General features: G+C 39.7%; 5 protein-coding genes and 1 long non-coding RNA gene across 11 annotated transcripts; 3 read left to right on the forward strand and 3 right to left on the reverse strand.

Annotated features, from left to right (window-relative positions):
• The first annotated feature begins 20,638 nt into the window (after window positions 1-20,638).
• LOC120108550 lies at window positions 20,639-27,051 on the forward strand. Of its 3 annotated transcripts, XM_039122183.1 has the most exons (6): window positions 20,639-20,998; window positions 22,028-22,987; window positions 23,060-23,254; window positions 23,355-23,509; window positions 25,661-25,771; window positions 26,702-27,051. In XM_039122183.1, the coding sequence occupies exons 1-6, from the start codon at window positions 20,876-20,878 to the stop codon at window positions 26,766-26,768; spliced, it is 1,611 nt and encodes a 536-aa protein (XP_038978111.1). In that variant the 5' UTR covers window positions 20,639-20,875; the 3' UTR covers window positions 26,769-27,051. The 3 variants fall into 3 exon arrangements, with proteins under 3 accessions (XP_038978111.1, XP_038978112.1, XP_038978113.1); XM_039122184.1 differs by lacking the exons at window positions 25,661-25,771; window positions 26,702-27,051 and adding an exon at window positions 24,824-25,129; XM_039122185.1 differs by lacking the exons at window positions 25,661-25,771; window positions 26,702-27,051 and having other exon boundaries at window positions 23,342-23,484.
• A 1,866-nt stretch (window positions 27,052-28,917) lies between these two features.
• On the forward strand, window positions 28,918-32,422 carry LOC103718748 (pentatricopeptide repeat-containing protein At3g22150, chloroplastic). Its single transcript, XM_008807697.3, has one exon. It carries the CDS (start codon window positions 29,047-29,049, stop codon window positions 31,543-31,545), a length of 2,499 nt encoding a protein of 832 aa, XP_008805919.2. The 5' UTR covers window positions 28,918-29,046; the 3' UTR covers window positions 31,546-32,422.
• Window positions 32,423-44,131: 11,709 nt separating this feature from the next.
• LOC120103869 (dual specificity protein kinase YAK1 homolog) lies at window positions 44,132-69,051 on the reverse strand. Of its 3 annotated transcripts, XM_039122179.1 has the most exons (18): window positions 68,416-69,048; window positions 62,723-62,922; window positions 60,172-60,325; window positions 59,986-60,095; window positions 59,799-59,868; window positions 59,625-59,707; window positions 59,449-59,527; window positions 59,277-59,317; window positions 58,814-58,936; window positions 55,214-55,364; window positions 55,008-55,122; window positions 54,811-54,893; window positions 54,630-54,704; window positions 54,285-54,359; window positions 53,267-54,093; window positions 52,154-52,300; window positions 47,467-47,738; window positions 44,132-44,380 (listed from the first exon to the last, which is right to left on the reverse strand). In XM_039122179.1, the coding sequence occupies exons 1-18, from the start codon at window positions 68,611-68,613 to the stop codon at window positions 44,304-44,306; spliced, it is 2,880 nt and encodes a 959-aa protein (XP_038978107.1). In that variant the 5' UTR covers window positions 68,614-69,048; the 3' UTR covers window positions 44,132-44,303. The 3 variants fall into 3 exon arrangements, with proteins under 3 accessions (XP_038978107.1, XP_038978108.1, XP_038978109.1); XM_039122180.1 differs by lacking the exons at window positions 44,132-44,380; window positions 47,467-47,738; window positions 52,154-52,300 and adding an exon at window positions 52,408-52,519 and having other exon boundaries at window positions 68,416-69,050; XM_039122181.1 differs by lacking the exons at window positions 44,132-44,380; window positions 47,467-47,738; window positions 52,154-52,300 and having other exon boundaries at window positions 53,556-53,962; window positions 54,043-54,093; window positions 68,416-69,051.
• A 1,823-nt stretch (window positions 69,052-70,874) lies between these two features.
• Window positions 70,875-77,256, reverse strand: LOC120108551 (rop guanine nucleotide exchange factor 14-like). Of its 2 annotated transcripts, XM_039122187.1 has the most exons (9): window positions 77,054-77,256; window positions 76,908-76,970; window positions 76,417-76,509; window positions 73,773-74,189; window positions 72,874-73,028; window positions 72,711-72,785; window positions 72,267-72,542; window positions 71,761-72,108; window positions 70,875-71,477 (listed from the first exon to the last, which is right to left on the reverse strand). In XM_039122187.1, the coding sequence occupies exons 3-9, from the start codon at window positions 76,481-76,483 to the stop codon at window positions 71,154-71,156; spliced, it is 1,662 nt and encodes a 553-aa protein (XP_038978115.1). In that variant the 5' UTR covers window positions 76,484-76,509; window positions 76,908-76,970; window positions 77,054-77,256; the 3' UTR covers window positions 70,875-71,153. The 2 variants fall into 2 exon arrangements, with proteins under 2 accessions (XP_038978115.1, XP_038978114.1); XM_039122186.1 differs by lacking the exons at window positions 76,417-76,509; window positions 76,908-76,970; window positions 77,054-77,256 and adding an exon at window positions 74,298-74,480.
• A 7,371-nt stretch (window positions 77,257-84,627) lies between these two features.
• Window positions 84,628-88,748, forward strand: LOC120108548 (superoxide dismutase [Fe], chloroplastic-like). The gene is given in 9 exon segments (XM_039122182.1): window positions 84,628-84,823; window positions 84,953-85,030; window positions 85,113-85,301; window positions 85,531-85,702; window positions 85,796-85,914; window positions 88,156-88,182; window positions 88,314-88,337; window positions 88,434-88,464; window positions 88,467-88,748. Coding segments are annotated over 9 exon segments (912 nt in total). The 5' UTR covers window positions 84,628-84,724; the 3' UTR covers window positions 88,640-88,748.
• A 9,229-nt stretch (window positions 88,749-97,977) lies between these two features.
• On the reverse strand, window positions 97,978-100,314 carry LOC120108549. The gene is made up of 2 exons (XR_005509848.1): window positions 99,771-100,314; window positions 97,978-99,684 (listed from the first exon to the last, which is right to left on the reverse strand). It is a non-coding gene; the product is annotated as an uncharacterized LOC120108549 (long non-coding RNA).
• Window positions 100,315-106,601: the final 6,287 nt, after the last annotated feature.

Consider the following 106,601-nt stretch of genomic DNA (forward strand, 5'->3'; position numbering starts at 1 on the left):
AGAGTTTTAATCATATACTTGTGTATTTCATGGTTATGATACAGCCAAGAAATATTTTAGATTGAGCAAACCATGAAACAATTTCTAAAAGTATAAGTCAGTCAATACACATATAGACATGATATCAAAAATTAATAATTAAAGAATTTAATCATGCCATAATAGGATTTAAGTTATTGACTTTGCTCAATTAATTTGTGAGAAAGGTATCTAAAATTACCTATTCATTATATGTTCTTCAAGCCAAATTAGATTTCTTATGTGTGAACTTTTGGCTGAAGAAGATCCTCTCTCTTGTTTGCATGTGAATGTTTAGTGTATCTTACATGAAGATATCCTTCAAGTTGAAATTTCTCATTTTTCTTTCTTGAAGGAAGGTCATTAGTTTCTTTAAGATACAAAGCATTCATCCAATATATATATTTTTAATTAGATGACTCAATATGAGATATGACAATAGTTGCATGTTGAGTCACTTTATTCAAGAGATTGCCTAAATATAAGCAAGCACATATCACTTGAACTAAAGAGATAGATTCATTAACCAAGATAGTTCAAGGACAAGCATGTGAGGCAATAGACAGATTTATCAAGGTCAAATCAATTTAGTTTAGATTCTATTTGCTTAAGATAATTATCAATAAGATGTGTTAACTAAGTTTTAATCAACTTATCTTAAACGTTTGTTTCTATCAAAATTCAGATTATGACGTATTTGTTATCAATAAAATATGATTAATTAAAGTTAGATTGAAGTCTTGCACAAGGTCACATAATGAGCATACAATCTGGTCTACTAGCTGTATGATAAAATAATTATTCTATCATGCTTCAATACAGCTTTAAACAATAGATCTACTTTGCTCATCCTTTACAATTTCTACAAGATGGGGTCATAGATATACCTTCTTCACGCCAATCTTCTATAAGAGTTTTCTTATGGACTAACGTTGGTCAATGAAGATCCCCTTTCTTGTTTGTCTTAATTTGGAGTTTGAGAGAAGATGTTAATTCATTCATCAAACTCACTCATTGCAATATAATCTTCATTAGTAGAACCAAAAATGATGTCATCAATGTGTGCTATGAGCAAGCAAGATATCATAGATTCTTCTTTTTGATGCATAGATTTATCACTATTACTTTCTATCAACAAGGTTACCTAAGCTTTTATATATCAAGCTTTTGATGCTTGTTTTAAATCACATATTGCTTTATCATATATGTAATGTGTAATTTTTAAATATGGTGGTTATTTAACATAGATCTACTTTTTAATGAAATAACCACATAGGAGTGAATTCTACACATTCATTTGACAGAATATAAAGCTCATGAGTCAAGCAAATGATAGTGGTGATCTTTACTTTTAATCATGCAAGAATCAAGATCTATTTCATCTTTTCTTGATTCAGTCTTTTAGTAGTTATCAATTTTTCTTCATTAAGTGCATTTCTGAAAAACTCAATTTTGTTATAATTATTAACAAGTTTTCAGATTGTTATATGTAAAAGATTAACCATATATAATTTGATCTTAGTATCTTGACAGTAAATCATTAGTCTCATAGAGAATAAGACGACTTGATATTTTTGCAACTAAAATCTTTTCATTGAATATTCTATATATTGCTTGATGAATGATATCCAAGGATAGACATATCTCTATCAGATTTGGCATTATTTTTCATAAGAACATATCAAGCATAACATGTACGACTGAAAAATATGAAAGATATGCAATGGTTCATTTTCCATTTTTCAGAAGATCAAAAGGAGTTTTCATCAAAAATAGATCTAATAGAAATCATATGTATGACAAGCAGTGATGATAGCTTTTTAAAAATCATTTAAGTAGATGACTATCATACACAGTTGTCTTTTTCATTTCTTCAAGAATTCTATTACCCCTATTTTACTTAAGATGTCCTTGGTGCTGAAATAGTTAATTTCTGCATAAACTTTATCAGGATTTTGGTTTTCAACACTGTGCCATGATACTCTTTATCTTCACAGTTAGGAAACCTTTATCATTTGAAACACTTTTACAAGATTCAGCAAATACAGAAAATATTTTCAAGTTTATTTTCCAAGAACAAATCCAATGTAAGCTTTTGAAAACTTAGAGATGGAAACAACATCTTTAGATTTAGAAATGATTTTTGGTTGTTTCCTTAGTTAGCATGCATAGCAAAACTTTGACCTTTAAGAAGATAATTTAAGTAAGCCAATGGCAAGGTCTTTTGAGATTAAGTATATACTAGCATGAGTTGATTTTGTATGCTAAAGATGGTTTCTTTAATCTTGGTATTCATAGTGCATATATTTAAAAACATACCAAGTACACATTATCATATCTATGATCAATAAACAATAATGCCATGGATAAAAACTCTCAATCAAGCATATAGAGAATTCATAGAATTATTCTTAATAAATTAATCATTTTGCAACTTATCCAATAGTGAGTAAAGTACACTATGAAGTGATTTGATCATATTTCCAAAAGTATTTTCTATATCACAAAATTGATCACTATAGCAATTCATATCAAATACTAAAAAATAATGATGAGATGCAAGGATTACTGATTTTTGTTAATAACTTTTCATAAGTATATTTTAAGTTTCTTTTGTTCCATGGGTATCTTGGTACACCTATGTGTACATCCTCATTTTCTCATTTTGGGTACCCAAGCTTGCTTGAGTCCTTGAGAGTTAGGACATATGGTTCCTTTTGGAACCCATATCTGTTTAATAGTAATAACTTTACCATTTGATTTAATTATACTAGAACGATAGGTAAAGTTGTTATTCCCATCCTTTTCATTTTTGAAATAACTTATCTTATTTAATGGTTTGCTTGATGAATTGATAACCTTTTTCTCTAGAGATTTATTGTTAAGTAAAGGAATCAAGCCAAGTTTTGATTTATCACAAGCAACATATTGGCTTTCAAACATCATTTTTAATCGTTCTGAACTTACGGTGAATTTGTTAATAAAAGATTTTAATTGATTAATTTCTTTACTTAAGTTTTGATTTTCTTTAATTAAGCTATGATTTTTCTGAATCAATTCTTCTGAAAATGACCTTAAACTTTTATTTTCAGAATTTAGTTTGTCTTGTATTTCAGTAATAGAATTTCTTTCTTTTGAAATTTCCAAATTTAGCTTTTTAAGATTTTTATTTTTCCTAGCTAATTTTCTACATTCACTATACAAATCATGAAAAGCATTTAAAAGTTCATCATAAGAATATTTTTCATGAAAGTCATTTGGTGTAAGATTAGATTCAGATTCTACTTTATCTTCTTGTACCATAAGACATAAGTTAGTTACCTCTTGTAGTTCATTGTTGCTCCTAACTTTCAATTCCTTGTCTGACTTTCTCTTGGTCAAGGCTTTCTTGCGCTTTACCTCTTTCTTCCTTTCTTCTTGCTTCCTCTTCTTCTTTGTCTTTAGGAAGCTGATTTGCCTCGGAGTCGACTCGGACCTTATTGGAGTCGACTCGACTAACTTGGGAGTCGACTCTGAGCTTCTTGGAGTCGACTCGACTGAGGGAGATTCATCACCCTTTTCTGCAGTCTCATTGTTAGTATATAATTGAAGCATATGAGAGCTAATCTGAGATTTATCATAAATATTTTCTAAAGTATCCCAGATCTCCTTAGCAGATAAGCATGCAGAAATTTCATTAAACTTTGTTTCTTGAATAGCACAATATAATATGTTCATAGCATTAGCATTTAATTGTGCTAAGTCCTTCTCATTAATATGAGAGAGTGTGTGAAGGTCATTTATTATGATTTTCCATAGATAATAGTTTTGTGATTGAATGAAAATGCGCATGCGTATTTTCCAATGTGGGTAGTTTATACCATTAAACAGTGGAGGTGTATCAATTGATTGTCCTTCTCCTAGAAAACTATCTATTTGAGTTGTCATGATCTTTGGCTCTAGTCGGTTAAGACTACAAATAATATTTGAGCACCTGCTCTGATACCACTTGTTGCCCAGTAGATACAACCCAAGAGGGGGGGTGAATTGGGTCTTTTAAAACTTTTACTACTTCTAAACTTTTTGATTAACTATGCTAAGTTGTATAGATGCACAGTGAATTTAAACTTAGCAACAGTTTGATTATAGACTTGATTGATTAAAGTATGCTTGCAACTAAGGATGCGGATAGATTAAGCAAGCAATATCTAAGTAAGTAAGTTAGACAATAACTAGAGCAATACAAACACAAATACATATAGTGGTTCGGTGCACCCCAGCACCTACATCCACTCCCCAAGACCTCTTGGGAATTTCACTATAATCCTACCGATTACAGCCGGTTGTTTTACAAGCTCACAACCCAACTTGTTGTTTTACGAGCGCACAACGAACTCGGTCGGTTTTCCCAGGCTCACCGACTAGAACCACCCCGATTGTTTTCCCGGGCTCACAATCAAACCCTTACACGTTGGTTTTACCCTCGGCTCACCAACAAACCTAAACCCCGTTGGTTTTCCCTTTGGCTCACCAACAAACCTTACACCGTTGGTTTTCCCTTTGGCTCACCAACAAACCTTTAACCCCTTGATTCAATCCCTTGATTGAATCAAGTTACAAGATATTAAAACAAAGAATAAAAACAAATCAAAGCTTCTTAAACAAGCAATATAACAATATAAACAAATAGAGTAAAGAGAAGCCCTCAAACGAGTTTTGAAGATGGAGGAGCTCGGCTTCTTCTTTACTTGACCCTCTCTGATTTGGCAGAAGTAGAGGATCCGAGGCAGCACACGGATGGAGAGGAAGCTTTGGGATTCACTTGGATGCTCTTCTTCTCTCTATTTCGTTTGGATGGCCCTTTTGTGCTTATGGGAGATTTCCTTTGTAATCTCTTTGAGATCTCTTTCCTAGATGATCTCTCCCACTTCCATAGTTCTCCCCTAGCTCTCTTCTTGTTTTTATAGCTTTAGATGGCGTGGAAACAAGAATATAGCCGTTAGAGACAAAAATAGAGCCGTTGGACACAGTCTGCACCTCCTGACAATATTACCGTTGGGATCGGAGTCGACTCGCGCGATCAGGAGTCGACTCGCCTGTTGCAGGAGTCGGCTCGTGCTTTACTGGAGACGACTCGGCCACTGTTCCAAATTTGAATTAAAGTGCATGCCTTGACTGGGAGTCGACTCGTCTTAACCTGGAGTCGACTCGCCAACTTCTGGAGCTGACTTGGCAATTTCGGAGTCGGCTCATCCACTGAAGTCCGTGGATCCAATTTTGAATTTTGATCCACTCGAGTCGACTCGACTGTCCTGGGAGTCGACTCGAATCTCAGAGCCCGAACTCCCGATCCTCTGTCTTTTGGCTCGTCCAGTCTTGGAGTCGACTCGAACTTCCTCGGAGTCGACTCGGCTCTCAGTTTCGAAAGTTGGTCTTCTGCCTTTTGACGTGAAGCTTCTTGGAGTCGACTCGAGCTGTCTGGGAGTCGACTCGAATCTCAGAGGCAGTAACTTGGTTTTCTGTCTGTTGATGGTCGCGGAGTCTCGGAGTCGACTCGTGCAATGCGGGAGTCGACTCGAATCTCAGAGTCCATGAAATGCTCTCTGACTTTTTCTTTATGTACCGCTGAGAGTCGACTCTTGCTTTCTTTGGAGTCGACCTGCCAACCATCGGAGTCGACTCGCGTTCCACTGGAGTCGACTCGAATTTCAGACCCGAAAACTGCTCTCTGACTTTTCTGCCTGTGACTCCTAGGAGTCGACTCATACTTCCCCGGAGTCGACTCGGTAAACATTGGAGTCGACTCGAATTCCTCAGGAGTCGACTCGAAGACTATTCTTTCGAATTTTTCCTTTGATTTTACTCCTCCAATTTGAACCTTTTGAACTTTAAACTTGGGCCAATGAATTGTAGCTTTCTTCTAACTTTTCTTGAGAGCTTTTGGAGGCTTCTTGTGTTCTTCCAACTTGCTATGTTCCTTGCAAAATAAATATCTTTCTCCTTGCAACATAAACATTAGTATCTATACTTCAAGGTTTGTTTTGTGATCATCAAAATCAATCTATGAATCAATCTTTGGGTCATCAACATTCTATTCATGAGTGCCCCTCAGCACCCCAATTTCCCGAACTCGTACAAGAACATATCAATGCTGCTCAAACACAGCCCAGACCGGGTAATGATCCATTTTCCAATACATATAATCCGGGATGGCGGAATCATCCAAATTTCTCTTGGAGACAGCGAGCTTCGAACTCTTTCCTCCCCTCTCTCAAAATTTTCAAAATCCTCAGAATTTTCATCTCTACCGTCCCTCAACTCAATTTCAATACCCTCCCCTCCAACCCAAAGAAATACAGCCTTTGAGGAGAAGGTGTTGACTGCCCTTCAAGGTTTGGAGGCAAATACACAACTATTGCACTCTCACACACAATCAATTGCTAAGCTAGAATCCCAAATGGGTCAACTAGCCAATGCATTAAATAAACGAGAGGAAGGTAAGCTTCCAAGTCAACCAATGAGTAATCCAAGGGGACAATACGTGGCTCAAGAAATCCGACTAAATCATGAGCAAGCCAATGCTTTGACTACCCTAAGGAGTGGTCGTATAATAGATAATAAGGTTGGGGAGAGTAACAATAAGGAAGATGAAGAAGAGGAGAGGAATGTTTCACATGAAAACCCAAAACCTTCTTTCGCTAGTCCACCATCTGCCACAACCCACATTCCAAAGGCTCCATTCCCTGAAGCACTTAATGCACCCTCTCCCTTTAACAAGAAGGGAACTTCATTAGAAGAGATGATGGAGGTCTTCAAACAAGTTAAAATCAACCTCCCACTCCTTGATGCCATCAAACAAGTTCCCTCCTATGCCAAATTTCTCAAAGACCTTTGCACCCAAAAGCGGAAATCTAGGACACATGTGCCTAAAAGGTTCTCCTAACTGAGCAGGTAAGTTCCATTCTCCAATACAACACCCCTCCAAAATTCAAAGATCCTGGCGCTCCTACTATTTCCTGTGTCATAGGAGATAACTCCATTGACCGAGCACTCTTAGATCTAGGAGCAAGTGTGAATCTTCTACCCTATTCAGTCTATGAGAAATTTGGGTTAGGTGAATTAAAACCTACCTCGGTGTCCTTACAATTGGCTGATCGATCTGTGAAGATACCACGGGGGATGATTGAAGATGTTCTTGTCAAGGTAGACAAATTCTATTTTCCAGTAGATTTTATCGTCCTTGACATGGAACATGTGCCCAACCTAAAAAAACAAATCCCTGTGATTCTTGGTCGTCCCTTTTAGCGACAGCCAATGCATGCATCAACTGTAGAACTGGGGCAATGGATATATCATTTGGGAACATGAAAATTAAATTGAATGTGTTTCATGCCGCTGACCAACATGTGAGGGAAGACGAGTGTTGCCTAATTGACGAAATGGATGATCTTGTAGAGGAAGCCCTTCCCTATATCTTAGCAGATGACCCCTTAGAGGCATGTCTGGCCCATTTTGACATTGACAACTTTGATATAGACAAGGCCATAGAAGAAGTTAACATCTTACTTGATAATCAATCTCCTGTGAGTTCCCTTCCTTGGAAGAGCCGACCTGAACCTCTTCCTCCCATTGCTAGCGCGCCACTTTGTCCTTCCATTGATTCACCACCTAAACTTGAGTTAAAACCACTTCCAACAAATCTTAAGTATGCCTTTCTAGGACCAGAAGATAGCCTCCCTGTAATTATCGCAGCCAACTTATCTACTGAACAGGAGGGTAAACTTTTGAGGGTGCTAGAAGAGAATAAACATGCCATAGGATGGTCTGTAGCCGATTTGAAAGGGGTTGACCCCTCTGTTTGCATGCATCGAATTCATCTCGAAGATGATGCAAAGCCTACCCGAGAAATGCAAAGAAGACTCAATCCTAACATGAAGGAGGTAGTCAAGAAAGAAGTGGTGAAGTTATTAGATGCCGGAATCATTTATCCAATTTCTGATAGTAAGTGGGTGAGTCCGACACAAGTGGTACCCAAGAAATCAGGTATCACTGTGATTGAGAATACGGAAGGAGAATTAATACAAACACGCACAACCACGGGTTGGCGCATGTGCATTGACTATAGAAAACTTAATTCAATGACTAGGAAGGACCATTTTCCTCTACCTTTCATAGATCAAATTTTGGAACGGTTGGCTGGTCAAGGCTTCTACTGCTTCTTAGATGGTTATTCTGGATATAACCAAGTACCTGTCTACCCGGACGATCAAGAGAAGACCACCTTTACTTGCCCATTTGGGACATTTGCATATAGGAGGATGCCTTTTGGACTATGTAATGCACCCGCAACTTTTCAACGATGCATGATGGCCATCTTTTCAGATATGGTAGAAAACTTTCTAGAAGTGTTCATTGATGATTTCTCAGTTTTTGGCCTATCTTTTGATGATTGTCTAGACAATTTGACCTTAGTTTTGAAAAGATGTAAGGAGACCAACCTAGTACTAAGTTGGGAAAAGAGCCATTTTATGGTTCAAGAAGGCATAGTTTTAGGACACGTCGTGTCCAAGAGGGGCATTGAAGTAGATAAAGCCAAAGTCGATCTTATTTCCAATCTTCCTCCACCAAAAACTGTGAAACAAATCCGATCATTCCTTGGCCATGCTGGTTTCTACCGTCGCTTTATTCAGGATTTTAGTAAGATTTCCAAACCCTTGTGCAATCTTCTTGCCAAGGACACTCCCTTTGTCTTTGATAAAACATGCGAGGAGGCATTTGAAAATCTTCGCTCGAAATTGACCACTGCACCTATCATACGGCCCCCTAATTGGACGCTTCCATTTGAACTAATGTGTGATGCATCCGACTATGCTATTGGGGCAGTTTTAGGGCAACGGCTAGATAAAGTACCTCATGTCATTTACTATGCTAGTAAAGCACTCTCAGATGCACAATTAAACTACACCACCACTGAGAAAGAGTTGCTAGCAGTAGTATTCGCACTAGACAAGTTTCGATCTTACTTATTAGGATCCAAGGTTACCGTATTCACTGATCATGCTGCCCTTCGACACCTTCTTGCAAAGAAGGATACCAAACCCCGTCTGATTCGATGGATTCTTTTACTACAAGAATTTGACCTAGAAATTCGTGACAAGAAAGGAAATGCAAATGTCGTAGCGGACCACTTATCTAGGATTCTTCTTGAGCCCTCTTGTAAAAATACCTCACCCTTGCACGATTCTTTTCCAGATGAACAATTATTTGAGGTACAAAGAATAAAAACGCCATGGTTTGCAAACATAGTGAATTACCTTGCCATAGGACGAATTCCTGATGATTGGTCAACTCAAGATAAGAACCGATTCTTTTCACAAGTAAAGTTCTATTATTGGGATGATCCTGATTTATTCAAGTATTGTCCCAATCAAATCATCCGTCGATGTGTCCCTGAATGTGAATTTCAAAGTATTCTTTCATTCTGCCATTCACAAGCTTGTGGGGGACATTTTGGGGGTAGAAAAACTGCAGCAAAAGTTTTACAAAGTGGATTTTATTGGCCCACACTTTTCAAAGATGCCCATAACTTTTGCCAAACTTGTGAACGGTGCCAACGGATGGGTACCATCTCTCGTAGAGATATGATGCCTCTCAATCCTATTTTAATTGTAGAAATCTTTGATGTCTGGGGTATTGACTTCATGGGCCCTTTCCCACCATCCTTTGGTTTCGAATATATTCTGGTAGGGGTTGATTATGTTTCAAAATGGGTAGAAGCTGTCGCCACTAAAACTAATGACCACAAGGTTGTGATTAAATTTTTACATGAAAACATCTTTTGTCGTTTTGGTACACCCCGAGCCATTATCAGTGATGGGGGATCTCATTTTTGCAACCGATCTTTCGAGGCTTTGGTTCGCAAATATAACATCACCCACAAAGTTGCTACCCCATACCATCCCCAAACGAGTGGACAAGTCGAGGTGTCCAATAGAGAGTTAAAACACATCTTAGAGAAAACGGTACGTCCCGATAGGAAAGATTGGTCTCAAAGGATAAATGATGCACTCTGGGCTTACCGTACCGCCTACAAAACTCCTATTGGCATGTCCCCCTACCGATTAGTTTTTGGTAAAGCTTGTCACTTACCGGTAGAACTTGAACATAGAGCTTTCTGGGCTATAAAAGAATTTAACTTAGACATGGCAGTGGCTGGTCCTCACCGAAAACTCCAACTAAGTGAACTTGAAGAATTGCGTAATGAGGCTTATGAAAATGCTAAAATTTATAAAGCAAGGACTAAAGCTTTTCATGATAAAAATATTAACCGTAAGTCCTTCGAACCTGGTCAAAAGGTTTGGCTGTTCAATTCCAAGTTGCGACTCTTCCCGGGTAAACTTCGCTCTAGGTGGGATGGACCATTCGTAGTGAAAAAGGTTTTTTCTTATGGTGCAGTAGAGATCCAACACCTCAATGGTGAACATATTTTAAAAGTCAATGGTCAAAGGTTAAAACCTTATGTGGACTGTGTTACCGATGGGCAATTGATCGAATCCCTTAATTTGACGAACCCTATTTATCAAAATAATTAAGGATGCACCATGTCTGGCTGAAGACAATAAACTTAGCGCTTGTTGGGAGGCAACCCAATTCTCTTAGATTATTTCTTAACATTGAGGACAATGTTAGGTTTAGGTTTGGGGGTATTTCATCTTGATTTTCATCCAAAAAAAAAATTAAAAAATAAAAAAAATAAAAAATAATAATTAAAAAAATCATTTTTTAAAAAAAATAAAAAATAAAAAAATATTATTTTTTTTAAAAAAATGTGTTTATTTTCATTTTTTATAAAATAATAAAAAAAGTTATTAAAAAAAAGTTTTTGTTAAAAAAAAAAAACCCTAATTTATATACATTTATGCGAGAATGATAAACACACAAGGTATATAAAATCTAAAAAGCCCAATGACTAGTGGGAAGTAATACAAATTTAAGTTCTTTTTATTAAGTCTCTCTTAGGGAGTTGTAAGCTAATTAATACTTTGGAATTTCACTACACACTGGCCGACTCTTCTAAGGTCTAGGCTCGACATTATGTTGAGAGTATGGTAGTAACCTTGGACCCTGATGAATCATACTTATCTAATCCAAAAAAAAAAAAAAAAAAAACATCAATAAAAATGGATTTAGTCATGTACATCGAAAAGGGCTACCTATTGTCAAAGATCAAGTGGGCTTGTGATGAGGACTCCGAGCATAAGTCCGTAGGGGAGTCTTGATGCTCGACACCTTATGCCAACTGGTGTGAGAGTTGTCGACTGATTGCTCGTTACACGGAGAAATCACCACAAGAGTAAAAGTGCACAATTTATATATCTTTCTTAAAAAAAAGAAAAAAAATGTTGTATTGATCGAAAAGACAATAGTGTGAAAGCCGTCGTTGTAAAAATTCGAGTAAACTGGAATATTACAGATAAAGCCCGTGAGGTACTAAAGTAAACATCCACAACTCTCGAAATCCTGCAGATAAGATGATTTTGAATCAGTGAGTAGGTCTTTTCGACCAATTCTTGGAAACTACTAGTATTAACAATATTTTGGAGATCCGAACCCTTAGCTTGTGTACGGTCCAGATTTCACCGAGCACTCCAGTATAAATAAGTCTTACAACTCCCTAAACGGAAACTTAATGACTTTAACTTAGATTGCATACTAATCTAGAATTTGGGCTAACTTAGTAAATAAAACCGTGTGTGCTTTGAAATTCTTATCATTTATGTATCTTAAATTATATTTTAATTAAAAAAAAAAGTTTTTTTTTTCTAGCTAGTATGCACTTGGAATTTGAAGTTTCATCAATCGAATTAAAAAAAAAAAAAAAACAACAACAACAACAACAAATTAATCATAACAATAAATGATATTGAAGTTTGTGGGTATCTTCACTGGAAACCCTCACGAGACTATAACTCGTCCACTAGGGTAACCTAGGGGTTTAAAGCCTTGTTGCATATGGTAAATGCAATCGCGATGCCTGCGAAAGTGAGTTAGAGCTTTTCTTTAATTTCATTTTGCTCGAGGACTAGCAAAACATAGGTTTGGGGGTGTGATAAGTGCTGATTAATCTATAATTTAATATTCTTTTTCCAGCACTTATCAATGTTCTTAAACGGATAACTACTTGTTTTACCATGAAATTGAATAAACAATGAAATAAATTTAAATTATGAGGTAAATAATACTTTTCTTAAAACAGACTCTGAATTGTCTCTCTTCTGGTTGAGATCTTTCATAAAAACATATAAGGAGGAGATTGTGTTGACCCGAATTATTAACCTGATGGAGTTGCAATCAAGCTAAGGGTATAATTCAATGGGCCTTGGTCCTGGTTAGATTGAAAGTTATAATTATATGGAAAAATATTTGATTAACCCTTTTATTAAGTCACGGTCTGATCTGGTTGAGTTCAATCTGAAGCGGTATGGTAAGAATTAAATGTCATTGGGCTCGAGAACAAATTCAAGCAAATCAACAATCATGACCTACCTCAAACCCAAAGTCAATTCCCAACCAATGCCTTGCGTGCCTTCATATAAAATTTATAATTTTAAAATAAAAAAATAAAAAAATAATAATAATAAATAATAATAATAAAATAATAAAATAAATAAAATAATTTCGGAAAGAATTACTGGAAACACTGTTCATATGAACAGTATCCCGTGAAAACACTGTTCATATGAACAGTGTTTTTACAAATACATATATACTTATGTATATATATAAATCAAATAATAAATAAATTAATAAATGATATCCCACTGTTTATCTTCTTTCCCCCCCCTCCCCCGCAGTGCATCCGGGCCGTTCCGCTTCTTCCCGTTGATCCCGCGTCGATCCGCCGCCCGTGCCAACTCCCAGCAGCCAGCGATGCAAATCCTCCACGCGGTACAGCCGGCGACCAGCTCCTCCGCGATCACCGTGCGTGCAGCCAGCATCCCAGACCATCCGCTCGTCCCAGCGCGTTCACAGCAGCAGAATAATTGCAGCACCTCCCGTCGATCCGGCCCTCCGCTTCTATTCTCTCCATGATGCATCTAAGATCCCGGCATTTTAGCCTCTTCCGTTGTCCATGACACACCTGGATCCACCTCCCGGAACTCCAGCACCCCAGCAAAGCCGAGTCTTTCCGGATTTCCTCACGCGTCCGTTTCTTCTCCAGCCAGCATCCCGGAAGACCCAATCCCAGCCGCATCGTCCTCTTCCGCGTGCGACCTGGTCGATAGCCCCCTCCCAGCGATCCCGCAGCACCCTCCATTCCAGATCCGCTCCTCTCAGCGTCTCAGCCTCTTCTAGCCGTCCGCAATCCATCCCGGCCGCCCGTGATTCTCCCCCAGATTTCAGCAGCCCGAGATCCATTCCCCCTTCCCGAATGAGCACCCCGGACGATCCTCTCCACGCGATCCATTATTGGAGGAGTCTATATAAGAAGGAAGGAGGGGCGGTGCCAAGGGGAGAGCTCGGTTGAGAAGAAAGAAAACAAGGGAGAACCCCTGTTTCGGTGAAGAAGAAGAAGAAGAAAAGCCGAGAGAAATAAATAAAAAAAAGAAGAGAGAGGGGAGGAAAGAGAAGAGTTTGTGTTATTCTGGGAAGAATGAGAGGTGAAGGCTTTCATTTGAAGATGGAAGGACATCCGGCCACCATGCGCGGCTGAACACCTAGTCTAGGGCTGGATGAAGCCCTAGCAATGTAACAGGGCATTGTAGTTCTTACTCTTTTAATCTTTTTGGAGTTTGTTTAAATTCTCATTCTCAATGAAAAATTATTTTATGATGTTTAAACCTTGAGCATGCCATTTACTATTCATGTTGCTAAAGTAGTCTAAGATGATCCATGCCTAGGAAGATGAGATGTGCTACACCCTAGATTAGCATACTTAGGTAGACACTTCATGCTATACCGAAGATGGATCTTCCTAGAACTCTTTATGTTTTTATTTTAAAAGGCTTGTAGCCAAAATTGCATGCCTCTCCAAAAGATAAAAACTAAGAACACAATCCTCGATGCAATGCTATGTGGTGGATTCCAAACCCTAGATCTATTTACTTTGATAAAATTTCAATTCGTACTCATAGATTAATTTAGTTAAATCAAGTTAGCAAATCCTTCTTTTTGATTTATTTTTAAAAGAAAAATAACTTGTCTCCAATCCCTGTGGACCGACACCCGTAATCACTATCCTACGGGATACGTGCTATTGCGTGGTTTATTTTCAAAATTGAAAGAACCGATCAGTTATTTATTCTCTGAGTGCTAAAAGTTATAGAAATTAGTTGTCCTCCAAATTTCCTAGTTTACTGTATATGTTAATGTTCTGCAAACTTTTTTTTTTGCAGCCAATTGCAAAGGCAGTTGGAGACTGGTTTTATGATAGGATTGCCTTCCAAAAGATTGACTGTCCTTACCTTTGTGACTCAACATGTCACAGCCGCATCTTTGAAGACAATTCGGAAGCATAGCAATTACAGTATTCTCCATTATTATTCTCATTCATCATGCTACATTTTTTGCAATAATTAAAGCTCAAAATTAGAGGAAATAACAAACAATTATGTTTCCTAGAATAAGGTAAGGCACATCAGCACCAAATTTCGCTTGTGTCTTGCTTCATGACTCATGCATTTGACATTATTCTTTTAAGGAGAATGGAGGGGCCAGATCCCAACTGATGTTTTCATTAAGGGAATGTATGGAACAATATATCTAAATATCAATTAAGTTCTTTATTGCAAAGTATCATATTGGCAAAGAAATCAGCAGATTATACAATTGTTTTCCTGGTTCCTTACTTCTTCAAAATTCAAGCTAGATATTTTGTCAACTTCTCGAGAAGAGATATTGCTTCCAGAGCTTTGATCTTACCAAGCATCATAATTTTATGTTTTATTTTCCAGATCAGGTGAAAAGTGCTAAAGTACCTTAATTAAGTGTGTGCTGGTCTTAAATTTTGATATTCTGGAGCATCTAGGAGACTAGAAAAAATTCACTTTAAATTTTGCATGGATTTAATTGAATTTTGTTATTTTATGCAGAAAACAATGACTGCTAAGATAATTTTGCTAAGATATCATGGACTCAAGTTCCTCTTATTACCATAATTCTCCTATCACAATAATATTTCTCTTCTAAATTATCATAATTGTTGGGTTTTTTTTGATCTGGTAAATTACCATGATCATCATAGAAGGAATGCGTCTTGCTCATTCAGAGGTTATTTTACATCCTGTATCATAGAGTTTGATCCATGGGAATCGATTGTCAGACTGCAAATCTAGCTGGTAATGCTGTCATATCTTTCAAAAGCTGCTTGTTTTTTCATCTGTTGCTTTGCGAATTATCTAGTTGATGCTTCTTAAAGATTCAATATACCTTTTGCTATGCAAGTATTCTAACTTGCGTCGTGTAACTTACAAGTGACTTGAGTGAGAGTTGGTTTTGATTACAGCGAGCTTTCACATGAAGAATCGCTCACATATCGATAACCAAACCTTGTAATTGTTCCTATTTATGCGGTTTCCTCAATGGATATACTGAAACAAGTTTTTCTTTTATTTTCCAAAAAAATAATCTTTTGATATATTCTTTCCTGCAATTCTTGGGGTTCCTAACCCTTAAATTCTCTTTATTAATGCAGATTCTTTACTTAATTCAACTCAACCTTTCAAATACTGAGGTTATTCAAAATTTGTTCTTAAAACTCATCCTTTCAAGGTATATTAGCATTCTTTTGGGTATTCAGTGTTGCCCCACTCTAAGCTAATGATACCTCTCTTTGCTTTGTTTGGCATGGTTACAAAGGATCCATGTGGCATCCACATTACTGGATCAACTATAAATCTTCTATTGCTACCACAGTCATGTATAAGTATAGCAGTAAAACATGAGACACCCACTTAGCATGACTTTGCAAAAGAAAATTAGTGAAGTAAACAAATGCATAAAAGGAAAGCAAAATCCGGATCCTATATAAAGGGACACATCTTTAGCTAAAAATTAACGAATCGATTAAATGATGCATTCTGTAATAAGTGGTGCTGCTGATCTACTTCTTGTTCTGCACGACATCATCTTAACTTCTTGATTCCCTGTCTATCCGAGGAACATTAAGTTCACCATTTCTCCTATCATGACTACTGACAGTATTACTCTTCAGAATTCATTCTTTTTGCTTTTGGAGATACTGGAGGGAATAAAATAACAGATACAAGGTGGTTGGGCTATTTTCAGCCTTTCCACACACACACGAAAAAAAAAAACACAAAGAGAGAGACAATAGTATTGCAGTATTCCTGAATTTTAGTTTATCCTACGGCTTTTAAATATGTTTGGTTATCAATGGCTTTTAAATATGTTTGGTTGTCAATGGCAAATATGTGACAGATGAACAAGGATTTGGGTTAGCTAGAATCAGAAACAAAGTGCAGTGGAAATAATTGGTGAACAAATTGTGGAAGGTGAACAGAAAATTCGTTATCCTGGCAAAGTTGAGCTTTACATCAAACAAAAAAAATATGGATATAGATATGTTGTTATCTGGTCCGTATCTGATCCAGTTTCAGCCCTACCTCCAGAACTGAAAGAATTAATCAGTTAGGCCAATATTCTAGGCATAACCATAGTTCAACAAGGGTAGCAATCAAGTTTGGAGCAGAATAGTTGAGATATTTGATGGCAAAGATGCACCCAAGGCATCAATGAATGGTTAAGTGTCTAACCAACTTGGACTCTGGAATGGGAATGGAAATGAGTGACTTTCATTTCAGCCATTTGGTTGGAGAGTCCCATTTCCATTCCGATTTCTGGAGGGAATGGGAATTTTCCAATCCTCCAAAACCCAATTCCTACTCTCCCTTAAAATTCAAATTTCATTCCGATTTTGATTTTGATTTTGGGCATAAACCAAACACATCGGAGGATATATGCATTCTGATTTCTATTCCAATGCATTCCGATTTCGGTCTCGAACCAAATGGCACATCAACAAAATCAATGAGAATGCTTCGTAGTGAGTGGCAGCTATGTGTCACTGATACATCTGAAGCCTTAGGGGGTGCTGAACGCTCTAGAATACCATATGGAAGGTACCATTTCATCAAAATGAACACTATTTAGGTTTATGTTTGATAGGTTGGTTGATTCCATACAGTCCAACAATATTATGAGACCCAGGCCCAATTCAGTTGAGCCAGACTGGGTGCAGCCCATTCTGTGCAAGTTTATGTTTGGGTCCTTCTATAGCATGCTACGTAGAGCTGATCGTGGGTCAAGCCTCGGGTCTAAACTTTTTTCATTTTTAATCTGGCCGGGCCTATATAAAATTTGCTATTTTCTGTGCCCAAGCTCGGCCCATGATTAGCTTTAATCATGTTAACTGTGCTCTTCTTTAATGTTACTCTAAACAGCTATCTTTATTATTATCTACCATTTAATTATTTATGTTTGTGTGTTTGAGGGCAGGGATTTTTACTGGGCTATTAGCTCATATCATTCTCTCGACCTCTTCAGAGCTGCAGGATACTTAGCACTCGACTGAGGTTTGAGGTTCACTAGTGAGACGTAGAAGAAAATTAAGATATCTTCAATAACACCTGGTGTTTGAACATTGTATTTGAATTATTTTTGTTATTTAGTATTATTAAAATTATTTGTCTTATTTTGAGATATAATGAATTATGGTTGAAATTTTATTCTATCAGTAGATCTTGCGTATTCTTTAGGACTATACTTTATGGAATATGCCTCTATGCCAGCCCATCAACTGTAGCACTCCGGTGCTCTGGGCGGAGAAGGTACAGTGGAGCCTCCTTATTCATCATTTATAGTTGAGATGAGCCAACATATCATGTGTTTTTCTGTACTAGCCGTACTATTTTCCCGGATTATCTCAATGGAATTCAGTATTGGAACGTTTGAACAGAAGCAAGGGGCCCAGACCTGGTACTAAAAATTTTCCCTTCATTGCTGGTTTGCCCTGTGACATTGGATGATTGGTGCAATTAATAGACTTGGTGTAGTCCATGAAGGGCAGATGGTAGGTGTTTTCCAGTTTACTTATGTCGCATTTCTGGAAGTAAGCCTATGTTGGTTTATGAAATCGGAGGGAAAAGGTTATGGCTTTTGTTAGACATTTTGGAGCGAAGAGAGGAAATCCGACCGAGAAAGGTCAATGTCAAAAGAAGATAGCATTGGAAAGTAGAAAGCAAGGGAGTGAGTATTCGAAGCCAAATTGACTCATTGAGGCTTTCATCTGAAATTTCTTTCATTCTTGTTTGATTGTTTGGGATTTTTTATCATTTTGATGTCAATGTAATTACTTTTTTAATTTAACTCTGTTCCATTCCAAAAAATGCTGCTGTGATGTTCCCTTTTTTTTATTTAACTCTGTGTGACTTGTAATTTATCTGATGATTTTTACTCTCTGTGGCCTGTCATTGCTCTGATTGTTTAACTCCATGTGGCCGTTTAAGTATATGCGCTGTTGTGATATTTCATTTCTTTATTAAACTCTCTATGGCCTGTGTGCTAATTGTGTGATGTGTTCTTGGGTATAAGATTACTGTGTCCTGTGTTATAAATGAGTTTTGAAGTATATATTTGTGATATTGTATTGCTTTGTTGCTGACCGAGCTTATCTTGTTTCTGTTACTTTGTTGACCTGTTTCCTGATCATGACTACTTTACAATACAGTTCCATCATGGTGGCTATTTTATGGATGAACCAAGAGAAAACTACTGTTAGTGTGAAATTTTATATAGCAATGAGATATTTTTATGCTCATTTCATTACATTGCAGCCATAGAACAGCCAACCATTCACCTAACCAAGCCACACATGTACCCAAAAAAGCCAGCCAGATCAGCACCAGTTTAAGGCAAGTAGCACCTTAGCACCAGTTCATGGCAGCTCAAGTACTCAGAACACCAGTGAGAGGGGTGATACCTGGAAACTCCCAGCGAAGAGGAAGGAATTAAGTGACAATGGGTGGACTGGAGGCTGCTAGGCAGCAAGCACAGTAGAGATTTAGACCAGTTGGAAAGAAGATCAATCAAAGAATGCATGCTTTTGCAGTTGGGATCTTTTTTTTGTCACATAGTATTTTTGTGCATTTAGTTAAAACTATATATATATATATAACTATATATGTTGTTTTAACTTAATGACATATTTAGCTAAATTTCATCATCAAGATGGTTCCCTAATTTTAGTTCACTTTATTGCATGTATTGGATTCAATCAAACATATTAAATATTAGTTCACTTAATGTTTACAAAGTTTAGCCAAGTTAGCATGTCGCCTTGAGACAACTTTATGCACTTCTACGCTTTATATTCCTTTATTTTTTTATTTATTTTTGTATATTAAATGTTATGTATTATTTTTATCTAATCTATTTTTTTAAACTCTAATTTACTTGCAACGGTCGACGTAGCACGGAGAGGAAAAATGGTCTATTTGAAAGTCCGTGACACGATGTGACGGATGTCCCGATTCCCGAAGACCGTTACAATGGCCGTTGTTTCAATGTAACAGCCGCCACCGAGCAACCTGCGTTTAAAAGTTTAAACTTACTCAAAAACGCCCACGTGGCAGGCCTCCATTTGATTTACTCTACATATCTATATCGTTGTTAAACAGCGGATCATCATCCCATCAATTAGGACAGCACTTGGGGAACCCGACGTATCGCTCGCCGCTGCAAAAGATCCTTGTCGCTTGCGTCGCTGCTCCAAAATTTGAAAGGAAAAGAAATACTATTGCCTAACCACCCCGATACATTCCCCCAAAAGTTCTAAATCCTGACACTCGATGGCATTTACTCGACTGGGTTGGAGAGTAAAAAGTTTGTCCCGCAATCTATATTTTTTTGATAAATATTTTTTATATAAGATTAAAATAAAAAATAATTTATTTATATTTTTTATATATTAAAAAATGACTTTAGAATTTATTATCTATGTTTTTTATTACTATTTTTTCAAATAGGTCAGTGATCCATCCATATTGTCCATAATACTCTTTATTATATAAATATTATTACATATAATATAATATAATATAATATAATATAATATAATATATAATATAATATAATGTAACATAATATGTTATAATAAAACTATATTATAATATTTTATCTTATAATAATATAACATATTATATTATAAGATTATATAATGATATCATTATTATATAATATTATAATACAATATAATATAATATATTATTATACTATAAAATATTATATTATATTATATTATATCATAGCTTACTATATAGTATAATACATAATAAAAATGACTTACTCATTTTTTTTAGATGGGTAAGATTTTTTCTCATTTTATGGATAAATATTATTTATAAAAAATAACTTATTTATCTGGAAAAATATGAAAATATGGGTAAATTAGATAACGGTTAATTGTTTTTTATAATATTTATCCATCAAATAATGACCGTAAGAAATCTGTCATTTTACCCCGGAGTCTGAATGTTAGGAGAATCTCGTGGGGTGGCAGTACTTGTTAGCCACCTTCTCTCTCTCATCATGGGGAGATTTAAGACCTAAACCCACCATCGGTGATCATATCGCGCTCATGCTTTGCCCTAGAACTCGGCGAAGAAGAGAAAGAAAAATATTAAAAATAGAATAAAGAATAATAGATCGAGCTCGGGTATCTTCTTCTTAGCCTTCGTCTCTCTCCCTCTCTAAATCGTTCTAGGGTTCGGCATTGGGGAGTGGGGAGCGATGGAAATCGAGCTGGGGTTCGCCGGATTGGGACGGCATTAGGTTGGATTGCGATCGCTAGGGAGAGGGGATGGGATCCGGGAGCAGCAAGGATGCGACGGCGGCGGGTGGAGGACGGAAGGCGAGATCCAGAGGTGTTAGGGTTTTCAGCTCTTCTTGCTTTCGCCTCTCATCCACTCTTTGGGATGCCCGGGTGAGTTGTTTTTATCTACGTTTTTCACTTTTTCCTAACTTCTGTTCCTATTCTGATTTGGTTTTTGAAATGCGGGATCTTGTCGTCATTAGCTCACTGAATAAAGTTGGCAGCTTTGTTTAGTTATATGACAGTTTGAGAGCTTTATTTAGTTTTATGACAGTTTGAGGTGATGAGAAGCTTCTCATTTTAAGAAAGTTGCGATCTTTGAGCTTCAAATCGATGGTTTCTGATATACTTTAGAGTTGGTTTCTGATATACTTTAGAGTTGGTTTCTGATTCTGTTTTAAAATGCTGGATCTCGTCATTGTGAGCTCACTGATATAGCAGAAGATTGGAAGAACTTGAAAGCTTGTATAGTTTTACAGCAATTTGCAATTACGAGATCTTCTTTCCATGAAAGTTGTGATTGTTGGGTTGATTAAAAGAGTGGTTTTCTTCTAATGGATGATATTTATGATGTTTCGTAGGCTGGGTTCTCAAGTTATTGTATTCTCCCATGAAGAAAAGCTTTGAGCTTTTTGGGACACTGATTCAAAATTAGAAACCACTAATATTGAAAAAATTTAATTATTGAAATATAGTAGCCTGGGTTTGCGAGAAATTGAGTCATCTTTTTCCCCTTTAATTTGCATGATTTGCTCCGACTTGGTGGCACATTTACCTTGGTCGTCACACAGGCTCTGGCTATGCGGATACTGGTTTTTCATTTTATTTTCCTTAGAAAGACATAGGGTTGTTCGTTCATTCTATTTATCTTTTCTTAGATGCATTTTTCTTGGCAAGTGAATCGAGTTGTGGATTGTGTCAACATAGTAAACTTCAGTAGAAGATAAATTCCATGTAAATGCCACTGGGTTGGTTTGCTTATCGATCTTATGTATTGTCTGACAATTTCTGCACATGTTACTGTCATTCTGGATATTGGATTATGTTGGTGTCGCATCCTAAATTCTGGATTCTTATAGGAATGATAAGTTTTAAGAGCTTCGAGAATTGAAATAGTTTGGATTTTGATTTCATTTTCAGAAGAAAGAAGAAGGTGGAAGATCTAAAGACAATATTCGAGCGGACGAAACAAAGAGAAAAGCCTCTGGAAGGAATCATGAAGGCTGCATGAAGCTTAGTCTTTCTGGACCTAGTAAAATGCCTTCATTAACTTCCTCTGATGGTGAACAAAGTGGAGAAGATCAAGATGGGGAACTGCAAATTGATTCAGTTGCCAGCAATAACTCTGGCACATCAGCTGCTATTAGCCGATCATCAAACCCTGCAGGCAGGTCGCGCTCTCGTTTTGGTTTTGTCTCAGATGGAATTAGTTTCAGGTTAAACAGAGCTGTCAGTTTGGGGTCATCAAGGGCCCACTCTCTCTTCTCAGCTGCTCTTTCCATTCCAAACAATGATGCAGGTGATGATGCTATTATTGATGTTGATAGTTCTCTAAATAATGTAAATGATACCCATGAGAGTACTGTTGTGGAAAATAATTGTCCCCAAGATGTGGTCGCAAACAATGAAAGGGTTGAGGCTACAAATAGTCGATATTCTCGTAGGAATCGACTAGAAGCTGAAAATGCTGAATTAAGATATTCTAGTAGACGACTTGGACCGCAAGAACCTTTAGAAGGCAGCATGCGATTTAGCCGAACACTCAGCGTCGGACGGCTTCGTGACAGAGTTCTTCGAAGGACTTCCCTCTCTGAGGGATTATATGGTCCTGTTCTTCTAGAGGATAGGTTTGTTGGTTCTACAGAGCATGTTAACAGGAGACAACTCTTGGGTGGTACAAGACGAGCACAATCTTCTTCCAACAGGAACAATGAAGTGCTGCAAGATTCGTCTAGTCATCACCCCTATCGAATCACTGGCACTACAGACATAAATGCTGATCATGCCTCGGAAACTGTGCAGCCAAGAGAAACCAGTAACCGTGATTTACTGGAGCATAGATCAGCATTCCTTGAAAGAAGAAGGAGAATAAGATCTCAGGTAAAGTTAAATGGATTTGCCTTCTACTTTCTTGTATATGTAACATTCATGAAGAATTGCTTCTTTTAGCAGGTCCGGGCCCTTCAGCGATTAGGTAGCAGGTTTGAGAATTTATCAGGTCATGATAGATCATGTATATTATCTGGTCAACATCGAACAGGTCACTGCACATGCAGAACAAACAATCGAGCTGCTAATCCTGATGATGACACAAGTGCTAGGGCTAGCATATCTAGAATTGTTATGTTAGCGGAAGCACTTTTTGAGGTATGATGAAATGTTTTCGGGGAACTTCTTGTATCATGTTCCTTAATCATGTGTTACTGCTTGGTCAAGGTAATTTTATTCCTTTAGCCATTTTACCTAGGTGTTGGATGAAATTCATCAGCAGTCTGTAGTTCTCTCATCTCGACCGTCTTTTTCCTCAATTGGATCTGTTCCTGCTCCAAAGGAAGTCGTAGAATGTATGCCACTAAAAGTATACATGAAGCCACATAAACACCAAAATGATGAGGCTGCACAGTAAGTAGTCCTTTGCCTTGAAGCTTAAATTCTTTTCCCTCTCAAGTCGTTATTTTCCTCTGCTGAGTTAGAAGGTTATGATTTAACATTTGCTGTTGTATTGATAGAATTCATTTAGTTGATAGCATCATAACTAAAATGTAAGTTTGCATACATTTGACAGTAATCATGATTTCACATTTATCAAATTGTCATTATATTTTTGTTATTTTTCAAATCAGATATGCATATTTTTTAGAAATGCTTAGATAAATTTGCTTGTGTAATTAAGAAAATTGCATGTAACTATGGAGTCAAAAATTGTGTTTGTGTGTGTGGTTACGAATGTGAGTTTGCTATTTAATAAATAACCTGTAAAATTTTGCAAGCGGGTAACACGGCTATGATATCATTGAGATGCAGTGTATGGAAACCGTGGGAGACATGATCTCTGGAAATTGTCCGGAGGACACACTAGATCGACATAATTAAGTTGTACTATTATTACATATAAATCAAAATTTAGAACCTATAACCATTGCCGGCACTTGATCATCATTTCTAAAATCATGTTAAAGTCAAGACTCATCTTTTAAACATAGCATCTACTCGACATAGTTAAATCATTTTGTATAAATGAATGAGATTTTTTAATTTGATTTAACAAGAGATTGCTCTATTATTTGTATTCAAAATTCTAGATGATGCTACCGTACAATAAGATTTGGAGATTTGTGACATTAAATATTGTATCAGTTAATTAATCTTCAACTTACATATCACCTGATACAATATGTTTTCTGTGATTCCCCTAGTTATAGTTATCCCACTCAGTTTCTTAATGATCAGTGCAGGTTAATAACTGACTTGGTGCATGCATGATTCTCCATCAAGATCCATTGCATGGGCTGTCTGGTTTTTAGAAGGCATTCTATGAGCATAACTTGCTGTTTTGAATCCTTTTTCTATGTTTTCCTTTTTCATTTCAGTATAGAGTCTATTTATGAACGCTGAAGATGAGAAGTTAGTTTATTGGTAGGGAGGGTTAGTTGTTAGGGCCTACATAGTCAAGTAAAATTGTCACCCATGTAAGCGAGCTTCAGTTTTCCTAAGCTCTTGATAGCACTCATATGTCATTATTAGTGGAATGCCCACCTTATCTTTTAACCATATCCCAACATAGCATGGGATATGATTAGGCAAATGCTATCAAAAACATTCTATCCATGATTTCTCCTCTCTTCACTGTTAGTGCCTAGCTTCACCAATTGAAACTTGTTTTCTAAGATTATCATTATTTGCGACTCTTGTGCTGATAAAGACTTGTTACTGAAGATTTGAAAAGAGAAAACAGGATGGTTCTGCTGGCCAGAGAGAACGCAAGTTTCCAGTCGTTGAGGTGCTATATGCCTCCCTTGAGATGGAGTGCAGCCAGTTTGCATCCAAAGGTGGCTAGTATGCATCTAGAAGAAGGTTAGATGGCATCCATGCCCAAAGAAAGTTTCCTTGCTGGCCAGCTTAGTTATCAGCATCTTAAAATTTGATATTTTCTTCTCATTCATTTGGGCTAGTGGCGTTCTCATTTCTCCTCCCTCTCTTAACCTTTCTGAATGTCCTCTTTGTTGCCTTCATTCTCCTCTTTAACTTCGCTTTTCTTGTACTTCTCGAGAATTATTTCTACAATTTGTTTTATATTTACAGCAGGTCTGGAATCTAAATCAGTGATGCCCCTAAAAGCAGTCCCACAATGACCAAATCGACTGGTATTAAAGCATCAACTCCTGCTTCTAGAGCACCATATCTGAATCAGGCTTAAATTGGTTTAAGTGATAAGATGAGAGGGTTCTATGAATACACATCTAAAAAAAAAAATAAACTATAAGTTTTTTTTTTGAATAGAAAATGCAGTTAACAAGCTAATTTTCCATTCTGTACTATTTGCTAGTGCACATGACTTGCATTTTCTTTTAATGGTTGGTTTTATCCTTTTGGTAGAATGTGCTAGATTCTAATTGCAAAATTCTTCTTTTTCCTTTGTTGATGTATGATTGTTTTAGATGTCTTTTCCTGCGGCTTAGAAGTCTTTTCACTCTTTATTTATTATTTTTGGATTTTCTGTATTTGCATCTTTAAACTTAGTAGGCATTATCTTGGGTTTCATTTGGTTGACAGATGTTATATTTGCCTTGTGGAGTATGAAGAAGGAGATTGCATGCGAATACTGCCTTGCAATCATGAATTTCACCGAACATGTATAGATAAGTGGTTGAAAGAGATTCACAGGTATCTTTTAATCTGATCCATTGTTCATCCTGCTTCTAGGTCTACTATTTATTGTTTTCCTTATTTCTCCTGCTACCGTTGGATGATTAATGTCAGAACCTTTTTAAATAGAATTAGATAATTCATTATTATAAAACTCAAAGAAACTCCTTATTGTTTTTTTTTTTTTTGTAATTCTTTGATATGATCCCTTTCAACAATTTTTGCTCTAGCTCTGTTGATACAGGTTATTATGAAACTGTTCCTTTTAGTGCTTTTTGAACCTTGTTAGATTTCTTCATCATTTAGTTTAACCACTCTTTTGTAGCTTTAATATTTTTCTTTTTAAGTTTATTCCTTTTTTCAACCATGGTAAATTAGATAAATGCATAAGTATTTTTCATCTGCATATCTCAAACAAATATCGTAAATCATTCATGATTTATGAGAAATTTCAAAGTAACTCAACTTTATCAATTTAAGAGAAAAGCTCAAGCATCTTCTTCTATATGCTTCCAACTCTGATCCACAATACATTGTCCACTTAATTTCATCTCTATCAACCGCTATATCTTCTAAGTTGCTAAGTAGCTGGCTCCTGGCTGTTTGAATTTGTGCTTTGTGTTTGTCTGTTGGGTTCTGATCAACAGCTTGACAGCACTTTATGTATTCATATATTTTGGTGCTTGATTCCATTAAATATAAAGTTTAATCTGTTGCGCAATTATAATCACAATTATTTTGCCTAGTTAGGTTTACGGCTAAATAGTGAAGTCGGGAAATCCTGTTATGTTATAAGTTTTTCATGATCTTTGTGCTTGCACAAGACGGATTAGGAAATATCTCCTGCGCATTCTGTTTGATTTTTCCTTTTTCCATCTCCAAATCTAAGGACTTTCACATGCAATAATACTTGCTCACATGTGAAGATTCGTTTTATTTTTGCTGTAGGGTCTGTCCTCTTTGTCGTGGGGATGTCTGCAGATCGGACACATCAAGCACGGAGAAGCTTGGTTGAAACAGATTTGTGATTGTGAGATGATCTGCACTGAATACTTTGCTCCATGCATCATGGAATTGGTGGCATTTCTGCCTCCTCCAGGAAACCAAAGCATTGGGTTGTGCTGTGTTATTAGAGACTGCAGCTCATGGCTTTGGGTCCTCATGGCCTTTCCTCATGTAATTGTTCGATTTTCAAATTTATGAACGGCCACTTAGAAGCTTTGCAGATGTAAAGGGCGACCATGAGATTTTTTTGATTATTTGAAGCAGGGGAATTTAATTACTATCTTTTAGCGAAACTTAATCTATATTATTTAGGCTCCGGTTACGGATTTCTTCTCAAACTGCTCAACCTTTTAAAGATAAATTTTCTACTGCTTGCAGGTGATACGAGCCAATGACGTAGGTTTTTTTTCCCTGTAGAAGTTTATGCTTATTATTCTTCTTAATCTCTTCAGCTGCGGACATATATATATATATATATATATATATATATATATATATATATATATATATATGCGGCCTTAACAAAAAAATCCTCATTGTTAATACTCCATTTTATTTGTTGCAGTAATATATGTGAATTTGTTCAACTTGACCAGAATTCACACACTGCTCGATTTTTGAAAGATTCTGTTTCACTTCAGAGTTGTTTGGAGCGTTATAGTTGAGGTTGCACTATAACTTGAGTTGCATTGCAATTTAAGTTGCAGTATTCGAACTTAAAGGAAGCTCATTGTGTATTTGGAGAAGAGTTCAGGGAAAGGAGAGGTGTTAGAGATATTTCACTGAAGACTTTGTAAGTGGATGCTAGATCAGAACACTTAGATGTACATGGAGATAAGGGTGTTTAAAACGAAAAGGTCGGCATCAAAGCCACGGGTGACAAGGGTCTGGACCTAGACACCCATAGGGAGAGTGAGTAGCGGTCAAAGACAATGCATGGTGGTGTAGAGACGGACAAGATGAGCGACGGTGGAGGAGGAGGAGGGCGGCACAATGGATGAGGATTGTCCAAAGGAAAGATTAGGGTAGAGGACCTTGGTGAAGATGAAGAGTGTGTGAGGGGAGTGGAGATGCGACGATCGGCGAGACGGTGGAGGAGATTTACCATACGTTGCAGGTCAATGAGCAAGTCTTAACTTACTATGCTATTTGACTTGCAAGCATCCAAAAAAGTGGACTGGTCTCTGCCTACAATTTGAGTTGCATGTGGCTCCACTTGTGGATAATTAGCATGTTTTCACTTCCTTCCAACTTCTACAATGTTTGTTGTGGATTAATTTTTGACTAATATATTGAGCAAAATGGGGACAACATTTCATTACTAATTCAAATTCCAATGATATTTGATATGAGATAAGAGAGGATGGCTTTATTCAAGCCAATATTGGAGCTTGTCCAAGAAAAAATTTACCATGGTGTTTAAGTGGATCCAATAACAGCTAATGTTTGCTAAACTCATCTGAGGATTGGCTGATCTCATTAAAGCATCCAGCTAACATGCTATTCGGATTGCGGAAAATGATTACAAGAGAAACTGAGGAGACAAATTGATCTTGAATAAAAAGAAATCACTAGAAGTCAAGAGATTTGGAGAGAAAAACAGGACGATGCAAATATTTTTTTTATTCCTTTTTCGTTCCAAAATCAATAATCCAAATAGATTTCTTTACTTTGTAGGTGTCCAAACAATGGGATAGAAAGTCATATTCTTTTTCTTTTCTTCACTTGTATCCATTTCATCTAAATAGTATAATTTCTTATGAAAAATATAATTCTAGATCAAAATTCAAATTTTAGGTTTGAAAATTCAATTCACCCACCCTTCACTTGAACCCTACCTTTTTTATCTTTCTTGGATATGTTTTGTCTCACCTGCTATTAGTATCCTTGGGTCGACTCTCTAGACCTGCCTACCATCTTGACCCTATCCTTATCCTTATCCTCTTCTTTATTTTTCTAGGGAAAAGAACATTAAGAAGATATTTTTTGATTACTGTTGCATTTTTATCAGGCAATTTTGCCTATTATTTGATTGAAGCTAGTGATGCAATAAAGTCCTAGCAAACTATTTATTCAACAAATAAATAATAGATAAAATTTTAAAAAAAATAATATTATTTTATAAAATAGAAATAGAAAACATATTTCTTTTGCCAGAACTCTGGCTGGCTCCTGCGCCACCCCAGTCTATTTCTTGAAGATAATTTGAGCACAGGCCACAGCACACCAGAGCAGAATAAAGAAGAGAGAAGACGATACAAGGAAATGGGAAACAAAAACTCCAAGCCATGTCATCCCCCTTCCCTCCTCTCCACCTCTCCTTCCCCTCTCCTTTCCCCACCCCGACTCCCTCAACCCCTCTCCTCCTCTCCCTCCCCCAAAACCCCGAGCACACCTCGAACCCAAGCCCCGAACCCAAACCCACAACTCTCCGGTCCCGGCTGAGCCAGCTCTGCAAGGAGGGCCGCCTCGCCGCCGCCCGCCGCCTCTTCGACGCCCTCCCTCGCCCCGCCCCGACCCTCATATGGAACACGCTCCTCATCGGCTACGCCTCCAACTCCCTCCCAGCCGACGCCCTTCGCTTCTACTCCCTCATGAACTCCTCCGCCGCCGCCGGTGGCGGCCCCCCTCGGTCCGACCACTACACCTACTCCTCCGCCCTCAAGGCCTGTGCTGACGCCCGCCAGCTCGCCCTCGGCAGGTCCATCCACTGCCACCTCCTCCGCCGCTCCCCCGCGCCGCCCAAGAACCGCGTTCTCAACAACTCCCTCCTCAACATGTACGCCTCCGCTCTGGCCCCGGAATGGGCACGTGCCGATGCTGTCCGGTTGCTGTTCGACAGAATGCCCAAGAGAAATGTGGTCTCGTGGAACACGCTGATAGGATGGTATGTCAGGTCGCGGCGGCCGGCTGAGGCGCTGGCGCAGTTCAAAAGCATGATTGAGGTGGGAGTTCGGCCAACGCCGGTCAGTTTTATCAATGTGCTCCCAGCGGCGGTCAGTGTGGGGGGCGGGAGGTGCGCCGACATGTTGTACGGTTTTCTTGTTAGGCATGGAAGTGAGTATGCTAGTGATCAGTTTGTTTTGAGTTCGGCGATATTTATGTATTCGGAGCTCTTGGATGTGCAGTCTGCAAGGAAAATATTCGATCAAGCTGAGTTTAAGAACATCGAAGTGTGGAATACCATGATTGGTGGGTACGTTCAGAATGATCGGTTTGATGAAGCTGTTACCCTTTTCATCGAGATTTTGGAGTCGGATGTGGTTGATGCTGATGCCGTGACGTTCTTATCCTCCCTAGTGGCAGTTTCGCAGCTACAGGATGTCAGGCTGGGGCAGCAGGTCCATGCTTTTCTGGTTAAAGAGTATTCAATGGCACTGCCCTTGATTCTTTGTAATGCACTTATTGTTATGTACTCGAGGTGTGGTTGTGTTCAAATTGCCTTTGAGCTTTTCTGTCAGATGCCCGAGAGAGATCTTGTCTCATGGAACACCATGGTCTCTGCTTTTGTGCAGAATGATTTGAACTTTGAGGGTCTCCTGTTGGTCTATGAGATGCAGAGGGAGGGGTTTTCTGTGGATTCCGTGACAGTGATGGCCCTGCTTTCTGCAGCATCCAATCTGGGCAGTCTCAGGATCGGGAAAGAAACACATGGATATCTCATTAGGCATGGGATACAGTGTGAAGGGTTGGAGAGCTATCTGATTGACATGTATGCAAAGTCTGGTTCTGTCAAGACTGCAAGTCAGCTGTTCGACGGTGTTCTAGTCGATGAGCGAGATCAGGTCACATGGAATGCAATGATTGCAGGGTACACACAAAGTGGACGGACTGAAGAAGCTATTTCGGTGTTTCGAAAAATGCTTGAAGAAAACCAGGTACCCAATTCGGTGACCCTATCCTCTGTCCTCCCTGCTTGCAACCCTGTTGGAGGAATTCAAGCTGGTAAGCAGATCCATGGATTTGCCATCCGACGCTACCTAGATTCTAATGTTTTTGTTGGTACTGCTCTGGTGGATATGTATTCCAAGAGTGGTGAGATTTTATCTGCAGAAAGAGTATTTGATGGCATGAAAGCAAAGAACACTGTTACTTACACCACAATGTTATCAGGCTATGGTCAACATGGTCTCGGTAAGAGAGCCCTATCTCTTTTCCAGTCAATGAAAGAATCAGGAAAAAGGCCTGATGCTGTCACCTTTGTAGCAGTGATTTCAGCGTGTAGTTATTCTGGGCTGGTGGAGGAGGGTCTTTCTGTTTATGAGTCAATGGAGGAGTTTGGGATCGTGGCTACACCGGAGCATTATTGCTGCATTGTGGACTTGTTGGGTAGAGCTGGGAGGGTGGAGGCGGCATATGAGTTTATTCAAAGATTGGGTGATGAGGGAAACCTTGTGGGAATCTGGGGATCATTACTTGCAGCTTGTAAAGTTAATGGCAAGTTTGAACTGGGAAAGTTGGTCTCAGAAAAGCTTTTTGAGATTGGAAAGGAAAATGGACTTGCAGGTTACCATGTTCTGCTCTCAAATGTATATGCTGCTGAGGAGCATTGGGACAATGTTGACAGGGTGAGGAAGGAGATGAGAGAAAGGGGCTTGAGGAAGGAACCTGGGTCAAGTTGGATTGATGTTGGGGATACAACGCATAGGTTCATGTCTAGAGACCAAAAGCACCCGGAGTATGACCAAATATACAGAATGCTGCAAGAGTTGGCCTTGGAGATGAAGTTGCCTAGTCGTGAGACCCCTGATCCTTGCCTTGTTGATGGGAAATCTGAGGTTGATTAGTAACTCCCATTATAGATTCAACTTAATCGAGAACTCAAGATTTTCTTTTGTATTGGTGTGAACAAAAGCAGCTTATGGGCGGATCATTAGCTTGATGATTTGTGGATAAGTAGTGCTTTAGCTGATGCATGCTTGGTGGCTGGTGTCCTTCAACTTCTAAACTAATAAGGATCCTACTTGTCCATGTTATTGTGCTTCATTGGCATGAAGCTAGTTTGTGTATGGGTTCTATGCTGCCTGCGGTGCATATTTTTCATGATCAGGGGCTTGCCTTCTGGAGGCATGGCGGAGGCTTGGTTTGGAAGGAGAGTGTTGACTGTTTGTGCTGGATGAATATGAACCAAGATGATTTTGTGAGGGCCAATTTGGATATCCGCCAAGGCGTTGATGGTTGAAAGGGGAGACTTGAGTATCCAAAAATGATTCGCTGGCCAAAATAATCAAGGTTTTAGTGGATATTATGTTGTTTGAAGAACAAAGGTGAAAGATGAAGCTGCCGAATAGTGCAGATGAGTGCAGATGTCATATGATTCTAGTTGATCAAGTCTTTTGTTCCATAATGTCACTAAAGTGGTGGGTACAGCCAGAGGGAAGAAGCCTTTTGTTTTTTTCTCGAGAATACAAGAAGCCTTGCTATCAAGTTTATCATCATTACTATATCGTTACTATCACTGATGTTGCTTTATCTGCAGAACAATTTTATTGCATAGGACAAGTTGGGAAAAATTCTTATCTTGTATATATTACTGAAATGCAGTGAAGGCATGGCAGAAAACACAAGTGATAATTAGAATTCTGATACAGATACAACTGTAATGTGTCTGAAAGATGCCACTGACAATGATGAACTTTTATTGCGATCACTGGGTTTACAATATCATCCATTTCAAATCTAATCATTAGGATATATTAGGGTGCAGTCGTGGCTTTTGCTTAAATAAATTCCGAATCAAATTTATGTAGTGTTTTGGAACTGTGCTAAAGGAAATTTTTGGATATTGTTTAAATGTGATTCTTGAATTATCAGAGTTTAGCTTTATAAATTTTTATGGTGAAATGTAGGAATTCTCTAGATGATATTCACTATTATCTGGAGAAATAAATTTCTAGAATTATAAAAATTATTCGACAGGTCTTGCATGACTTGTGGAGCCCAACAGTGTGGGACCTGCGGCCGGCTCATGTTGTCATCGGGGTGTGATGCACTAGGAGTTAAGATGAGAAAGAAATCCAAGAATAAAGAACTAATGGATCCAATGAGATCCTCTGTGGAAGTATTACAGGACTCGCAAGAAACAAGACTGATTGCAATTACAACTAGTTTTCCATGGCACCATGTGGTGAAGAAAAGTAAGATTTGATGATGATAGCACGTACCTCATTACCGGAATCAGCAATGCAAGCAAAATAAGCTGTCTATCAGAATGCTGCAAAACCCAACATATGGTCTTGTGCTAATCCTGCACCTCTCACCAAGATCATGACTAGCATAACCACAAGTAGACAATTGTCTCATGCTGACAAACGCAATGCGGTCAAATTAGCTGCTCATATATTCACGAAATTGGCTTCTGTTCTGGTATTCCTCAACTCTTCCTCACACTAACTTCTGGTATTGTTCTGGTTGTACTATACGATCACCTATGCTTCATCCTCCATGGGGCCGACACATTTGAGAGAACAGGGTGCTAGCTGCCATTTGCTAATATTTAGGAAAGTCAAAGGATCAACAGAGTGGAGGTTGACTGGCTTATTTTTCTTTGCATCTTCTAATGCACAACCCAGCTCTCCCTCCCTCCCTCCTTCTTCGTGGTCCAGAATGTTGGAAATTTAATCCAAATTTAGCCATACAACTTGAGTTTTATTCATTTGAGCATAAGAGTATGATGTTATGTCAGATGGTGTAGCTTTGAATGGGTAATGGAATAGGCTCCACAAAGGAGATGGAGTTTCTCATGTAGTGGGAGTTGCATGGGAGTCTGGCTCTAGCTTTAACTCGTGCCCATGAAAGCTCATACATATATACATATGGTTGGTTCGAATAGTAACTTTGTATGGAGAAGTCATTAATAAAATAATATACTTTATGTGCTGTGTTATTACCCTGCCATCCATCTCCTGCCTACAACTTCTGCCATCCATCCACCAGGCTGTCTCTCGATAGAGGAGTTACTAATAAAAAGAGATATATTCTATGCTGTGTCATCTCTATCCTGTTCTTGCCTACGACCTTTACGAGCAATGTCCACCATGCCATCATTTGGGCTATGGTAAGAGTTGGAGAAGCCTTTCAGGCCAAACATATTTACCGTGAAGCCAATGATGCTGCGGATTAAATGGCTATATGGTGCTGCACATTAGATGGCTACGTATGTAGCTTGACACTACGAAAGTACCCTGTGGACTGAAGATGGAGAGATGCTCTTTGCACTCCGAGATATCCTATTTTTTGATTTTATTGGGAATATCCGTACCCGTCAGATATGATCCATCCGTCCTAACAAAAAAAAAAAAAAAAAAAAAAAAGAAGAAGAAGAAGAAGAAGAAGAAGAAGAAGAGTCCACCATGCCATCGGTGTGTTCTCCATTACAAAGGTCAGGCACCGGACAGGACTTGCCAACCTCTTTGTTTCCTCTTCAATAAATTGCACCTCGTACCCAAACATATATTATATATATATTGCACGGATGATAGATAAGTAAGAGATTTAAAAGATCAAACATCCCGAACATGTTACAAAATCAAAGCACCTGCACTGCTCTTAATTTTGCTGCCATGGAACACAGTTTCATAATGTTGGAATGACATTTCAATCAACTACATCAAGAAAACGCAGGCAGCACAAGCAACGAAGATACAAGGAACAAATGTGCGTCCAACTAAACAAGAAGATGATGGTAAGAGGCTTTGCTGTCTTCCTTTCAAACGAATAATAAACAGCTTGATGAACTAAATCCTGCGGTCAATTCGGAGCATGAAATAAAACCGGCACCATAATCATCAATAAATAAGAATTTTATTAGCAAATGGGAGTCCCTAGAAACTGGTCATGCAACGGCTTCTTTATTAAAATACTTTTAAGAGATCCACTTCCCTGCACCCACAGCCAACTATGCTCCCGCACCTACTTCTAATAACCAAGTACTAGTCTAGAGTTATCTGAATTTAGAGAACAATCTTGACCTCCTCAACAAGCAAGCATAGATGTACTCTGTCGCTTGAATTTAAGTAATAGATATTTTGTGCCCAAATACTGCATCCAATCAAGCTTAGAAGTTTAATCTGTAGCCAGTGACTCTAGGATAAAATTCTGTTTCATCATATTCGCATATGTCCACATTCTCACTACAAAGTCTTTTCCAACTCTTCCCACATGGGTAGTTCTAAATACACCCCCCCGATTGCTCAGGACACCCCCCAAAAATTAAAAAAAAATTAAATACTCTCTACACCCCCCCATTTGCTAAGGACACCCCTAAAAAATTAAAAAATCCTAAATTACCCTTCACCCTCCCCACCCCCTCACCTAAATTGCTCTCTACACCCCCCAAACCCCCCCCCCCCCCCCCCAAACCCCGCTCTTCCCCTCCAAAACTCCACTCCAGCCGGCTTCTCCCTTCCGCCCAAAAAACTTCGCCTCAAGCACCTCAAGCACCTCGCCGGCGGCCAAACCCCCTCCGTCTCCCCCTTCTCCCTCGCCCAAAACCCCCCCGTTCCCCCTTCTCCCTCTCGTCGCCGGCATTCTCCCCTTCTCCCTCTCGTCGCCGGCATTCTCCCGGAACCACCTCCCCGGCCATCTCCCGAGCAACGAGCACCTCGCCGGCGCCTCCACGACCACGTCGAGGTAGCTCCCCGCCCCCCCGCCTCCAGTGCTCCGTTCGGCACTGGATCGCCGAACAGAACCCTTCTGTTCGGCTGAACAGTGCCGAACAGAAGCCCTCTGTTCGGCAACACTCAACCGAACAGAAGCCTTCTGTTCGGCTGCACGGTGCCGAACAGAAGCCTTCTGTTCGGCTGCACAGTGCCGAACAGAATGGTTCTGTCCGGCTCTGAGCAGCCGAACAGAAGCCTTCTGTTCGGCTCTGTGCAGCCGAACAGAAGCCTTCTGTTCGGCACTGTGCAGCCGAACAGAAGGCTTCTGGTGCCAAATCGCGTGCCGTGCTGAATTTTGTGCCGAACATTTATGTATGCAATTGAATTATTTTCTTTGATATAGCCTAACATTGAATTTCTATATTTTCAGACATGGATCCCCGTCCCGCCAGAGTTAGATCTACGGCGTCAGCTAGGAGACGTCGTGCTAGGATTGCTTCTCCCGAGCCTGCTCATATGCCATCGGACTCTCCTGAGTCAGAGCATGATGATATGCCCGCTAGGGGCGAAGACGATGAGTCCGTTGGACCATGTCCAGGAGGTCCAGAGGATGAGTCCGTCCTGATCAGTTTCAGGACGCATATAGCAGCTTCCATCTGGAGGCAACAGGTATTGTTTATTTGTTATAGCATTATATTTTGTTTATTGATGTTTTATAAAGTAGTAGTAATTATACATTTATATTACAGGAACGAGCTCCACTAAAGTGCATGAACCATACTGCCAAGGTTGGTGAATGGAAGTGGTGGTCTTCAAACCAACCAAATACCAGGTTCAGAGCACTATTGAGGCAGTCGGGCCTCGTAGAGTTAGTACAGTGCTCTTATCGATTCATCGATAAGATTCTGATTTCGGGCTTCGTAGAGAGATGGCAGCCCGAGACGAACACCTTCCATATACCATTTGGCGAGATCACTATCACGTTGGATGATGTATCCGCCATTTTAGGGATTCCTGTCGCAGGTTCCTCAGTATCAGTTTCTCCTGAGAGGATGAGTGATCGGGATGCTGAGGAGCTACTTGTGGAGTTGTTGGGGGTGTCAGCTGGAGACGCGCGTCAGGAGGTACTGTCATCGCGCGGTCAGTCTGTGAGGATGGAGTGGCTGAGGACTCAGTTTCACTCTGTATCTGATAGAGACAGGCAGCAGAGGATAGAGTGTGCAGCACGAGCCTATTTGTTATTTTTGTTAGGCTGCACACTCTTTGCTGATAAGAGTGGGACCAGGGTGCCTATAGCGTATCTGTGTTTACTGCGGGATCTGGATAGGGTGAGCACATATGCCTGGGGTACAGCTGCCTTAGCATATTTGTATCGGCAGTTGGGGATTGCGTCGAGGTCATCAGTGAGACAGATCAGTGGTTATATGACGCTTCTGCAGGCATGGATTTATGAGCATTTTCCAGCACTCAGTCCTCACCCGTCGCTCGAGTATACTGATGCCAGTCCCCGCGTGCACCGCTGGATGCCCGGTACTCCATCCCGTACCACGATGGACCATTTAGTGGTTCTACGTGAGTCATTGGACCTTTTGAGCATCGATGAGGTACGTATCATATTACCATTTGCTTGTGTTTGTCAGTACTTTTAATATGCGATATAGTATTAAACTGAAATGGACCTTTTGTTTTACAGGTTATTTGGGATCCCCATCATCGGCTTCGGGGAGATCGCCCATATATACCCGTCGCATTTTTTAGTGGCTCCATCAAGTGCCTTGATATCGTAGAACCCTATCATCCAGAAAGGGTTCTTAGACAGTTTGGTCGTATTCAGACCATCCCTCGAGCGCCACTAGCCCCTACGCGAGCCAACAGAGGTTCCACAGCAGGCTCGTACCGGATACATTACTCCTATATGGATCAGCTTTGGGAGCGGTGGGAGGACCACGTGCTGAGCCAGGCGAGCAGGAGCCACCCAGTTACCCGGCCATCAGACAGCGTACCGGGATACATGGAGTGGTATCTCCGTATCACGCACGTTGCAGTTCAGCCTCCTCATCTGCGCTCGAGTACTCATTCTGGAGCTAGGGGAGGTCATGATGATGCTGACATGCACCGGCGGCGTAATGTAGCTGCACTCGGTATCAGTACCGACATTGTACGGATGGGTCCCTCAGAGGCTACGTCACTAGGTGCCGGGCACCTATATGATGCTATTTCTCAGATGCATCAGGTACTTCTGGGTGATGAGCCTGGCCCGAGTACAGCACCCTCTCATTCGGATCCAGGACCCTCTCATTCGGACGTACAGCAGTACACGCGTCGACGATGGCGTCATAGGGATTGATGATGGAGCCTTTGTAATCTTTGTAAAGCCTTTGATATTAATGAAAAATATATATTTTTGGTACATTTACGTGTAATCTTTGTAAAGCCTGGCCCGTTCTATTTTACACAAATATAACAGTGCACATAACAATCAATCTAACAATGCGAAGACAGATATTTTTTGATTTATATTGATGATGGAGTTTCACAGTACATGACTCTAAGAGGCCAAAAAAATTTACAACTTTCAAAAATTGTACATATATAAATAATCAATCTAACTCTACTGTCTCGCTAATTATAACATTAGGTGAGATGCTCTCTTTGAACTGTTGAATCCGTGCTTCATATGAATTTTCCCATCCGGTAGCACAAGGAAGATGATATTTTCGCCAGTTGGTCGTTACTGGCGGAACGGGATGTCCCGGCAACAAGAACACCTTCAAAATTAGAAATAAGAAAATATTAATAGCTACAAAATTATAAATAAGCAAAATTAAATAAGCAAAATTAAATATTCGCAAGTGTTGTGAACGTAGTACCTCAACAAAATGATTTCCATTTACGAATCCGATAGCGATATCTTTGCGGGATAGAAGAGGTACTGGCACAGAACGGAGAGGTAGGAAGGTCAGACATTGTTGCAACGAGAGATGGTATAGGACAACATTATAGCAGGATGCTATAAGATGACCCATGTCCGGCATAGTCATCCATCTGTCATATGGTGGACAATCATCATAATATGATAATGCATGAGTGATCTCAGCAATCGTCCCTTCCACACCATATAATGTGCGATAGTGGTCCGAATGACATTGCAACTCTTGCAATAAATCCTTCCTAACACGCACCCAGTCATCTTCTCCAAATCCCAGTAAGTCAGCTATTGCCCTAAATCCGCAATTCCCATCAGCTTTTACATCCTTGATATGCTGGATGTATGGTCTCAAGGCAGAAGGAATAGCATCAATATAGATAATGGGCGTATGTGACTGGGCTCTAGTACGAAAAACCTGCAAATAATATCAAATGATAGAAAATATGTAACAATGGCAGAACATGTCCCGTATCGGCACATCTCGGCACGGCACATCCCGTATCGGCACATCTCGGCACGGCACATCCCGTATCGGCACATCTCGGCACGGCACGTCCCGACATGTCCCGTATCGGCACATCTCGGCACGGCACGTCCCGACATGTCCCGTATCGGCACATGACATACCGGCACGGCACGGACCGTCCCGTAGACGTTGTGATACCTATTGTAAGGAAATAAATATTTGGTACTTACCTTTTGCTTGGGCCGTCTCTTTTGAATCTGAGTAGATGGATTGCGGATGGTAACTTTCTCAACACCAGGTGAATAACTATCCTGTCCAGATAGAACCAACTCAAACGCAGACGGGTCACGTCGAGTAGACGTATCAACCTTCAGTGAAGCGCGCCCACGTGAACCGGTCTTCCGTTTTGCAGGCTCTAAAAGAGGTGTACTATCTGGACTTGCAATCTCTCGTAACTTCTTGATCATCTGCAATTGAGAAGCCCCATCTAACTTCTTGAATCGTAGCGCAATCAAATCTAACTCTGCATCACAACTCAACTGAATTGGCTGCACGGGGGGGGTAGGCAGAATATCAAGTTTCCTCCAATGAGGATCTATGCAGTCGAGAGGAATGGGCCGACCTTCCACCCTGTACCGCGCAATCTGGTGAGCACATGGTATACCATGTGTGCGTCGAATAGCGCACCCACAATTTGAATCATCAAATCCAACTGAATTGGCTCGTTTCGATTGGGCGAGGACATGATTTAACGCACTTATAGATATGAAACCTCGCAACTCTTTGAATTCAGCTGGCTTGAAGTTGTGCTGCACTACCAATAAACTCTTCTCCAATGAGGCTTTAACGGAGCTGTGCTGCAACTCAATCAATCCATGTATTCTAGTCCAAGATGACTCGAAACTTCCTTGGCTTGATCCAAGCTGCTTTTTGAGCTTTGCATGTGCACTCTCGACCCTAGTAAACAAATGAAAGTTAGATATAAGAATTGAGGCAAATTAAAATTAAATGAGTCTTTATTTGTGATACCTATTTGTCGTCACATTTCCGTAGTGCCTGCATGTATCAGTCCACGCCGCAACAAATCTTTCCTTGTATTTGCTCAGCCAAGTATCTGACACATACTGTAGTGCATCTGGATAGGTACCGAACTCTCTCTGCAGTGCACTCCAGCGATCATTATACTCGTCTTCCGTGGAGGACAGCACTAGTACATTCCAACTCATAATAAATTTATCCCATTTCTCCTTCAATTCGAAAAATTTTTTGCACTTGGCCAAAACATTCCTACTAATATGCCATCTACATAATAAATGTCTAGCAGTAGGAAATACTCTATGAATTGCATTCATCAAAGCCAAGTCTCTATCTGTAACAATCAACTCAGGCAAAACATCATCAGCTATGACACTGCGCAATCTCTCTAATGCCCAAGTATAGCTTTCTTCCCCCTCAGAATTTAAGTATACAAAAGCAACTGAAAATGTCATGTCAGTAGATGTCACCCCCACAATCTCTAAGAGCGGAAGACGATACCTATTCGTCTTGTACGTGCAATCCATTATCAACACACGGGGAAATGCACGGAACAAATCAATGCTGCCAGGGTGTGCCCAAAATAAGTCATGCACAACATCCGTATTAGTACAATTCCTATGCCACTCAATATATTTAGCCTCTGATAATTTACCTAATAGATGTTGCATTTCAGACCTCCCGGCTTTCTCTGCAACCTTAAACCGTTGACGTACATTGTAGATAGTCTTGATAGTCGTAACATTGAGGGCATCTCTTTCCTTCAATGTGGATAATATGTCCTTTGGACGAACCAAACTCTTCGACATATCCACTAACAATTCCGTCTCCTGCTCAGATAATCTCCCTGCATATGAGTGCCCCTCCAGATTCTCTGCAGCGGGATGATTGTGCACTCCACATACGACCAGTAATATCCAATCATCCGCAGTATCCAATTTCTTTCCTCTTAATGCAAAAGGGCATCCACACTTCTTTGTCCCACAGGCAGTCTTTATTCGCTTTTCTTTTGTGGTTCGGTACGTCCCACCCCTCTCACAACCTAACGTAATTCTGGGTTTCTTAGAAATGGTACCTGCATCGGATGATTTGATTACAACAACAAAACCATTTCGCCTCCCAGCTTCACGACACCAATTACACAAGTCCTCTCTACTCTTGAAGATCTATACATTAAACAATTTATGTAAGTACACAGTTGTAAAAATAGCTCGCTAAACTAATACAAAATTGCACAATATATTATAATACCTCGTAAGTTGTAAATTCGCTTGTGTAATCCAGTACAAATTCTGATCCAATTATACTCGATTCGGTTGTAGCATAGCCCTACATATAAAATAATTTATCACCAAGAATTAATGAATCAGAGGATCTGTTCGGCACAAAATTCAGCACGGCACGCGATTTGGCACGAGAAGGCTTCTGTTCGGCTGCAGAGTGCCGAACAGAAGCCTTCTGTTCGGCTTCAGTGTGCCGGACAGAAGCCTTATGTTCGGCACTGTGCAGCCGAACAGAAGCCTTCTGTTCGGTAGAGCGTTGCCGAACAGAAGGCTTCTGTTCGGCACTATGCAGCCGAACAGAAGCCTTTTGTTCGGCGATCCAGTGCCGAACGGAGCACGAACCGTGAAAAAAAAAACTTTCGAAACAAGGTGGAACACGTACCTTTGCGGCCGATTCTTCGTCCCAAATCACTAGTTGCTTGTCCATGCTTCGAATGGGGCTTAAATCTCCTTCAAAGATCGCCTAAACGATGTAAATGGATCGAGGGGTTTAAGGGGGGTTTGAGGGGTGGTTTTTTTTTTCCTTTTCAAAACGAAACGGAGGAGGAGACGGAGGAGGAGGAAGGGGGGTGTACTGAGAAAATTTCAAGGGCAATATGGTAATTACACTAAAGGTTAGTTTGGGTATTTTTTTTTTTGTTTTTGGAGGGTGTCCTGAGCAATCGGGGGGGGGGGGGGGGGGGGGGGTGTATTTAGAACTCCCCTTCCCACATTCTATGAACAGTACATAAGAGTCAGAAAGACATAAATTGCCCTTACTGGTGCAGAACATCGTACTTCGATACATCCGAGAAAACATTCCTTTTTTCTATTAAGTTTGGACACACATTTATTTTATACTATTTAAATTGTCCAATTTTTAACCATCTGATGCATAAGCTAGAATTTCCAAATTACATGGTTTTTTTTATGTAAATAATTTAGAACTAGTATATCACTCCACTGGCTCTAGATCATTGATGTTAGACCTCCATCCTCCAATCATGACCTGATTGGAGAATCCACTCAACCAGATGCTAGTCTACTCAAATCTCTGTGTGTACGCCTGCATGTACTGTGCAATCTAAATAACAATTGCTATGAAGCTTTTATTCTTCCATAATAGTAACTATATCGTCATTATCTCATGTCTTCATCATAATCTAAAGAAAGTAATATTTTTTAAACTAAATCTTTATATTGATTGGAAGAAATGATCTGTTAATCAATAAAAAAATGTGGCTTGACCAAATAACACCACGTTTTCAATATCTACTCACAGTATTTTTACTTGTCAGGAAAATAACACTAATGTTTTTATTTGAAAGGATTAACTTACCACAAAATTGTGAAAACCCAAAAATGCTGCATTAAGAAAAGACCATATAAAGCTGCAGAACCTCATTTGGGAGATTGTTCTATAGCAAATCCATATAAGGTGATCACCCGTATGAGAATGATTATTAATCTGAAGATTGATGATTTCATCAACTACTGATGTTTTACTTTGCCACAAAATGATCATGACCATCCTTCAATATAGAAGCTACCAAACTTTTTGACAAATTGCAACCCAATCATAAATTGGTAACATGCCCATCCAGCCATAAGTTGGATCAATCAAATATAACTTGCTCCATTGGTTCTCACACTTAATGTGTTCAATTTGATGACAACCTTTTTCCCTTACATCATGGACATCAATTTTGTTCTAAAATTTAAAAAAAAAAATGATTAAGAAGGGATGAGAATTACCTGTGGAGAGCAATGCATCAAATGGGATGAGCTCACAAGTCTGATAATAAAGATGCCAATGCCATTTAGTATACAAATTCTCTCGTACCCTGCTTCAAGAATAATAATGCAACAAGCTGCAAGGGTTCAGATCAGGATATCCACTAAAGCAACGTGGCCATTGAAGCGAATTTCATTATTATTTTGGATATAGCACCACAACAATTCTAAAGAACCAACCGCATTCTGGTTCCATTGTCGCCCGATCTTCGTGAGTATAATGAACAAAATGCCGGCAGAATTTCCAGCATAAAAAAAATATTTTCCAGATTACCCTCCACGTTATCCTTTGTACTAAAGAAAGACTGTCATACAAACTAGAAAAAAAGCTAAATTCTACATGGAGCCCCAAATCTAACTACTCAAGCATTTTGAACAATTATCTAGCCAAAGAGAATTACATTTTTTTTTTCCAATTTTCATTTTGGCAGGAACTAGATGTTCATAAGGACGAGTATGAAAAAGTTATAAAAGATCAAAATATACACTGTGGTCGGAAGGAATGCCAATTCCAACTGTTTAGAGTAGGCACACAAAGAACAAGTGAGCAGACTTGTTGCATTGTAGGTAACAAAGAATCTAGTAAGATGGTCTGTAATACCGACAACATTGGTAACCATGGAAATAGGCACATGAGGTAACAGGCAAATAGGTGAAAATTTGGAATATGGAACAAATACATTCACTTATATGGAAGATAAGCGTCCACACACAGTTTTGCTAGCTTAACCGAAAAAGAGTCATACACACCAAGAAAACTTTCAAAGCAGCCAGTAAACCTCGGATGTTCAAATTATCCAGTTCTAATAAAATGGAATATGCACTCATTTGTTTCCTCAAATGCCCCTGACAGATCATCAAGACCATGATTGTGGCCAAACAAGGGAAAGGGGACCATCAGATATCATAGCTGCAAAAGTAAGCCCTGTCACAGTCTGAAAATGTCATCGGAATTCCTATGTCTATAACATTTTTGAAACTGTTGAGTGAAGCTTAAAAATCATTCAGAACCGCATGGTTGCTAAATCCATACAAGTTTTCTTTAATCATCTGTCAGCATGCTATAAGAATAAAAGGCTGGTCATTACCTTTTAAATAATTCCAGCAGATTGTGGTCGATGCCAAAACCACCTTTCCCTACTTTTCTTTTCCAGCTGCGGGTAGATCTCAGAAAGAATGTTAGAAACATCCATAGAAATATCTAGCTATATATTTGCTATCCGTATTGTCAAAAACGAGAGAGAAAAGCCCATATGGGGCTTGGGAGTTGGAAGATCAAAGATCACATGGAACAAAGAATGCGAAATTGCCATAGCTATAGCATTATATCTTTGGAGCACAATGTTTTATCAAGACCCAAATGAGGACTGTCAGAAACAGCACAAGGCAACTGAATTTTCAAGCACAAATTTCAGTGCCTGCAATAAATATGACATCCCTATCGGTCAGCCTTTCCAGATCATGAGATCCTTCCATAGTCCTTTCTTGCATGGGACGATGGTACAGTCGTTCCAATGTAATGCCCAGCCCTTCGTCCTACAACAAAATTCAGCCTGTCACAATGTTGAGGAGATAATATCTTGAGACCATAGAGACAAAATAATTTCTACAACCTAGTGTGACATTTAAATGAAGACACCAGACTGTGAATTGACCATAAGAGCAATACATGAAATGCAAGGGAAGGAGATTAGCTGTGATAATGCAAGTAATCTAGGAAACAGGAAGACTTGCAAAACACAAGGGATGTACTTGACCATAGGGATACTTATGTTTCTTCCAGATAACCCCATTTCGCACGTGTTTTTCCTAACATTTCCCATGTCTAGTGAAACAGGATCAAAAGGATCAAATTCATCCCATCAACAGATGTCCAAGGGGATGCTCAGCAACATGGCGGTATGTTCTCTGGTAACCTAGCATCTAGTCATCAAGCAGTTGCCACTTGCCATGTCATATGGGCATGGTGAAATACCCTTGGCAAATAAGGATACTACGCCACTTGTAATCACACACACAAAAAAAAAGCAAAACTTGCATTATTTGAAACAGGAAAAAAAAGCACCTTCAAGGAGATACATCATATAATTGCATCAGGAAATAAAAAATTGCCTAGATCCAAAAAGTGAAATCCCATGCATGACTACTTTCTTGACAAATTCAACCAAGATACAACATCATTTAGCATACTTATGTATCTTAGCAAAATTTGCTACTTGAGATGCTAAACAATGAAGCATGTTCAATACACATACGTAGATTATGCATGCAGTTCAACTAGGCCTTAGACAATTTGGCTTCAAAATATTCCTTAATTTTAACAGTAACACACATGTATTGTTGCGATTTAAATTTACATGCTGAAGAATTCTGTTGAGCATTGGAAGTGTTGCAGCTGCAAAACTTTGCTGTCCCACTTTCTGGCCTAATCCACTATCTTAGAAAAATAAATAGGCAGTTGTCCTCATGGAACATAATTGTATAAAAATTAATCAAAATATACAAGAATTCAGTTCATTTTCTTATTAATCCTGGAAAGGAGGCGCATCTCCATATTGTCCAAGGAACCAAAATTGAAACTGTATAAGAAGCCAAATCCGTCAAGATTTGTACATACCAAAACAATAGATTACATACTGCATCTCGATAAAATATTGGCATATTTGACCATGATAGTTTATGTATATAAATATATAGCCAGACTGGCTACATTCAAGTGGATCTCCACTTAGATTTGGTTAGGTCCAAAATGGATAATGGGGGTCTCATATCGATGATCCGAGCCATTAGATGAAATCTACCACCTCTAAATTGCCTACATACCAAAAACAATGTAATTTGGAGGCTCCAAGCCTATACATCAAGTAGTTAAAAAATTAGGCAATCTAAATAACATTAAGTTATATATGATTTTTTTGATCACTTAATACATAGGCTAGGAGTCTCTAAATCACATGACTTTTGGTATGTAAGGAGATTAGAGATGGTAAATCACATCCAACGGTTCAGATCATCGATGAGGGACCCTAATTATCCAACGTAGACCTAACCAGATCTGAGTGAAGATCTACTCAAGAGTAGCAAAGCCCATATATATATATATATATATATATATATATATATATATATATATATATATATATATATATATATATATATATATATATATATATATATATATATATATATATATATATATATATATATATACAGAGAGAGAGAGAGCATATATTAATGCATATGCATAATATATGTGCTCATATTTAGGCAACATCCATGAACGGTGAGTTGATAAGAGGTCAATCCATTTTATATCTCTGCTTCATGATAAGTACATATTAGTATTATATGTTGTCACATGCTTCCCAACTCGTGGAGGAAAAAAAATGAAGTCTAAACACAACACTTACATTTATTTACCTCAATTTTCATATGCTTTTACCTTATTTCATAGAACATTTGATTACACAATCAAAGTCAATGAGTTTGCACCTACACCTTGCCTAAGAGTCTGATTGCCTTACCTTATATCTCGGCTATTCTAGAACATGAATCAATATTTTGAAGGAGTACTTGAGCAAGACTTCTAGATAATGTGACATAGTAGTCATGTGGCTTTACTCTAGAAACTTGGTCTATCCCGGCTCCATCATTCCCAAATGATAAAGTATGGCAGAATTCTTTTGCCTAATTGAGTAACAAATATCACAATGCAAGCTAGGTTTGGAATAAGCAAAGGTTTAATAAAGTCGATTCTTACCTAAACTTTACATGGATCAGGCTTGGATAAAAGCTTTGACTTACTATGGGTCTCAAATTTGGGTTTATTTAAATGCACTAACATTTTTTGCCATATGAGAGGTGCCCTGTGGTGTAAAGATAAGATGGAGGAAATCGATGCTATGATTACAAGCACCAGGCACAGTTCAGCTCCAATTATGCAATTTATGGGAGAATTTCCAAATAAGATGGATAGAAGCCAGTATGCCCTTTGCCTCTTACAGTCACAAAAGAAATGGTCAAAAAAAATGGATTAAATTGGCCTCCCTTTCTCCACCTCAAAGTTGTATGGAGATGGTTGGAAGCTAGGTCTTATCTATATATTTTACATCTAGAATTTTTTTTGGTTTATAATTGTCAAAGGGCTAAATTAGAAGGAATCAAGGTCATATAACTCTGACTTCAGTCAAGTTGAATCAGATCACAAGGGCTGACCAATTGGCAGCTGCATGTTTAGCAAATCTTTCCTATCACCTATGGTACCCACACTTAGACATGTGTATGACTCCATAAAACGATATTCTTAAAGACTAAAAGGCTTTGACACTTGGGCACATAGATCAGACACTACCCAAGTCCATATGGGATAGCTCTGCACAAAGTCTGGGTCTGGTTCAGGTCTAGTATATGTTCATATGCAAGGTATGCTAACCTCATCTACATACACTTATGACCAGGTCAAACACAACAGTACTTCTAAATCAAAACACTAAATTTCAAGTCATTGCACCAGAATAAAAACTAAAAACAATATTGCATAAAAGAACTAATACAATAATAAGTAATTTCATTTAAAAGTGTGTGTCAAGAATTAAACAAAATGACTTGGCTATGTAAATTACCCCAGGGCATGCCATTGCTGAGCATAGCATTGGTAGAAGAATGAGAATCTGCCATACTGTAGTTTGAATGAGTTGGCTGACTATTTTGATGATTTCTTTCACCATGCATAAAAGTTGAGTTCATATGACTGTACCGATGAACTGATTGCTGTCCAAAGCGGCTAGGAAAGTTTTGTGAAAAATGGGGCAAATGGCCATAGCCAGCATGCATATCATGCATAGAAGTGTGGCTACTCTCACCAAGTGAATATGCCTGAAACACTCCATCTGTTCTGTAATCAAACAAGCGAAATGGGAAAAAGAAAAAGAATTAGATTTTCTTGAGAGACAAAAGATAATAGAATGGAGCACACAGCATCAAAGCTAGGAAACCCAGTTTAACTTTACAAGAATTCAAAAACGACAATTCAATTACCATAACTTCAGCACAGATAGTGAATTATTCGTGACCTCAACCATGAGTATAAGCAATTAGTGTAGACTTTGATCACATCGTCGTGGATTAATGATGCATATATATATATATATATATATATATATAACAAATTATACAGGTATATGCTAGTGTGAAAAGATGAACATTTCACAGTCCTCCATATGTCAGCACAGTAAATAACAAGGTTTTTGTGGTCAAATATATTAAGGTCATCTTGGTCTGAGGGTGACGTCCAGAAAGAGACATTCTTGCATCAGATGAAGATCAAGTCCATATCATTGAATTTCACTATTTCGGTCAAACATTTATTCTCTACTATGGTTGTCAGCAGATTCTGTAGCAAGGATTCATCATCAAATGCATAAAGGTCGTCCTGGTGTGTGTGTGCACGCGCGTGAGAGAGAGAGAGAGATCTAAAGATATAAGGTCCATATAGCATCTCTGAAAAACGTTTCACTCTTCCTGGCTTCGACAATATTAGTTCATCTATCTGACCCACCCGTCTACTGACATATGAGGACTCTTGTTCGCCATACAAGTGTCTCTCCCTTTCTCTTTATCATAAGAACATTCTCTCTATATACCACCCCCAATATCTCTTTTACCTCTACAATCCATCCATTTCCTCGTGCATGAATGAAGACTCTTAACTTGACGCCACACGTGCGTCCTCTTACTCTCTAATTGTGTCTAGGTTCTCTCCATTTCCTTGCAGCCATCCAACCCCCATTATAAATGACCATTTCACTGCGTATGAGGAAATAGGATTGATAACTGCAAAAGGGCCACTTGATGCTCTCTCAATCCTATGCAGTATCTCTCTCTGGCCTTGTAGCCATCTGATCCCTGACAGAAAAGATCATTTTTCAATGGATGAGGAGCTAGAACACTTCTTATCCAACACCAAAAATGGTTCATTCTCTAGAACCCATCCCTTACGAATGACACGAGCTCAGCCCAAGCAACACTTTCCCTCTCTTAAAAACTCTATTTTCACTCTTGTGAGCAAAAAACAGCATTCCAACATCTCAACCCTTCTCTTCATCCCCTCTCTCCACATTGAGGGCATTAAAACTCATTGCATGTCAAGCCTTTCTCCTCCTTCAGTAACTTTCTTACACATCGCCACCAAGAAACACAACACCTATCTTCATTCTTCACTGTCCACAAGCCTAATATAGTTCTTTTATCCTCTAGTAAGGTTTCTTTCTTTCTTTATCATTTTGTCTTTTTTATCCATCTACTTGAGGTCATTTCGATTATAGTCTCACTCTTATTTATCTCAATGTAAAAATAGTTGTCACAAGTTTCTCTTCTCTTCTGTGGTAAGTTGGCATCTTTCTTTTTCCCCTTAAACATTTCTTTATGATTTCCCACAATCTCTTTCCAGGGCAATACCTTCCCAAACCTTTCATCTCTTATATCCACCCACTTGAAACTGATTGGAATTCACACTAGGAATTAGGAAACACAATATAAGCATTTAACAAGAACCAAACTATAATGTCTTTGAGATCATTAATGAAAGGAAGAGAAGCTCAAGGCACAAAGAAAGTAGAGTACTAAATCAAGGTATGTACATTATATTTATGCATATTCTATTCCACTTTATACTTCAGAATACTTTGAATTTGCAAGGGGAATTATTTTCTTTCTCTAAGAATAATGAAAGAGGAAATGGAATTCAATCTTACACTTGATTTTTCCAAAATAATTTATGTTAACTATTGCATTATGGTAGTGGGAATAGGAAACTATGGAAAGATGGATGATGCTAATTTGAGGACAAGGTAGCCTTTGATGTCATAAGCTTTTGGAAGTGGGTTTAAGGTAGTTCATATCTTGGATTGCTTCAGATGGGGGAACTCATGATTGAGATGTTGCATCTGAGAGGTCAGGCACTTGTTATCTTGCCATATATCTGTAGCTTTAGGCTCAGCAGGTTGGCATGCCCTCCAGATGGGACTGATCTTAGCTTTGGGGACATGTGGTGGCATTCCCACCGAGTTTCTCAAAAATTATGTGTAACTTTTAAGTGATGTCCTTATCTTTCTTGTGCCTTCAATCAGCATACAATAATATTTATTTACAGAAAATGAATTGGCTTGAGTTGATAAGCATTTATTCTTTACTTCTTGCTTAAATCACTACATCAGATGCAAACAACTATTTTCTAAAAATCTAATACAAAAGAACCACATAATGGGCCGAACTAGTGAACCACTAAACATCCTCTTTGTAACTATTATTTTCTCATGTCTTTTGTTGACAATACAAAAGCCTTTTCATTTCAACTTACCATAGATTTGGTATTATTCTAACTTCTAAGTGGAAGTTGTGTTTTGGTTTTAATATGTCAAATTCTAAATTTATATGAGATTTTGAATTGTTATTTTCGAATGTCACATGAGTTATAGAACGAAACTTTAGCCTGTTTTTGAACCCCAACATTGATTTGTAACCATAAGAACATCTAAGTGTTATGAAATGCATTTATAATGATAAATTAGAAATATAACAAAAGTGAAAGACTTAGTCAGCCCCTAGCCAGGTGGTATATCGGGCTCATTCAAATAACTAATCAGGATTTTTTTCGGACCTTTAGCTAGGTGGCATATGTGGCCTTATTCAAAATATCTATGCAGATTTATATGGACCCTTGGCCAAGTAGTCCATGCAGACCTTGAGGATTTTATTTGGCTTCATCTGCAATAACATGGAGGATTTATGGGGCCTCATCTGGTTTGCTGATTCACTTTTTGGTCAGGATTTATAAAGCCTCACCAGTTAATGATGAGTATTTTATGCGGCCTCGAGGAATAAGTGGAACTTTGTAAGAAATATGAAACTATATGACTTATGAAATATAAGAGCCTTCGAAATATAAATTGTGTTTTGGCCATTTGAGTTTTGAACAAGTATTTGACTTGTGATTTCATATAAATTATTTGGGCTCTTTTCTAAACTTGAGATTGAACCTTTAGTGACATCATATTTCGTATTAACCTTTGGTTTTGGAATTTCATAGCAAAATGATTTCAGTGAATTTCCAGTCAAGCTTTATATTGATAATATGATCATGTGTTCATTTTGAAGTCATGTGCTTTCCCTTGGACCCTAAATTTCTTTGATCATGGTAGAAGTTTACTTACTAAACTTCGTTCGCTCTTTTCATTTATTACACAATTTTCCAAAGTGATTGGTGAGAGATCTGGTTGACTTATTAAAAAATTGCCTTTTTGGAATTAGTGATTATGAATGTGGCATCGACAATGTCTGGGTTTGTGTTTAATTGCTTGTATTTTTGGAGGTATATTATTGGGCATGATACCCTATGTTTATGTTTGTAACTGGATTTTTATTTTAAAAAATTGGATAATAATACAGTTACAGAATTGCTATATTTAATCTTATGGTTTCTTTCAAGGATGTTAGATATTGGTGATATTTTGATTGGCTATGATGATTACATCTTGAGATTCAAAAACTTCAGATATTGGGGTATGACAAAACAACACATTTTTCAGAGGATTTGATATCATGTACTAGATTAGCAATGAATAATATAAAGATAGATTTATGAATACAAGTTCATGGTCAAATTAATCGAACATGTGATTAGAGTTAAAATTCCAGCTATTGATTTCATTTAGTTCCCATTTATTCTTTCGATATCATTAAACTTTTGTTATTGCATACCTCTTGCATCAAACTGGTTATTAGATAGTTGTCTTTTTTATTTTCTGCATGTGGTCAAGCCCTAGAACAACATCTTCTAACTCATGTCCTCTACACCTACCCACATCCACATGCACAGAGAAAATAGGTTCACAATGTCAACGATTATCTAAAACAACATATAAACTAGTTCATTCTAATAGATTCTTAAGTGATATACCAGCAAGAATTGGTCTTATGACAAATAAAAAAAATGGGCCAAAAAAATAGTTTGCACTACTTTATTAGGATGTATTGCTGGTTGATATCAAATGATCTGATGCAGAATAAATCCATCCAGTTCCAGCATTAAGTAAATCTAACTTTCAGCATGCTGTGGCAGAAAATATGTACAGAAAAGATGCACAAAAGCATTTGAATCTTCCAATGTGAATTGGAAAAAAATGATGGACAAGCATCAGCCAACCAGGAATTTTCTTTACCAGCTACAAAGATGTTAGCAATTAAGGTATCCTATAAATTGAAAACCAAGTCTTACTCAATGCTGGTCCTTTTGAAAATGATGCTGCATACCTATGATTTGTTGATATAAAATTCTTTTGAGCCTGATTATGGCCGTGACTAAATCTGCTCATGGCATCCATTGTATTACCAACGCGGATACCATTAAATTCAAAGGCTAGGGTGTCTGCATTATCCTCTTGCAAAAGAGATTCATCACTGAAAAAAAATTGATCAATGATAAAAACATCAAAATTAATATATTACTCCCAACTGAATTGTAAAAAAGCAGGTAAAATATAGATGGGCATCTCAACAAGAAAACAATCTGTTAATCAGCATCATATTTTAGAAAGATACAATATTTTAAAAAAAAGCTTCCGATTAAATTCAAAGGCTAGGGTGTCTGCATTATCCTCTTGCAAAAGAGATTCATCACTGAAAAAAAATTGATCAATGATAAAAACATCAAAATTAATATATTACTCCCAACTGAATTGTAAAAAAGCAGGTAAAATATAGATGGGCATCTCAACAAGAAAACAATCTGTTAATCAGCATCATATTTTAGAAAGATACAATATTTTAAAAAAAAGCTTCCGATTTTTCTAGAGTACTATCAGGAATGCCCCATTAGGCAAGAAGATATCTACATTTATCAAAATTGCTACTAAAATTGTAACACCTTAAGGCATATGATAACTGGCAAGTTCATTCAAAACTTTGAAGAACTCTGCTATTTACAGTTTTGGTCATAAGAATTCAGCATGTCAATAAAACTACCTTCATAAGTAATTTCTCGGAAAAAATAATTGACAAAATTCGTAGACATTTAACCTTATCGAGACAAAGTGACCAGTATTCTAGAACCACAAATGTGATTGTTCTGTAATGATAAAGACAATGAAATTTCCATGCAAGATGAGCAACAATGAACTATTCACCATGCAAGACACAGATGCATCAACATTTCAAGGTCAAATGAAAAAAAAATAAATGATGGGCACTGCACAATAATATTTTCTAAATGATAGAATACAATCTGAAATTTCTCTAAATGATAAAAGAGCAGAAATTTTTGGTTTCTGATTCATGAGGTTTAGCGCAAAAAACCAGAATATGGTAGAGTTGCAAGCTGCAGTATAAGTTGCCAGAATCAGAGAGATTAAGGGGCTTCCATTTCACCTATAATTTGGGTCCCAATCTGCAGGATCTGGTACTGATGAACTGGATTCAGGCTTATCAAGCGAAACCTCCAAGGAATGTAAGGAGACTGTGTTGGAATTATGTGCATGGGATGCCGCACAAGACTGGTGATTGGTTGAAGAGGGGCTTGAAGACAAGCCAGTCCCAACACCCGTCTGTTGCTTCCAACTAGAATGATTGGAAGTTGAAAGTGTACTGCAAGGAGAACCACCATGTCCTCGCGAGTAGGCATCAGGGTGACTACAACTGATGCCATCACCATGGTGTCCTAGTCCATGCTGAGATGCACATTCATATGGTTGCATACACATAGTTGGATATCCCCAATTTCTTCTTCTGTTGTAATGGCCAACAGCAGCTGCTTTGCCCAAAGAGGGAACATGTACTCCACTTCTCACAGGAGAAGTAGGACCATACTTTCCAGAAGAAGCAGTTGAAATCTGCATTTGGGAGCTTGGAGGAGTATATTGTGACGGACTGGCTCCCAAAGACATTGGTCCCAAACTTCCAGGACTTATACTGAATCCATTTCCATAAGACAGTTGATGCCTACGCCTAACATCTGGACTAGCTCCAAGAAATGATCCCCCAACTTGTGCATGTACGTTGACACTGCATGGACCGATTTGTGAATAATATGTGTGCACATTATTCACATCACCGTAGCTTCCATAGCTGCTTCCAAGACCAACATTATCATTATAGCTACCATGGCTTCCCAAGCTACCATAACTACTGCTGTAAGAGAAAGGCACCTTCTGAAAATGAGCACCATGCTGCGGAAGACATCTGCTTGAATTCGAAACCTATAAAGGCCAGATAATTTTAAATATCATAAAAAAATATTCAGCTAAAGAAAGATTTTTTTTTCAAAAAAAAAAACAGATAGATTAAAAAGACATGCCTGTATTACAATCATGAACTCTAGAAGAAAGATATTTTAAAGGATATTGTGCTCCATAAAACCTGACAAATCATAGAGAGATTGCAGACCAACCTGAGGAGAGAGACCAGCAGCTAGCCAATGACCCCCTCCTGGATTGTGATCCACTGTAACAGTATGAATAACAGGCTGAAATACAATAAAGTTAGTCATGATATCCAATTAGTCTAATGCAGTATTCAAGAGATAAATACAAGCCAGCAGATGCTCGTCTTTTAATTGTAAAGCATCCCTTTACAGAATCAAGTGGGCTAAATATAGCCTTTTTCAGCAATCAGGATAGTAGATCATAATTAGAACAATCTCAAGTAAATATTTTGAATTTACAAATTGCTGATCCGTCTAATATGGATAAAAGGGAAGACAATGAAACCAACAATATTGTTATGGTGCACTTACAATTCGTGGGGTCTCCAGCAAAGGCTTATATGGGCATGTAAAGGGCTCACCAGTGACAAATGGATGGTGTGAAGCCTGAGAAACAGTGTTTCAAACTAACATAATGCTCGATAAATTAGAGTAGACAAGTATATATATCTCTTTACGCTACTGAAAATAATAAATAGTTATTTGTTGCAACCTGTAATGGTGACCACCGTTTCCCTGGATCAAACTCAACGAGGCCTCTCAAGAAATCAACCAATGCTAAGCGGGTCAAATTTTCTGCAACAAGATCACGATGTTGAGTAAGCATAGCAAATACCGATCAACATTTAGAAAATATCTTATGTCGTGATATGCTTATTTTTTAGAATCAACCAAAAGTACCAGACTAACCTTTACTGATTTCTTCTTCAGGTAAGTTCTTTCTGTAAGGATAATTTGCAATAATGTCTTCAAGCTTCACAAAATTAAAATAGCGTTTCCCCATTTTTGGTCTTTTTGATTCCCTCTGAATAAAATTCAGCAACTGAAATGTTAACTTAGACAAACAAAAAGGATGCAGTGAAAAACATACTAATCAGAACAATCCCAAAACTCACTGCTTCATATTCCTCTTCAGTTAAGACACGGTAAGCACTAGTAACTCCATTGTGGGCCTCATCATCTTCCAACCTATAAATACTTCCAATATGCTTAAAGAACTTGCTTGTGTTTTTTGCATCCCTAAGCAGATCATCAGGGGGTTGTCCACTGTAGAGTTTTGATGGTATGAGAAACACTATCAACAAGCATCATAAGCATGACTGGAACAAAACTCAAGAAGATAATAAAGTAGTTTTGCATACAAGGATTACAACAAAAATTTGTGTGCGAGGAAGAGGGGGGGAAACAGGTGATGTGGGGGAAGATGGAGAGGGAGGGAGGATTCACAGGCTGCATGGTGAGCCTACCTATCAGCCGAATTTCATTGCTTAGGGATAGGCCCTAAATCATAAATGTGCCTTGCCTTCAGCCCATATCATAAAATGTCTTTTCAAATGATTGATGTCAATAGCATGCCAATAAGATAGTGATATGCATATATGTACGGTATATATGTGTGCCGGTTAGACTCCAGACTAAGGGCCTGTTTGGGAACATCTTGCTGGATCTGGTGGGATCCGGCAAGTCAGGCCAGACAGAGGGAGGGAAGGAAGAGAGTGTGAGATGGGGAGGAAGAGCACGGGGGCGCAGGTCCCGATCCCAGTGGGAAGGGGGAAAAAGACCTTGAGAACTCACAAGGTCTTTTTTTTCTTCCCACAGGGATTGGAGCCTGCAAACTCCCAGCACGCTCCATCTCCCTTCTTCTCGGCCGCTTCTCACCTTCCCCACCCACACTTTTCTCCCTGCATCTTGGCGGAACCACAGGATATTGCCAAACAGGCCTAAATGTGAAATCTTGATAAAAGATTTAATAGATATTCAAAATCAATTATGGACAGTCCAAAATGAAGATCTCCACGCCATTGTTTTTCATTTATACCTTGAAAAATGCATAAAACACAAAAATCATATGTTTCAAAGATCTCTAACCTAGAATCAAGTGGATATTTAAATGAACAATATCAATTGCAATAGGATGCTAAAATGTGATAGGGAGCATAAACTGAAAAACTACTTCATTGAACATGATCTACAAATATTAAAACATGGTTAGAGTAAGTTCTGATAATTAGTTCATAGCAAAACATAGTATCATGTTTTTAAAACTGTTCATTTTTACAGCTAGTTGAAACCTAGGTTCAGCACCACCAAATACATGATTTTTGGTTTCCAAACATTTATTTGTTGAGTTTGAAACCAACAGTGTGAATCTTCAATTTGGGTGGTCCAACATTGGTTTTGAATTATTACATCATTCATACAAGATTTAATATTTCCAAAATCAATGATGAGCCATTTAATTTAAAACTGTAAGGGCTAATGCCGTTGGGGTTGCTTGATTAGGCAAGAAAACCAAGATGGAGTTCGAGGCAGTTTGGAGTGGTTCCGGGCGATTCAGGGGGATTTCGAAATTTAGGGCTGAATCTACCCGGTTCCCCACTGGTTCAGTTCGGGACAGGGTGAGCCAGGCGGTTCAGCTCGGTTCGGCATACCTTGGGAGAAATTGACCATTAGAGATTTATATGAAGCTGCAAAATTGATATCTTGTTTTTTAATATAAATTTAGCAAGTAAAAGGAATTGAATATTATTGATGACCTGAGAAGCTTGATGACCACTAAGAAACTTGTCAAATTATAACTAATATGTCGTATAGTATGGGTTCAATATGATATGCCTTGGCTTTATCGAAATAACCATGCATGATGAAACTAGGAAGGTTTTGTTTCGAACAAGCAAATATGAGGTTGAAAGAAGTATTTAACCATGTTTAAGCTTGCTTTTGGAAAATAAATTCTCAAAATGTTTGACTTGAAATGTTTAGTTGGATCATATGAAGAATCATGTAGATAGATTTAAGATTAAAACGAAAAACAAGAAAGCCTTGCATCTAAGGTTTATTCACATTCACTGCTGACAGAAACACTAGAAAAATGTTGCACATCTTATCCACCAAACCAAAGAAAGGAGATTGAGAATGGAATAAACTAACTGTGTGCGTTTGTGGAGATTCCTACATGTTGAATGAACCACAGTATTCCCCCCTTAAATAATGGCCCTTACATGAATCAAATGTTTGCCCAACATTAAGAGGGGTTTGTTCATGAACTGCAGTACATGTAGGTGGGCTACATTTGTCTTGATAATATGGGGTATTATGCGATCAACCTAAAAATTGATGTTCAGGTGTTATCTAAATCCTAGTTTTCTTATTTCCAATGAAATTTCCAAAACAGGGGTAAGAAGCAGAAGAAAAGGAAATATATAGAAAAAGAAACAAATTAGGAGGTTTTCAAAATCTCATATAATAAGCTTTCCACCAAAAAGAAGGGGAAAAAACATATACACTATACTTTAGAAATGCCTGAGGGAGAGAACAGTTGGAAATCTAGTTGGTTGAAAATTGGTGGAGAAAGAGAAGAATGAGAGCAACAATGGAAAAGTTGATTTTGCATAATCAAGCACATTCAGTTTTTTAGCCACCCTGAAATCAATTAAAAACAAGACTCCCAATCAAAATCAATATTTATCTTTCCTACTAAAACTATTTCTCAACCAAGAGTTAAATTTTTAATATTAAAGACATTTAAACCAAGATGTAGGCCCCAATAATAAAAAAAAGGAAATGAAAAAAACCTAAAATGCCCCCATCTAACATTTAACTATATTGATTCATATTTTACCCACACATACACGAATATAGAAAAAAAAAACGAATAAGGCATCCTAAAATGTCCCCCTATGCCCTAACCGATCAAATATGATGGCGCGCATTCAACCTGTTGAACTCACATGCCAAATAACTGACTCTCTTAGCCTCTAGCTGGCCCACATAACCCACATGACTAAAATATCACTATTAGAGTCACAAATACGATTGTCGTTCTGACCAATTTTACTTAGGATTAAAGATGATGCAGAACTCCTAGAGTCCAATTCTTGAACTAACCAGAATATTTAGAAAAAAATAGCAGAATTTGGCGATAATGCAAGTTTGTCCTCAAGGCACAAATATTGTTTAGTTACAATCTTGGCAGAAATCCTTACAATGATCCATTAAGTTGTGCAGGTGTAACTGGTAGCCAGCCTGTTTAAGTCATGGGGATCATTAATGTTTTATCCAAAACAAAAGGCATTTTGAAGTACATGAGGTTCCCGCCACTACAGAGTCTGGGGAGGTTATATGCACACAGCCTTACCCCCACGTGTACCCCCACATATAAAGAGATTATTTTTGTGTTTTGAACCCATGACATCCAAGTCACAATAGAGCAATCCTACCATTACGCCAAGGCTTGCCTTCAAGGTTTCGTCCAAACACAAGCCACAAACAAAACAACAACAACAAAAAAAATATGCCCATTTTAGTGAGTTGGCTCAAGAGTCCTTCATCATCACAATTCTATTCTTACTCTGTATGATAAAAAAAACAACACTTCTCAATACTATGTTCAACTTCATCACTGCTTTGTAATGAACTATGCATTTAACACTAGAAAAATGATACTGCTTTGCAGACATGGAAAATCAGGTTCGAGTGCAGCGAACAATACATACCCAAGTATCTCAATCATTCGTTTAAGAAGATCATATTCTGAGGCTCCAGGAAATAAAGGCAACCCCAAGAACAACTCAGCAACAATGCACCCAAAAGACCACATATCAATAGCAGTGGTATATCTGATGGAAGGGTTAAGCATCAAAACAAAGATAATCATATGACTGTGAAAATTCCATGAATTATATAATATTCAATAATGAACAGAAGTTAAAACTGAAGAGATGTTTCTGAAATCAGCATAGGATTAGACAGTGCATACTGCTCAAGCAAAAAACTAGGACCAAAAATTAATGTGGCAGGCAAGGTCAAGCCCCTGATCTGAGATCAGCATGTAAACAAGCAAATGAAGTTAACATATTGCCATGAAGAATAAACACATAATGGAAGAAGTATGCCAGTTTTCTTCTCTACAAAATTTTGATTTGTGAGAAAAAATTCCTATGATGTCAAAAAGGATACGGATAGCCAAGAAGAACTTCTGGAGACCTGTAGTAACGGCTCTGCAATAGAAAGGGACCAGAATTTCATGATAAGAACCAAGTAATGTGAACTTACTGCATGCTTGAATAATTTGTATTTAGTCATTAATCAAATGCAAGTCAAACATGGAGCTGAGAAAGGATATGAAGACCTGAATGTATGAGTAAATTGTCCGACCCTCCATACATGCTGATCCAAAATCAATAATTTTTATTTCTGGTGGTTTCACTCTGTGAAATTCAAAATGCCACAGTAAAGTTTAGTGAACAGGGAAACAAGAAAAGAATTCCAGATGAACATTCAAGGTGCTAATAATGAGCATCTCACCTTGTAGATATCAGTATATTTTCTGGTTTCAAATCACAATGTATAATTCCAGCATCTTTCATGACAATCAATGCATGCAGGATCTCGGAACATGACAAAATATGTATTATCAGGTAAAAACAAGACAAATGGGCATACAGTAGAAAAGATCAGTGCACTATCCAGATATCTCACCTGTTTTGAGAACATTTGGACAATATTCAATGACAACCCTTTATAGTTGTTCATTTTAATTAGCTCATATCTACAAAGCAAGAGTTTTTAGACCAGCATAAAAATCAGATTTTATTTAATAAACTGAGTTCATTATTGAACGAAAAAGATTATTTAATACAAGCAAAACATTTGACAACTAGCTTACAGATTTGATCCAAGCATTTCAAATGCGATGCATAAATGGCGCTGATAGACAAAATAATCAAGGATGCGGACAATGTGATGTTTATCATCCGGGTCGAACTTCTGATTCAGCTGCAAAGTAATCAAAGCATAATCAGCACCATAAAACTAAATTTGCAGGCATATTTAGCCACCAAACATCAATTACCATGTGCAACATAGAGACCTCAACCAATGCTTGCTGATAATAAGCAGGCTCGTTTTTGATAATTTTGACAGCAACATAACTATTGGTTTCAGAAACCCAGCACTTCGCCACTTGTCCAAAAGTCCCATGGCCAAGGATATCTTTGACAATATACCTAGAAATTAAAAAAATAATGATAAACAGATTCAATCATTGCTAAATCCTTAATCCTTTACAGTGAAATTGGTTACAAATGTACTAAAATTCTACTAAATGTACACTATAGAAACTATTATGGAAGCTTTAACATGCTTTACTGAGGCATGACCAGCCATTGGCATGGCAGTAATTTTTTACTAGGCTGCTCTTATTTTATAATTTTCAAAATCCACACTACTGAGAATTTAGCCAACAGAGTACAGGAGGTAAAATCAGCCCTCAGTTCTTAAACCTGATTTCTATAACAAAGAACCAAAGCACCTCTTACAACTGCATTGCAATCTGAAAGTGTAATAAGACATGCATGAATAAAACAATCAGATGCTTTCGAAATCAAGATCTCTCTTACCAGCATTGTGAAAAGCAGCAACCTAGGTGTCTGGGCAGTCGCTAGGTGCCTAATTTGGCCAGGCAGCCTAGGCCAAGCCAGCTTAAACCCTAGTGCTAAGGTTTTCTTTTTCCGTTTCCTTTCCCTATTTGAGTCCCATACGGGAAATGAAAGAGGGCAGTGAAGGCTCGCACCAGTCTTGTATCGACTAGTGGGCTGATCAATGACTTCCAATAGAACTGTTGGCATGATGACAATGGCCAGCACAAGTACGTAGTATATTTTTCCTTTCTTCTAACTTAGATGGATCTTCATTTTCTCCTCCTCGCTCTAATTTTTCTCTCTCTTTTTCTTCTACTACTACCCCTTCATCTGACCATTCTTTTCCTTTTCTCCCTAATTTCTCTTTTTTGTTCTACCTTTGCTCTACTTGCCTCCTCTTTAATGGTTGTTGGTTGTGGCCCCAGCAAGCTGCTGGCTACTGCTTCCTACGCTCCTCCGCTTGCTTCTTGTTGGCTGTTGGCGATATTCTACAGCATGTTGGCTGCCGTAATGGCAGCAATGTTGCTGCAACTCTCTTCTTGCAGACTTTGGCCTTTAAACTTTTATGTTGAAAAATATGTTTGATGATGCCAATATTGGTGAAGAAAGAGCATATATATGATATATGCACATGATTATTTATACATGAGCGACTAAGGTGGTTATGATAAAAGCTGGAAGGCTTTCATCACCAAGCTGTCGCCTAAGGGCCTAGGCATGCCCGCCTAGACCATAGAGGTTCCACCACTTAGCCTCGTCTAGACACTTTGACAACCTTTTACTCAACTTGATAGATTTCAATCTATCAATAATCTAAAAGATTGATATCTATTAAGTGGATTAGAGGAGGAATATATTAAAAAGTTATGTTTTATGCACCACAAAAAAATGGAGGAAAAAATAGATAACACCCAATAATAGGGCGTCCCATGTGTCGGTATGGCAATGAACCGGTATGGGTCCTGATACCGGTTCAGCCTACCTTGCTTTTATCTATTGCCTTTGACTTTGTTCTTGGTTTCCAAGAAATACAAGTAGAAGTAAAGTTGATACTTATTAAAACTAGGAGCAAAGTTGAAATTTCATCCAGATTACTAGAACATATATCAACAAATCCATGGCAATATGACAGATCCAAAATACTGAATTTGTAAGGAACATGTTAGCTATTTTGACAAAATAAGCATTTACACAGCTATCAAAGGACAGTACTAGCTGCAGTTTACCATGTTGGGTGCTTCATCTTGCTACCTCTAGCTGTTTTCCTCAGAAAACATGCATAATAATGTGATACCCTACATAAGCCTTAGACCATTCGGACAACGCAGTTCAAGCCAAACAACATTATAAGCAACTTCTGAAACTCATCATCAAGGCTTTAATTTGTCTATTACTTGGGTGATATGCAATAAAAAATCTTTTGCATTCGAATCTAACATCTTTTTTGTCGCTAGACAACCCCCAAATCCACATGAAACACAGTTCCCCAGGAATCAGGACAGACTTTCCTAAATAAGGCAAAGTCATGGTTCAACACAATTCTGATAGTATTCTCTTGGTTTCAATGACGGCATCTTTCCCAAAGATCCTCCAATCTCATCTTTAATACAAGTAACAGTACCCTTCATCATTCTCCCTAACTCTTAACATGTCTCCTATTCCCTCTTCCAAAGTCATTATGTATGGTACCTCAATGTTTGATTTTAACAGCTCGTTGCCTCCCTTTTTGTTGTTTTCAATTATTCAAATACTGGATTATTTTTCTTAGACCATTTAAAACACTAGACCTTTCTGTATCCACCTCAAAACTTGCACCCTACCATAATCTTGCCTATGGACATCATAAATGCATCCTCTAGTACATGTCTGGAAACAAATTTTGCAATTGAAAAAGAAAATGAAGAGAAGATGTAAGCACAAGCAGCAAGCACTCTACATGCGAACTTTGTTGTTAAGGAGGTTAATTCGGTTTTGGAACCAAACCTTTGTTTTGACTCCATATTGACCAACACAAAATTAACATGTAAGATAAGGTCTGAATTTGCATTATCATGGCCATCATTCAGCACACCAACCGATGGATTAGTAAGGAATCGCTTCGGGTTCAGTGCCTCTGAATACTTAAAATTTGGGTTACATATTTGGAAAGTTTCAAGTATGTCTTTGGTTACCCTTGCCACCAGCTGCACAAGTAAAATTGTCAGTCAGTTCATAAAACCCATATACTAAAAATTTCATTCCAACAGAGTATGCTGTAGAAATGTAGAAAGGAAATAGCAATCAAAATGTTCTATGCCAATATGAAAAGCTAGATTATTTGAAACAAAATAATCTTGTTGAGCTCCATCAAATAACTGACGGCTATATTTCCAGTTTTACTTTATAAAATATGGATCTAACAACAAGAATTTATAAATTTAGGCAAAGCTACTTAGTGCACCATCACGAAAAAACCATATACTCAGATAAACAGCTTTTCTGAAACTTGACCTCACATGAGCATGCATTTATCACAGCTTACAATTTCAAGAACGTGAGGTCACTAAACACAACTTCTACAGGGCATGCCACATGTATCCTTAATTGAATTTAGAAAACAGATATCCACAATCTAAAATAAGTTGGTTGAGTAAATAAACTTTTCATATTCTGTAGAATATGATTCGGCAGCAGTTCCTGTCTTATGCTTAGTTTAATTATTTAATGTTTGTTAACTTCTGCTTTATTAATTTATACATCACCTCGAAGAACAATAAAAGGAGATGCAGATATCAACGGGATTCCAAAGCTATTTAGTGATTTTTCTAGATTATGAAAAAAGCAATAACCAAACAGAACAAGAAAGTGAAATGTTATGCCAACAGAAAGTAATGCTGAATCCCTACGGACAAGGGTAAAAATTCTATTAAGTAATAGAGATTTTCAACAAATTTTGTTGGCACAGGATGGAATGATCGTTAGGGTCACCTAAGAATACCTCTGAACAGCCTTAATAGCTGCTAAGGACAGAACATCTGGATGATGAATTCAAATATGACCATTCTTTAAGTATTTATTTTCAGAGGTACATGGACAACCAATTGTTATCAGATATTAACAGATGCAGGTACTTGCGGAAAAGCATTTAATCTTCTAAGATTGAAGAGAGATAACTTACTCACATATGCAGGGCTAATAATTATATAAATGGTCTACAGAATTATCTTGATCTCAAACAAAGAAAAGGGGTCTTACTGACTGGTCAATTGTTACAGCATTATATAATTAGATATCATTAAAAACTCCCTTTTGTATGTTTTCGCATCTTGATGACACAATTTGTTCCAATTATTGACACAATCTTCTAATAAAAGCTCGGTAGCCTTTTAGAAGAATTCTACTTTGCTTAAATCAATTTAATTACCCTCTGGCACTACTTTAATAATAAAGCAACAGTTAAGTGACTGTCCATATTCTTTCATGCAAGTAAAGCAACCTGTTACATACAAATCATAAAATCCATATAATTGTTCCGGAGAAGTAATAAAACATGTTAATTACTGTAGCTATAATGAAATGGACTTAATCAAATTGTTTGATATTGAACCTTCCACAGATTTCTAGTTAAGTTATAGCATTAAGTGTTCTCTTTCTGTAACAATGACTTATGAATCACATATACAGGACTTTGTAGCAACAAGACCTAGAAATGGCTTGGATTCAGATCAAACAGAACTGATCCAAATCTGGACCATTAATTAAAAAATATGACCTGATCTAATCCCATAACACAAAGAATTGTTTAATAACAACACAATCCGAGTCTGTTAAAAATGTCTGGCGTGACAGATTGATCTGATATGATATGATCAAATGAGGAAGAAAAAGAAGAGGAAAAAGAGGTGGGAAAGGAAGCAAGAGGGAGAGGGGGTCTTGTCAATGGTGGGCCTGGATGCAGTGGCATTACTGGACAGGTGGGGGAGTGGAAGAGAGCAAAAGGAAGAGAGGAGGGAGGGTAGTTTTCTTAGTGGGCAGTGGCCTGGGTGCAGGCTAGAAGAATAGAAAAGGGAGAGAATAGGAGTCTCCTCATCGGTGGGCAGCAGCCGGATAGCAACAGCAAGCTAATGGATGACAAACAATGAAATAGATGAATAGAAGGGGAAATGGCCTCAACACCATTAGGTGGCAGCACATTGGTGATGTCATAAGAACTAGATCTGTATTATGAATTATACAGTTCCTCGGATCATGGGATTCGAAACTTGATTCATGTTATTTACATCTTAAACCATCAAGAAGTTCATTTCCTATAATTTATTTGATCCTACGGCTTTTAAAATTGCCAATCACTAAAACGTCTCAAGCAGTAAAACTAACTAGCACTCCATTTGGAGCTCATGGAGATAAAATTTAAGAGGCAAATTGTCGCATTTTTACAGCCATATGTTAAAACTACATCCTTTTTTTTTATTTTAAAACAATCTAGCAAAGAGATTAATTGAGTTAATAGGTACTGTATAAAAAATTCGAATAACTGGCTGTGGTGAACATGTTGTGTATGCGAGGGCGGAAACAAGTAAAGGCTTAGGGAGGCCATGACATCCCCCAAAGTTCAAATCTCCCTCTTAACCCTGATTCACTTAACCATCTTGGCACCACTATAATTCTTTTTCCTTTGGTACAGCTTCCCCACCCCCGTCACCTGCAGCCACCCCCCCACCCCCCAAAAAGTCCAAAATGCACAGTTCCACATCTAACTGTTTGCATCTGGGTCTCACCATGTAACCATCAAGAATAAGTGAGAGATTCCGCCTAGTATTGCTGTTCATGTATCAAAGATTTCAATGATTCAATTAGCGGTAGAAGAATGGGCTCCTAGCATTCTTCCTCTTTAACTCATCAAAATCAGTGCACATTCATCCTTTTTTCTCTTGACCTTATATGGTTAATTAATGTTTCTCCCTAACCCGTGGATGAACTAGTCTAGATGTGCCACAGCCATTCTCTATCATCAACCAGCCTTGTAACTTTCATAACTTTGTTTTCTTGTAATCTCTCTCCATTTTTGCTTTCACAATTCAAATGAGCTTTTCCCCTCTCTCTCAATAGATGTGTAGATCAATCCTCTCATGATTGACAACAAAAAATTCACTTTTGTATTCATATTAATGTCAATAAAGCTGAGACCTTGCTGCGGCCACGCCTTCTTAGTTGTATTGATGTCGAAGTCTCGCACTTGATGCATGTTCCCAGTCATTTAAGCATGTCTTATTGCAACACTGCTCTTCTGTTTTGGTCTTTGAACCACTTCACAATTTACAACTCAACCCCTATCTCCACAGCAGCAGTGCCATCAGCTACAGGTCTCCTCACCCACATCATTTCCAATGGCTAATATGGAAAGTATGCCCTTACCCCTCCCCATCTGCACCTCCCTTGTATTCAAAAGAGAGAGCATCCATCGCTGGGTTAAACATAGTGATCTGTGCATACAATAATATATCATAAATAATATTATAATGAATAATTTAAAAGCTCAAGACACTCAAACCAGCTTCTTGTTAACCATATTAAGATTCTTGCATGTGCTCGACACCATAGTCGATATTGTCTACCAGCATTTGAAGAATATGCATGAGATGAAGGTGAGTTTCTGGGAGGAGAGTGCAGGGATTCATATTGTTCATAGAGAATAGTTTTGCTTCAATTTCCTTAATATAAGTTTTTTTTTTCAGATTTAAGGCACTTTAAGGTTAAAAATATAATCAAATTAGGCTCCCCTGATTGTGCAGGTTTCAGTCCTAATTCAATTTGCGTATATGGAGGATAATTACTAGGAATAAGGGTAGAAGATTCTATATATTTTGTTAGCTTATTCATTGATTTATTTTCTCCCTTTCTTTAGAACTTTACAAGCAGAAAAGGAAACTTTTAAACTATTCTAGAATATGCATTGGTTCACTTAGCAACATAAAAATGAGTGTAATGCATGTAAATATGTATGCATGTATGTACCATATGTACGTATGCATGTATTTATATATATATATATATATATATATATATATATATATATATATATATATATATATATATATATATATATATATATATATATATGTGCATTTAAGTATGTACTATCAAGTTCAACCCTCATATGAGTATATCAAGTAAGTTGCCTCGATGCTTCCCCAAAGTAATGAGGGAAATCACTATAGAACAATGAAGAGCAATAAACACAATAGGTTGCTTAACATGCCTTAGGAGTGTTCTCTGAGCAAGAGGTTGATCAAGGAGACTTTAAACCAGATGACCACTCACTATATCAAGAGTACCCTCATCCAGTTAATGGATGTTTTTGTGCCTGTGGGTGATAAATATGATAAATGTATCGTGACAATTAGTTTTTGATATTTGCAAGTGTAATGGAAGGCCAAAAACCAAAATAGAGTATAATGTATGGATCGCTGATGGAAAATTGACTGGAACAGGGCACTAACCATAGTTGCTGGGCAACAAAATCTCGACATGCCGACTTTTAAGGCCTTCATATGAGTTAGTTCTATCAGGCAGAATAATAAGGAAAAGATGAAGATTTCTCCAGGAGACGTTAGATGTAGTGGAAAGGTCCTGACAGGTTGTAGTGAAAAAAAGATATACGATAGTGACAGCCTAGTAATATAAGACAACAATCAAACTATCTGTATTAAACATTTTATATTGTTATGAAACAATTAAAATTCATATATAAAGGGGGAATGTGGTACTGATGTGATCATAGAGGCAGATTTGTGGTTGAAATAGGAAAAGTTAATAAAAAGGAATCAAGGGAACTTTTCAGAAGTTCCATTCTGTGTGGATTGCACTCGATTCAAAAAAGTTTGATAAAGGCCAACATTGATACAATAAAAGGTACAAATTGTTGCTTAACATCACTTAATTAGAGATGATAGAAAGAATATATAGAATTCTAGTTTTAATAGTAGACCTGCAGTTCCACAAAAATGAATGGAGAAGAATAATCCTACAGCCAACCAATTTATTGTGGCTTCTGAGTAACATGCTTACGGTGCATATTAGCAATCTACCATATGGAGAGGATTATATCTGAAGAAGTTCATCGGAAGGGGGGTTTTTGTGTACGGGTGTGTGTGCGGGTGTGATTTATTGGCTTTCTTTAATATTCTAGAAGTAAAGATATCAGTCCCACAGCCTGAAGAACTTGTGATGCAATCAGAGCCGACATTTACACTAAACTAAGCTTTAAGCCTCGAGTATGTTGAATCCTCGAGACATAGGAAACTTTATCATTGGAGTCTATTAGACCTTCAGGCCATCAAACAGAGCTTGACAAAATTCCAACGTTAACACCCAACTCCTTCACTTGATCCCACTCAACTGTTCATTCCTACACCTAACCACAGATGAAAAGACTTTCTTGCAGTCAATGCATGCATTAGCCTTTCCTTAGCTTCTCTTTTTACGCAATTCAAGACAATGAAAAACCTTTCACAGCCAACAATTCAATTTTCGATGCAAAATTCCTTCTGTAGTTGTCAGCACGAGAAGCACAACACCGAAAATCTAACACAAATGCATTACGAAATCACGAAGCAGGACACTGAAAAGATTCCTTCTTTTTTTTTCCATAAATTTCAAAGCTGGGAAAGCAAAAGCTATCGGAGCGGAAAACGTACAGGTTTCCCCACGATGACTCGTAGCGTGCCGGGTTTTACCAACGTTGCCCAGGTAGACGACTGCGGTGGCGGCACATACGGACGGAAAGCCTTTGCACTCGGCTTCCACGATGACGAGCTGCCGGAATCAGCCGACGTGGCCCCATCCGACTCCCCGGCACGAGATCCATCCACCCTGCTACTCTCACCCTCCTCCATCGCCCTGCCGGCGCCCGATCAGCCACTCGCCACCATCCGATCGCCCCGCCACGAGTCCTATCAAACCAACCGGCCGCCGATCGCCGCCGCACCGACGCCCCCGGTCCGATCCAGGTGCCGAATCCCGCCGGTAGACTCGGGTCCCATGCCCGTTCTTCTCCTATCCGGCCATCGGATCAATCGGTGCTACCAATCTTGCGAACGCGAGTCCGGCGGCGATGAAGGAGATCCCGAGCTCGAAAGAGGGAGGATAAAGGTCCCCGAGGGTGACTAGGGCTAGGGTTTAAGGGCAAGGAGGGGAAGAAGACGGAGATGGGGAATCACCCTCTTTGCTCTTCTTGGCTGAGGGGATGAACGGGGACGGGAACCCGGCGTCGGGGAAGAGAATTGGGCTTCGTTTCCTTTCCTTCTCCAACTCCGCTTGCCCTCGTTTCTTTCTCGGCGTATTATTATATATTTCTTGGCTATTAATTATGGTTAAGCAGTGGGCTTTTGCTCCGTCCACCGCGAAAGAGACCCGGATTTGAGACCCGCATCGCCGGCTTTTTTTTTTTTTTATTTTATATATATTTACTAAAGCGAAAGTATCAAACATACACACATCCGATCACATTAAAAAATAATAAATTTTGCAGTATATCCTGGATGTTTCTAAGCAAGGGGTGGTATACATTCATATTACATACTTTGCTGAATTCAATCAATATTTGCAGGACTGTAGCTGAATCACTCGTTCACCAATGATGATTATAGAACGTATGGTACTTTTATTTGTTTTTAAAAGAATAGTAATTTTTTTATAATAATTTTGTACAAATAAATTTTAGTTTATATTTTATTTAATCTATGCATGCTTATTCCAAAATACATATAAATATAAACCAATTTAGTTCACTTATTCCAATAAAAAAAGAGCATGCAATCAAAATTGATGAACATACAAAGATAAGAAATTGGCGCACGGAGGCACACACATAATTTTCCAATAAAATTTTAAAAAAATATATACTTTTTGGAGTCAGAAAAATTAATTTTTTAGTGAAAAAAGTAAAATAGAATATGTTTTATACATAGTTTATTTTCATTATAACGATAAATAGGTTGTTTTGGTATGACCTCCGCGTGGACGTAGAGTCAGCCGAGTGGGTGCAGGTCCAGGTGGTGTTGGAGGGTTAACTTGACCGTACCATGGAGCCATTCCACCACTCGTCCACCGGGAGATTTCTTCCGGATTACTCGCCGTCGAAAAGAACAAAAAATCTTATTAAAAATCCCAACATCATTATCTTACATCTCGAAACCAATGAAACGTACTGAGTAACCTGGGCCGTTGGATGGAGATCAGATCTATTTCATAAAAGTACTGTCAATCCCACCAAACACACGAGCGGACCAGCGAGTCGCCGTGTACTCGCATCCCGTCTGACTAAGATCAGGAGCTCCACGAGGGCGGCAGCGGGAGGGGGCGGGCAACGAGCTGGCACCACGTAGGCCCCCTTGGGTGTGGAGCCCACGGGGCTATGGATTTGGCTGTCGCCGCACGTGTAAACGTATTGAACACGTGAAGCCTTTCAGTGGATGGGGACAGCGTGGGCTCCTCAAGCAACCTGATATCACAACCAGGGACAGGGAGGGATGCGGCTGTTTTGGATATCTCAAGCCAATTAATGAAACTGGATACGCCAGTTGACGGTTGCTGAACGTTTGAACTCTTCTCCTAATTAGATGTCCGGCTTGAGATACGCGATTGAAGACAAATTGCACCCAGTTGGCACAATTGATCGCAATAAAGAGCCGTTCGGATGCTAGGCTCCCTTGTGGATGCAGAGATATTTTTGCATTGGATGAAAAATCGAGCAGTATGTCTTGCTTAAAAATCATACAACAAATTCCAATAGCTTCATTGTATGCAGCACAATACTATCTGTCATACAGATGTATTTGCTGAGGGAGGTGGTAGATATTACCTGTGATTTGGAAAATGGCATAAATCTACACATTCCAATGGGATTGTGATGTGCAGGCCAGGCCAACTGCCTTAGAGACGCTATCAAATAACTGAAACTATTTGCATGCAGCTGCCCCCAAGTTCACTCTTTTATCGGTTGGAAGCAAGGAGCAGAGAATGATCCTCTTGGAACTACTCTAATTCGGTAACTTCTGAGAATTTTTTTCCTCGTTTTGTTCTAACCATGGAGACGCTATTTTTTCTTAGCACAGAAAATTCTAATTTCTTCAGCTGCCTCGCCTCACAAGCTCTGGACTCCCAACTAATTTAGACATTAGGATCTTATCATATAGAATGTACAGATGAGAATTTTCAACCACACAGCATTGACTGAAATTGACTGCAGTACATATCTTTCTAAAAGTGGGTCATTCTACAGAGACTGCAATACCTCAAACTCTCTTCCTCTATATAGTGATCACCTTATAAATTCCGTCGGCTGTGAGGCCGTCTCCCTGCTGAAGGAGAGCTTGAAAGCGGGGTGCTTACACAAACTTCCCTTCCATAGCACCAAGCTGTACTTCTAAATGGGCTAGCCTCGACCACCATTACTGCTTTTTCCCTTGTCATCTAAGAAAGGTTCCTCCTCCATGATCTTACTTTCATTGTCTTTGCTATAGCGCCCGTCTACCATGTTCATTTGCTCAATGAGAGAGCGCTTAATATGACCAGGTGGAGTTTCAGTGATCCCAGCAAGATATACATCAGAGGTGAAATCGAACTTGAGAGTGGCAATGGGAGTAGTGGGCTTCTTCAAGTCATCCTCCTGCAAGATATCTCCTATTCTTGACAGCATACTGAATGCCAGGCCTACAAGAACCCTGGAATAAGCTTCAACAATGGAATGCCCAACATCCTACACAACAGAATGGAGCAGAGCAAGTGATTTTATGGATCCTGGTATAAAACTAATCACTGCAAAAGAATCCAAATGCAGGCTGACAAGCCTTACATACAAAATTAGATTTCTTTAAGCAGCAAAAAACAGAGCAGGGACATAGATGAAACAAACTGTATAGAGTACTCTTGGCTAAACACATCCACTTAACATCATATTCATAGCCTTTTATGATTGTAACAGAAAATCGTATAGGAAAGGTCCTCCTGAGAGAACCAAAATGCAAAAATGATGATCTCACCTTGTTGTATTTCACCTTGGTGACATCAATAAAGGATTGTGGAAGGTTTGGAAATCTGATCTTCAGAATTTGCAGTAGTGCTTCAGCTCTTTCTAAATATACTGCCGTCTTTTCAAGTTCCGACCCATAATCTCTCCCAAAGTACCATGGGTACCGCATTGGCGATCTCTTGCTTGTTTCTTCAGACATTTTCTGCTTCCATGCAACCACTGCACCCTCTAATCGGTTCACAGTCTCAAGGACTTTGTGTTCACTTTTCAAACTGAGAGAAAGCAGGACTTCCTCAACTGAAATGGATTCCACAGCTACAACTTGGTAGATACCTTCACCCAAGCTAGCCTTCCCTGACTGCAAAAGTACAATTTTACAGGCTTGTACAAGGCTGAAAATGAATTCAAATTAAATCATATTCTCATGCAGATTAAGGTTTGTCATGCCAGAAAGTATTGATTAGAATCAGGTATGAATAATTTGGAAGGAACAGATGGTTGTAGGTGGCTGCTTGCCTTTGTAAGGGCATCTTGGATAGCATCTGGAATGGGCATTTGGTGCAGGACCTGTTCATTGATTGATTTGGCAGCCTTGAGGACTTGGTGAACAATCTTCCCCAGGAAACCAAGCCTTCTTCTTTGAGAAGGGGATAGTCCGCTATCAGGGACCCGAGGAGATGGGAGCCACCATTTCTTGCTCAGCCTAACACCACCACATCCGCTCCGCCCTTCAGTTCTGCTACCATCTTCCACATACCAAAACTCCGTTTCCACCATCGAATCTAATACTTCCTGCAGGAATTCATTTTTCATCGGCCAGCATATGAACTAGTGAAAGTAGAATTAAAAGAAAATTATGTTTAAGAATAACAAAGACATCAGTTACAATGCAAACCATCCAATTATTTCTTATCATTGCTTGATTAATTTGTACTTCAAACAGTAAAATTGTTAACATACAATTAGCATTGAATCTAGCTTTTGAAGAGCAGGAAGGATCATATGAACATCCGAACGAGCTTTGGGGGTCATTATCTGCAATGCAATAGAAAAATAGGATGACAGACCCTTGATCTTGAATGGAAAAAATCCTGTAGCGATACTTCATTTACCAAACCCATACCTCTAACATCTGGCCATTAGTGCCATATTGCTTTGCAGGAACTAGCTCAACCATGTAGTTGGTAGGGGAGAGCAACCAGTCCATTTCCCTACGCCACCTGTTTTTTCTTTCTTCAGATAAAGGTTCCAATTTCCACAACTCCCCAAAAACTGATGCTGAAAATGAGATGGATGTTAAGCAAAACCAGAACTACATTAAATCATTAGCAAGCAAAGTAGCTGGCACATCATAAACAAATAAGACAAAGTTGAAGACTACACTATCAAGCTAACTTTATTAGCCAATAAGATAGGTTTTTAATATATGGAAAATTGTAGCTTTTACTTTACTGTATTATTTAAAATATATGACTTGGACCAAATTTTCTTAGCATACTGCCAGTTGACATGTTCTATGCAGATATATAAAATTAAAAAAAAAGCATTTCTTGTTTTTCATGAACAAGCTTTTATGCAAAATGAGTGAACTGCACAAAAGAATGGTTATTGAATTCTGAAGTTGTATCGACTTGATCTTGTAACTATAAACAAATTGGACAGGCACTGATATCATGGAGAAAATGTCATTAGATTTCTTACACAGTGACCATTATTAAAATATAGCAGTCCACAGATTGTGTGCTAATCTGCAGAATGTCCAAAGCCCCTAACTTTTCATACTGTTCATACTTAAAATGGCTGATTTAATAACAATGGTATCAATCAACACAAGTCTTATTATGGTTTCCAAACAGAATGCTAGCACTACTGCTAATCTTAATTTTCATGCTTGGAATCATTCTTAATGCTCGCCTTTAAATCATCCAGATGTACGATGAATCTTTCTAGAAAGAAAGCTATATTTTAAGAGGAAAATTAAAACATGTGAAAGTAGTAATATGAAGGATCTATCAATAATACCTGAGAGATTTGTTATGGCATTAGACAATGCAAGAGCAGTGCTGATCCCTTTGGTCCCACCTGACACATCTTCTCCAAGCAATAGCTTTGCAAACCTCTCCTTCATAGCCTCGACGTCCGAGACATCCATATTGTAAGTAACTGAAGCCTTTCCTTTGACACCGAGATGATGGAGGCTGTGGAAGGCATCCCATTCCCCAAGAGCTTGCTCCTCCTCCTGCTTGCTTGACATCAGGCATTGAGAGGAGAAGGAGGAGCCCATGGCATCTTTGCTAGAAGAGCAGCTTGAGGCATCCTCATCGAGGGAGTCAACGGTAGCACAGCCATCAGCTCCACTCATGCCGCTGCTGCCAGTCTCATTATCGTAGGAGCAACTGTTGATGATGCAACTCTCAAGGCCGCTATATGTCATCACCCCTGCATGAACGGAATTTTCTTCTTAATGCATTGTTCCTAGTAAAATTGTTTGGTATCAGCTCTCAAGACAAGTTTAAAGCAACTAAGGACACCAATGTTGGGCCTCACCTGCTGCCGATTCACCAAGAATCCCAGCCCTTGATTTTTCAAGGCCGCTGCAAGAATTGGCCCACCGAGCCCAGGCCATGGAATCACAAGATTTATGCTCTTTTGGAAAGTCTGGGCATAATCTAATCATTGCTAAAAGCTAACTATTCCCAATTTGACAAGTTCTAGAAACCCTGTTACATTCTATTTTTTCAAGAATAAATATGGAGGCACGAATGTTCCCAGTTGAGCTTGGGACCTCTCCCCAGTTGAAGTGCTGAGCAGAGAGGCGCCGACAAACAGACTGAAGCCCCGTTATCCAGTTACTAGTTATCAAAGAGCCAACATCTTTTACCAAATTAAGCAAAGGTAATTATTGTCTAAGAGAATTGCCACTTTATTTTATAGAGTTGGAACAATTGAATAGATCTCTAACATGACAAGGTCGGTGACCTCTTCCATACATTCTTCTGCAAGAATTAGTTCTACTGCTTCTTGTTGATTCCGAAACGGTTCGAGTGCTGCAAGTTTGCAGCAGCACAACCATCTATCATTGATTTTGGTCATGGTTAAGAATAGTAATCGACGGGTCAGGTCAGGTCAGATTCAGATGAGTTAGGTATATTTATGTGTATGTCCTCTATGGCTTGGCTGTACCCAGTTCCCAGACTGAAACCGGCAGAATAGCATGACCTGTAACCGACAGCATGTTAGAGCTATTGACATTCAGTTGCTTGACCACACTCACCATCAAAATTGATACCACTCCAAGCTCTACTGATTGCATTTGATTCATATCATTTTGCGTAGATCTTCGACCGCTGTTTAGCATAAAATATATAGAGCATTTAAAAAGTCCAAGAAAGGATGCAATCCCAAGAAACTTATGACAATCAGATATGGGACCAGCAGCAAAAAACGTAGTTAGGAAGAAAAGGAACAATATCATCATCCATCTGAAGGTGACAAGACTAATAATGACCCAGCCAACAGGTTGATGCATAAGCAAGATGGGATAAAAATTGCAGACGACCATGCATAAATGAAGTGTCTTCATTCATATGTGGGCCATTATGAAGCACAGAAATGTTTGTGCTCTAAAGCCTGGATTGAAGAGGACTTGCGTGGTCTGACATGACCGATCACATGATCTGCTGGCCACCGCGCACTAGTTGCTAACAAGTGGAACTGCGGGCCACCCAGGAGCAACTCATGATCACGTACCATTCGACCACAGCACCAGATCTAAAGATTTTATAGGCCATCAGGCCACCTACTCTAATCCACATCATTTAAACAAACCACAACGGATAAATTCCACCGCGTCCCCAGTCTTTCCGTTTCAGCTGCAGTGCGCACCGCATCAGCCACGTGAAACCCCGCAGGGGGGACGATAAGAACCTCGAGCTCGTTCACATTTGAAATGACTCTTGTATTAAATGGGAACGCTACCACCTAGAAGTATCACGATATTCTGATAAGAACCTAGTAGTAGACTTTACAAACATGAATTTGGATTCCATGACTTCAGCTAGTAACTGAACTCATTTAATTGACGGCTAGCCAAACTTTACAGAAGTCTAACTGCTAGTCAGAAAAATATACATATACGTATACGAATATCTTAGCTTATAGTAATGGACCTGAACCAATGCATGGACCGGACCAGACTCAGGTGTCAGCCTTGCGTGCCAGCATTTGGTGCTATTAAATAGTCGCGGTTTAAATGGTGGGCGTGAGTCCGCACCATATCGTGCCGTGTCGCACGGCCGCCATTTATTGAGATCTCTCAAATCTCCTCCGATCCCTTCGCTCCCACCAGCCAGAGCAGGTGGGCAGCTCAGAACAGCAGACAGGCGATGCTCAACATCCGAAACGCGGCAGGTACCCATTGGAGAAATCCTCCTTTATTTTGGTTTTTTTTTCCTTTTCTCCAAATGGAAATTGCTTTTGGTAATTCAAATCCATGGATGCATCATAACCATCCTCTGCTTTCCGTTAAATAAATAATACTGGACTGAAAATAAAGCTCGAGAAGGAGGTAACGACGCGGTGTAAACAAAATTTAAAGGCATATCTATTCTTCTTTTTCTGAAGAAAGAAATAAATGGACGGTAGATCAAGGGTGAAGATGACATACTCTCTTGCTCCTCGAAATCCAGGCTGAAGTCTTTGGTTCGACGGCGACAGCAGACTAATCTCCTCATGTTTGAATAATTAAAAATTAAGACCGCTGCGGGAAAAAGCGATGCGATCTCGGGTCACACATCAGTCAGGAAAACAAAACAAAAAAAGCAACAGAAAGAAATTCTGAATTTAAAAACGATGGATGGAAGCTTTTTTGACAAAAAAAAAAAGGAAATCCGGAGAAAAGGCCACTATATTAAAAAGTTGAAAAGCCTTTTTGCTCAGGAAAAAAAAAAAAGGAAAAAAAGGAGAAAGAGGATCCGTAAAATAGATCCGTCTTTTCTCTTTAGATTAATTCGGAGCAACCCAGAGAAAGAGGCAGAAATACTACTACGGCGAAATGTTGGGATTTTCTTTTTCCAAACAGTTCGGAATTTCACAAAGAAGTAATTTCTTCGTGAAGATTCTAAAAATGGAGTCCGGATTGGTGAGACAGAGAGAGACCTTATTTTGGGGGCAGAAGAACTTGCGCGGTTCCGCTTGCAAGATCTCAAATGGCTACCGGATCTGCCAAAAAAGAAATCCAGGAAATGAGGGTGAGAGACGAAGTTGGTTGGAGAGAAAAGATTCAGGAATGCAGAGGAAGTTACCTGATAGTTTCCAGGAGTCAGCATTTCCATCGAAAAGAGAGGAATGATGAGAGAGAGAGAGAGAGAGAGAGAGAGAAGAGAAGAAGAAGAAGAGTAGAGGGAAGTGGAGAAAGAGGACCCGATTTGGGGTTGGAGAAATAGAGCCCCACCACCAACGCCGGTTACTGTTATGCAACCGTCCCAGAAACGGAGGCTCCTCCCTCCTCGCAACCTAGCGCAAGCTTATAAATGCACCCATTATTTTCTATTCTTTTCTTCCTTTTGGAAAGACTTGTGCTAGATCCGAGGCCGTTGGATTTAAAATGGATTCAGATCCCAAAGCATGGCCCTCTGTGCATTACAGCAAAAAAGGATAAAGAAAACTCCGTCAACCCTCCGATCACCGCTCCACGCGCTCGGGTTGTATCTTTTATGCGAAAGAAGGATTTCCCTTCCTTCCCGCGAATTCACCGTTGGATCATCCATCGGTCCCCTCTCCGGATGGCGTTGAGATCTGTGCAACGGATGATCCAGCGGTGGCTTCGCTCGAAGGACGGGGAATCCTTCTTTCGCCCAAAATTTACAACCGTGCCCCCAGCCCGACGGCTGACCGAATTACGAAATGCATGCCGTGCTTTGTCCGGAAGCGAATGTTTTCACCGTCTACCCCGACTCCCGAGCCCCAAAATAACGGCTCCGTTATATTTAAACGGGCTCCGTTAAATTTGAGTCACAAAAAGAAACCGCCGTGCTATTATATTTATATTAAATGGTAGCTAATGCCCCTTATATATCACTTTGGCTATTTATCCATATGAATTAATATTTTATACTTAAATATCTTTGTTCGCTAAACAATTAAGTTCAATTAAAATAATGAATTACAGATTATTTATCATGCCGTTGCACTGTTAACATGAATATAATAGTTAATTTGTAATTTATTCTTCTGAAAATATACAAATTCATCTACGAGAATATTACAGTGTTCGTTGTAATGATCAATGACAGTGGTTGTAAACGTAGCATACTACCATCTATTCTCAAATAGACTTAGCCCCAAAATGGAAGAATCCAGGCTGTTACCACCGCAAATAACACATTTGAAAAGATTCACTGTATCAAAATTTTAGGAATCTTAAACTCTCGTGAGCATGAATCGGTACCAATTTTATTTTAGAACTCCTTTGTTTTGCGAGGAGGGAGAGAAAAAAAAAAAGGCAAAGTAAAAAAATAAAAATATACTTTATATTTGATTAGAATTTTTAAAAAAATAAAAAAAACTTTTCTATTGCTTAATATATTTTTTTTTAAAATTACAGTTAAATTTTTAGATAAAATAGAATTAAATTTTTTATTAAAAATATAATATTATATATGTTGACATATAAATTATTTTGGAATATATTATTTTTTATGATTAAATAAATATAAAAAATTAAAAAATTATACATTTAGGTATCAACTTTTGGGTGAGCAAAAAAATTAAAAACAAAGATATTAAGGAGAGGGGGAGGAGCGGCGGGTGGCCGTGCCTCGAGACCCGAGAGCAATGCGTGTGAAACTGCGACACGATACGCCAACTCCGACGTCGACGAGTTATAATAATACTGTTTGGTGGTGATTTTAAAAGGCTTCTTCCTCGGTAAAAAATTTTGAAATTTTTTTGAAACCCAAAAACGAGGCTACTGCCGGTCCGTTCCGCTGCATGAACACCAACCGCACTTCCTTATTTATTATTATTCCCAGTAAGTAAAACGGCATTAATGACAACATAATCAGAGCATTAATAGATCGTCACCATTTCAAACAGGGCTCTGTTGGAATGAGAGACAAGGAGAGAGAGAGAGAGTGAGAGAGGGGTGCCTCTCATTTAACTTGGGACAACATGAGAAAAAAATGGTCTTTAGAGGCAAAACATGTATATCGTAATGCAGCGGAACAGTAGGTTAGATAGTCTCGTTATATGGTTAATTATTTTGGAGAGATTTTGTGGCAAGGAAAGAGAGAGTGAGAGAGGGGTGCCTCTAATTTAACTTGGGACAACATGAGAAAAAAATGGTCTTTGGAGGCAAAATATGTATATCGTAATGCAGCGGAACAGTAGGTTAGATAGTTTCGTTATATGGTTAATTATTTTGGAGAGATTTTGTGGCTATGAGAGAGGATTGCTTGGTGCATTACAGAACTCGTCATTTTTTAATTTTTTGAAATATATTCATACTTCATATATATATATATATATATATATATATATATATATATATATATATATATATATATATATATATATATATATATATATATATATATATATATATATATATGTCATGAGAAAGGATGGGTGACAGGATCCCTAGATATCCCACTAGACTTTTGGGTGACCGGCCTGGGATTGAGATATCACACTAGGGTGGGAATAATCAGGCGGAGCCCCACCATTAGCCGGACCCAGCTGCATGTGATTTATCTTAGTGGAGACTTCCATTTGCCTCCCTCTTTTCTTGGTACAAAGCAGAGCAAGTGCCAAAGGAAAAAGATAACAGTTACAGAGCTATTACATACAGCCACACCTTTTACATGAACCTTTTTGAGCTACATCCCGATCAAATCTAAGGTTTAAAATAACAGTATTTACAACTGGTTTTCGGGTTCCCTCTTCCTAGGATGGAGCTTGGATATACCTTTATTCCTCTTAGTAGGCACCGAAAGAGAGAAGTACGTGTGATATATATCTTACTTCTTAATAGTATTTTGACAGATAATCGTGGAGAGGGAAATTAAAGTATCATGGTCATAGAATTTGATAGACAAAATCTAACATAACATATTCTTACCTCATTTAATAATACCATATATAAATAATTATCAATAGTAGGTAATATAAATTTATAATTATATTATATTATGCTCTTTAAATATATCTAGTCCGAGGCTCCCAAGTTTGTTGGCGGACAACCTAGGGTTTGGGTTGTCCTCTACCATGCACAAGAATGATTATTCTTTCATGACATCATCTGTTGGATCGTACTTCATACAGATCTCAAAGCACTTCAAGCATTTTCATTCATTCATCTACACGGATCTCGAAGCTACTATTGTGCGATGTGTGTGACAAACTACATCTACTAAAGAAGTGAGATGTGACAGGATGATTGTGAGGCCCAGCCTCATTGGGCCGGCCTGTTGATTCGGCCCGACGCCAACTAAGGGCCCAAAGACCCTCTTTCCATTCAGAATCGGGCAGAACCCTCGTGAACCATGGCGGCGGCGGAGGAGGAGTCCTCCTCCACCATAGATTCTATCGGAGGATAGGATAAGCGTAGTCTAGACTTCCATTTAAGCCATCGACCCTCCCTAGTTCATCCTCACCAAAAGATCCTCGCATATGCCGCCGTCTTTTTCTCTTTTTCTTCCTTGAATGCCCACAGCCTAAGCTCTTTGTGCTCGTCGGAAATCACAACCAAGCCTTGTAGAAATTAGAGGTACCATGCTCTTTAATTACTTATTTATTTAGCATGCCTCCATTTTTTGGTGTTATGTTGCTTACTAGGCTAGCTAGTGTAGCTCATTATTTTTTCTTTTTTTTTCTATTTTTTAGATCCCGAATCTTGCTTGAGACTTGGAGGAGTGTGCTAGATCTTCTGAAGATATTGAAGTTCTAATTTAGCTTAGATTAGTTAGAACAATTTATTTGATTTGAATTAGTTAGCATATTTTAACTTATGCCACTTTACAACAATTGATATGAAAATAATTTTATTTAGATTTTGACTAAATCAAATATCGAGAATCAAAAAATTATTATTATTATTATTATTACTATTTTATAATTATTATGACTTAATTTGTAGCCTTGCATGCTCGGATTTAGGCGTGACAAGGACGGTATCGTTTAAAAGTTGGTCGCCCTTCAGGAGCAGCGTTGGTGGTGGCTGCCTTGCAAATGTCGTATTCTAGGAAGCACAGTCACTCCCTGCGGAGGCTGGCGCTGCGGCTGTAAACCGCATCGTTTGATCTTTGCCCCTTCTTCCTTCTATATTTGTGGTACCACCTCCCAAGTGTCCTCTTAGACCACCATTTTCTGTACATCCTTGCTGTTTTCCTTGTTCTATCTTACAGTTTGGCCTGTGACACCCGGAAGAGGATGGATCTTTGTTGGCTGAAAGGAATCTCCAGGCACCAAGGGGCTGTAACAAAAGGTAATTTTTTTTAAAAAACAGCACCAGGTGTCATTCTCACTACAACAGAGAGGAGATAAGGGCATGTCCTTCTTGCACTAGAAAAGGATTCCATAGCCCAAGGATCTTGGCATATATTACTCCATAGCCCCTACGCAGAGAGATGGATATGGTTTAAAGATCAAAAAAAGGTGGCATGAATGATTCAATTTGCAGGGAGTAGTTAGCATGAATGATTCAGTTTGCAGGTGGAGTATTCTCTTTCAAGATATTTTACATTGTGAACTGATGGAATTCAGTTCGCTTACCAAGGAAAAGAGCTGCATCCGGGATGCAACAGAGCATTATTTGTCTGTAGGCAGATGAATCAGATGGCAGGATACTTTTTTTTTCTTTTCAAGGAAAGAGATCGGATAGCAGGATTTGAAATTGACGATTACATAGAACCTCATCAGAGTCGACAACAACCAGAAGGATTGCAGAGATGACTGCAAAAGGTTGAACCAGGCCTGCAAAAGGTTTGGAGTTGAACCAGTGGATGTTAATGGTTTCATGATCTCATGCTTGCTCAATTTCAATATTTCTGAAAAAATTATATCGATTATCAAATATTTAAATTTTTTATCTTTCAGATTAACTTATTTTCCTGAAAGTAATCTATATTTTTAATATTATTTCTAAATATCTATTATGTAAATCTTGGTTTATATTTTTGTATTCGATTATTTTATTCTATATTTTCTTTCTAAATTTATACTTCGAGTTTTTTTGAAACCATAATTTTCGCATTTCTAATGAACGTTTCGTTATTAATTATTTTTATTTTATGTTCTCATTGCATTCTATACTTTGTTTTGTTTAATTTGTTTTCATTTTTGCTCCGCATTCTCAATTTATCCATTTTACCATCTATATATATTTTTTAATCTAAAAATAAAATAAAAAATAATTTATTATCTTATTTCAATTATTATTATTTTTTTATCAAGCATGCATTATATGTGTTTATTTGCTAGTCTCGTATAAAGCATAACAATTTATGAAGAGAAGATATCATCTAGGTTTCTACGACTTGATTAACCAGAGCATAGGTCCTTTGATGGTTGGAAGCTACCAAACAACCAAAGGTTGCTCAGCAACCACACCAACCCTAAGAAAAATATACAAGTATTTTGTCACAATTCGGGACCTCATCCAAAAAGGCCGGCCGGTAGTTATTTTTTCGATTCCTTAGTTCCATATAAGCACCTAAGATCTTTCTAGCAAATAACCGATGTGGAACTAAATATAAGTCCGCATAGGTTAAATTGAGAAAGGCAGCAGAGGAATAAAACATCTTGCGCGAAAAAACAAACAGATAAGACGTGGGGAGCCAACAAGAAACAAATCAATTCAATTGGTAGGTCCAAAACACTCACAGGCATGAATGGTTTGCCTGTCTGTCCCACAAAGAAGTCAGAGCAATCAGTGTGTGGGGTGCCCACAATGATCAGATACTTGCCGGATAGATATTGGATGGTAAAAAGTCTATCTATTGCAGTATTAGTTGCAATCACATAGTGCCAGAACCTAGCTATGGCCCATGTACAGGGAAAATCTTTCTCCTCCTGCTCATCTGCCTCCAACTGATAAAAGAAGCAAATGCATGTTCTACCATAGTTAACAGCAATACGTCTCCTATTTATTGCATCTGTTCCATTCGGAGGCTGTTGACCACTCGCTCTCTGTGGCACTGCAAGCAGCATCATAATAGCCTGCCTGCATCAGGAATTCAATCCGACGTGGCATCCTTATAGGATGGTTGGTCAGATTTGTACCTTTACCTAATGCTAATAAAGTATAGGGTAGGTCCCCTTCCCTATTCACCAAAAAAAAAGACAAAAAAAAAAAAATTTTAATGCATGAGACATGCAATCTTAACTAACGTAATCATACGGATAATATATTAGATTTGTAAAACATTTCGTAGGGGATGCAATGAAAGCTGTCAAGGGAAAAAAATCCATTCATCTATGAGAGTTGGACTCTTAGATTCAGTGAGAATCGCAAAAATACATCCACATCCACATTTTGGCTGAGCGATCTTCAGTCTCGTGACGCCGATAGCAATTATTTTTCTTCCCTTATTTTCATCATCATCGACCTCGTATGAGATGATTTGGGATGGTCCGTTCTTTTAATTGTTATCTAGGAGCTCATCATTTCCTCAGAGAATGACTGGAGACGAGTTCAAGATTTCATCAAAGCCTTTCTGCAATGTTTCTAGTTCGCCAATATTGTGGCTCCTAATGGTAATTGCATCTTGGGCCTGCTCTACTGCCTTGGATTATATCTCTGATCTTTCTAATTAGTGAGATTCTTTTTGCTTATTCTGGTGATCAATGGTTCTACTTGCGTAAAGATTGATGCCGAGTTATTTTTTGGGTACATCGGCAGCTTACACTAGTCTCGCGTGAGTATTGCCATCTGAGTCAAGGGACAAAATACTCCACAGAGATAGAGGAATAGATACAAAACGGGTCTAGAGAATTTCTCTATAATGGTGAGCAGCAAAGGAGGCGACCTAATCAGAATTGTTTTTTTGGGATTATAGCGGTCTGCCATAGATGGGCCTCAGGGCTTGTTCCTAATTTGCTACCGCAAGATGGCCCGGCCTTCAATGAGGAACAAAACATTTTCCATTAATGAACAAAACGCCCAGAAACCAACGAACCGGACCTGCACCCGGTCTAGTTTCTACGTAGGCCCAAAAATGTGGTCCGGCCACGAAAATTTTTCTAATAATTGTGTTTTGACGGCAGGGATTTGTTCAGCAACCTCTTAACCACCAAGACAAAGGTTAACTCTTAACACCTCATCAAGCAGCAGAATATGTGTTAGTTCACAGATGCTATCCACTCAATATTTTGACCATCACTTATTTTTGATAAAAATTAAAATAATCAATTCCTTTTACCTCCATGTAAAATTAATTAAACATATGTGTTTGGATACTTTCAAATCCTTACTGTTTAAGAAATAAAAATACTGACAAATTTTATATGGTACATGTAGACTTATTCTTCTAATGATCTACAATTTCTTGATCCTTTTAACCCAAAATGTTGGAGCAACCGAGTCATACAAATCGGTTTAAACATGATATTAATTGAATCACAAACTATGCATATTTTTATATCGTCATCATCATGCCGAATTTCTATCAATCCATTCTGTAAAGGCAGCAGATTCTCTAAATCCGTGGATCATAATAAATTCAACATAATCATCTTGATCTCGAGGAGTTTCTCCTATTACGCTTATTATAGTGGACTTCTCACTTTTATCTTCAACCTATTTTATATGTAGCAAAATCTATAAAAACAAAAAAAACAAAAAAAAAAAACAAAATCTATAGCAATAAAAGACGTCGAACCCGATTGGCGTTCCTTCCTGGCTGCCATTTAACCCGGTTTGGAAGAAGGAAAAAGCGGGGAGGAGATAGAGATAACGAGAGGGAGTGGAAGGAAGGATGGGCGGAGCATCTCTTCTCTCTGCGCTCGCTTGTGGAGTGAGCTCTTCCTCCATTGGAGCTCCCCCGCACTCATTCCTATGCCCCACTCCCAACCGGGTCTCTCGCTTCTTTCCACCCTTCTCTCCCTCTCAAATCCCTCTGTTTTCTCCTTTAAACCCTAAACCCATATCCTTTTGGTTCTTCCAGAACTACCATCTAATCTTTTCTGCTCTTCTTCGCAAACAGAGGAGGAAATCGCGCAGGAAAGTTCGGTGTGCGCCCATTTCTGCCCAGTTTGAGCTCAAGCCTCCTCCATACCCATTGGTATGGCTTCTGCTCCCAACTCCATCGTCTTCTCCGACATGATATCGCTCCCTCCCTTTCTCCCTCGCTTTGCTGCCTGTAGGACTCGTTGGAGCCGCACATGAGCCGGGAGACGGTGGAGCATCACTGGGGGAGGCATCACCGGGGCCATGTGGACAGCCTCAACGCCCGAATTGCCGGGACCCAACTGGAAGAAATGGAGCTGGAGGACGTCGTCGTCGCCTCCTACAACAAGGGAAGCCCTCTACCTCCGTTCGTCCATGCAGCCCAGGCGAGCCCCCGCTGCCATTGCTAGAATTTTTATCCCTTATGATGCTTGATACGTGCTTGCCCTTTTGCCTCCCCCCATCTATGCTCGAATTTTTTGAGGCAAATCGCTAATAGGGATGGCTTGCTTGCTTCGATATTAGTTTCGAGTTTTATACATGAAAGCTCTTGATGGAATCTCATTTTCTTCATTTAGATCGCCGTGAGCTCTGTTTGTCTTGATTCAATTGCAGGTCTGGAATCATGACTTCTTCTGGCGATCCATGGAACCAGGTGGCGGAGGGAAGCCATCCGGAGAGCTCATGGGATTGATCGAGAGGGACTTTGGTTCGTTCGAGCGAATGCTGAAGGAGTTCAAAGAAGCTGCATCGACCCAGTTCGGTTCTGGTTGGGCTTGGCTTGCATGTGAGTGCAACTTTTTCTCGGTTACTTAATCTTGTCCAACTAAAGCGCGCTTCTTGATTGGTTTCTTCTTAATTTCCTTTTTGTTCCCTTCAGACAAGGCGAATAGGTTAGATGTGGGGAATGCTGTAAATCCTTGTCCCTCCGAAAAGGACAACAAGCTTGTGATAGCAAAGACTCCAAATGCTGTGAATCCTTTGGTTTGGGATTACTCGGTGAGCACATCGCTGCAGACGCTTTCTAATTTCCGCTTAGCTTCTGATCTGCTGTCTGTCCATTTCGTTGCACATTCCAATAGTGCTTGTCTAACAAGTTCTTCATTACCTTAGCTGATTGCTTGAAAATTGGAAAAACCTACAATATCAACTAGGCTTCTGCTAGTGCACCTTAGCAAGGCGTATCACTTAATCATGCTCTAGTTTAATTGAGAGGATTCATTCTGTAAACCATATGAGGTCATGTGATGCATTTTAATGCTATATTTGGATGTTACGCTGGTAAATGATTTATAACACGCATTATTTCCACTATCCCTTGTTCGAATTGTTCGTAGCTAACTAAGTTACTTCAGCACCTTTGCCATGTTTATGCCTAATATTTCTTCTACAACCAGCTCCGGATAGTCGAAAAAGAATTCTGAGCAGCTTCTTGATGTAAGGTGTTCTAGTATGGAATGTAACTATTAATGAGATTCATTCACTTGAATACATGGAAAAATCATCTCGGCCTAAATGAAGGGCAAATACTAAAGCCCTTCTCTCCCTACACTAGTCAAATATAAACTTGTCCTGTGTGGAGATCGCTCATGGATACTTCATTGTCTCCATAATTTTTTTTAATGGTTACTAAGTAGGTAAATGACATTTATTATTCTTCAAAATAAACTCACATCGGTTCTTTAAGGTTTTTGACATTTTTGTTTTAAAAAAATCTTTCTTCCAGCACTTTGTCCGACAAAAATATTATGGTTTATTAATTAAATTGTATGACATTCAAATGCTTTTCATTTCCTTTTACTTTTAAGAATGAATACCAAATATTTCTACAACCATATGACATCATCTTTATGTTTACCATTTGAGCTTTACCCCTAATGATGGCCGGCCCATCAACTTGGTATCAAACCTCCACTGTTTCCCCCAAGGATTGGCCTCAATAGTGCGATTTTTTGGTTGGAAATAATATGTTTGGATTCCGAACGAAACATTCTTTGAGAACGAATACCAATTCTGTAGGATCAATCTAGGCGTGAAATTAGACCGAAATTTACCCCGTTTCAAGCTCTCTTTCTTGAAGTCTGTTGCAGCTGAAAGCCTGAAACTGATAGGGCACTGAGTCAAAATTATTCTTGGTCTGTTTCAGCAACACTTTTGGAGCCTATGCCAGGAGAAACAAGCTTTGTTTTAATGATATTCAACTTTATTTGACAGCTTACCCTAGTTAATCTCTCCATGTGATGTGGCAAACAAACTGATGAATCATGAAGAAGCTCTGCAGGTGGTTTACATACCGTGTGTAAGACAAAGATCCATCAAGTCATAATAAACTATGTCCTGAGATAGTGATGGAATCGCATCATAACAACTTTGTTTCTTGTGAATGGGCAGCTAAAAGGGATCAATGGCCAATAGATCTTGTTTTATTGAAGCTGTAGTGTTGCATGCCATTAGTCTTTACATGTTCAAAGCTTGAAATGCCAAGAAGGTTTTGCATTACTGTTCTTAAATGTCAACAATTTTGTGTACTTCTATATCTGGGCGAGTAGATGTGTAGACAATATGCAAATAGAGATTTTCCTTGTCTGACCGATACTTCAGATGTGCTCCTCTTGGATTTACCTTGAGTAGGGCCAGTAATGTTATATAGTGTGAGTCCAATAGGACAAGCTTGTAGATTTGTTCATCCCCAATACTGTAACATAACGAATGTTGACCGGATAAGTAAACGAGCGAATAATATGCGAATAGAGTTTTTCCATTCCTTATTGAGCTCCTGGATATTCATCTTGGATCTACCTGGAGTAGGCTCAAAATGCAATATAGCAATAGGCTGGTAGCACAAGCTTGCACATTTCCGAGAGACGTCTCGATCAGCACAAGTTTTGGTTGTATATAATGAATCCTTGGACTGCAGAGGAATTTTGTTGGTGAAAGCGATAATTTAGTTTTTTTTTTTCCCCCCGAATTGTCCTTTTAAATGTTGATTTTGTTTAGTCAGTTTTGCTTGGTGCACTCTTAAGATGTTGGCCAGGGGATAACCCATTAGTTAACTACCTAAAACTTTTTGAAGACTCGGATGTGCCTATCTAGGTGGAACATTAGCTGAACTTTAAGGTTAACCTTCGTTCCATATTCTTGTGATAATTCATTTTATCCATTGATGAATTTTAGTGTTGCAAATACTGTATATTGCTTTATCCATAGAGGATCTCATTAGAGTTTGTTGCCCTGTTACAGCCCCTCCTTGCCGTTGATGTTTGGGAGGTATGTGATTTTTCTTTTCTTTTCTTTCTTTCTTTCTTTGTCTTCTTTTTCTTGAAGTTGTACTCTGGCTGGCAAAGAGCATGTACTGATCTACCGTTAATGTTCGGTGCAAATTTGTTCTGTTTGTGCAGCATGCTTACTACCTTGACTATGAGGTGAGCTTCCATAAGTAGCATACATTCATTTTGACTGTCAAAGTGATGCAATATATATTGCACCATGTTCCCTGACCTGTCTGGGATATTATGCAGAATCGGAGAGCTGATTATGTGTCCATTTTTATGGAAAGCTTGTTTCATGGGACATTGTTAGCTCGAGGCTTCACATAGCAACGGCTCGAGCAGCAGAGAGAGCAAGAGAAGATGAGAGGAGAAGACGAGAAGATGATGTAGAAATCACTAACAGAGAGGCTGTGGAGATGTATGTAGACAGCGACAATGATTCAGAGCCTGAATGAAACAAACCATGTTGTTTACTTTTACCATATGCCAAGATAGTTATGCGCAACTAATGGTGAGCAGCTGGTATTATTTGGTTAATATAGGAGCACCTCTCTTCCAGTAGAAGCACTTTCTTTCCTAGTTATGGTGTGCTTTGTGATTTTTCAAGTAAAGCAGGTGGACTCCTCCAAAATTGAGTGGATGAGGGGTGGCTTTTTCTGATAATTCAACTAATGAGTGCACAAGATTGGTCGAACCCAATCATTATGTTGGGGTATGTGGAGACCATTGGTGATGAAGAGAATTGAAGGAGAATTAATTCTGCATAGTTCTGTCTGGCGGACTGTCGGAGTCGACTCGAGCTACAGTCGAGTCGACTCGGGAACAGTCGAGTCGACTCGAGGCTCGTCGAGTCGACCCGAGAGGAGAAAAGCCGCAAAAAACCATGTTTCTGTCTGAACTGTCAGAGTCGACTCGAGCTACAGTCGAGTCGACTCGAAGCATCGTCGAGTCGACTCGAGCCACAGTCGAGTCGACCCGAGATCGTGCCAGTCATACTGAAAGTTGTCCAGACGTGCCCGAGTCGACTCGAACTAAAGTCGAGTCGACTCGAGCTCGCGGGAAATCATACGGATGAGTTTTCTTTTGGTGTTTTGTTGGCGTTTCGACGGCTATGATCATCTGAAGGTCTTGAGACTATATATAGGACTCATGAGAGCCCTAGGGTATAGAGATTGTCGTATATTTGAGAGAGACTCTTGTTTTGTGAGGCTAGGGTTCTAGAGAAGAAGAGGATTGGGATCCTACTTCTTGTGCAAAGGGAATTCTGTGTGAATCTCTTGTAGAGCGATCGCTTGTGATCGTTCGGGTGTGTGCTATCTCTGTAATCAGATTCATCCTAATTGAGATTTGGAGCGGTGGAGGACGTAGGCTACTTGTAGCCGAACCTCGTTACATCTTTGTGTTTGCTTTGCTATTTTCTTCTTTCTTCTTCCTTTGGTCTGATAATCCGTTGCGGTGCTCAAGTGTTTTACCCTATGATACCAGGGGTAATCTTTTGCCCTTCGCAGCGAAAGCGAAGTGGTGATCCTTGAGTCCGGTGTCGAGGGAGCGAGAGAGTGCTTATCCGTTTGTTTCTCTCTTTGCTTGTCCGACGTCGGGTGGCGGCGCTGGTGTGAGTGGGTTCCGGCGTGGGCGCTGACAACAAGTGGTATCAGAGCTATTGGTTTTCTGCGATGGCGGATGAAGGAAAGGTGCGAATTGAGAAGTTCAATGGCACGAACTTCGGGTTTTGGAAGATGCAAATAGAGGATTACCTTTACCAGAAGGATCTTTATTTACCTCTTGGAGGTAGAGCAAAGAAAACCAGAGAAGATGCCCGATGAAGACTGGGAGGTCCTCGATCGGAAGACGCTCGGCACCATTAGATTGTCACTTGCATCCCAAGTGGCATTCAACATCAAAAACGAGGAAGACGACGATGGAGTTGATGGCAACATTGTCGCGGATGTACGAGAAACCCTCAGCATCAAACAAGGTATTTCTCATGAAGAGGTTGTTTAATCTTCGTATGAAAAATGGCGGCAGCATAGCAGAATACCTCAACGAATTCAATGGACTCACGGCCCAGTTGGAGTCAGTGGAGATTAGTTTTGACGATGAGATTCGGGCATTGCTAATCCTCTCCGGATTGCCCTGATAGCTGGGAGGGCCTGGTGATGGCGGTGAGCAACTCTTCGGCGACGGGGAAGTTGAATCTTTGATGACGTTGTGGGAGTGCTTCTAAGTGAAGAAGCAAGAAGGAAATCTTCTGGAGCTACGGAGTCGTCTGGGAAGTGTACTTAAACACCTCTGACCGGGGAAGACAAAAGAAGGACGGTCGATTTCGAAGCGACTCGAAGTCGAGATCCAGCAGGTCTCGAGCACCTCAGAACAAGGGAGTGAAGTGCTGGAAACTGCGGAAAGACGGGGCACTTTAAGAGGGACTGCAAATCTCCTAAAGGGAAGCAAGGCGACCACACCGAAGGAGTCAGCAAGGATCTGGCAAATCTTGCTGAAGACGGTGATATGGATGCCCCTCGTTCTATCTTTATCTACCTGTGAACGAGTCTTGGGTAATAGACTCGGGCGCGTCTTTCCATGCTACATCCCAAACGGAAGCTTCTTGGAGATATGAGAAGGGAGACTTCGGCAAAGTCTACCTAGGGGATGGAGAGCCTTGCACCATACAAGGAAGGGGAAGCGCGGAAGTGAAGTTGATTTTTGGATCTTCACTTGAGGCTTGAGGACGTGACGGCACGTGCCTCAACTGCAGAGGAATCTGATTTCTGTTGGACAGTTGGCGAGCCAGGGGTACAAGACTATTTTCACAGCTGATCAGTGGAAGATATCCAGGGGTTCGTTGACGGTGGCTAGTGGCAAGAAGGTTGGGACACTTTATGTCGCCAACGGCACGGAGAACTCTATTGGGAGTTGCTGCAGCAGATGTGGACGCCAAGTTATGGCATTGCAGACTTGGGCACATGAGTTATCAGGGACTGGAGGTGATGCACCAGTTGGGGAAAGCTGCAGGGTCTCAGGAGTGTTGAGATGGACTTCTGGGAGGATTGTGTTCTCGGAAAGCAGAAGCGTGTTTTCATTCAACAAAGAAGGTAAACCTCGGAAGCAAGAAAAGCTAGATCTCGTGCACACGGACGTGTGGGGGCCTGCACCAGTTTCTTCCATTGGTGGATCTCAGTACTATGTTACTTTTATTGATGATGCTACCAGGAAGCTTTGGGTGTTCTTCTTAAAGCACAAGTCAGAGGTATTTGGGGTCTTCAGGAGATGGCAGGCGAATGGTAGAACTCGAGACAGGAAGGATGTTGAAATGCCTGAGATTGGACAACGGTGGTGAGTATTGTAGCAGGGAGTTTGAGGACTACTGTGCAGATGCTGGGATCGTCAGGCAGAGGACAGTTCCAGGGACACACAACAAATGGAGTTGCTGAAAGGATGAACAGAACAATTAATGATCGTGCCAGGAGCATGAGGATACATGCTGGATTGCCACAGCAGTTTTGGGCGGAAGCAGTTAACACTGCTGCCTACTTGATCAACAGAGGGCCATCAAAGAAACTTGAATTTGGGATTCCTGAGGAAGCATGGACAGCGAAGAAGATTGATTTGGCGCACTTACGAGTATTCGGTTGTACCAGTTATGTCCATGTTGATTCCAGTCAAAGAAGCAAACTAGACGCCAAATCAAAGAAGTGCATTTTCGTTGGATACGGAGGTCAACAGTTTGGGTACGGCTTTGGGATCCCGAACACAGGAAGATCATTCGTAGTAATGATGTGGTATTCAATGAGAAAATGCAGCAGAGCACTGAATCAGAAACAAAACCTGTTGAGCCGTGTTTTGTGGATCCTGAAGAGGAGTCTACAAATTCTGGTCAGAAGACTCAGTCAGAGCAAGAACCTGAAGCATTGGCACCCCCTCCACAACTAAGAAGGTCCACTCGTAGTACTCATGGGAAGCCTCCTCAAAGGTATGATGGGACTCTTAGTTATTTGCTGCTCACAGATAATGGCGAACCTGAATGCTTCACGGAGGCATTGGAGGTTGATACCAGGAAGGAGTGGGAGTTGGCCATGGATGATGAGATGAAGTCATTGGAGCAGAATCAAACGTGGGATTTGGTGGATCTGCCCAAGGGGAAGAAAGCACTGTCAAACAAATGGGTTTACAGGCTGAAGGAAGAGCAGGTGGGAAGAAGCGGTACAAGGCCAGGCTGGTTGTAAAAGGATTTCAGCAGAGAGCAGGTATCGACTTCACAGAGATCTTTTCTCCTGTAGTCAAGATGAGTTCTATTCGAGCGGTGCTGAGCATGGTGGCAGTAGAGGATCTTCACTTAGAGCAGCTTGATGTGAAGACGGCCTTTCTCCACGGAGATCTCGATGAGGAGATATATATGCAGCAGCCGGAGGGATACATTGCAGCTGGCACGGGTGACTTAGTCTGCAAATTAAAGAAAAGCCTCTATGGTTTGAAACAGGCACCCAGACAATGGTATCTCAAGTTCGATAGTTACATGCTTGAGATAGGATACAGGAGATGTCAGGAGGATCACTGTTGCTACTTCCGGGACTTCGGTACATCTTACATTATCTTGCTATTGTATGTTGATGACATGTTAGTTGCAGGAGCTAGCATGCATGAGATTGCAAAATTGAAGCTGAAGCTGTCAAGAAAATTTGCAATGAAGGATCTAGGAGCAGCGAAACAGATCCTTGGGATGCGGATCAGCAGAGATAGGTCTAAACATATCCTCAGACTATCTCAGGCGGAGTACATCAGCCGAGTACTCAGGAGATTCTGCATGGAGGGTGCCAAACCTGTTGGCACACCGCTGGGTGCCCATTTAAGCTTTCAAAAGGGCAAAGTCCGAAGACGCGGGTGGAGGAGCTCAATATGTCAAAAATCCCGTATGCATCGGCAGTGGGGAGCTTGATGTACGCTATGGTGTGTACGAGACCAGACATTGCTCAAGCAGTGGGAGTTGTGAGTCGCTTTATGAGCTGCCCAGGCTTGGAGCATTGGCGTGCGGTCAAATGGATACTGAGGTATCTGAGAGGCACTGAGCACATGTCATTGTGCTATGGAGGTTCTGAGATCCGGTTACAGGGCTTGTGGACTCAGACATGGCAGGGGACTTGGACGGCAGGAGGAGCACGACAGGGTACTTGTTCACCTTGGGCAGTGGAGCCGTCAGTTGGATTTCCAGGTTGCAACCAGTTGTTGCATTGTCGACTACGGAGGCGGAGTATGTGGCAGCCACAGAGGCGTGCAAGGAACTAATATGGCTTCAAGGCTTGATGAAGGAGCTTGGGAAGGAGCAGAAGGATTGCATGTTATATTCAGATAGTCAAAGTGCAATTCATCTGGCAAGAATTCAGCTTTCCATTCAAGGACGAAGCATATTGACATACGGTACCACTTCGTGAGGTCATTGCTCGAGCAGGGACTCGTCAAGTTGGAGAAATTCATACAAGTCAGAATCCTGCAGATATGTTGACGAAGGTCGTCACGGTGGAGAAGCTGAGGAGTTGTTCAGCTTCTGCTGGTCTTCATGCTTGAAGACGTTGAGGAGGCATCGTACCTATTTCACTAGGATGATCCAGTTTCAGTGGGAGCACAGAGGAGAACCAAGTAACAAGAGGATATACCCAAGGTCTCCAAGTGGGAGATTGTTGGGGTATGTGGAGACCATTGGTGATGAAGAGAATTGAAGGAGAATCAATTCTGCATAGTTCTGTCTGGCGGACTGTCGGAGTCGACTCGAGCTACAGTCGAGTCGACTCGGGAACAGTCGAGTCGACTCGAGGCTGTCGAGTCGACCCGAGAGGAGAAAAGCCGCAAAAACCATGTTTCTGTCTGGACTGTCAGAGTCGACTCGAGCTACAGTCGAGTCGACTCGAGCACAGTCGAGTCGACTCGAGATCGTGCCAGTCATCTGAAGTTGTCCAGACGTGCCAGAGTCGACTCGAACTAGCCGAGTCGACTCGGCTCGCGGAAATCATACGGATGAGTTTTCTTTTGGTGTTTTTTGGCGTTTCGACGGCTATGATCATCTGAAGGTCTTGAGACTATATATAGGACTCATGAGAGCCCTAGGGTATAGAGATTGCCGTATATTTGAGAGAGACTCTTGTTTTGTGAGGCTAGGGTTCTAGAGAAGAAGAGGATTGGGATCCTACTTCTTGTGCAAAGGGAATTCTGTGTGAATCTCTTGTAGAGCGATCGCTTGTGATCGTTCGGTGTGTGCTATCTCTGTAATCAGTTCATCCTAATTGAGATTTGGAGCGGTGGAGGACGTAGGCTACTTGTAGCCGAACCTCGTTACATCTTTGTGTTTGCTTTGCTATTTTCTTCTTTCTTCTTCCTTTGGTCTTGATAATCCGTTGCGGTGCTCAAGTGTTTTACCCTATTGATACCAGGGGTAATCTTTTGCCCTTCGTAGCGGAAGCGAAGTGGTGATCCTTGAGTCCGGTGTCGAGGGAGCGAGAGAGTGCTTATCCGTTTGTTTCTCTCTTTGCTTGTCCGACGTCGGTGGCGGCGCCGGTGTGAGTGGGTTCCGGCGTGGGTGCTGACAACACATTAATATGTTCAAACTTTGGACATCACCTTGACGCTTTCGACGTTGGCATGCGGTTCCTCTTCCCATGAGAGAGAGGTTCGAAAATCCTGTTACTAAATCCAAATGGCAAATGAATTGTTCGCCCGAGTTCTTTAGTATTTGGGTAAAGGAGCTTGTTACTCTTGGTGTAGGCCTGAAGCCACTACCAAGTCGTGAGGAGCTGCAATTTAGCTTAACCTGCCCTTAGCTGCAGGAAATCCGCCAAACCTTATCCATCGTTGTTCTCAGATAATGCCCACAGAGGGATGCGTGTCGACAGCCGACCATGCTTTTCCTTAGTTTGGAGCAAACCCCAAGAATTGCAACTTCAGTTTTAACAAACGCACGCGCCGAAAGAATCCATCAAAACACGGCAAGCATGCTGGAGGCTTTAGTTGCCAGCTGAGAGCAATTTTTTAGTGTTTTCTCTCTGAAATTTGTAAGTATATATTCTGGATCCTGTTTACATTAGGTCTCTTAACTCTCCGTGGGCTTGCAGTCGTTCAAAATTCATCATATATATACCCACGCACGCACGCGCACACACACATACATACGGCCTCGCAATTTAACAAAACTTATGCAAAGGATAGGGTTCCACGGGATCTAGATACGGAGGATCCTGGGCTATGTGCAGAGCCCATCCTTCTCCATCCTCATCAATAGTATGCCCATCCCTTTCTTTCGTTTTACATTTGGTCTTCGTTCAGATTGTCCTCTGTCACTATATCTCTTTGTCATTTGTGCTGACGCAATGTCTGCGTGCATGCACCGAGATTTGGAGGCCTATATGCCTGCTCTTGGTGCTCACCCGGTCTCTCACTTGTTCTTTTGCTCATGATCATTTGTTGTTGGCCCATGGCATCCTAAAGAACACGGTGGTACTCAAATGTATCCTTGAGAACTACTGTTTGGCTTCAGATCAGAGAGTAAACTTGCACAAGTCTATGATGTGCTTTTGTCCAATAATCAAGCCGAGGGTGAGGCATGCGATCAGGGAGTGTCGTGGCATCCATGAGCAGGAGGGACTCGGGACCTACCTCTGCATTCCTATTACCAGTCGGAGGCTGCGGAGGGTTGAGTACATCCGCTTAGAGCAGAGCATCCAGGAGCAGCTAGAGGGTCGGCAGTCCCTTTTTTTTTTTATCTATGATGGTTAGACTCATCCTGATGAGATCGATTCTTAGCTCCATGTCAGTCTATCTCATGTTCAATACTATCATGCCGAAGACCATTCTTAGGAGGATTGAGTAGCTAATGAGGAGTCTTCTATGGAGCTCCTATGGAGGTGGGCACGGTGTGTATCTCATGGCGTGGGGTGTGATATGCCAGGCTGTTCAGGAGGGTGGTCTTGGTCTTCAGTCTTTGGTGGTGAGAAGTGAAATGGTGATTGCTAGACATGCAACCAAATTCATGCCTGAGCTGGACAATCTATGGAGTGTCATAATGCATGCCAAGTACGGTAGCAGGACCCTTGGGAGGGATATTCGTTGGGGTCAGAGGTACTCCTTCATATGGAGGAGATATGTGGTTACACAGCACTGGTGATGGCCAACACGAGGTGGTTGATTGGGGATAGGCGGAGTGTCACAATTCTGAGTGATGCGTGGTTGGACGATCTTCCTCTAAGTCTTTGGCCGACTATTATTAGCACCGAGATGGGGGATAGCTTGCAGGTCTGCGATCTCCTCAGTCTTGAGGGGAGTGGTTGGAACACCGGTCAGATCAGTTGCCTTTTTGGGGAGCAGCTTGTAGAGAGAGCCCTTTCTATTGCAGTCTTGGTGTCTAAGACCCCAGATGTGCGGGTGTGGAGATCCTCTTATAGCCCAAGAGTTTGGGTAAGGAATCTTTATGGCATGTTTGGGGAAGAACATGCTCAAAGCCGTGACTGTGCTTGGATATGGAGATTAGGAGTTCATCCAAGAGTCGCCTTGTTTCTTTGGAAGGTCTCTTGGGAATGTCTGCCAACCGGATATGCTCTCAGAGGATGGGGGGGGGGGGGGGGGTGAGTATCCCGTCAACCTACTTTTGCTGTGAGATGGAGAAAATGGTGGATCATGTCCTCTTCTAGTGCATGAGAGTTGTGTGTGTCTAGAGACTGATTGACATACCTCAAAAGGTGCTCTCTTCATTGACCCTGGGGGCCACTTTCCTTCTGCATCTGAGGAGCCAATAGAGTAGACCCCAATATAGATTAGGTGCTACTTTAGCCGCTTATGTTGTGTTTAGGATCCAGAGGAGGGCCAGAGCTATTGGGTCGAATCTCCTGATTCAAGATATCTGGTGTTAGGTGGGTGGTTGTTCTGCATTTATGGTAAAGCACGTTTACAGAAAGGTTAATAGTGTGCGGACTGGATGGCTACTTTTATGGCGGATCATCCGAGAGGGTCTTCAGAGGCTCATGAGCATTTAGAGACATTTTAATTTCTGCTTTTTGAGGTTATATTCATACCCGATCTGTATAATAGGTCGCCTAAGCGGAAAAAAAAGAAGAAGAAGGGTTCATGGCCCATGTCTCCCAAGTCTTGAAATACAGAATCATCACTAACAAGCAGCATAAATCATGACATGGTGGTACCCCTTGAACTCTCGTAGGGTGTTTGCATTTGGAAACGAGTAACTATGTTTTAAAAAGAAAGAAAGAAAGAAAAAAAAACAAGAAAGAAGCTGGAAACAGCTACCATTTAAAATTTCCTTGTAATACCGCTGAAACATGGAGCATTCAAAATCTGAACATCACTTACCACCATCTATCTCTTTCCTCGTTTAAATGCTCCATGTTTCTTGGACGGACTTCTCTATCTCTTTCCTTTTTTTTTTTAATTTAATCCTGTGTGTGTGTGACGACATGGAGGCCCCAAAGTCTGACAGGCGTGCTGGAACAGAGTTATGATGCTCCAGCCAGCATGAAACAACTCTTAGAAGTTGTAGCGTATAAAATTGGACAAGAAGCAAACGCATTGAAATTCTGGCATCCACCATTTTCATACGTCAATATCCATTTATTTTAATAACTAAAAATTGATAATTCGTATCATGGATATATCATAGACACTGGTATTATGATATCATTTCATCATGCCATTTGCAACTTGAAGTCGAGGAATAATTAAAGAAATGCTGTAATCCTCCATGCAAATTGAAAGTGCGTCAAGCAACAGCAGCTTAAAAAGCAGAGATTAAGAGGATTGGTGGAGGCACTAATATTTCGATTAATATCATTTACTACCTAAGCATCCAGGAGAAAAGATTGTTAAGTTCGACACTCTTTATTTCGAGAAAAGGTCTCAACTTACACCAATTTAATATATTTCATCCTCATCAAGAAAGCTGATAAGAGTGGAGGACAGGAACAAGCAGATTATATGATGCACCAAGCCCATATGCATCCAAATTTGTTTAGACATCACAACAAGAGAAGACAGCAGAGAAAGCTGCCTTACCTTGTGCTGTAGTAGTTCCGCCCTCCACTCTACTAATCCTTTCTCTCCAACTATCCAAGGCATTTAGCATAATCTTTTCATTACTTCTGCAATCATTGCCAGAGCTCTCAATGGATGAGGTATTTTCAAGGTCTATTTTCTTCGGTCAGAGCGCCGGGCGTAAAGTTGCTTCCATTGTCGCCTCTCCGCATGCCAAGATAAAGCTGCATACATCTGATCCTCCCTAAACTCCATAATTGTGGAAGCTTCGTACACAAGGACAATTTTTGTTTTTTTTTTTTAAATATCCAGTTACACATTTGTCATACAATGCAAATAAGATCAAACATGTGTTGAGAATTAGCAGGCCAACTATTGACTCCTTGCCATCTAGATGCTAAGCAACGTTAGTAAGACCCATCTCTTCCCTATTAGACTTCTTGCACCACAAATTTTTACTCTGATAGATCTTGACAATAAATGATCATAAAAAGATGTTTTTAGTATTTCAAACTAATTAAACATAGAAGGACATTTAAAAGAATTAACAGAAGGCAGATATTATTTGAGCTGAGTAGATTAACATAGATAGCTAGAGCAGCCACCTGTGGTACTTGAGACCATCCCAATTAGCAGAAAATATTAAAAAAGATGGAAAGGAGATGGAATAAGTAGATCAACGATACCTGCTGAAGAAGTTACCTAAATAGCAGTAATCCATGTCCTGCAAAAAGAATCTCACAATGAACCATCAAAAAATCTCTGCTATTTACTTCTCCCACCAAAAAATTCCACATGCTAAATCCATCCGGCAGCAGATACGATAAAAGAAAGAATGGAGAAGCAATCTGCCGTCAATGCTCCAAGAAGATGATAGTCTAATGCCTTTTTTGATTTGTCAGTGTAAAGCCAGCTGCTGGCTATGAATAACATAGTCAGCTGCTCAAATCGCTTCTGCCATTCTTCAGTAAAAAGGCGAAAAGGCTAGTTGGACGTTTGCTATTCGAGTATTGCAGAGGCCAACAATTTTGCAAGGAAGGAACCAAAACCAGCAGCAACAAAGAAAGCCAAACTAGTTCAATCAATCCATCAAATCAATAAAAACCACATTCAAAGCAATAAAGGTCCCATAAGTCACAGATCAACAAGATAAAACTGGCATAACAAACCAAGAACTTGGAGGATCCAAGTCATTCGATCGATCTGAATGCGGAAACACAGCGAAACAAAGGAATTCCATCCCATAACATGAGAAAGCAAAGATCAGAACTTTAAGCTGAGGATTCAAGCATACAAGCTAGCGTTCAACAGTCCATGAAGTGATCACGATACAAGCTAGTTTAATCAATTAGTTTAAAACGACGGAATCCATATCCACTTATTCGACGAAGTTTTAATGCAACTAAAGAACACAGTTCATCGAATCCACTGATTCAACAAGAGTCACAGATCACGCGATAAAGACACCATCTATGGAAAAATTCTGAATCAGAAACCAAGAAATGAGGGAACCAATCCGATAAGCCCGAAGCAGAGAAATCCCATGAGGAGAGAAAACAAAGATCCGACCTTTACGGCAGGAAATCCAGCACACAAGGAGGCATTTGTAATCCATCGTCCGGCAAGCTATTTCGAGCAAATTTAGCCGAACAGGTTTAAGCCCAAACCCAGTCCCCAAAGTGTAAGCGTTTGCAATAAAATAATCGAAATCTTCGCATCCATCAATTCCATAAAAATCACAACATATCTAGGCATAAAGTTGCCATCTTGAACAGATGGTTCGGAGGGAGACAGCCCACCAGTCCACTGGGGAAATCGGATCGAAACAAAGGCAAAGATCTAACCTTTCAGCAGAGAAATCTCGGGATGCGGTGCGGCGGGAGCACCCGGAGCATCGATCTTCGCATTCCGGCTCCGATTCAGTTGATGCAAGGCGGGATCCAGCTCGCCGGCAGGCAAAACATGGAGCCGTTCCCGACCTGCACCAAGCGAATCAGAGGCGGCGGCGACCACAATAAAACAACAAAACCCTAGAAATCCTCCAATCAATCCAAAGGATAACAGCAAGAAGAGAGAGAGAGAGAGAGAGAGCGGCGAGCGGACGAGACGAGACGAGACGAGACGAGAGCTAAACCCCATCCATCCATCCATCCATCCATTCTCGCCTTCCCTCTCTCTCCTTCCTCCTCCCCGTCATCTCCGCAGGGGATTGGGCGGCCACGGGAAGGGGGTATATATCGAGGGATTGGACGCGCAAGATTCAGACACGTGGCTGCCGACTTCGAGAAGTCCGACGGTGGGTTAAAACTTAAAACGTAACATAGAAGAGTTAAATTCAGAGCTGGTAACGGTTAAAAACAAGAGGAAGAAGGAGACAAGGGCAAAGGAGCGGGGTGAAATATTGGCATCGGCGTCTACAGACTACAGGGCGGTGAAGACACGGAAGTAAATGAAATAAATGTGGTGACGTGGCTGACCGCGCTCTACGAGCAGCAGGAAAAGAGGTGACGTCATATATCTTTGTTTCCTTCAGGGAACATAATGTACTTGTCAGATCTTGGTCCATTGCTGCCTTCACTACAAGTTAGAAAGCATAGAGGATTTGATGACCAAAAAAAAAAAAAGAAAAAGCATAGAGGATTTGATCAAATCTTCTGCAAACCCAATCCGACAGCATTCTTGAATGCTGCCTCTTTAATCTCACCTACCTCAGCACCACGCACCACCCTAGTCATGAAAATTCATCAAATGATTTGTCCTTTTGTTTTTTTAACATGCATTTCAAAATTCATTAGATCTTAAACTCGGATCCTTTGTGTCACCTCAAATTATCGTATTTATTATGCATGCCCAAATAATAATAAAATAATAATAATAATGATGATGATGGGCGTTTAGGTGAGCAACCGCTCATCTCAAATAAGATCCTGCACTTGATGAAACATCTACGAGCTTTGAATTTGGATCCTCCTCAAAATATAGAGTGCAGCTATAATTAAACTGTTGCTCCAAGTGACATGTCGGCAGTATAATATGCTGCCTAAGTACCTGGTCAGGCCACGCTAGCTGTATTTTGGTGCTGTCTACAAAGTTGATCAGAATAAATTGAAAGCAAGCATGTTCTATCATGCCTTTGTAAAAAAAAACAAAAAAAGTTTCTCTACGCAACTGTATGAAAGCAATAGATGCTGCTATTGTCTGCACTTCACCTACAATATTTTAAAGCTTTCAAACCATCTCAAAGACGTGATAGATGAATTTTTGAAGAGCTCTCTAAGTTTCCCATTTGGTGATTCAGAAGTTAGACTGGTCCCTTTTGGGCTGCTCCGACGAATTAGATGATGTATGGGTGTAAGTTTCTCCATCGGCAGGACCCCATTCCCGCAATTCATGTTTCTGGTAGTCACTTTTTGTTGCAAAAGCTTCACTATAAAAAAAAAAAATACCACAAACTTTAGCTCTCAATACATCCAATTTCTAGAACACTCAAATTATTCTCTTCCTTTAGGGTTCCAAGAAATATATATATATATAATAGAGCAAATTGATTTAGACTCGAACTAGCTAGTATTCCTATAATAACCAAGCTAGGCCAGTATATGTAACTACTGGTGTTCTTAAGTAGATTGGGATCTGAATTTGTATCCTAAGTGGACCTTCTAGAATTGATTGGATTCGATCTTCTAGAACTTGTAAATGTAAAACTTTTCTTCTCCATTCGTTCTCAACAATCAAAGAGAGCTGGCTGTTCTGGTTGGAAAGCATCATTGTGTTATAATAACCATTATTCGGCCATGATTTATTCCTGCAGTCCAGATTGGCTGCTGCTACCGAGCTTACATCCAATATGTGGAACATAGGGCGCAAAGCATTCATAGGGATGTGGTGAGCCTTTTTGACCCAAGGTTGGCAAGCAATATATATATATATATATATATATATATAAAGGATCGTGTGCAATGCTTTTTTCTTTTTTAATTGGAAGAAGGCCCGAGACAATAGACCACACAATGCATGAGACACCTCCCCAATGCTGCTAGAACCATCTCCAGTCGTGAATGTGGGATTTGAACCCAGATTTTTAGTACAGCTGCTGCAAAGGGACTTTTCTAAAAGCTAAGACGGCATCTTCCTGAGATCAATTGATCAAACTCATTGGTGCTAGTAATCAGAAGGCTACCGTGCATGACAGGGTATTTTGTTATGGTGTGTGTCAAATTAAAAAGGCCATATGATGGATAAACATTGCATCTAGGCATCGATTGCATGAGGATAATATATTGTATCCTCTGTTGCTGAATCGATGGGCATCGTGTATCTTTTGTATCTTTTCCCTTTAAAATTGCTTCCTCATATGCTGATAAAGTTCTAATGTTATGACTTGTTGCAATCACTTTATTGCGGTTTGCAAAGAAGGCATGGTGGATGTCATTTTCTTCTCTTTTCTTTTTTTAATCCTTTGTTTGGAGAAAAATGAGAAGCAAACCCGAACCAAACTTCATTAAGCACTAAAGAAGGGACCTTTCCAAGCTTGTTTTGTTAGGCCCAGAGAGTGGGTCCAAGAAAGACTACCAGAGCCTCAGCACAAGCTGGTAACTCCCTGGCTTTTGAATTTGCTGCATAATGAATTCCCCACATAATGAATTTGCTGCCCTCCTCGTCCCCTTGTAAATCCTCATTCTCTAAACCCTTTTCTGATCACTCTTGTTGAGTGCTCTATTTTTTTTTTTTTTTTTTTTTTGCTAATGAAAAGGGGTAGGGGGGAGGAAGGGACAAGCCCACCCCCGCGTAGCAGCCCCACTGGGCTTCCGCCCCGCCAGGAGAATGTTCGATGCGGGCAGAAATGGCCGTGTGTTGGGCACCCGACCGGTTTTACTCATACCCTCCCCACCCATAGGCCCGGCTCAGTTACTCCTCTGAGCTCTGGCTCGAGTCCCGTGTGAGGACGTCACACCCGGCACCACCCCGGCTACTAGCGGTTCAAGAGCGGTCCTACACCACAAGTCCAAGCAGTGGCCAAAGTAGTGAGCTCTGGTCCACAATTTAATCGTCGCCGCAGCGATTCGAACTTGGGACCTTGTGGTTAGAATTGCTGCCGTACCACTAGGCTACCACCTTGGTGGCGAGTGCTCTATTTTAAATGACAGAAAGAGCGAAATTGCAGACAAGTCTCAAAACTGATAGGAAATCTCATCTATTAGGTCTTGTGTTTTCTTGTGCCCTCCAATGCCATGCTTGGAGAAGAGCGAGAGGGCGGAGATTTACGTCTCACAGGCTATGCTCGACGCCAAAAAAGTAGACATGGACAGCTGTTGGAGTTCGATATAAAAAGGGCCTGGTCCTTGAGAGCCATTCGAGTCAAATGGAATCTCGTTCCATTCATTCCAGTCCAAACAAGAAGGAGGTTGTTTCCTTCCAGAGATGCCCAGGACAATTCTCTCTTTTAACAGGAAAGGAGCTTGTCAAGTTGTTAGAGTTCTAGCTAGCTGTGTAAAGTTCTTTTCTTATTACGATCCCAGCAGACATCTCAAAGCCATGCACATGAGTTGCTCTGGCCTCCATTGTTGGCAGCTCGGTGGAAGTCCATTATGGGATGACAGCTATGATCCTACGGACCTGGGTCCCATGCATAAATTAAGTTTCGTAAGTTGACCATGTCGTCCATCAGGAAGGGAAGACGTCGATGATGGCTGGAGCGTGGAAAGGTCCCGGGAATGTCCGGAAGCCTCCTTTTTCCATGCAAGGGGTAGCTAGGCTTCCAAAGAATATATCGAATGGAACAATGGCAAAACTTCCAATAGGAAGGATGCTCTCAGTTATTTAGTCATGAACAAGACTCTAGAGTCTAGACCCATAGCATCCAGAGGAGCATTTACAGCATTGGATTGGAGCTAAGGGTGGAAGGGTCAGGAGAAATTATTTGCAGCTGCATGCAGTCTTTCTCCTTTATTGCCAAATTCATACTGCACTCAATTGTGATCCATGCATCGTCTTTCAATTGCACCTGACCTGCCATCTCTGAAGAGCATGGCGGGGCACGTCCGGCAAATTTGCATTGAAGTGGGTTCATGCATGTCTTGATGCCACTTAGAGCATGAGGGTGTGTCCAGGAAGCTAGCTAGGGGGAATAAGACTGCTCGCACTGATGAAATCATATGCATGCTCCTGCACCTGCACACCCTAGCTAGCTTCAGACTTTTCTTCAATTAGAGAATCATGCTGCAAAAGATTGCACCGCTGAAGTGGTATATATGGATGACCTATATGTGCTCATCCTCACGAAATACCTTGAAACTAGATGATCGATGGGACCATATTAAAGGATTCTTTTGAATTGCTGATTGATGCAATGAGGCATTGATTCTTCTGGAGCGATGCACATTGCAACTGGGACGCCAGTTTTATTATTTATAATAACTCTTATTTGTTGTCCTTCTGGTCTATTAGCTAGGACAGTACTGCATCTTTTTTTTGGATGTTCAGGAGCATTAGGTGCATCACTGGGATTGGGACGATGAATATGGAGGAAGAGAGGAAGAAGAAATTATCATTAGGCCAAGGCCCACCCTCTTTAAGTCTAGTTTATATACTATTTTGCACACTTGGTTTGCTGAGGGGAAAAAAAAAGGACATTTCACATGAACCTGTACCCGGCCGACACTTCCTTTTACCCAATGAGCCAGATTTAACCCAGATTTAATCCAGTTTCCGTTTGCTGCAACCGGATGAAGCTTGAGGCGAAGAAGGCTCGATCACTTGGCTCTAATGCTAGTGGATACGAGGAGCAATGCGCATCTGTTATTTTATGGCAGAATGGCTCCCTTGCAAGCAAGCCTCCCATTATTTCAGAGGAGTCAAGAGTAAGATGAGCATGTCTTCATATACCCCATCAATTAATGTATTTGTGGCGATATTTAAGATGAGTGACATGTTTCTGACAATATCAAATCAATCTAATTGAAGAGCAGATCTATGCCAGGCTAAAGGTTTCCTCTTCGCCCAGGTTTTTACCTCTGAGAAAAGACGGGTCTCTTTAACAGATGAAAGGGCCTTGTCCCTTCGTGGGTCATGGCTCGTGGACGGCCGGGGGATGGAGGAGCAGTTGCTCCTTGCTTTCTCACGCGGATTCTAGCGTTACGGGGGCCTCTCTAAACAACACGTCATGTAGTTATAGCCATGGTACATTAATACCCAATCCAGATCGCATACCGATACGCGATACCGACACTCGGTATACTAGTATGGCATCAGTACGATATCTGGTACCGAGATAGCAAATTTTGGATGTAACATGATACGAAATTTGATTTAGGCTATTTCAAAGATCTGAGAAACTTATGTTTTCATACATACGAACGACCAACAGGTTACCTCGCTAGCTAGTTTCATACCTTCCCCAACCAAGATCCAAGTTTTTTTCTTTTACTGGAGAGAAGAAGTATCCTTAAAATTTTGATCGAAGTAATATAATTACTTGAATATTTGACATTTCGCTGAGGCTATGAACTCTTTTTAATAAACAGCTTTATCTTGACATTGAAATAGCTGGTGTGGTTTTGAGGCCCGAGAGCAGGTGCATGAGCAAATTGAAGTACGGATAAAAGCTGAAACAGCTTACCCATATCGCATGCATGCGTGTTACTTGTGAAATTTCCAACCTACCTTATTTGCGGTCGCATCATCATAACTTGACTCACTAATGGTTGGTGGAACCCTTAAAGAGGGACACTAAGGACATGCACGTGTGGGGCATCAAGATTCACGCAGACATGTGCTGCAAGGGATGAGGTCAATTCCATCTAAACTGCAGGCTCATGCATTGCCGTGTGCATAACAGCCCCATCAAATGAGCAGAATTATGCTGCCATAAAGTTTGTTTTAAGGCGACTCGACCATCAAGCAGCCAGCAATGAGATCTTTAGGAGTATATTTGCCTTCGTCGCAAACATGCAGAATTATACCCTAACAATACTAGTCATTATTTGGCAAAACTGCCTTGCCACCAAATACAACGGGAGCAAAGAAGATACAGAGGACTCTGAATTCAATCTTCGTCTTCTCTTGGCATGCAGAAGCTATATATATATAGAGAGAGAGAACTTGCAACCCTAATTTAAATCTTTTGCATCTTAGGTGCTCGACCTGATCGGCTTATTCTTTTTCCCATCTTACATAAACCTTTAGTAATGCCCCTTTTAACTTATCCCTTTCCCCACTTCTCTCCACGACTCGTATTTGTCAAGACCCTTCTGTCCCCTCTCAAGGTAAACCTCATTCCCTCCCCTACGCTTGCTCTTTACCTGCCAAGATGCAACTCCGCAGGGTAATAAAAATCATCCTTTATGCAAGCTTTGGCCATCCATTTTTCACAATGAAATGTGTGGCAAAAAGCGAGAAAAG

Source organism: Phoenix dactylifera, unplaced genomic scaffold, assembly GCF_009389715.1.
Source record: "Phoenix dactylifera cultivar Barhee BC4 unplaced genomic scaffold, palm_55x_up_171113_PBpolish2nd_filt_p 001390F, whole genome shotgun sequence".
In the NCBI taxonomy this organism is placed as follows: Eukaryota; Viridiplantae; Streptophyta; class Magnoliopsida; order Arecales; family Arecaceae; genus Phoenix; species Phoenix dactylifera.

Bases quoted from the DNA above. Each gene is read 5' to 3' on its own strand.
- LOC120108550 (XM_039122183.1), top strand. From the start codon at position 20,876: ATGGGATCCGGGAGCAGCAAGGATGCGACGGCGGCGGGTGGAGGACGG. The intron at 23,510-25,660 runs GTAAGTAGTCCT...TTTGGTTGACAG, and splicing joins CAAAATGATGAGGCTGCACA to ATGTTATATTTGCCTTGTGG. The intron at 25,772-26,701 runs GTATCTTTTAAT...TTTTTGCTGTAG, and splicing joins TGGTTGAAAGAGATTCACAG to GGTCTGTCCTCTTTGTCGTG.
- LOC103718748 (XM_008807697.3), top strand. From the start codon at position 29,047: ATGTCATCCCCCTTCCCTCCTCTCCACCTCTCCTTCCCCTCTCCTTTC.
- LOC120103869 (XM_039122179.1), bottom strand. From the start codon at position 68,613: ATGGAGGAGGGTGAGAGTAGCAGGGTGGATGGATCTCGTGCCGGGGAG. The intron at 58,937-59,276 runs GTATCCTTTTTG...CCCTTCCATCAG, and splicing joins GAAGTTCTTCTTGGCTATCC to ATATACCACTGCTATTGATA. The intron at 52,301-53,266 runs GTGAAATGGAAG...ATTTTTTTTCAG, and splicing joins GATTGGGACCCAAATTATAG to TGATGAATCTCTTTTGCAAG.
- LOC120108551 (XM_039122186.1), bottom strand. From the start codon at position 74,427: ATGATTAGATTATGCCCAGACTTTCCAAAAGAGCATAAATCTTGTGAT. The intron at 72,543-72,710 runs GTATGTTAACAA...GAATTCCTGCAG, and splicing joins AGCTAGATTCAATGCTAATT to GAAGTATTAGATTCGATGGT. The intron at 71,478-71,760 runs GTGAGATCATCA...TCTGTTGTGTAG, and splicing joins CCAAGGTGAAATACAACAAG to GATGTTGGGCATTCCATTGT.